The sequence below is a fragment of the Cervus canadensis genome, chromosome 28 (assembly GCF_019320065.1).
Source record: "Cervus canadensis isolate Bull #8, Minnesota chromosome 28, ASM1932006v1, whole genome shotgun sequence".
Classification (NCBI taxonomy): Eukaryota; Metazoa; Chordata; class Mammalia; order Artiodactyla; family Cervidae; genus Cervus; species Cervus canadensis.
Genome location: NC_057413.1, coordinates 38,959,305 through 39,075,697, shown reverse-complemented (window position 1 = coordinate 39,075,697; position 116,393 = coordinate 38,959,305). Strand labels below are relative to the sequence as shown.

Genomic DNA, 116,393 nt, shown 5'->3' with positions numbered 1-116,393 from the left:
TGCTGCATGATTTCCGAGGCTAGCTCATGAAAGATGATATAACTTCTGCCTTATTCACTGCAACATGCCTTTGGAGCCATGAGTGCCATGTAAGAATTTTATCTCAAGGTTCCCATGCCATGAAGAAACACAGGCTGCTTGGAGAGGACACGTGTGAGTGTTCTAGCCAACAGCTGTAGTGGAGAACCAGCTGTCAGCCAGCATCAACTGTCAGATGTGTAAAAGAAAATGATTCCAGATGATCCCAGCTCTTAGCAGTTAAGTCACCCTCAGCCTTTAAGCGTCCTCAGATAAGGACCAAGGCATCACTGAGCAAAGACAAGCCAGCCTCACCATGTCTTTCCTAATACAGTATTCTATATCAGTTTTGGTGGTGGTATGTTAGGTGGCAAAAGTGACTGGAGTAGTGTATGTGTGCATGTGTGTGTGTGTGTGTGTGTGTGTGTGTGTGTACATACATAGTAAATTCACTTATTTCTTAGTTTTGTCTGCTGAGAAGGCCTAGAGACAATGGCATCATAGTAGCAATGAGAACATCTGGCACCTGGTTGCCAAATACTGCGCTGTGCTGTGCTTAGTCACTCACTCAGTCATGTCCGACTCTTTGTGACCTCATCAACTGTAGCCCACCAGGCTCCTCTGTCCATGGGAATTCTCCAGGCAAGAATACTGGGGTGGGTCGCCATGCCTTCCTCCAGGGGATCTTCCCAACTCAAGAATCAAACCCAGGTCTCCCATGTTGCAGGCAGATTTTTTACTGACTGAACCACCAGGGAAGCCCAAGAATACTGGAGTGGGTAGCCTATCCCTTCTCCAGGGGAATCTTTCCAACCCAGGAATCAAACTGGGGTCTCCTGCATTGCAGATGGATTCTTTACCAGCTGAGCTACCTGGGAAGCCCCTTTCAAATACTATCTTTTGTTAAAAGAAGCCAGAGCCCCTTGAAGAAATGGTTGATTCTTGGGCTAAGTCAGGAAAAGAACAAATTGAGCCTAGATTGCCTTTTGTACCAGAAAGTAAGGAAAGAGACTGGTCCAGGATGACAGAGTAGAAGGATGTGCACTCGTCTTTTTCTGCCAGAGCACCAAAATCACAACTAGCTTTTGAACAGCCATCAACAGGAAGACACTGGAACCTACCAAAAAAAGATACCTTGCATCCAAGGACAAAGAAGAAGCCACAACGAAATGGTAGGAGTGACACAATCATAATAATAAAATCCTATACCCACTGAGTGGGTGACCCACAAACTGGAGAACAATAATATCAAAGAAATTCTCACACTGTTGTGAAGGTTCCAGACCCCACATCAGGCTCCCTAGACGGGGGATCCAGCCAAGGTATTGGGAATCCCAAGGGAATCTGACTTTGAAGGCCAGTGGGACTTGATTACAGGAGCTCCATGGGACTAGGAGAAACAGACTCCACTCTTGGAGGGAACAAACAAAACCTTGTGTGCACTAGGACCAAGGGGGAAGGAACAGTGACCCCCCACAGGAGACTGAGCCAGACTTACCTGTGAGTGTTTGAGGCTCTCCTGCAGAGGCGTGGGTCAGCAGTGGCCTGCCATAGGGACAGGGGCACTGGCAGCAGCGGTCTTGGTGTTGCCAAAATCTTGGTCCTTTATGGACCAAGGCCAAACAAATGCAGACAGAGTTATGGGGGAGAAAGAAAGAACAGCTCTTATTACTTTGGCAGGCAAAGGGTGAACACAGTAGGCTAATGTCTCAAGAACTGTTCCCCTTCCCTGATGAATAGGGAAAGGTTATATAGTCAGGCAGGTGTATGTGATAAGGATCAAGGCAGTAACAGTCTTGTATTATTCTTTCTTCTACAGCTTCCAAAGTGGGGTTGCTGACAAGATTAGGGTGTGTGCAGGGTCCTGGTTGATTCATCTCTTAATCCTGATGAACCTCTGCCTCAGGTGGTTTTGTTGCTTCTTCTCCTTTGATTAGCAACTGTTCTGCCCTTTGGAACTCAGCCAAGCCAGAGTTCTGGCCAGAGTTCTAGTTCACTCAGGCCAGAGTCCTGCCTACAAGGAATGGGGAACAAAAAGGCCTCTGTGCCCTAGAGTCCCACAGGGCTCTGCTTGGCATCACTGGGAGATGCATCTCAGTGTAAGTCCCCTTGGAGGTCTTTTCCAAGAGCTCTACCATAGAGCCTGTAGACTCCAGGATGGGGCCACCTCAGGCCAAACAACCAACAGGGAGGGTGTGCAGCTCCAGCCATCAGCAGACAATTGGATTAAAGTTTTACTGAGCAAGGGCCTGTCCACCAGAGCAAGATGCACTTTTTCCCACTACCAGTCCTTCCCATCAAGAAGCTTGATGCAAGCCCCTTATCTTTATCCACCAGAGGGCAGACAGAAAAAATAAGAACTACAATCCCAGCAACCCCCAGAACTAAGACCACAATCACAGAAAACTAACCAAAATGAAAAGAAATAGGAATATGTTCCAGATGAAAGAACAAGATAAATCCTCAGAAAAACAACTAAATGTAGTGGAGATAGGCAACCTCCTAGAAAAGAATTCAGAAGAATGATAGTGAAGATAACCCAGATCTTGGGAAAAGAATGGAGAAGATGCAAGAAATGTTTACCAACGACCCAGAAGAACTAAAGAACAAACAAAAAGAGATGAACAATACACTAGAAAGAATCAAGAGCAGAATAACTGAAGCAGAAGAACTGATTAGTGACCTGGAAAACAGAATGATGGAAATCATTGTTGCAAAACAGAATATAGAAAAAAGAATGAAAAGAAATGAAGACAGCCTAAGAGACCTCTGGGACAATATTAAATGCACTAATATTCACATTATAGGAGTCCCAGAAGGAGAAGAGAGAAAGGACCTGAGAAAATATTTGAAGAGATAATTAGCTGAAAATGTCCCCAACATGGGAAAGAAAATAGTCAACGAAATCCAGGAAGCACAGTGAGTCCCAGGCAGGATAAACCCAAGGAGGAACATAACGAGACACACAATAATCAAACTGGCAAAAATTAAAGACAAAGATAAATTATTAAAGACAACATACAAGAGAAATCCTATAAGGTTATCAGCCAATTTCTCAACAGAAACTCTACAAGCCAGAAGAGAATGGCATGATATATTCCAAGTGATGAAAGGGAAGAACCTACAACCAAGAATACCCAGCGAGGCTCTCATTCAAATTTGATGGCGAAATCAAAAGCTTTCCTCACAAGGTTAAGAGAATTCAGCACCACTAAACCAGTTTTACAATAAATTCTAAAGAAATTCTCTAGGCAGGAAACACAAGAGAAAGAAAAGATCTACAAAAATAAACCCAAAACAATGAAGAAAATGGTAATAGGATCATACATATTGATAATTAAGTATAAATGGATTAAATGCACCAACCAAAAGACATAGACTGGCTGGGTGGATACAAAAACAAGTCCCATATGTATGTTGTCTACAAGAGACCCACCTCAGACACTTACAGACTGAAAGTAAGGGGATGGGAGATGGTATTTCATGCAAATGGAAATCATAACAAAGTTGGAATAGCAATACTCATATCAGAAACATAGACTTTAAAACAAAGACTGCTATAAGAAACAAAGAAATAGACTATATAATGATCAAGTGTTCAATCCAAGAAGAAGTTATAATAATTATAATATATATGCATCCAACATAGGAGCACCTCAATACATAAGGCAAATATTAACAAACATAAAGGGAAAAATTGACAGTAACACAAGAATAGTGGGAGACTTTAATACCCCACATTCATCAGTGGAGAGATCATCCAGACAGAAAATCAGTAAGGAAACACAGGCCTTAAATGACACTTTGGAGGAGTTGGACTTAATTGATATTTATAGAGCATTCCATCCAAGAGCAGCAGAGTACATCTGTTTCTCAAGTGCACACAGAACATTCCCCAGGATTGACCACATACTTGGCCACAAGGTGAGCCTTGGTAAATTTAAGAAAACTGAAATCATACCAAACATCTTTTCTGATCACAACACTGTGAGATTAGAAATAAACTACAAGAAAAAACTCTAAGAAACACAAACACATGGTGGCTAAACAACCACTGGATCACTGAAGAAATCAAAGAAGAAATTAAAAAAATACCTAGAGACACATGAAAATGAAAGCATAATGGTCCAAAACTTAGGCAAGCAGCAGAAACTGTTCTAAGAGGGAAGTTTATAGCAGTATAATCTTACCTCAAGAAACTAGAAAATTTTCAAATAAACAACCTAACCTTATACCTAAAACAACTAGAAAAAGAAGAACAAGTCCAACCTAAAGTTACTATGAGGAAGAAAATCATAAAGATCAGAGCAGAAATAAATGAAATAGAGACAAAGAAAACAATCACAAAGATCAATGAAACTAAAAGCTGGTTCTTTGAGATGATAAGCAAAATTGATAAACCTTTAGTCAGACTCATCAAGAAAAAAAGAGAGAGGACTCAAATCAGTAAAATTAGAAATGAAAAAGGAGAAGCTACAACTGACTCCAAAGAAATACCAAGGATCATAAGAGACTACTGTGAACAGCCATATGCCAATAAAATGGACAACCTAGAAGAAATGGACAAATTCTTAGAAAGGTACAGCCTCCCTAGACTGAACCAAGAAGAAATGGCAAATATGAACAGACCAATCACAAGCACTGAGATTGAAACAGTGATTAAAAACCTCCCAACAAACAAAAGTCCAGGACCCGACGGCTTCTCAGGTGAATTTTGTCAAATATTTAGAAAAGAGTTAACACCTATCCTTCTGAAACTATTCCAAAAAGTCGCAGAGGAAGGAAAAGTTCCCAACTCATTTCACAAGGCTACCATTACCCTGATACTAAAACCAGACAAAGATACCACAAAAAAAGAAACTTACAGGTCAATATCACTGATGAACATAGATACAAAAATCCTCAACGAAATACTAGCAATCCATACCCAGCAATACATTAAAAAGACCATACACCATGATCAAGTGGGATTCATCCCAGGAATGCAAGGATTTTTTTAAGATCTGCAAATCAATGAATGTGATACACCATGTCAACAAATTGAAGAACAAAAACCATATGATCATCTCAACAGATGCAGAAAATCTTTTGACAAAATTCAGCACCATTTATGATAAAAACACTCCAGAAAGTGAGCATAGAGCCTACACACCTCAACATAATAAAGGCCATACATGACAAACCTACAGCTAGCATCATACTCAATGGTGAAAAGCTGAAAGCATTCCAGGAACCCTAACATCAGGAACAAGACAAGGATGTCCACTCTTACCACTTTTAGTCAACATAGTTTTGGAAGTCCTAGCTGCAGCAATTAGAGAAGAAAAAGAAGTAAAAGGAGTCCAAATTGGAAAAGAAGTTAAACTGTCACTGTTTGCAGATGACATGATACTGTACATAAAAGATCCTAAAGATGCTACCAGAAAACTACTAGAACTCATCAATGAATTTGGTAAGGTCGCAGGTTACAAAATTAATACACAGAAGTCTGTTGCATTTCTATACACTAACAATGAAAGATCATAAAAGAGAAATTCAAGAAGCAATTCTATTTACTACTGCATCTAAAGAATAAAATACCTAGGTATAAACCTACCTAAGGAGACAAAAGACCTGTACTACAAAAACCATAAGATGCTGGTGAAAGAAATCCAAGAAGACATAAACAGATGGAAAAATATACCATGTTCATGGAGTAGAAGAATCGATTTTGTCAAAATGACTATACTACCCAAGGCAACCTACAGATTCAATAAAATCCCTATCAAATTACCAATGGCATTTTTCACAGAGCTAGAACAAAAAAAATCTCAAAAATTTTATGGAGACACAAGACCCTGAATAGCAAAGCAATCTTGAAAAAGAAAAATGGAGCTGGAGCAATCAGGCACCATGATTTCAGACTATACTACAAAGCTAAAGTCATCAAAACAGTATGGTATTGGCACAAAAATAGAAATATAGACCAATGGAATAGGATAGAAAACCCAGAAATAAGCCCATGTTCTTATAGTCAATTAAAATATGACAAAGGAGGCAAAACAACACAATGTTGGAAAGACAGTCTCTTCAACAAACGGTGCTGTGAAAACTGGACAACCACATGTGAAAAAATGAAATTACAGACTTCCTGGTGGTCCAGTGACTAAGACTCCTCACTCCCAATGCAGGGGGCCTGGGTTCGATCCCTGGTCAGGGAACTAGGTCCAACCTGCCCCAACTAAGAATTTGTATGCTGCTACTAAAATCTGGTGCATCCAAATAAATAAATAAATAAATTTTAAAAAATGAAATTAGATCATCCCTTAACTCTATATGTGAAAGTAAGCTCAAGATGGATTAAAGGCCTAAACGTGAGACCATAAAACTCCTAGAAGAAAACATAGGCAGAACACTCTCTGATATAAATCACAGCAACATCTTTTTTGATCCATCTCTCAGAATAATGGAAATAAAAACAAAACTAAATAAATGGGACCTACTTAAACTCAAAAGCTTTTGTAGAGCAAAGGGAACAATAAACAAAACAAAAAGACAATCCACAGATTGGGAGAAAATATTTGTAAATGTGACCAATAAGGAATTAGTCTCCAAAATTTACAAACAACTTATAACACTTAAGAGCATCAAAACAAACAACCGACTAAAAATATGGGCAGAAGGCCTGAATAGACATTTCTCCAAAGAGGACATTACCTACAGATGGTAATTAGGTACATGGAGAGACGTTCAACATCATTAGTTATTAGAAAAATGCAAGTCAAAACTACAGTGAGGTATCACTACACACTGGTCAGAATGGCTATCATTAAAAAAATCCAAAAACAACAAATGCTAGAGAGGGTATGGAGAGAAGGGAACCCTCCTGCACTGTTGATGGGAATGTAAATTGGTATAACCACTAGGGAGAACAGTATGGAGTTTCCTTAAGAAACTAAAAATAGAGCTACCTACAACCTCACTCCTGGGCATATATCCAGAGAAAAACATGGCCTCCAAAGATGCAGGCCCCCCAGTGTTCACTGCAGCGCAGTTTACAATAGCCAAGACAGGGAAGCAACCTTAATGTCCATTGACAGAGGAATGGACAAAGAAAATGTGGTACACATATACAATGGAATATTACTCGGCCATTAAAAAGAATGAGATAAGGCCATTTACAGCAACATGGACGGACCTAGAGTGTGTCATACTGAGTGAAGTATATCAGATAGAGAAGGAGACATATATGACATCCCTTATATGTGAAATCTAAAAGGAAATAACACAAAAGAACTTATTTACAAAGCAGAAAGAAAATCACAGACTTAGAAAACAAACTTATGGTTGCCACGGGGAAAGGGATAGTTGGGGCTTTGGGAGAGTCAGATACACACCGCTACACTTAAAATGGATAACCAACAAAGACCTATTGTATAGCACAGGGAACTCTGCTCAATGTTATGTGCCAGCCTGGATGGGAGAGGGGTTTGGGGGAGAATGGATACATGTATATGTATGGCTGAGTCCCTTCGCTCTTCACCTGAAACTATCACAACATTGTTAATTGGCTATATCTCAATACAAAATGTTTTTGGTGTTAAAAAAATAATACAATTTAAGAAAAAAGAAAGTAAGGAAATGATCAAATAATGTTGAGGATATTGCAGAAGGACACAGGAGCTAGCTTGAAGGACTTTCCCATTTGCCAAACTGGGATAATTTTTTTTAACCTTACTTTCTGTTTAATTCATTTTGCCAAAAACACACAGTGAGAACTTTAATCTGACTAACTGTACAGAAAATAGAATCTGTAGCAAACAACAACAGGATATACCGAAGTCCCTGGCAAGCTGGATCCTCATCAACAAGTCACCAAGATCCCCCTATAATGGCCTTCTGAGAGGAGGTCCTAGGAGGAAGAAGCAGAGATCTTCCAGTTCCCCCAAGAAACTGCTTTGGGGTGGGGGCGGGGTGGTGGGGGGAGGCACAGGAAGTAGGAGAACTTATGTTATTGGATCTCTGATTGCTGGCCAAACTCAAAGTGTTGTCTTCCCAAATCTCTAGTCAGGAGCATCCTGTCTGCATCCGTAGGGGATAAGTTTCAAGTTAAGTAGTTCTGAAGCTTCTGCTTTTCCAGAACGTGCAATATAAACTTGGGGGGTTGGGTGGGGGTGAAGGTGGGGAAAGGTAGATAAAGTCATAATTGCTGGTGTCATCAGCACAGAGTCTGAGGTCCCAGACTTCAGGACCTTGCTTCAGGAGTCAACAAGAGAGGGTGCCAAGTCACCAGCAAGAGTCCAACTACCCTAAGCCTCAGCACTGTCAAACAGTGCCTCAGAGGTATGAGGGAGCTCAACAGCAGGGGCCTGAGGTCTAAGCCAGCAGGGATCTGGGAGTCCCAAAGGCCAAAAGGGAACTTGTTCACATTCTGTCACTTTTTGTAAATGATAGCCATGGGCAGCAAGACTGCTACGATGGCTCAGTGGTAAAGAATCCACCTGCAATGTAAGAGACACAAGAGATGTGGGTTCAACCCCTGGGTCGGGAAGATCCCCTGGAGTAGGAAAAGGCAACCTGCTTCAATATTCTTGCCTGAGAAATCCCATAGACAGAGGAGCCTGGCGAGTCGGACATGACTGAGCACACACACACAGCCAATGGCCAGCAGGTGATCCTTCTCTCCGAGCTCTTGAGACACAGGTGAGGATGCTGCCCTTCACATTCTTCATCTTCACCCCCATCAGCACCAGGATGTCTCACTGCTTGCCCAGCTTGCACAGGACCTCCTCAGTGGTGCCTGATGACAAGTAGAGGGGTCCAAGCCACTATCAGGGAACTGCTTCCCACTCCTCTCTCCCTGCACCAGCTAGGAACCCATGGGGCACTGCTGCTGGGGCAGCTCAGATGCTCCTGCTGTGGACTTCACTTGCACCAGCAGGCCCGTGGGCTTCCCGTCCCCTCCTGTGGGAGTGGTAGGGGCTGGTGGGCATGAAGCTCGGAGCCTGGAGATGCCCAAATTTGGAATAACTTGTGCATAAAATTGATGATGATAATAGTAACTGATTACAATTAATGACACAAAATAGAAATGCATGGGCCCAGACAATATAAATACTTATGGTAATAATGGATTACAATTCATTGAATAAAATAGGAATCAATGAGTTCATATGACATAAATAAAGAAAGGAGAAAGAAATTTCTCTTTATAGCAGACTGTTTACCAAAAACTGAAAAAAAAATGATGGAATAAAAAAAAATCACCATTTAATAAACACCTTCATGCTTATTCCGATGAGAGTCATCAGTGAATGATGATAAAGCAGAAAGGTGGAGATTTGATGATGTGCCAGATACTTAGGAACTACAAAGGGACAGTTAGGGCTTTACGGTGGAGAAACCTGCCAGACTGGTCTGGCAGCATCAACAGTGAGATGGTTTCATCTCCTGTAACTTCTGATGTGATACAAGAAGGGCACATTATTTCTCTCTTCCCCTTACATGCACTGAGGTTTGTCTCTGTAAGAGATATCTTACAGAAGTGAAAAGCTTGTACTCTTTCAAAGTGATTCATGGAAGACAGAGAAATACAGAAGTGCTGCTCACATTGGAGGAGACTGCAGGTAGGTGACAACCAAATGCAATATGTGATCCTAGACCAGAAAAAACAAGAGCCATTAACGGGAGAGCGGATAAAATCTGAATGGTACCTATGAACTGGACACTCGTGTTGGTTTCCTGAATAGGATGGTGTATTACTTTCCTAGGACTTTGCCACAACAAAGTCCTACAAACAGGGTGGCTTAAACCACAGAAATTGATTGTCTTACAATTCTGTAGGCTAGAAGTCAGAAAACCAAGTGTCAGGGGGAAAAAAAAAAAAAGAAAACTAAGTGTCGGCAGGGTTGGTTCTCTCCGAGGGCTATGACAGAAAAGTCTATACCATGCCTCTCCCGTAACTTTTCATGGTCTGTTGGCAATCTTTGGCATTCCTTGGCTTGTAGAAACAGAAACCCTATCTCTGCCTTCATGTTCACATGATATTCTCATGACATGCAGGTCTGTGTCCAAATTTCCCTTTATAAGAACATCAGTCATATTGAATTAAGGGTCCACTTACTGTAGTATGATTTCAATTTAATTTAACCAATTACATCTGCAACAACCCTATTTCCAAATAAGATCATATCTGGAGGTACTGGGAGTTAAGGTTTCAATATTTGCATTTTGGAGACACAATTCAGCTCATAACAGATGGTTATATTGGGGTTGAGAGGAATAAGCAAACAGAGCCAAATGTTGACAAATGGGGAACTGGGGGGAAAGGACACCAGATGCCGGGGTCCAGCCCCAGCAGGATCCAGGGGAACCCTCAGGATGAACGGCGTCGGCGAGAGAGAGACATGTAGGACCGGCCTTGATAGGGCCAAGTCTGCTAGGGAGAGAGCGAGAGAGAGAGAAAGAAAGAGACCAGACCAGGAATGTGCAGCAGAGTCTGGCAGTTGCTTTATTTTTCACCGTAGCCTTTATACCCTAAGTTGGTACATTTCTAAGGGGCAGATAAGCATACAGACTTAGTTTAACATTACATCAGCTTGTCCTTCACGAAACCAGGTGTGCTCTGTATATTTTTGTTTATGAGAGTCTTTTTCCATAGATTTTTTTGTACATTATCTTCTGGCCTTGAGGTTAGCAGAAAACAGAAAATTGGCAGTCTCATGAGACAGCAGGTTGCAACATAATAAAAATACAATCTTGTTAACATAAAAGTCAGTCTTTTTGCAGAAGTTCTCAGCTAAATTTATCTAAAAAGTTTAACACACAAAGACTCTGTGGCTCTGGTGAGGCAGCCCCTGTTTAGCACTCCTGGTTAAAATTAACAATTATCTTATTGTTTTTACACTAGGGCTAAACTCTTATTTTTCTAGATCTCCAACTATATTAACAATAGTTTCCACTGCACAACCTCAGCACATTAACATCAATCAAACGTTGATCTAATAACCACTTTTAAAACAATATTTTTTTGTATTCTCTAATAGGGCTTTCTCACCCCCCAAAGGGCTCTGTGCCTATTAGGGCCTTTTTTAAGGTTAATCTCTATGTATAAAATCTTTTGGCTATCAGGCCTGTTGACAATTTATGGCTTGCTCCTCGTGCAACTTTAAGCAACTTCAGTAGCCGACCCTGTCTTTTTTTGTGGTTAATCTATTTTCTTTCTATTAGGTGTCATCTCCAAGGCAATTAGATAGGATTACATTTTTTACAGAACAAAAATGCAAAGGATTGCAAAAACAGCAGATATGGCACAAAACAGGCTCTTAGTCCAAAAGTTAATTACCTGCAAAAAGTCACCAGCTAATCTCTATCTAAACTATTTTCTATTAGGCACATTTGTGGCTATAATATTTGTGGGGCTTTTCTCGCCCCGTGGAGGGACCTATGCTTAATAGTTTCTTTTGTTAGCGTACTGTGTTTAGGGTGTTTAGAACAATCATGAGCATTCTGTGCAATGAGAGCACACATTTATCAAACAAGCCAGAATGCCAGCAAAAGGGTTTGAATTGAAGCATTTCCTTCATCCCTGGCCTCTTCATAGGGTACCAGCGTCCAGAAGATTTATTAATTAGGGTTTTCAGTTGGTCCTCATTCAGTGAAAGAGGAGCAGGAGAGCTCTCGGCAGGCAACACAAAAATCTGCAATAGGGCAAACAAGAACAACAGCAGAAAAAGCGGGGAGGATACAGGGTGGGGTAGAGGCCGAGGCCAACCTGGAGGGTCCCTTATCCTAGACGGCCTTGCCTGTCAGGTTCTTTCCTCGTGACCTCGTCATGGATGGGGTCCCGGGCGGCCTTGCCTGCCCAGTATTTTCTTCATGACCTCGTCACGGGCGGGACCCCCCCATAACGGCTCCCGGCAACCAGAGTCCCTGGTATTGTTCTTAAATGTTTTCTGTAAGTTTTAAATTGCTTCAAAAATTTTTAAATTCACTAAAGTGCTGGGTTTATGTATTACACAAGATCCTAGTTTTGAACCTACCATGGGGAAGGAACTATAAGGAGATGATGAATGTGTTTGGGTGGCATTATTGCAAACTTATCTGAGACACAGTGAAGGTATCAGAAATTGATACATTATATTTACACACCATTTCATAATTTACCCAAAAGAAAATCTTATTTCATTGTCCTTCATGACATCAGGTGACTCGTCCAAGGTCCTGCTCACACAACTGTTAATGTTAAAATGAAGCATGTTAAAATTTTTAAGTTTATTTGAGCAAAAATGCATGGAATGGTATAGTGTCAAACCAGAAGTGGTAATGAACCCTCCTCAGACCTGTTGCTATTGTTGTTCAGTCACTCAGTTGTGTCCAACTCTTTTCGACCTCATGGACTGCAGCACACAAGATTTCCTCTGTCCTTCACTATCTCCCAGAGTTTGCTCAAACTCATGTCTATTGAGTCGGTGATGCCATCCAACCATTTCATCTTCTGTTGCCCGCTTCTCCTCCTGCCCTCAGTCTTTCCCAGCATCAGGGTCTTTCCCAGTGAGTCGGCTCTTTGTATCAGGAGGCCAAAATGTTGGAGCTTCAGCTTCAGCATCAGTTCTTCCAATGAATATTCAGGGACTGGTTAGATATCCTTGCTGTTTAAGGGACTCTCAAAAATCTTCTCCAGTACTACAGTTTGAAAGCATCTATTCTTCAGCACTCAGCTTTCTTTATGGTCCAACTCTCACATCCATACATGACTATTGAAAAAACCATGGCTTTGACTAGATAAACCTTTTCTTTTTCCCCCCAAAAAAACTTTATTTATTTATTTATTTAATTTTTATTTATTTATTTATTTATTTTGTCATACATTGATATGAATCAGCCATAGATTTACACGTATTCCCCATCCCGATCCCCCCTCCCACCTCCCTCTCCACCCGATTCCTCTGGGTCTTCCCAGTAGATAAACCTTTTTAAGCAAAGTGTTGTCTCTGCTTTTTAATATGCTGTCTAGGTTTGTCATAGCTTTTTTTCCCAAGGAGCAAGCATCTTTTAATTTCATGACTGCAGTCATTGTCTGCAGTGATTTTGGAGCCCAAGAAAATAAAATCTGCCACTGTTCCCATTTCCCCCCCATCTATTTGCCATCAAGTGATGGGACCAGATGCCATGATCTTAGTTTTTTTTCATGTTGAGTTTTAAACTAGCTTTTTCACTCTCCTCTTTCACCTTGATCAAGAGGCTCTTCAGTTCCTCTTAGCTTTCTGCCATCAGGGTGGTATCATCTGCATATTTGAGTTTGTTGATATTTCTCTCGGCAATCTTGATTCTAGCTTGTGATTCAGCCCAGCATTACACATGATGTACTCTGCACAGAAGTTAAATAAGCAGAATGACAATATACAACCTTGTCTTACTGCTTTCCCAATTTTGAATCAGTCCATGAACACTATGAAAAGGCAAAAAGATATGACACTGAAATACGAACTACCCAGGTCGGTAGGTGCCCAATATGCTACTGGAGAAGAGTGGAGAAATAACTCCAGAAAGAATGAAGAGACAGAGCCAAAGTGAAAGCAACGCCCATTTGTGGATGTGACTGGTGATGGAAGTGAAGTCCGATGCTGTAAAGAACAACCTGGAGTGTTAGGTCCAGGAAGCAAGGTAAATTGGAAGTAGTCAAACAGGAGATGGCAAGAGTGAACATCGACATTTTAGGAATCAGTGAACTAAAATGGACTGGAATGGGTGAATTTAATTCAGATGACCATTATATCTACTACTGTGGGCAAGAATCCCTTAGAAGATATGGAGTAGCCCTCATAGTCAACAAAAGAGTCTGAAATGCAGTACTTGGGTGCAATCTCAAAAATGACAGAATGATCTCTGTTCATTACTGAGGCAAACCATTCAATATCACAGTAATCCAAATCTATTCCCTGACCTGTAATGCTGAAGAAGCTGAAGTTGAATGGTTCTATGATGACCTACCAGGCCTTCTAGAACTAACACCCAAAAGAGACGTCCTTTTCATCATAGGGGACTGGAATGTAAAAGTAGGAAGTCAAGACATACCTGGAATAACAGGAAAGTTTGGTCTTGGAGTACAAAATGAAGCAGGGTAAAGGATAACAGAGTTGTGCCAAGAGAACACACTGCTCATAGCAAACACCCTCTTCCAACAACACAAGAGAAGACTCTACACATGGAGATCACCAGACGGTCAATACTGAAATCAGATTGATTATATTCTTTGCAAACGAAGATGGAGAAGTTCTATACAGTCAGCAAAAACAAGACAGGGAGCTGACTGTGGCTCAGATCACGAACTCCTGATTGCAAAATTCAGACTTAAATTGAAGAAAGTAGGGAAAACCACTAGACCTTTTAGGTATGACCTAAATCAAATCCCTTATGATTATACAGTGGAAGTGACAAATAGATTCAAGGGATTAGATCTGATAAAGTGCCTGAAAAACTATGGATGGAGGTTTGTAACACTGTACAGAAGGCAGTGACCAAGACCATCCCCAAGAAAAAGAAATGTAAAAAAGCAAAATGCAAAAAGTCCAAAAAAGCCTTACAAATAGCTGAAAAGAGAAGAGAAGCAAAAGGCAAAGGAGAAAAGGAAAGATATACCCATCTGAATGCAGAGTTCCAAAGAATAGCAAGGAGAGATAAGAAAGCCTTCCTCAGTGATCAATGCAAAGAAATAGAGGAAAACAATAGAATGGGAAAGACTAGAGATCTCTTCAAGAAAATTAGAGATACCCAGGGAACATTTCATGCAAAGATGAGCTCAATAAAGGACGGAAATGATAGGGAACTAACAGAAGCAGAAGATATTAAGAAAAGGTGACAAGAATACACAGAAGAACTATACAAAAAAAGGTCTTAATGACCCAGATAACCAAGATAGAGTGATCACTCACCTAGAGCCAGACATCCTGGAATGCAAAGTCAAGTGGGGCTTAGGAAGCATCACTACAAACAAAGCTAGTGGAGATGACGGAATTCCAGTTGAGCTATTTCAAATCCTAAAAGATGATGCTGTGAAAGTGCTGCACTCAATGTGCCCATAAATTTGGAAAACTCAGCAGTGGCCTCTGGACTGGAAAAGATCAGTTTTCATCCCAACCTCAAAGAAAGGTAATGCCAAGGAATGCTCAAACTACCGCACAATGCACTCATCTCACATCCTAGCAAAGCAATGCTCAAAATTCTCCAAGTGAGGCTTCAACAGTATGTGAACCAAGAAATTCCAGATGTTCAAGCTGGATTTAGAAAAGGCGGAGGAACCAGAGATCAAATTGCCAACATTCATTGGATCATAGGAAAAGCAAGAGGATTCCAGAAAAACATCTACTTCTGCTTCACTGAATATACTAAAGCTTTTGACTGTGTGGCTGACAACAAACTGTGGACAGTTCTTCAAGAGATGGAAATACCAGACCACCTTACCTGCCTCCTGAGAAATCTGTACACAGGTCAGGAAGCAACAGTTAGAACTGAACATGGAACAACAGACTGGTTCCAAATTGGGAAAGGAGTAAGACAAAGCTAACTTCTATGCAGAGTGCATCACGCCACATGCCGAGCTGGATGGAGCACAAGCTGGAATCAAGATTGCCAGGAGAAATATCAATAACCTCAGATATGCAGATGACACCACCCTTATGGCCGAAATCGAAGAGGAATTAAAGAGCCAGCCTCTTGATGAAAGTGAAAGAGGAGAGTGAAAAAGCTGGCTTAAAACTCAACATTCAGAAAACAAAGATCATGGCATTCAGTTCCATCACTTCATGGCAAATAGATGGGGAAACAATGGAAACAGTGAGAGACTTTATTTGGGGGGGCTCCAAAAGCACTGCAGATGGTGACTGCGGCCATGAAAGTAAAAGACGCTTGTTTGCTCCTTGGAAGAAAAGCTATGACAAACCTAGTGAAATGAAGTGAAAATCGCTCAGTTTTGTCCAACTCTTTGCAACCCCATGGACTATACAGTCCATGGAATTCTCCAGGCCAGAATACTGGAGTGGGTAGCCTTTCCCTTCTCCAGGGAATCTTGCCAACCCAGGGATAGAACCCAGGTCTCCCACATTGGAAGACGGATTCTTTACCAGCTGAGCCACAAAAGAAACCCAAGAATACTTGAGTGCGTAGCCTATCCCTTCTCCAGCAGATCTTCCTGACCCAGGAATCGAACCCGGGGCTCCTGCATTGCAGGCAGATTCTTTACCAACTAAGCTATCAGGGAAGCCCATGACAAACCTAGGCAGCTTATTAAAAAGAGAGACATTACTTTGCCAACAAAGGTCTGTCTAGTCAAAGCTATGGTTCTTCCAGTAGTCATGTATGTATGGATGTGAGAGTTGGACCATAAAGAAAGCTGAGCACTGAAGAACTGATGCTTTCAAACTGTGGTGCTGGAGAAGACTCTTGAGAGTCCCTTGGACTCCAATGAGATCCAACCAGTAAATCCTAAAGGAAATCAGTCTTGAATATTCATTGGAAGGACTGATGCTGAAGTTGAAGCTCCAATACTCTGGCCACGTGATTCGAAGAACTGACTTATTGGAAAAGACCCTGATGCTGGGCAAGACTGAAGGCAGGAGGAGAAAGGGAAGACAGAGGATGAGATTGCTAGATGGCATCACTGACTCCAGCTCTGATGGCTGGATGGACATGAATTTGAGCAAGCTCCAGGAGTTGGTGATGGACAGGGAAGCCTGGCATGCTGCAGTCCATGGGGTCGCAAAGAGTCAGATACGACTGAGCAACTGAACTGAACTGTTTTTCCATGTCTGGTTCTATCTGTTGCTTCTTGACCTGCATACAGGTTTTTCAGGAAGCAGGCAAGGTGGTCTGATATTCCCATCTCTTTTAAGAATTTTCCAGTTTGTTGTGAGCCACAGCCAAAAGCTTTAATGTAATCAATCAATGAAGCAGATGTTTTTCTGGAATCCTCTTGCTTTTTCTATGATCCAACGGATGTTGGCAATTTGATGTCTGGTTCCTCCGCCTTTTCTAGATCCAGCGTGTATATCTGAAAGTACATGGTTCATGTACTGGCTTGGAAGTAGGTTCAGCCTAGCTTAAAGGATTTTGAGCATTACCTTGCTAGCCTGTGAAAGGAGCACAACTGCACAGGTAGTTTGAACATCCTCAGACCTGACCCAGGGCAAAGACTTAAATGGAGAAAATGTGGACACAGAGAAAGGAAATTATTTGGTTGGCTATAGGTTAGCCCAGTTGGCTGTGTGTGACTGTCTTTCAGTGTTTCTTTTTTTTTTGGCAGGTCGGGGGAGCGGGTTTGGGCCTGCCCATGCAGCATTTGGGACCTTAGTTTACCCAACTCAGTGGGACCTGTAGTGCAAAGTGCAGATGCTTAACCACTTCAGGCAAGTCCCTCCTCTAGTTTCTTGATTACCTGATCTTGAGGCATTCATAGGTTTAGATTTTGGCTTCAGTAGACTGCCAGGGCATCAGAGCCACCTCAGTCTAATGTTCTCCTTGTTTAATTAACACAACTCATAAATGATTAGTATGGCGTTTCCCTGGTGGCTCAGTGGTAAAGAATCCCTCTGCCAATGCAGGGGACACGTTCTGGGTTCAATCCCTAATCGGGAAAACATCCCACATGTTGGGGAGCAATTAAGCCCACGTGCCACAACTACTGAGCCTGTGCTCTAGAGCTGAGGAAGCAGCAACTACTGAGCTCAAGAAGCCTACACGCACCTACAGGCCTTGCTCGGCAAGAAGAGAAGCCACTGCAGTAAGTCCGTGCATAGGCGACTAGGGAGTCTCCCCCACTTGCCCCAACTAGGAAAAAATGCCCACACAGCCACAAAGAGCCAGAACAGCCATAAATAATATTATTTTAAAAACAAAGCTGTGAGTGATTTAAAAATATAAATAATTAGTTTGGACTCCGATCTAGTGATCTAGTTTCTTTCTTTCTTTTTCTTGACTGGTAATGTGGTTTCCTGTGGCGGCAGCAAACGATAATATGAGTTGATTCTAAGCAAACTGTGACATCCGTTGGTTGTACCATTTTGGGGTAAACAAGGTCTTCCTAAGGAAATTTGTTTTCTTATCAAGGTCAACGTGGAGTTTAGCTAAGAGACCCTAGTGACTCCAGATATGAGGTCTATTACCTCTTGATCTGCTCCCTCCCTCCGCACTCCACCTACCAACCACCATTTTTTGGGGGGCGGGGTTGGGCAGGTCTCCATATGGACTTTGATTTCCCTCACGAAGCTTCAGGCCAGTGCCTGGGGAACAGAGTCAAGAAAAAGCCTTCAATCCTTGTCCCAATGTCCTTGTTGCCATTTCCCACCAGCAATTCTCAGACCAGGGCCCCTCAAGCACAGCTCACCCTTCCTTATTATTGCCTCAATAGTTAAGTCCCTATCGTTAACCGTCGCTCTGCTGGCCAACCACTGTCTTTCTCTTTTTATAAACCTCCGCTTGGGCACCCGCAGTCCAGTTATAACCTTACTGGAAGTCACAAAGACAGCGTGCCAGGTGTCGGCGCAGCAAGCTCAGCGGCCCCGAACCTGAAGAAAAACTACGCCTGCGCAGACTGGAGCCGCCTCAGCTTCTGCGGCCCCCTGTCCCGCCCCTGCCGCCCGCACACACGCACCCCCGCGCCCCGCCCCGCCGCCCAACCGCGCCTAGGTTAGATCGTTCCTCCCCTCCCCCCAGCCCCACCCAGTGTTGAGGTTGTTGAGTGACCCCGGCTCACAGTAGGTACTAGGTCCTGGGCTGTAGGGGCCTAATGCCTTGAAGCTTAATCTTAGAGACCTAGGATGACTTGGGCAGCTGTAGCTGGCATGTCTCTGTTGGGCCTTCAGTTCCCGAAACACAAGTTTAAAAAGCTGGACGTGGGTGTGTGCGTCCTCAGTGGCTCAGTGGTGTCTGACTCTTTGCAACTCTATGGATTATAGGCAGCCTCCTCTGTTCCGGCTCCAGGCAAGAATACTGGAGTGGGTTGCCATGTCCTCCTCCAGGGGATCGTCCGGACCCAGGGATCCAACAGTGTCTCCTGCATTGGCAGGCGGATTCTTTTATCACTGAACCATCTGGGAAGCCCAAAAGCTGGACAGAGTTTAGGAATTATTTATTCCAGATCATTCACATTGCATTGATCATTCAAAGACTCAGAGGCCTTCCTCTCCTTTTTTCCTCTTGGTTGGGGGAATTAGGGTCAAGCTGGGCAGGTGCAGGACTTGCCGGCATCACTCCCCTTAATCCTGGCAAGGCTGACTAAGGGCTTCCATCCCAGCCACCTCACTCAAGCCAGCGGTCAGACTGTGGGTTAGAATGGCCGAGGAGGAGGGCGATGTGGATGAGGAGGATGTATTTCTGGCATTTGCCCGACATCCCACTCCTCCCAGGGGTCCCCTGCGGCGGGCCATGGACAAAGCCTTCTTTATCTTCCTGGTCCTCATCGTGACACTACTGATGCTGGAGGCTGTTTGTAAGCTGCTATGGCTGCTACCTTGGGCAAAGTTTGAGGACTGGCTCCTGAGAACACCTGAGAAGGAGGAGGTGCTGGAATTGTGACCACCTTTCCTATAAACGTACTCTTGCCCTGGCACAGAGGTGAGAGGTGATACAGGGTGGAGGGGAATGGCACTGTTAGGGGCTTTGGAGGGCCACTTGGATAGCTGAGAGCAACTGTCTTAAAATTTCTGCACCTATACTTCAGGAAATAATTTCGAAAAAGTTTGTACTTCTCAAGCACTTCTAAGCATCTAAACTTTATCATCATAAATTAACATTGTTCCAACGATGTAATTCCTGGGATATGCAAAATATTCACTTTTTAAGATAAATCAATCTTTTGTGTGTCCAGGGGAATTGAAATATCAGAGTGATGATATCCACTAGCCCTCACTAAAAAATATAATTGGGAATCTTGCCTTTTCTTAATCCATCATTCTCTATTCTCCTAGAACTCCTGTTACCATTCAACTTCCCCGCAATTTTATGCTTTTATACTTGAAAGTCTTTTATTGACCAGTTTATCAGACTTAAATTTTTTTTTTCTTTGGTTGCACCCACGGGGGAATCTTAGTTCCTCTACCAGGGATCTAAGGCAGGCCTCCTGCAATGGAAGCACAGAGTCTTAACCACTGGATGACCAGGGAAGTCCTCTATCACACTTTCTTACATATATATATTATAATTGAGATGAAAAATATTTTTCTTTCTCGTGACCATAAAACTCTAGGTTTTTAGAAATATTTCTTCTGGGTTATCATTACAATTATTATGAGAGCAGAAGTGATTAAATAACAAAGATTGTACACATTTTCATAACTGTTAATATTTTAAAAAGTGAAGTAGCTGTCATGTCAGACTCTTTGCGACCTCATGGACTGTAGCCTACCAGGCTCCTCCATCCATGGGATTTTCCAGGCAAGAATATTAATATTCTTTTAATAATAATTAATATTAAAAGTACATTTAAAATGAGATAGATGAGATGTTGTTTATGGTACCTTAAAAGAAATAGGCTACATGTCTTTTTTTTTTTTTTAATTAGAGGATAATTACATTACAATACTGTTACATGTCTCTTTGTTTAACACAAGGTAAGGGAAATCCCTGGTGGCTCAGAGGTTAAAGCGTCTGCCTCCAAAGCGGGAGACCCGGGTTCGATCCCTGGGTCCAGAAGATCCCCTGGAGAAAGAAATGGCAACCCACTCCAATATTCTTGCGTGGAGAATCCCAAAGGACTTGGTTCTTTCATTGCTGGCGCTGGGAGCCAGTTCCATCCCTGGCTGGGGAACTAAGATCCCTGCAAGAGTCAGGGCGTGGCCCAAAACAAACAAAAAACAACCAAGGTAAAACAAGATAAAGTTATCCCTAGGAGATTTCATGGCTAAGAACTATCTTTTTTTTTTTTCTTTTTAAATAGAGAGGGAGAAAGTCTATTGTAAAAGAGTAGAGGAAGAAGCTCTAGTGCAGGTATTTATTCAGGAAAACAAATTTTGAGAAAACTGAGACTCTGGAAATTAATCCTTTACATGTCCCGAATCCGAGTACCCTTAGGCGAGTCTTCATTTTGAAGACTACAGGCTTAGACGACTGGACAGCAGTGGTGTGGGATTCTTTAATGGGAGTGAGGGTTTGAGGTTCTGGAACTCTGAGGGCTTGGGGATGTAAGAGACTGTGGTCCTAGAAAGTGGCAAGATGCTCACCCTCTGTGGAATTCTCAAGGATGCGGGAAACTCAGCGACTGGAACCATGTTAACCTTTCCGGTTTCCTCAGAAGCTCACCTTTGGGCCTAGCTTTGCCTCTTCGAGCCCCTCCAGTGTCCCTAAAATTGGTTTAGGGTGAGGATGTGGGCGAGGCGGGCGCCAATGTTGGTTTCTTCTCTCTTTCTTCATCAGCTCTCCCAGAGGAAGAGGAGGAGACGAGACTCAAGGTATTTTACGAGCCTCGTTTCTTCTCACAGCTCTTACAGATTCTGCTCAGAGCCCCCTTCCCACATCGCCTGTCCTCAGGCCCTAGAGCTCCTGGACAAAGCCTCCTTGTCATCAGCGCCTGCGCCTCGGGAACCCCCTCCAGAAAACGACGGAGAACCAACTAGGTCCCACCTATTTGGTTGGTCGGTCATTAGTTCTGTGGTGGAGCTTGAAAAGCACACCAACAATCGCAATAATAATAACAACACATTTGTATAGCGTGTTGTGCTCGTTTGTATGCATGTGTTATGACTTCATGATTGGGAGATGTAGGCACCTGGATGTAGAAGTAGCTTCTGGGCAGCTGCAAGGGAGCGCGCAGACCAGAAAGGAATGACAGGTACAGTCGATTGAGCCGCGGAAACTGGGACCTTGCAGGTAGGAAAGTAGCGCCACAAGGCTTGTCAAAAGCCCAGCGGATAGAAAAGGTTTTATTTCCCTTTTGAGAGACTCTTGCCTTTCCTTGCATCCCCGTTCAGCCTTGGAGGGCCCAATTCCTCACCCCCAGCTGTTCCGTTACTCCCCCCACCCCACCTCCCCAACGTAGAAAGGTGGATCAGTCCTCCCCGCACGCGACTAGCCGGAGGTTGGGCCGGGATGCGGGAAGTTTCTGATTGGCGGAGTCGCGGAAGCACCGGCTGAAAAGAGCTCCACAGATGGCGCGCCCCAGTCCCGGCGTAGCCAGAGTCGTACGACAAAATGGCGGCCCCCAGTTATTTAGGACGCCCAGAGGCGACAAATCCGCCCCCTGCAGGTCAGGGTGAAAGGAGCCGCAGACTATGTGGGCGGCACTGGAGGCTCTAGGTGGGGCGGTCCTACCTTCCTTCCTGCCTCACGGGGACACTGGATTCCGTGCGACAACATGGCCGCGCCCAGGGCGTGTGGGCGGAAACTCCGCGGCTTCCGGTACGGAGTAGGGCCCGCGGTGGGAGGGGGAAGGAAGACGGAGGGAACCATGCGAGGTTCTGAGATCAGCGGAGAGGGTCGCCTCGAGAGACCGTTTCTGAGGTGGGGGCCGGACGGTGTGGGGAGCGAAGGCGGGGGCAGGAATGTCGAGGGAGAGGTACTGGGGAGTCCCGGGCGCTGAGTCTGAGGGGCAAGCTGTGGGATCTTCCTTCCTATCCCTGAAGGGGAGTGGGGCGGCCAGGGGCTGAACTGGGGGAGGGGGACTTGGCGGGAAGCTCATTTAGGGGAAGGACTGGACTCAGGGCTGGAATCTGAGAGGAATCGGGAGAGCCCGGCGTGGAGCTCACAATCGGTTACAGGTCACTGAGAGAGAATGGGGGAAATTAGGGTGGGGTGAGAAGGAGGGGACTTGAGGTGAAATATCTTCAACCTAACGCTTCGGTTTGAGGAGACCCATCAGAGGGTGGAATATAGAGATAATTTAAGTAGGAGAAAAGGGAGTGGGTTGTTGGGAGGGAACCTCCTTCTCAGAGGGTCTCCGAGTTGGGGTTATCTTTCGGAATGGGGTGAGGGTATAGATTTGATATGTGTGAGAGAGAGCGAACAGGGAGAACGGTGGTGCCAACGGGGCTGTGGAATCTGTTCGAGGGGATGTCAAGGAAATCTGGAGTGCAGCGTAAGAGGTCGTCCAGGGGTTGAGAGGAAGAATCAACTTGCCAACTCTGAGAAATAGTGGGAAAACGATACTGAAAAAGACCGGATATAGGTGGGGGGGGGTGGGGCTGGTGGTGGGACTTAAGGTTTTCAGAAGCTTTGAAACTCCCACGGTAAAGGGCCAGAAAAACATAATAGTACTAATGCTTGCTGAAGCTAGGCAATGAGGACACTGTTGGGCATGGCTGGGTGCTTTTGAAACCCAAGAAGACTGGGAAACGTGTGAGATGAAGGGATGGGGCGATGCTGGAGGGGCTCTTGTCTGAGTCCCCATCCCCTTCCAGCAGGAATTACGAAATCCCCAACACTTCCTCCCTCCGGGGGATTTGATCCCCTATGGCCACCGCTAACAGCATCATCGTGCTGGATGATGATGATGAAGATGAAGCAGCTGCTCAGCCAGGGCCCTCCCACCCACCCCCTAATCCGGCCTCACCCAGGGCAGAAGCCCCTGGCTCCTCTCAGCCCCATGGGGCTGGAGGAAGCAGTAGTTCGGGCGGCAAGAAATGCTACAAGTTGGAGAATGAGAAGCTGTTTGAAGAGGTGAGCTTTAGGGGAGAAGACTGTCGTGCCCCAGGGAGGGGGATGGCTGATTGGCTCTCCTGTCCTTTGTCCCCCACTAACCCCACCTCACCTTTCTCTCAACCCTATCCTTTATCTTTTTCCCCTCCCTTTTCCCCCGTGAACCTTCCAGTTCCTTGAACTGTGTAAGACGCAGACGGCGGACCACCCTGAGGTGGTCCCGTTCCTCTATAACCGGCAGCAGCGAGCCCACCCTCTGTTTTTGGCCTCGGCGGAGTTCTGCAACATCCTCTCTCGGGTCCTCTCTCGGGCCCAGAACCGGCCAGCTAAGCTCTATGTCTACATTAATGAGCTCTGCACGGTTCTCAAGGCCCACTCAGCCAAGAAGAAGCTGAACCTGGCCCCTGCTGCCACCACCTCTAGTGAACCCTCTGGGAATAACCCTCCCACAGACCCCTCCTCGGACCCAAATGCTGAGACCACTGCCTCTGAGGCCCCAAGGACCCGTGGTTCACGGCGGCAGATCCAGCGCTTGGAGCAGCTGCTGGCACTGTATGTGGCAGAGATCCGGCGACTGCAAGAAAAGGAGTTGGATCTCTCAGAATTGGATGACCCAGACTCCACTTACCTGCAGGAAGCAAGGTTGAAGCGTAAGCTGATCCGTCTCTTTGGGCGGCTGTGTGAGCTGAAAGACTGCTCTTCACTGACAGGCCGAGTCATAGAGCAGCGCATCCCCTACCGTGGTACCCGCTACCCAGAGGTCAACAGGCGCATTGAGCGGCTCATCAACAAGCCAGGGCCTGATACCTTCCCTGACTATGGCGATGTACTGCGGGCCGTAGAGAAGGCAGCTGCTCGGCACAGCCTTGGCCTCCCCCGACAGCAGCTCCAGCTCATGGCTCAGGATGCCTTCCGAGATGTGGGCATCAGGTTACAGGAGCGTCGCCACCTGGATCTCATCTACAACTTTGGCTGTCACCTCACAGATGACTATAGGCCAGGTAGGCATTAGTGAGATGCTCCTTGGTAACCTTCGTTTGTCAGGTGTGTGTGGTGAGCGGGCATCTCTTTAGTTCCTTCTTCTAGAGTTCTGGGTGACTACACTGACTTTATATATTCCCACACAGGCATTGATCCCGCACTGTCAGATCCTGTCCTGGCCCGGCGCCTGCGGGAGAACCGGAGCTTGGCTATGAGCCGGCTGGATGAGGTCATCTCCAAGTACGCAATGATGCAAGACAAGAGTGAGGAGAGCGAGAGACAGAAGAGAAGAGCCCGGCTCCCCCAGGCCACCTCTTCCCATTCTGAAGATACCCCCAAATCCTCGTTGGATTCTGGTGAGGTATGAAAGGAGAGACCTTGTCCTTCCCCTGCACTGGCCAGGAGGGAGTCTGGGGTGACTGATCATGGCGTGTGCAGCAGGAATGCAAGAAGCATTCCTTTGAGAATGGGGCAACAGATTCCTTTAGGAAACTCCTTTGTCCTCTGCAGGGCCCTAGTGGGATGGCATCCCAGGAGTGTCCTACCACTTCCAAGGTTGAGATCGATGATGAAGAAGATGAGGAAAGTGAAGAGGAGGAGGAAGAAGAGGAAGAGGAAGAGGAGGAAGATGAGGAGGAAGAAGATGAGGCCACAGATTCCGAAGAAGAGGAGGATCTGGAACAGATGAAGGAAGGTCAGGGGGACGATGAAGAGGAGGAGGAGGAGGAGGAAGCAGGTATGTCAAGGAAACAGTCTTCTCATGTGTCAGCTCTCTGCTCTGTTGGGCATGAGCCCCCTCTTTGAGATCCTTTCCTTCTTCCTCTTACTCTCAGTGTCCTCTCGGCAGTTTTCTTTCCCCCAGTTCTTTTGCTGCCAGTCTGCTCTTTTCCTTTTTTCCAGGGAAGGATGGAGATAAGAGCCCCATGTCCCCACTAGCGATCTCCACTGAAAAGAACCTGGAACCTCATAAAGGGAACAGTGGGTCCTCAGAGGAGCAGCAAAACAAAAGACTCACAGAGTCATCATCTTTACTGGCAGAAGAGCCCCCGGCCCCCTCTAATGTAGTTGCTGAAAGCAGGGAAGAGCACCTCGAGGAGTTGCCCCTGAAGGAAGAGAGCCCTATGTCTCAGCTCTTCGAGCTAGAGATTGAAGCCTTGCCCCTGGATACAACCCCTTCCCCTGAGGAGAGGGACATTTCCTCTTCCAAGAAATCAGAGGACCTCCTCACCACTGTGTTGGAGAATGGGGCCGCCATGGTCACCTCCACTTCCTTCAACGGAGGCATCTCTCCTCACACCTGGGGGGATTCCAGTCCCCCCCGCAAGAAATCTCGGAAGGAGAAGCAAACAGAAGCTGGGCCATTAGGAAAGAGGTAACAGCAACAGGAGAAAGAGGGAAGCCATGGAGGGACTGAAGGGGCTTTCTGAGAGAAATATTGTAGAAAGGAGTCTGGGGAAAAACTGCACGCTCCCCCTCCAGCCTCAGGCTCCACACACCCCTCCTCCCATGTGTGTTTCTGTCTTTAGCCATGTGGAAATGCAAAGGGCAGTGCAGAAGAAGAACGGGCAGAAGACACATACCTTGCCCAGCCCGCCTTCCCCCTTGGCTTCTATGGCTCCAGTTGCTGATTCTTCCACAAGGGTGGACTCTCCTAGCCATGGCTTGGTGACCAGCTCCCTCTGTAGCCCATTTCCAACCCGGGTGTCCCACACTCCCCAGTCACAACCCTCCAGGCCTGGTACTTATAAGGTAAGAGGGGGTGGCTGTGTTTCCTAACTTCATTGTCTTTCATTATTCATTTGGGGTTCTCTGTCTGAATGTTGCACCCATTACCTCCTCCCTCTTTTTTCCCACCCTAAGTTTTGATCTCTGATAAAGTCCTTCCCTTGGCTTCTCCTCCACTATGTTCCAGACCTTTCTGACTCTTTGTCTCTCACTCCCCTGCAGATGAGTGTGGCCACACAGTGTGATCCCGAGGAGATCATCGTGCTCTCAGACTCTGATTAACCACCTCGCCCTCCCCCCTGCCCCCAAAATGTTTGGGATGGTATTTGGAGGATGGTAGGAAGCACATGACTGAGGAAGGGATGGACTGAGCTAATCGCCTTTTGGTGGTTTCTTTTTAAAAACAACAACAACAACAAAGCTTAAGTTTTACACAGAAACATTAATAAACAATAAAGTTCTTTTCTTATTGTATTCCTGTCTTTTCCTTGTCCCGCCTTCATCAGCTGGTGATTGGCACCAGCTGTTCTCTGGCTCAGGGTTAGCCCCCGGGACAGCCCTGGATCTGACCTGTCCAGCTGCCTTCACGCCTCTGTTGGAGTTTTTCTCATCCTCCGGCCTCCCTGCCCTCTGCAAGGCACTAAAATGTGCTTCTGCCTCCTGAACGTGCTTTTCTTTCCCACTCGAGCGGCAGCAATAAAAAAGCCAATCAGGGGCCGACTCAAGGTTATCTAGCCAATCCAGGACCAGAGGTGGGGGGCGGGGCTTCAGGAGGACTGTCAGAAGCTGGGCAACCAGGGCGGTTAGACACCGTAAACGCGCTAATGGCCACAGTTCAGGGGCGGAGCCCAAGCAGCGAAGGCCTAGACCCATCGCCAATAGGAAGAGGCAGGCTTACCAAATTAAAGGGGAATGAGAGCTTCGGCAGACCCGAGTCCCGAGTCTTTAGCGGCGTACGAGACGTGGAACCTTTAAGGTGGAATGAAGCAGCCGTTCTTTAAAGGAGAAGTGGCCGAGTCGGCCGAGTATTGCCCAGCGGCTCGGGCGGGGTGCCCGCCTGTGCCTTTAAAGCCTGAGGGGCGGGAGGCGGAGCGGAGGCGGAGGGCGGAGGGAGTCGGCGCAAGATGGCGGCGGGAGGGGCCCAGGCTGCGGCTCTGGCCGCCGAGTGAGGGGCGGGGGGGGCCCGGGGGCGCGCGGCCCGGTAAGCGGGGACGCGCGGGGTTGGGGGGCGCCTTCCGGGTGGGAGAGGAGGTCGAAGTACCGCTTGGGGCGGAGCAGAGGGGGGCGGGGTCCTATGTAGGCGGGGGTACTCAGGGGCGGAGCCAAAAGGCCACGGGGCGGGTCTTGAGATGGGCGATTAGGGATAACTGGGGGCAAGGGGCGTGGCCAGCCAGGGGCCTAAAGGGAAATGGTTTTCGATGCCAGAACCGACCTGCTCCCCCCACCCAAGAAAAGTGTACAAAACCCCAGTAAGGTAAATTTTATTAAGTCGGGCTCTCAGGCAAATGGGAATTTCTGAGGGGAGTCACCCCAGTCCCCAGGAGTACCTTATTTCTCTAACCTCCAAAGAAAGAGCACTGGATTTGGAGTTAGGACTCCTGCGTTTGTGGGTGCTGCCACTTAATGGTGTGACCTTGAATAACCTCTTAATCTTTCTGAGCCTCAGTTTTCTCATCTGTCAAATGGGGTTGAGAGGAGTGCCTACCTTATAGTATCCTTGTAGGGGGTTACCCAGATAATAAATGTAATGTGTTTTTAAACTGTAAAGGGCTGTGTCATTATGAGATGTTATCATTCGTCTCTCTTTTTCTTTCCAGAGACCCCCCCGGCCGCCCTTCTCCTTCCCTTGTTCCTGTGGCTGGGGGGGGTACCCCTTCCCTCCACACCATGGAGCCATCTCCTCTGTCTCCCAGCGGGGCAGCACTCCCCCTGCCTCTATCACTGGCCCCGCCACCACTGCCCTTGCCTGCAGCGGCGGTGGTGCATGTGTCCTTCCCAGAGGTGACCAGTGCCCTCCTGGAGTCTCTCAATCAGCAGCGGCTGCAGGGCCAGCTCTGTGATGTGTCCATCCGGGTGCAGGGACGGGAGTTCCGGGCTCATCGTGCTGTCCTGGCTGCCTCTTCCCCTTACTTCCACGACCAGGTCCTACTCAAGGGCATGACCTCCATCTCGCTGCCCAGCGTCATGGACCCAGGAGCCTTTGAGACTGTTTTGGCTTCAGCTTACACTGGCCGCCTCAGCATGGCCGCTGCTGACATTGTTAACTTCCTCACAGTGGGGTCCGTGCTCCAAATGTGGCACATCGTGGATAAGTGCACTGAACTCCTCCGAGAAGGCCGGGCCTCAGCTGCCACCACCACCGTCACCACTGCTGCAGCCACGTCCGTCACTGTCCCTGGTGCTGGGGTCCCCTCAGGGAGTGGGGGCACGGTGGCCCCTGCCACTGTGAGTTCTGTGCGCTCCCATGCCTCCAGCCGGGCCAGTGAGAATCAATCCCCCAGCAGCAGCAACTACTTCAGCCCCCGGGAGTCCACTGATTTCTCATCTTCCTCCCAGGAGGCCTTTGCAGCTTCTGCAGTGGGCAGTGGGGAGCGCCGCGCGGGCGGCCCTGTATTCCCCGCCCCTGTGGTTGGCAGTGGGGGTGCTACCTCTGGCAAACTGCTGCTGGAGGCAGATGAGCTGTGTGATGACGGTGGGGATGGGAGGGGTGCAGTGGTCCCTGGGGCTGGGCTCCGCCGGCCCGCCTATGCACCCCCCAGCATTGTGCCACAGAAACACTGGGTATATGTGAAGCGGGGAGGAAACTGCCCGGCATCGGCACCCCTGGCTCCTCAAGACCCAGACCTGGAAGAGGATGAGGAGGAGGAAGACTTGGTGTTGACCTGTGAGGATGATGAAGATGAAGAGCTGGGGGGTGGCTCCGGGGTTCCAGCAGGGGGAGGACCTGAGGCTACCCTTAGCATAAGTGATGTCCGGACCCTGTCTGAGCCTCCCGACAAGGGAGAGGAGCAGGTCAATTTCTGTGAGTCCTCCAATGACTTTAGTCCCTATGAAGGTGGGGGTCCTGGGGCAGGGCTTGATGATTCAGGGGGACCAACCCCTTCATCCTATGCTCCTGCTCACCCTCCAAGGCCCCTGCTCCCACTGGACATGCAGGGCAACCAGATCCTAGTCTTCCCATCCTCTTCATCCTCCTCCTCCTCACAGCCACCAGGGAACCAAGCTGAACACGGGGCGGTGACCCTGGGGGGCACATCGGCAGGGGCCCTGGGAGGGCCAGGTGGTACCGGTGGGACCCCTGGAGGGACAGGCAGTGGGGATGGAAATAAGATCTTTCTGTGCCACTGCGGGAAGGCCTTCTCCCACAAGAGCATGCGAGATCGTCATGTGAACATGCACCTCAACCTGCGGCCCTTTGACTGCCCCGTGTGCAACAAAAAGTTCAAGATGAAGCATCACCTGACGGAGCACATGAAGACGCACACAGGTCTCAAGCCCTACGAGTGCAGTGTCTGTGCTAAGAAGTTCATGTGGCGAGACAGCTTCATGCGCCACCGGGGACACTGTGAGCGACGGCACCACTTAGGCGGAGGAGGCGGGGCTGGACCGGGCCCCGGGGGCGGGCCCAGCGGACCGGCCTTGCAGCCCAAGAGAGAGTCCCCCGGAGGCGGCGGGGGCAGCGGCGACGAGGCGAGTGGGGCCACGCCCCCGTCCAGCCGATGCGTCTGGTCCCCGCTAAGTGTCCACAAGGTGGAAATGGGCTTCAGTGGGGGCGGCGGAGCAAACTGAAGGGGCGGCCCACTGGGGTAGCTTTCCGGGAAGAGAGATTAGGGATCACGACTCTGGGGCGCTGTGGACCCTAGGTGGTGTCCCAACACACTGTCTTCCTGTCTCTATGGACTTGTATATATATCCTGGAGGGGGAACCGCGTCGCACCATGGGCTACCCCATTCCACTCCTCAGCCCCTCCTCCCCAAAGTATCCCTGTAACTCAGCCCTTCCTTCCCTGCAGATGGGTGCACAGAAGCCCCAGCTCCCGAGTAGGGCGCACGTGGGGTGGGGGTGGGGGTGGGGGTGAGGGGGCTTGTTGAGCATCCAGGAGTCACTGGGTCAAGGGTCAGGTGGTTGTAGTCTGTACCTGAAGTCTGTGTTTGTGTAGTTGTGGGGACCAGGCCTTAGAGCCCCACCCTTGTCCTAGAATATAGCCTGCCCCCCAAAAGGATGTGCCCTTTATTTCTACCCTAATCTCTCCTCCCCCACTTTGGAGGTCCCCCAACTCAATTCTCACTGGGGAGAGGGGGGAATGGAGACAAGGAGGGACTAAGTCGTAGGAGTACAGGTTTTTATTTTAAATCTTATTTTTTCTAAACAGTGATTAAAATATTTATTGGTCATTTCATTTGGCTTCCCGACAACCCCGATGTGTCTGCTTGGGACCTGGCACAGGTGGGGGAAGGTGGAGTAATGGTTCTCAGGGAAGTGGATTCGGGGTTGGGGGGACAGGTGGGGGCGCCTCGGGTGTGGGAAGGCTCCCGGACTCTGCGGCGCTGGGTGGTCCAGGAGGGCTGGGCGGGGCTGAGGTCCCCAGACTGGAACTCCCCAACTGGAGAGGATGTTCTGGGATCCCCGCCTGGCGCAGGGGAGGGGGGAAGGCGGGGAGAGAACCTCCCTCCCACAAGCTTTCGCGTAACCTGAGAGGGGATTTCCTCCGCCCCACCTGCTGGCCTTTGGAGGAAAGTGAAAGTGAAAGGAGGAAGAGGCGGCTTCGGAGCTGAGAAATCCAAGCGCCATGAAGCGCCTGTCCCTGCTCCTCGCTGTGGCTTTGGGTGAGCGACCCCCGTGACTCTTTGCACAGGGAACGGTGGGAGGTGAGCCCGCCACGTCCGGGGATGGGGGAGGTCGGGTCACCTGAGGTTGGGGCCGTGCCCTCACTCGCGCCCCCTCTCCCCAGGCTTGGCGACCGCTGTCTCGGCCAGACCAGCGGTGATTGAGTGCTGGTTCGTGGAGGATGCGGGTGGGGGCAAGTTGGCCAAGAAACCCGCTGCCCTGCTGCTGCGCCAGGGCACGGAGAGCCCACCTCCCCGACCGGACCTCGCCCCAGAGCGCTACCTCAAAGTTCACGGTGAGTCATTCCGGACTCGCTCCCAACTCTGTTGCCTCCCCTGAAACCCCCCAGCCCTTTGGGTCTCAGTGACCTCGGGCCTCAGTTTCCCCCAGCTGTAAAGTGAAACGATCCTCCCTCTCAGTCTCTCACGACCTTTGCACCTTTGAAAGTCAACGCCTGCAGCTCCTCTCTCTGCGTTCACAGACCCCGCGGGCGCCCTTCAGGCCGCCTTCAGGCGGTATCCCCGGGACGCCCCCGCGCCACGCTGCGAGATGAGCTTCTACGTCCCGCTCCCAGCCTCGGCCAAATGGTTCAGCGGCTTGACCCCGGAGCAGAGCTGCCCGCGGGCCCTGGACGGGACTTGGCTCATGGTCAGCATGTCTAGCCCGTTCCTCAGCCTCTCCAGCCTCCTTCGACCACAGTCGGAGCCTCAGCCGGAGCCTGCTCTCATCACCATGGCAACAGGTAGCTACAGAGGGGAATGGGAGATTACTGGGTAGATTGTAAGGGTCCAGATCAGCCATTAACTCGCTCTGCGGACTTCAACGAGTCGCTTCCCCAGTCGGGTCTCCGTTTCTTTATTTGTAAATCAAGGCAGTTCAGTTCCAGTTAAAATGTCTTTACCGCTTCATCTAGTCCCAACCTAATCTAAAATAAAATGCGTTTTAGGGCGGGGTTTTGGAGAGACGCGGGGCTTCCGGACACCTGACCTTAAGAATGGAGAAGGAAATGGCAACCCACTCCAGTATTCTTGCTTAGAGAATCCCGTGGGCAGAGGAGCCTGGTAGGCTGCCGTCTGTGGGGTCGCAGAGAGTCGGATATGACTGAAGCTACTTAGCAGCAGCAGCAGACCTTAAGCAACTCGCTAGGCGAAGGGCTTGGGAGGGTCTCAGAAGCAGGAACTTTGCTCCTTTCCTCCGAGATCTTGCTAGGCGCCACCTTTGCTGTTCACCCTGTTTTAAAAAAAACCAACCAACTGCCTTCACGCCCCACCGGCGCCCACATCCGGCGCTGGAGCAATCAGCAAAGGACAGGCTCTTGCCCTCAAGCGCGTTAACCTCCCCTGACAGACTCCTCTTGTGGCTCCTGATGATGCTTTGACTCTGTGGTCATTGAATGGTGGGCTTGAGTTCATGGAAGGGAAGCGGCGGGGGACCTGGTCGTTCAGGCTGCAAGGACCACTTGCCGCATTGTGTAACCCGGTTCGAGGCCCAGGGGTTGGGCACTTTTCGGGTCTTGGGCGCAGGGAGTGGGCGGATAAAGCAAAAGTGGGGAAGATGCGACCTGGATTTGGGTTTCTTGGAGCTCTTCTCTGGAGGGTGATGGGAACAGAGTCCTTGGCAATTCTTAAACATTGTGTGATTTTATGGAAATGATACAGCCTGACCTGCTGGTCAACCACTACTGAGCACTACACCCTGCCTTCCCCAATAACTTCTCCCTGACATTCTCCTCACTGAGAGAATCACCCATGGGACTCAGCACCCACTACACAATCCTCACCTCTGCTTCCACCTCCATTCTTTGTCCCTAGACCTTGCCCAGGGCAGGGACAGAGGCAAACTGCTCCTTGTGGGGACGGTAGTTGTCTCTAGTGGGGAGGGATATTTCTAAGGCTGTTGGTTTCATGAGGTAGGGTAAGAATGTCCCTTTTTCTCTGAATCTGCTTTTCCAACTGTAAAATGTGGATGGCATTTCCCATCTGCATTCCCGTTGTTGTGACAATCAAGGGAGACACTTTGTTAATTTATTCACTGATTTAATAAATGTTTCTTATCACCAAGAATAAATTAGGGCCCTGTAGTTCTCAGTTCAGTCTGCAAATAAGAATCCTTAAAAATTTTACTCCAGGTGAATTAAATCAGAATCTCTGGGGTGGCCTTGAACACAATTAAGGGTCACAGAGGTGATCAGATGTAGAGTCTACTTTCAGAAACATTCTCATCAGATTTGTCATGGGTTAATTGTAGAGTAGATATAATGGTCATCTGAATTAAATTCACCCATTCCGGTCCATTTTAGTTTGCTGATTCCTAGAATGTCGACATTCACTCTTGCCATCTCCTGTTTGACCACTTCCAATTTGCCTTGATTCATGAACCTAACATTCCAGGTTCCTATGCCATATTACTCTTTACAGCATCGGACCTTGCTTCTATCACCAGTCCCATCCACAACTGGGTGTTGTTTTTGCTTTGGCTCCATCCCTTCATTCTTTCTGGAGTTATTTCTCCACTGATCTCCAGTAGCATATTGGGCACCTACCACCTGGGGAGTTCCTCTTTCAGTATCCTATCATTTTGCCTTCTCATACTGTTCATGGGGTTCTCAAGGCAAGAATACTGAAGTGGTTTGCCATTCCCTTCTCCAGTGGACCACATTCTGTCAGAACTCTCCACCATCACCCGACAATCTTGGGTGGCCCCACATGGCATGGCTTAGTTTCATTGAGTTAGACAAGACTGTGGTCTGTGTGATCAGATTGGCTAGTTTTCTGTGATTATGGTTTTAGTGTGTCTGCCCTCTGATGCCCTCTTGCGACACCTACCATCTTACTTGGGTTTCTCTTACCTTGAACATGGGGTATCTTCTCACGGCTGCCCCTCCTGACCTTGAGCGTGGAATAGCTCCTCTCGGCCCTCCTGCGCCCGCGCAGCAGCTGCAAAGTCAAGTGGGCCTTAGGAAGCATCACTACGAACAAAGCTAGTGGATGTGATGGAATTCCAGTTGAGCTATTTCAAATCCTGAAAGATGATGCTGTGAAAGTGCTGCATGCAATATGCCAGCAAATTTGGAAAACTCAGCAGTGGACACAGGACTGGAAAAGGTCAGTTTTCATTCCAATCCCAAAGAAAGGCAAATCCAAAGAATGCTCAAACTACCACACAATTGCACTCATCTCACACGCTAGTAAAGTAATGCTCAAAATTCTCCAAGCCAGGCTTCAGCAATATGTGAACCAAGAACTTCCAGATGTTCAAGCTGGTTTTAGAAAAAGCAGAGGAACCAGAGATCAAATTGCCAATATCCGCTGGATCATCAAAAAAGCAAGAGAGTTCCAGAAAAACATCTATTTCTGCTTTATTGACTACGCCAAAGCCTTCGACTGTGTGGATCACAATAAACTGTGGAAAATTCTGAAAGAGATGGGAATACCAGACCACCTGACCTGCCTCTTGAGAAACCTGTATGCAGGTCAGGAAGCAACAGTTAGAACTGGACATGGAACAACAGACTGGTTCCAAATAGGGAAAGGAGTATGTCTGTATATTGTCACCCTGCTTATTTAACTTATATGCAGAGTACATCATGAGAAACGCTGGGCTGAATGAAGCACAAGCTGGAATCAAGATTGCTGGGAGAAATATCAATAACCTCAGATGTACAGATGACACCACCCTTATGGCAGAAAGTGAAGAACTAAAGAGCCTCTTGATGAGAGTGAAAGAGGAGTACGTCAAGGCTGTATATTGTCACCCTGCTTATTTAACTTATATGCAGAGTACATCATGAGAAACACTGGGCTGGAAGAAGCACAAGCTGGAATCAAGATTGCTGGGAGAAATATCAATAACCTCAGATACGCAGATGACACCAACCTTATGGCAGAAAGTGAAGACAAACTAAAAAGCCTCTTGATGAAAGTGAAAGAGGAGAGTGAAAAAGTTGGCTTAAAGCTCAACATTCAGAAAACTAAGATCATGGCATCTGGTCCCATCACCTAATGGGAAATAGATGGGGAGACAGTGGAAACAGTGTCAGACTTTATTTTTGGGGGCTCCAAAATCACTGTGGATGGTGACTGCAGCCATGAAATTAAAAGACCCTTACTCCTTGGAAGGAAAGTTATGACCAACCTAGATAGCATATTAAAAAGCAGAGACGTTACTTTGCCAACAAAGTTCCGTCTGGTCAAGGCTATGGTTTTTCCGGTGGTCATGTATGGATGTGAGAGTTGGACTGTGAAGAAAGCTGAGCGCCGAAAAATTGATGCTTTTGAACTATGGTGTTGGAGAAGGCTCTTGAGAGTCCCTTGGACTGCAAGGAGATCCAACCAGTCCATCCTGAAGATCAGTCCTGGGTGTTCATTGGAAGGACTGATGTTGAAGCTGAAACTCCAATACTTTGGCTACCTCATGCGAAGAGTTGACACGTTGGAAAAGACCCTGATGCTGGGAGGGATTGGGGGCAGGAGGAGAAGGGGACGACAGAGGATGAGATGGCTGGATGGCATCACCGACTCGATGGGCATGAGTTTGAGTAAACTCCGGGAGTTGGTGATGGACAGGGAGGCCTGGCGTGCTGCGATTCATGGGGTCACAAAGAGTCAGACATGACTGAGGGACTGAACTGAACTGAACTGCATTGTAGAGCAGAAAGTGACTTGAGCTCTGAAAGCAGTGCAGATAGGGAGCCAGGGCGTGACCAGGTGAGGACGTTACTGCAGCTCATCCACCGCCAGGGTGAGAACCAGTTGCTGTGCTCAGGCTTCCTTTTCAAACATTCTTGCTTGATTAGGGATTTAAGAAAATGAAAGTTTTTTTTTTTTTTAATGTAAAATTAAAAATAGACTCTTTCCAGGGTCACAGATCAATAATTTTGCTAGTATGGATTTATTTATACTTTATTTCTTACCAAATAAGTTATTGAGTACTCTAAAATGTTTGTTGACAAATACACTTTCTTAATATACTTTGTGTGTGTACTGTTTCTCATCATTCTTTTACAATTATTATAGAAAGTTTCAATGATACACTAAAGTAGAAGAGGAAAATGAACCCACCATACACCATATACCTACTTATATAGTTGTTACATTTACCACATTTGTTAATGGGAGTAACATTTCTTATTTCTTTATTATTTTTGGCTGTGCTGGGTCTTCGCTGCTGGGCGTGGGCTTGCTTCAGAGGCAGTGTGAGGGCACTGCGGCCGGTTCTCTGGTTGCAGAGCGCAGGCTCCACAGTGCAGACTTAGTAGTAATTACGGCACATGGGTTTAGTTACTCAAAGGCATGTGGGGTCTTTCTGGACCAGGGATTGAACCTGTGCTCCCTGCATTGTAAAGGAGATTCTTAACCACTGGATCACCGGGGAAGCCCTACCAAATTGTTATACCTGTCCTCCTCCAATCTTCTGTTCTTTTTTGGAAGTGTTTTTAAGTGTATCCCATCATATTATTTTACTCATAAGTACTTCAGTAAACATCTCTATTACATCAGGACTTTAACATCCCCCCTACACACAACAGCATTATCATACCTAACAAAACAAATAATAATTCCTTAATATGGTTTAATTTCTGGCCCATACTAAATTTTTCCCAATTGTCTCAGGGATGCTATTTTACAATTGATTTGTTTAAATCAGGATCAAAAAGATGTCTGTATTTTCTCTTTGGTTGTTGAATCTGCTTGGGCTGCCATCACAAAATATCGTAGACTGGGAGGCTTAAACAACAGGAATTTATTTTCTCACAGCTCTGGAGGCTAGAAGTCCAAGATCAGTGTGCTAACATGGCTGATGTCTGGTGAGAACTCTCCCCTTGTGGTTACAGATGGCTGCCTTCTGGCTGTGTCCTCACAGGGAGGGAAGAGAGAGAGAGCTTTGCTATTTCTTCCTCTTCTTACAAGGGCACCAGCTCTATCAGATTAGGGCTTACCTAAGACCTCATTAACTTGTATCACCTCCTTCAACTTCCTGTCTCCAAATACAGTCACATTGCAGGTTAGGACTTCAACATATGAATTGGGGGTTGGGTAAGGCAGAGCCACAAACATCCCGTCCATAGCAGTTTTATCTCTTAAGTCTCTTTTATTGTAATTGCTCCATCCCTTTAAATGCTATGATTTGTCATTTGTTCTGTAGATGTTCCCATATTCTATATTTGACCAGTTGTTTCCTCATCCTGTCATTTCCTGTGTTCCTTCTCCCTCCATGTTTTCTATACATTGATAGTTAGAGCTAGAGGCTTGATTAGATTTGGGTTTAAATTTTTTCAGTAATACCCTAAAATAGTTGTTGTCATTCACTTTTAACAGAAAAGCATAGACCTATATAATACAAACTGTGAAACAGTAGAAATTTCTTTACCAACAGGTTCTGGCCTTGTTGTGTTTAAAATGTTGTGTTTACATTTATATTTTTACAGAGTCCAGGTTGTGGAATGCAGGTCTAAAATTGCTTCAATAACCCATATTAAACAGCACTGTTAGCTTAAGATTTGTTTATTAATTCTACAGATTGATTCATACAATTCAAAAGTGTGTTTCTGGATTTAAATAAACTAAACTAAATAAACTAAATAAATAAATTGCTTACTTTTTTTACTCTCTTGAACAAAAACAATCCTATGAGGTTCAGAGAAGTTTAACTTTGTAGGCCTTAGAAGCTAGGATTAAAAGTTACATAAAGTAGGAAATTCCCTGGTGGTCTAGTGGTTAGGACTCTCCTATGATTTCACTGCCAAGGGCTCCGGTTCAATCTCTGGTTATAGAACTAAGATTCTGCAAGCCAAGTGGCACAGCCAAAAAACAAGAATAATCACAAGAGGGGAAAAAAAATTACTTCCACTTGGAAGACCCAGACATTTCTGGCAGTCGAACAAAGCGAAGAAAAGCCCAGTGACAACAGATTTTCTGCTGGTCATAGAGAGGGCTTCTCCCTGGCTGGTTCTTAGGGTGCAAGAGAAGTCTGGAAAGGGAGGTTGGGGGCTAGATTAACAAGTTCCTTGAAAGCTGGGGTTTATAAGTGATAGGGAATCATCAGAAGTTTCATGTGTATGTGTATGTATGTGTGTGCCATTTTTCCAAAAGCCTGTTATTTTACTTGATTCCTACAAAAGGTAGGCAAGGATCAGTCATTGGACTAATGGGAAAAACAGAGATTAAGTCATTTTTCCAAGATACCCTGCAAATCCTTCACCATGATGATGACAGTAATGAAAATAGTAACAGCTAAACATTTTCTATACACCAACTCCTGTTCTAAGCACTTTATAGGCATAATCTTATTTATTCCTCTGAACAACCATAAGAACTAGGTACTGATGTTATACCCATGTCACAGATGAAGAAATATGAGACAGAGCAGTTAGGTAACTTGTCCAGGGACACACAACTTATAAGAAGCAAGGCTAGGGATTGAACCTGAGCCATCTAGCTCCAGCCTCTGCTTTTAGTTGCTAGCTTCTTAGGTAACTGGGATTTTTAAACAGGCAAGTGCCTAGGTCAGACTCGTATCCACGTTATTTGGTTATAGTGTGGGGGATGAAATGAAGGAGAGTGAGATCTGAGAGGAGGCTGCTGTAACTGTCCAAATGTATATCGATGAGCACTTGAGTCGGAAACAAATGTAACATCTATCTGGGAGACAGAATTAGGGCCTGGTGGGGATGGCACATAGCATGTTATATTTGGCAGTCTGTCTTTCTTATTAGACTGCACAGTTTGAGGGCAGGGGCTGCCTCTCTTGTTCACCACTGTCATCAACTTTGAACATCTTAGGTCCTCAATCAATATTAGTCGAATGAATGAATTAGAAGGAATCTTAGGGGTTGCAAATGCTTGCCTTTAGTGCCTGGGGGCTGGTGGTGATCATTTAAGGCAGGGAAGACCAGCACTGGAGCTGGGCCAGGGGATGTTCTAGATGCTATTGAGTTGGGACATGTTATGTTTGTCTGGCAAATGACTGGCTGTAATCACAGCAAACACTTCTGTAGACGTACTGTGTTCCAGGCACTATTCTAAGCAGCTTTTATATATAGGTGTCTTTGTTCCCCAGATCAGTAGCAGATATTAAATGACTTAACCTTCGCTACTACAACTCCTTGGGATGGTGCTAGCAGCATCATCATTATCCCTATTTAGGAGAATAGGAAACTGAAGAGTAAACTACCTGGCCCAAGGCCATATAACAGCTGCTGAATTGGGATTGATCAGGGCAGTCATGCCCCAGGCACTTAACCAGCCTATACTTGCCTCAGCAGAGCCCAGAGGTCTGTTCAGGTTTAGTCTAGAGCCGGAACCTTCCAGAGTTAGTAAATGCTCTGTATAGCACCACAGGATTGACAGTCATGAGTCATCACTGTCTTCACCAGCAAACTAAGAAAGGCCTGGCTCTTCAAGGGTGGATGTGGAGACTGGTGGGCTGGTTCAGGTAGTGTCACAAGTTCCCTCAGATCCCTCCGTCCCCAGGGCTGGTGCAGTACGGGCTGTGTGTTCTGAGCAGCCTTTAAAGGCTGCGCTTATTCACCTCGAGACCTCTCTGCTCATTCTGAGCCACAGTGGGTCCCACACCGTCCCAGGGCAAAGGGGATTTGCAGGGAGGGCTGGGAGGTGGTGAGTGTCCAAGGAAGTGTCCTTGGAGGGATGGGTAAATTAAGAGTTAAGTCCTCCCCATAATCCAATTTCTCTATTTTTTCCTCTTTCTTTCTCTTCCCCTCCCTACCCTTTTCTCCGCACCATCCCCAGCTGTCCTAACTGTCTTCACTCACACCCCCACCCCTCGCATCCAAATGGGACAGGATGCCTTGCTGGACTTGAGCTTTGCCTACGTGCCCCTCACCTCCAAGGCTGCTACTCCTCTGGCCCCAGGTCCGCCTCCCTTTGGGCTGGAGTGGCGACGCCAGCATCTGGGTAAGGGGCACCTGCTGCTAGCTGTGACTCCTGGACTGAATGGGCAGGTGCCAGCTGCCCAAGAGGGGTCAGTGGCATTTGCTGCTTGGGATGATGACGAGCCCTGGGGACCATGGACTGGAAATGGGACCTTCTGGCTGCCTGCAGTTCAGCCCTCCCAGGAGGGCACCTACCTGGCTACCGTTCACCTGCCATACCTACAAGGGCAGATCACCCTGGAGCTTGCTGTACAGAGTAAGTGAGGGGATGGGGGTTCTCATGGGTAGACGATGGTCACTAGGATTGTGGGCACTCCAGGATGGGAGGATAGTGGAGGAAAGGGTACTGGGTGAATACGGGGAGATAGACCGGGGTCCCTGGAAGTCAGAGGGGCAATGGGTAAAGGGTTCCTAGGGATCTAAGGGGCTTTGGGATGGAGATTCCCAAATCTGAAGAAGAAGGGGTCCCTGAGGCTGGGGACATGGCATGGAGATTCCTGTGAAACACCAATGGGGAGATGGTGGGTTCCCCACCCTGGGAGGAAAACCCTAAACCCCTCTCAGTACTGGGGAAGCCAGAGGGCACACAGAGACTCCAGGGAGGACTGTGTAGATCAATTCCCCATGCTCCTTTCTTCCTCTCTCCCCAGAAACCCCGACGGTGACCCTGACACCAGCGGCTCTTGTATGGGCTGCTCCTGGGGAGGCGCCCCCAGAGCTACTCTGCCTTGTGTCCCACTTCTACCCCTCCCAGGGCCTGGAGGTGGAGTGGGAGCTTCGGGGTGGCCCAGAGGGTCGCTTTCAGAAGGCTGAGGGCCAGAGGTGGCTCTCGGCCCTGAGACATCACTCAGATGGCTCTGTGAGCCTCTACGCACATCTGCAGCCGCCCCCGGTCACCAGTGAGCAGCATGGGGCCCGCTATGCCTGCCGGGTCCACCACCCCAGCCTGCCTGCCCTGGGGCGCAGTGCTGAGGTCACCCTGCAGGTGGCTGGTAAGAGCCTGGAGGACGGAGAAATGGGGTGGGGGTGGGGGATGTGCCTGAGAATTTCAGACTCACTCTCTTGCCCCTTCTGCCTGCCAGGTTTCTCTGGCCCCTCTCTGGAGGATGGCATCGGCCTCTTCCTGTCTGCCTTTCTCCTCCTTGGGCTCCTGAAGGCACTGAGCTGGGCTGGTGAGTGTGAGCCCCACCCAGACTGGGACCCTTGAGAGGCAAGGCATTATCTGCCTCCTCCCGGAAGTCTGACACTCATCCCTCTGCCCTACTGCTCCTCCATCCCATCTCTTCTCAATCTCTCTCCACAGTTGCCTACCTGACCACACAGAATTCAATGGAAAAGGTAACAACACTCCCCTTACCTTTATTTTTCCCTTCTCATTTTATCCCCTTTCCCCAACTCCTCACCCAAGAGGGAGGCTGCTGGCCTGGTGGGCAGAATCCAGCCTTGGAATTCACACAGACCTGCATTAAATCCTGCCACTTCAAACAGGCTACACCTGTTTCCTTGGGTGTTTCCCCCCTTTTCTAAAGGGGGAAAAATGACTTAGGCAGTGATGTCCTATAGAAATATAACACAAGGCACATATGTAAAGTTAAATACATAGTCTAGGGACTGCATTAAAAAGGTAAAAGATATCTAATATATCCAAAATGTTGGCATGGCAACATGTCATCAGTATAAGAAATTATAATGTTTTCTCCATCCTAAGTCTTCAAAAGCAGTGGTTTATTTTAAACCTGTTTGGACTAGCCACATTTCAGATGCTCAACAGTGAGCATTTGTGGTGAGTGGTGGCTACCATACTGGTCAGCAGAGCCTCAGAGGGCTGTTGGAAGGATTTAACGAGATAGGGCATCTCCTTTGAAGGATGCAGGAGCAAAAGCACTTGGTGCAGTATCTGCCAGGCTTAAAATACACAGAAAATGTTAGCCTCTTTCTGCTGCCACCTCTGTGCCCATGACGTTCACTTGTCTCTGGACTGACCATGAGCACTTCACCGTGCTTTCTAAAACCCTGAATTCCTCACCTCCTTTTTATTTCTCTTCCAGAAAACAGAGTGAGGCCAGCTCACCACCATCCTGGGGAAGCCACCATCCTCTCTGGTCTAAGCTACTGAAATAACTCCCCAAAATTGTAGGCCCTCTGTCCCTGCTCCCTCCAGTCTCTCTCCACTGAGCCGCTGAAACGCTTTCTGAAAAGACACAAGGCATTCACCTCCTTAGGACTCTAGAGCAGCGGTTCTCAAAATTTTTGGTCTCAGGATCTCTTAAAAATTATTAAGGACTCTATAAAGCTTTCCCTTATGTAGGTTATAAGCCACAGATATTTATTGTACTAGAACTCAAAACTGAGAACAATTTAATACACAGGAAGACACAAGAACACGTTCCATTAGCTGTGGGGACGATGTCAGTGCACGTCAGGAAAACGCCAGTGTACATTTTTTTAGTGAATGAGAGTGAAAAGGTAAGGAACAGTTTAGGATTGTTATGAAAACAGGCTAAACCTCACGTAGCCCTTGAAATAGTCTCAGGGACCTCTGAGACAGGAACCTGTGCTCTAGAGGCCAAATCCATTCTTTCCTGCCTTGACTCAGTGCATCCCTGCGCTCCAGCCACTGCTTACCTTTTCAAGCCCGCTTAGTGCTCTCCCGCCCTCCTCCCGTTGCTCATTACACCTAAAGCTGATGGTTTTCTCCAATGGCCTCCCACTCCCGCTGGGTCCCAGAGCATTGTTCCCTCTGCCTGGACTACAGACCAGGTCAGCCTCGCCCCCTCAGACCGCCGCGTGTCCCGCTGGTGCGTTTCACCACGGTTGTATTTAAGTGATTGTGCGAGTCGTCGTTAAAAGCCTGCCTCCCTGCCCAGACTGTTGGCTCCTGGAAGGCTGGGACGGCCCTGTCCTTCCCTGCTCTGTCTCCCGCGCCTGCACAGGGCCCGCTGGAGGGTGCTCAATTTAAGAAGTTCGCCTTTTTTCGTCCGAAAGATTAAAAAACGTGTTGGATCAAATAAACTACTGGAAGAAGCATGCAGCGGCTCGGCTGAGGGGGACCTTCGAGGGCCAGGTCGGTCGGCCCGACAGACGCAGGGTGCCGGTCTAATCGTGTGGGAATAAACTCGTTACAGTGTTTTTAAAGGGACGTCTCAGTTCTACCTCAGGGACCCTCTTTCCAGGCGCTGTTCCTTCCTTCACGCGTGGTTCCTTCCCACGGCCCTGCCTCTAACCCCTTGGCGGCACCCGATGCTCCTTTGGAAGGGCCTGAAGCCGGGCGCCACCCACGGCCGACAGCTTGCCCTCAGGCCGCGGGCACTCGCGGGTTACCAAGGCAGCGGAGAGGCCGGCCTCGGCGCCGGAAACAACCCCCGGCGCCCGCTCTGGGACCGGAAGTGGCGGCTTCCTGCCCCGCCCCCTCCAGAGCGGGCGGGAGCCCCGGGCTCCCCGGAAAACCCGGAACGGATTTTGGCCCTCTACACGCGTGGGTGGGGGCGGAGTGGAGCCTTGGCGTCCCGGAGAAACTGGGTCCGTCCCCCCCGACACGCTCCCCGCGGGAGTTTTAGCCTCGCGGTGTGCGAGGAGGGGAATGTCAGATTCGGCTCTCGCCCTTCCCCGGGGGCTGGAAGCGGGAATCCCTGTCCCCACTCAGCGCAGGGCAACGTGGGCTCCAAGCTCCCCGAGGACAGTCGGGCTGGAGACCCGGGCTCCTGGGTCCCGGCCCCCGAGCGTCCGGCGCTCCTCTTAAGTCCGCGGCCCTGGCTCCTGTCCTCACTTCCTTCCCTTTTTGGCTCCTGTTCTCGGGGCGGGCGGACGTCGGGGGGGAGCGGAAAGGGCGGGAGGGCCCGGGAGTCTGGCGGGGCGGGGGGGGGGGGGGGCGTACAAGGGGGTGCGGAAAAGCCAGGGACGGGCTCGGTCCGGGGACGTGATCCGGGGCCGGAGACCGACGGAAACGGCGACTCGGGAGCCGCGCTGCCCCCACCCGTCCTGAGCAGGTCAGAGCCAGAGCCCCCCGTAACCCCGCCCGAGCCCGTGCTCTTCACCTCCCGTCCACACAACGCCAGGCCCCGTGTGCCCCTGCAGCGTTGCTCCCCAGCGGCTACCTGGAGCCCACCTTCTGGGGCCCCGCGCCCCCTGACTCCCCTCCCCGCTCCTGTCTCTCCTCAGGCGCCCCCATGGCCCGACCTCGCTGACTCCTTCAGCCGGCCATGCTCCCGCGGCCCCTGCGGCTGCTGTGGGACACGAGCCCCCCCGGGGGAGTCGTGCTGAGCAGCTTCCGGAGTCGAGACCCCGAAGAGGGTGGGGGCCCCGGTGGCCGGGGCGGGGGCGGGGGGCAGGAGGAGGAGGAGGACGACGACGACGACGAGGTGAGGCGCGGTGTCCCGGAGACTCTTTCCCCCTGCGTGTCTGTGTCCCTGCGTCTCTTCCTGCCTCAGCCCCTGCCGCGCCTCTCGCCGGAGTCGGCCCGTGTCCCCCCGCGGGGAGCCCCGGCGTTTCCGAGGTTCTGTGCGGCACAGGGACTCAGGAGCTTGCGCCGTTCCCGCTCGGCGCGTGTGGCTGGCTGCCCTGCGGGTCCCTGGCCCTCTCCGCCCGAGCCGAGTGGCCCGTCCCTCCGGGCGTGGAGTCTAGGTCCCTGTCTCCCTCCGGGTGTCTGTTTGGCGGGGAGGGGTTTGTTTCCACAGTAACCCGCTCCTCAGACTCCGGGATTGGGGAGGGAACCCTTCGATTTCGTGACCCCTCCCCCCTCCGCCGCCGGGGACTGGGCGGAGGCGGGAGCCGAGGCGCTCGGACCGTCGAGGGCCGCCCCGGGCCGAGTGGTTAGTGGTCACCTGCTTCTCTCCGGGGATAATGGCGGTGGCAGGAGTAGGATTCGGGCCTCAGGAGGGGCCGAAAGTTGGATTTGGGGCCCCGAGGCTTTGGACGCTCCTGTCCAGAGTCTGGGTGAGGACTGACTGGGTGACTAGCAGGGCTGGTTTTTCGGGATCGGTTGGGGGAGCGGCCGGGGTCACATGACTCTGCGAGTCTAAACCACCCCCCCTCCAACACACACACACCATCCCCACTTCCCCTTCTCCTTCCTGTATTGGGATCGGTGCCGCCGCCCTGAGGGGGGTCTCCAGAGCTGAGGAGGGACCCGGGGAAAGGGGGCTAAGGGGACTTACTCTTTGGGCTTGGCTAGTTCCTGCGGGGGAGGGCGGAGCATGCGGTTGTGCCCGTGACTGAGGTTTCAGCTTCTCAAGGTCTCTGCCTCAGGCTTTCTGTCTCTCTTGCTTCTCTCTCCTTCTACCTTTGCAACCTTGATTCTTGGCTGTTCAGGGGTTCAGCTCTGGGGGGAAGGGGCTGCAGCGGTCACCAGGCTCAGGGTTCCTGCATTCCCTCCAACTCCCAACTGCAACCCCTTAGACTCCACCGGGCCCTGAGGCGGCTTGGGGGGGGCTGTCTGGGCCCCAGTGGGGAAGACCTGGGGTCACCAGCCCCCCCCACCCCTCGTACTCGCTGGTACTGTCCCCCTCCGCAACAGGTGAGGGGTACAGAGGGAGGAGCAGGGCCTGGGGGTGAGGGTTGGGCAGTGGGGCATGGTGTGGAACCATCTGACCTCCCCTTCCTTGCTCCTCCAGGCCCCTGTGTCTGTCTGGGAGGAGGAGGAGGATGGTGCTACCTTTACAGTCACAAGTCGCCAGTATCAGCCTCTTGATCCCTTGGTGAGATTATAACTTTGACGTCTCACCTCTGACCTACCACCTTCCAGTTCCCCTGCCTCCCGCTGACTTTCTGGCCAGAATACTAGGTTGGAGGTTTGGAGACTGGACTAAGCTGTGTGACTTAGTTCGAGTTGTTTACCCTCTCTGAATCCTAATACAGTGAGGCTGAATCATCTCCTAGGTCTGGGATTTCTCCCAGAGATCTATCGGGGGAGAGTTGAAAAAAGGGTCAGTGGCTGGTGCTCTGTCTCCCCCAGGTCCCAAGGCCTCCTCCGCGTTCCTCCCGGAAACTCCGAGCTGGCACCCTGGAGGCCCTGGTCAGACACCTGCTGGACGCCTGTACCTCAGGGGCTGACATGACCTTCACAGCAGCCTTCCTGGCCACTCACCGGGCCTTCACCTCCACGCCTGCCCTGCTAGGGCTTATGGCTGACAGGTCAGGCTAATAAGGGACCAAGGGTCATTGACATGTCTTGACTTTCTAAAGCCAGACCGTCCCACCCAAATTGTCAAAACCGCTAGGGTTTTGGAAAACATGGACACATAGAATCTCTTCCCTTCCCCAGGCTGGAAGCTCTTGAATCTCATCCCGCTGATGAGCTAGAGAGGACAAAAGGGTAAGTGACCCCTGATTCTTGACCTTACAGTTTTCTCTGGCCAAGCAGCAGCCTGACATCTAATTCCCGGTGAATTCCCCTTCTCCCAGGGTAGCCATCTCTGTACTGTCAACCTGGTTGGCCTCTCACCCTGAGGATTTTGGCTCTGAGGTCAAGGGTCAGCTTGACCGGCTTGAGAGCTTCTTTCTTCGGACAGGGTATGCAGCAAGGGAGGGTATTGGGGGGGGCGGCGCTGACCTCATCCGCAACCTCCGGTCCCGGGTGGACCCCCAGACCCCCGAACTTCCTAAGCCCCTGGCCCTCCCCGGCGATCCCCCTGCTGACCCCACGGATGTCCTGGTGTACCTCGCTGACCACTTGGCCGAACAGCTGACCCTGCTAGATGCGGTGAGACCCTGACCTCTGACCCCCTGACCCCTGCTCCCCTACTAACCTGTCCCTAACTCCACATCCTTACCTGGCTTCCAGTCCTTCCTTGTCCAGCTCCCAGCCTCCGCTGTCCACCCAGTTTTGACCTTCCCCTGTGTCCCCTTGATTGTTGCCCTTCAAACCCCATGCCCCTCTGGTTCCTTGGCCACCTGAGATCCTCACACCCCTGACGTTGGAAGGCTGACCTCACTTGACTATGAACTTTAACCTCTTACCTCTGCCCTGCAGGAGCTGTTTCTCAATCTGGTCCCCTCTCAGTGCCTGGGGGGCCTGTGGGGTCACAGAGACCGGCCAGGACATTCTCACCTCTGCCCATCTGTCCGGGCGACTGTCACACAGTTCAACAAAGTGGCAGGGGCAGTGGTCAGCTCTGTGCTGGGGGCTACCTCAACCGGAGAAGGGCTTGGAGAGGTGACCGTACGGCCACTTCGTCCTCCCCAGAGGGCCCGGCTCTTGGAGAAGTGGATCCGCGTGGCAGAGGTAAGAGAGAGGCTTGACCCTGTTAGGGATCAGGGTGTGGAAAGAGGTCCCATAACTGTGATCTCTGTCTGTGATCCCACAGGAGTGCCGTCTGCTTCGAAATTTTTCTTCAATGTATGCTGTGGTATCAGCCCTGCAATCCAGCCCCATCCACAGGCTTCGGGCAGCCTGGGGGGAAGCAACCAGGTGGGGAGGATGGCGCCCTGGAGGGGAGTCAGAGCTGGGAGGGGGCAGCTGAGCTAGGCCCCTCCTCAAGGCTGCTGCCCCCCACCCCCCAGGGACAGCCTCAGAGTCTTCTCCAGCCTTTGCCAGATTTTCTCTGAGGAGGATAACTATTCCCAGAGCCGGGAGCTCCTGCTGCAGGTGAGGCCCCATTCCCTGGCATTCCCGCCATCTCTGCACCCCGCAACCCCCCATGTCACCTTGTTCTGTCACCATCAGGAGGTGAAGCTGCAGCCCTCTCTGGAGCCAAATTCCAAGAAGTCCCCGAGGTCTACCTCCCGGGGTGGGGTGAGTGACCAGTGGGGGTGGAAGCGCTAGGGTTGGGAAGGGGGGCACAGCAGGGGGAGGAGAGTTAAACTTGTTCTGGGGCAGTGGGGTAGGAAAGTGTAAGAGGGAGGGGGAGCCCTGGGATTAGTGGCAGGGGTAACTGACTCTCTGATCTCTGATTTCAGGGTGTGGTCCCATACCTTGGCACCTTCTTAAAAGACCTCGTAATGCTGGACGCGGCCTCTAAGGATGAGCTGGAGGTCAGTAGTGTGTGTGTGTGCATTATGGTGATGGAATGAAGAGAACTCAGGGTCAGACAGGCCACTGTCCAGAGCGGGCTGCAAGGCAGAAGCAGTGAGGGCCAGGACTCTGTTATTTTGGCAAATCTGCTTAACCTTCTTGTGCCTCAGTGATCTGTAAGTGGGAAACTAGTGACAATATCTACATCAACCCTTTATTATGAGGGTTAAATGAATTCGTGTTTGGCGAGTGCTCAGAGGATGCCTGAGGTGTAAGCATATGTACACAGAGTTTGTTAAATAAACCAAAGCTGGGATCTTGGGCACGTTCCTTTTCTGATCTCTAATTTTCTTCTCTGTAAATTGGCCACAATTTCTACCTGTGATGTTCAATGTAAAGGGTAAGGTAGCGGGCTGAGGGTGTGATGGATGAGAGGGGGAGGAGCAGGGGGCCAGAGGAGTCAGAGAGGCCAGTGACGCGTGTGTGTGGGGAGAGGGGATATGCTCTCTGCGGCAGGGTCAGGACCTTCACCCCACCCCCTTTCCCTTGCAGAATGGATACATCAATTTTGACAAGCGGAGGAAGGTGAGGAGAGTGCTTGGCCAGATGCCAGCCCCCTGTAGCCCATCCCAGGAAGGGGAGAGGAGGGCAGTCAGGGCTCCCTGGGTCGGGCCTCCTGCAGTCTGTGGGCTCCTTCTTAGGAGTTTGCTGTCCTGTCTGAGCTGCGGCGGCTCCAGAACGAATGTCGTGGCTATGACCTCCGACCTGACCCCGATATCCAGCGGTGGCTACAGGGGCTCCGGCCACTGACAGAGGCACAGAGGTGACTGGCTGGGTGCGGCTGGGACTCCAGGGCACAGGCTGAATGTGGGGGTCGGTGTGTCCTGTCCTGACTTCTGCCCATTGCCCCCTCCCCAGCCATCGCGTGTCCTGTGAGGTGGAGACGCCTGGTAGCGGTGACCCGCCTGCCCCGCGGGTGCTTCGGCCGACACTGGTCATCTCGCAGTGGACAGAGTGAGGGAGTCAGTGGTTGGAGGGCAGTCTCTTGGGGACTTGCCCTTCTTCCTCTGACCCTCCCAATCTCCTGCCACTCCAGGGTGCTGGGTTCTGTTGGGGGTCCCACCCCGCTTGTCTCTTGGGACCGGCCCAGTGTAGGGGCAGAGGAGGTGCCTGGAACCCCCGCCCCACTGCTGACCCGGCTGGCCCAGGTGAGCTCCACTCCTGACCTCTGATCTCTACACAGACCCTGACTTTGTGCCTCTTTCTCCCTTGGCTTTCCTGCTTTCATGCCAGTTCCGTGTTGTTGGTCCCCAGCACATGAAGTGGCCGTCTGTCTCATCTCTGGACTCCGCCCTGGAAAGCACCCCAGCCCTGCAGAGTCCAGCTGACCCCAGCCACCTCTCTCCCCCAACTTCCTCCCCACGGCCTTCTCGAGGTCACCGCCGCTCAGCCTCCTGTGGTTCCCCACTCAGTGGGGGTGCAGAAGGGGCCTCCAGGGGACCTGGCTGTGGGGGAGGGGCGCCTGGGCCAGGGGCCTCTGATTGCCGAATCATCCGAGTCCAGATGGAGCTGGGGGAAGACGGCAGTGTCTATAAGAGCATCTTGGTGAGGGAGCTGTGGGTCAGGAGGTGGGGGTGGAGATGATGTCTTAGGTGTCAACAGCCAAACAGGAGGATGATTTTAGTTTTAATTGACCTTTGGTTTTAGCAGCCGTGTTTTATTTTGAAGGTTATTTTGTATTAGCTGCTGCACTTTGAACTTTGGCTGTCCTCTGAGATTTTCAGAACCAACAGTGGTTTCCCCAGAGGGAACATCCCGGCAACCATGTGGGCTGGCCCATGGGGTCCAGGTAGCCACCATGTTGGGTTTCCCTGATAACTCAAAAGTTTGGACAAGGGCAGCCTTCTCTGTGGAGAAGGACATGGCAACCCACTCCAGTATTATTGCCTGGAGAATCCCATGGACAGAGGAGCCTGGTGGGCCACAATCCACGGGGTCGCAAAGAGTGAGACACGACTTGGTGACTAGCAGCAGCAGCAGCAGCCTTCTCTGGTGGGATCACTGGCTGGGGCTGGAAGGATGCAAGGCCAAGGTCCTCATTGCAGTAATTGCTCTTTTGGTCTGCTGTCCTGCCAGGTGACAAGTCAGGACAAGGCTCCAAGTGTCATCAGTCGTGTCCTTAAGAAAAACAATCGTGATTCTGCGGTAGCTTCGGAGTACGAGCTAGTGCAGCTGCTCCCAGGGGAGCGAGGTCAGGGGCTGGGAGGGAAAACAGACTCGGGAGGAGAGGGTCGCCCACCGGTGGCAGTGCTGCCACACCCAGGGGGTCGTGCGGGAATGACTGCACTTGACACCTCTCTCTCAACCTTCAGAGCTGACCATCCCCGCCTCGGCCAACGTCTTCTACGCCATGGACGGAGCCTCACATGATTTCCTCCTGCGGCGGCGCCGGCCCTCCAGTGCTCCAGTGGGCCTCGCCAGTGGCCCTTCTGCCTCGGGAACTCCCCCGAGCGAGGGAGGAGGGGGTTCCTTTCCCAGGATCAAGGCCACAGGGAGGAAGATTGCCCGGGCACTGTTCTGAGGAAGCCTTGGTGGTTCATAGAATTCATGGTGGCCATTCCAAATGTGGGGAGCCATCCTGAATGGTGGCAGTTGCCACATAGGGAAAATATCCAGAAGGGTGGCCAGCCACCCTGGGGCAGTGAAGCACCACTGGTTCAGCAGACAGCCGACTCAGCCTGTGAAACTGGTGATCTTGGTGCCTGAGTGGGATACCTGTGTATAGCTTCTCACCTGCCATGAATGCAGCACACAGCTAGTACTGGGGAAAAGATCTGGTTTTGATTCCTGGCCACATCCTAGCATGCCAAGGGCCAAGGAAAGGCCTGGAAGGAGGAGGAGAGGAAAAGCCTAGAGGCTCTGAGTCCCAGGGGAAGGGAATGGCAAGAAAAAGTTTTTCGCAGGAGCCTCCTCTTCCTTCTCTGGAGGTTCCTGTCACTGTGACAACACTAATAAACCAAAACACTACCTGAACTCTACTCCTGTCCTCACAGTCTGTACAAACTAGCTGCTGGGAGTCGGGGTGGGGAGCTGGCTGAAGGTGGACCCCATGGAAAAAGAGGGGCCCAACCTTATCTGTCCGTGAAAAGCTGGATGCAAGGGCTTGGTGGGAACGGTTTCCTCAGAATGGTTTATTCCTCCCCAGCAACTTCTCCACCCCTGGTCCGTTTACTGGCTCTTACATTGTTCTCCTCAGTTGTTAAACGCCCAAGGCAAGTACCCAATTAAAACGATTGGTATGAAAAACACCCTTGGGTCTGAATTCGTAAGACAATTTTAGGACAAAGAAATGGAAGAACCACTTTGTGGACAGTGTACAAACTTGGAGGTCTTAGAATATCACAGTGCATTATATGCTGGGATCTGAAATCAATTTAAGCTCCATTTAAACAAAGTCTAGGAAAAAAGAGCCTAAAAAGAACTAAGATGCCAGGGCTATTTTGAGGATGGTAAGAAATGATAGCAAAAGAGGATTACCATGTTCCATTTTGGGGTTGCAGGTTAGAGAATTGGGAGTTTTTCAATTAAACTTAATTTTCCCCCAAACTGTTTCTCTGTCAATGCCCTTTTCTTGGTTGTTTCCAATCAAGAGACAGTTAAGCCTTGCATTTACAGGCAAGAATTAGGTTTGAGACATTTAGGATTTTAGTCTCAAAGAAGGGTTACTCTGCCACACAGAAATCCCAGTGCACGTATTTGGATCTGAGAGAGTAATGCAGGTGATATATGAGGAACGGGGAAGGGACCAGGGGAAAGGATGGAGACAATTACAACAGAAGTGGCTGGTCAGAACACGACAGATATTTTCACATTTTATTAACTACAGTATAGACCCTAGAGCTGCCTCATTCCTTCCCCTCCCCCACCCCCCAAGACAGGGTCAGGCCTTCCCAGGAGCCCCTGCCTTGGCTGCCTGCGCCCGCTGAAACTCCTGCTGCAGCTGAGCAAGGGTCTCCCTCTGTTGTTCTGACTGCCGCTCTAGGTCCCGGAGCTGGGATTCATATCGCTTACTGAGGAAAGGCAAGAAAGCAAATAAGGAAAAATTAGTGAGACTTACTCTTGAGGGTGCTGAAGACAAGGACTGGTGAGAAACTTGAGCTCTAAGGGGAGTATGAAGAAAAGAGGATACACAGGAAGGAGTTGAAGGACCTGCTCAAATGGGGGCTACTCTGGAGAATGACTCTACAAAGGTTTCTCAACACCTTTATCCCAATGGATCAGGTACATCACAGTGGGGTGGACGGAAGACTCACATCTCAGCTGTGATGTAGTCCAGCCTTTTCCCCACTGTGGCCCGAGCTTCCCCCAGCTCCTGTTTGACCAGCACCGGTCCCAGAAGTTTAAACACCACGTTGGACCCATCCAGCAGGGCCAGTTCCTGATGGAGGAGTGGGAAAAACATGATCAGAATCACTACCAGGACAGGTCCCTCCTCGCCCCACAAATCTCAAGTCTCTCACCTCCTTCACGATATTATTCTCTGTTAGTTGTGCCTCTAGTTTCTGCCTCCCTGACATGGATTTACTCAAGTCTGGCGGATGGAAAGGTTTGTTTAGAGACATCTCACGTGCCACCCGACCACCACAGTCCTGGTGAGAAGGTGGAGCTGAGGAAGCAGGCAAGGGTGGGCAGGCGGGACAGGGAATGTGGAGAATACAGGGAAGGGGAAGCAGCCGCAGGCTGGGGCCAGGGGTGGGACAGAATACATTATTTGGCTATAGACTTGGGTTGTGAGGGAACTGCAGCGAGGTCACCCCTACCCCGCTCCCTTACCCTTCTGCAGCTGTTGATATTTCTCCACTTCTCCCTGCAACTTCTTCTGGATTAGCTCAGCCATGGCGGGGACGAAAGCCTGCGGGCAGCGAGAGAGGGGCGCTGGGTCTCACGCTCTGGAAGGTACCCGGGCTCAGAAAGGTACCCTTTCTGGCCTGCGGAGGTGACAGCCCTCTTGAGGCAGCCCCTCGGGGCACCCACTGCAGTCTCTCCTGGTCCGGGATATCGACTCACCGCCGGCCTCAGGAAGTGGCAGGAGAGACGGAACCCCGAACCCCTCAGCCAAACCGCTCCCCGACTCACGCTCTCTCTTCGGTATTGCTGAACCTGGAAGTAAATAGAGAATGCTGGGGAAAGACGGCGCCGGAACCTGTCAGCCGACGCACGCCGGGAAATGTAGTTCTAACATGGTCAATGAGTGGCGTTCTGCTAAAAAGACCAGACTCGGAACGATTTAAGGCAAGATGGAGAAACCGAGATGGGAAAAGAATCTGCACGGTTGCTTGGGTCTTGGCCTCGGACTGCCCGTCTTTCATCACTTGGGCATATGTTGCCGCTCTGGGGGCCTTGGCCCCGCCCCTTAGTGGAGAGAGCGCCCTTATTAAAGATGGCACCTAGGAGGATTCAGACCTGGAACGGCGCTGATTGGATGAGGCCCGGAAGACTTCCGGGAGTTTTCCATCCGACTGTGGGACTGTGGAGAGGAGTTTGCACGTGGATCGTGGTTCGAGTGGGCTAGATGGAGACAGTCCCCAAGCCGGGCAGTAATGTCCCACCCAAGAAGGACAGACTGCAGGCCAAGAAGAAGGTAGGGATCTCCTTGGGGTGGAAGGGAAGTTTTTAGTTGCGGGGCTGGAGGGGCGGGGCGAAGGGCAGCGGAATACGAGGGATCCTGCTCTGCTGGTAGAAACCGCGGCGATACTGGGAGCAAGAGACCACTGGGACAGCTGCCGGAGCTTCTCCAGGTCCCCCTCGTAAACGGAAGAGGAATCGAGAGCTCCGCCCCCAGAAGCCAAAGAAAAATGACACCTCAAAGAAGTTTCGGATCTCTAAGAAGCCCCGAGAACTGAAGAGTCCGGGGCATCAGCGGAGCTTATCTGGGGTGAGCCTGGGACCTCCCGGGGGGCCGAGGCAAGTCACCTTGTGCTTTGAGGGTCGGGGGGTTGGGGTCAGCTCGAGCCTGTTTCTTAATTGCCTCCTCCCTGCCACAGGCCCAGGACCCATTTGCAGGCCCCGCCCCGGTCAGTGTGGAGGTGGTTCAGAAGTACTGTCGCATTGACAAATCCAAGGAGGTGAGGACTAGTCGGAGAGTGGGGAGCGGTTGCAGGAGGGAGTGTCTGGGTGAGTTGAGTGGAGGCGGGGCTCTCCTGTGACCCCCACATCCCTTGGTCCATTTCCCACTCCATCTGCACCACCAATGTTGTAGGTACCACATCCGAAGACCAAGACCCGAAGCCGACTTGTGGCGGCTGAAGCACAAGAAGAGGAAACAAGTGTCAGAGCTGCTCGATCTGAGCTTCTGCTTGCTGAAAAACCTGGGTGAGTGGACCCTAATGTGGGCCTCCGCAACCCATGCTTTATGGGGCTCTCGTTTCTGATTGTGATGCCGGGACACCCACTTCTTATTAGGAAGCTTTAACGCAACTATCACCCTCACTTGCAGGTTTCTGGAAGGAGAGGATGGGGAAGACACAGCAAAGATTCGCCAGGCTGATATAGTGGAGGCTGTGGACATTGCAAGTGCAGCCAAAGTGAGCCTGAGAATGGAAAAGGAGCCAATGGGCTGACTGATGGTGCAGAGTAAGACGGGAGTGGGGACTAGAAGAGAAAATTCCTGAAAGGAACCAACTCTCTTTTTTCTTTTCTTTTTTTCACTATCCCCTTTTCCAGCATTTTGACTTGAACTTGAGGCAGTTTGGACCCTACAGGCTAAATTACTCTAGCACTGGGAGGTAAGGTTGAATTCCAATGACTTTAGCCTAGCTCATCACAGCCATAACAGTGTACATCTGGGTTGTTGATGTGGGGAGGGTCTTGTTATTTGCTTGCATGTGTGATAAGCGTGTATGGAAACATCTCTCCTCTCACCTGGAGAAGAGGAGCTGGCGTGGGACAGACCCTTGAGTCTGGCTGCCCTCCCTACACACACACCTTGTACTGATATCCTGCCTGTCCTCCACCTTCAACAGACACCTGGCTTTTGGAGGACGCCGGGGTCATGTGGCTGCCCTCGACTGGGTAACAAAGAAGCTCATGTGTGAGATCAACGTCATGGAGGCAGTGCGGGACGTCCGGTCAGTGGCCTTGGCCAGCGGCTGGTGGGGACGAGAGAGCCCATCACTGATGGAACGACAGCCGGTGACTCCCCTTCACACTGCACCGCTCCTCTGCCCCTCTCAGGTTTCTGCATTCTGAGGCCCTGCTCGCCGTCGCCCAGAACCGCTGGCTTCACATTTACGACAACCAGGGCATCGAGCTCCACTGCGTCCGCCGCTGTGACCGAGTCACCCGACTTGAGTTCCTGCCTTTCCACTTCCTCCTGGTCACAGCTGTGAGTGACTGCAGAGTACAGACGGGGTGGCAGCCCTGAGAAGACCCGGGGGTCCCCGTAGGGGCAGGACAGAGGGCATTCCGGCCTCCTTCCCTCTCTCTCTCATACAGTCAGAGACAGGCTTTCTGACCTACCTGGACGTGTCCGTGGGAAAGATCGTGGCAGCTCTGAATGCTCGGGCTGGACGGCTCAGCGTCATGACTCAGAACCCTTACAACGCCGTCATCCATCTCGGACACAGTAACGGTTGGTCCCTGGCAGAACTTTAACCCTCACCATCCTGTCTTGCTTTTCTTTTTTTGGCCATGCCACGTGGCTTGTACAATTTTGGTTCCCTGACCGGGGATTGAACCTTGGCCCATATCAGTGAAAGCTCTGAGTCCTACCCTCTGGACCACCAGGGAATGCCCCAGCTTTTCGACTATATTTCTGCTCAACGAGTCCCTTCGGGTTGCCCCTCTGCTCCCCTCTTGTGTGACCTGTTGGCCCTGAATCCCCCTGTTTTGCAGGTTTAGTCGCCTCAGCGCCCTATTAGTAACTTCTACTCTTCTCCTCTGATGTGCAGGGACTGTGTCTTTATGGAGCCCAGCCATGAAGGAGCCACTGGCAAAGATTCTCTGTCACCGAGGTGGGGTCCGGGCTGTGGCAGTAGATCCTACAGGCACGTAAGTCAATTGTTTGGGCCGGAGGTGCTAGGGGCGGGGGGTGTCTCAGCTGGAGAGAAAGTCCTCGAAGGCAGTGTGCCTTTGGGAGCACAGACTCTGCACCCAAGCTGCTTGGGTTTAAATCCTGGTGTTAAACCCCTGACCAACCACGTTGGCAGGCATGTTACATGACCTCGGGGTACATGGCCTTCACCCTGAGACTGGGGATATAAGTATCTTGCTCAAGGGCCAGAAGACTTTTTCTGTAAGGAGCCTGATAGTAAGTATTTTAGGCTTTGTTGGTAATGGAGCACAATTGAGTGTTTTATGTAGGTTCTTAAATAACAAGAAACAATGGATGGCAAATTATTGATGAAATGAGAAAAACAATTGAATGCAATATTTGTGTAATATAGGTCTACTCTTGGAAAGAATTGGATTCCTGTTTTTATTTGTTTCTCTGCCATGCCATGTGGCATGCCGGATCTTCAGTTTTCCAACCAGGGATGGAACCCCCGCCCCTTGCATTGGAATTGTAGAGTCCTCACCACTGGACTCCCAGGGAAATCCCTGAATTCCTGTTTTTGAGCATAGCACTTAGTTTAGTTGAAGTTCAGAGTTAGTGTTCCAAATCATCAAACTCAACTGCAGATGTTTATCTACAGCTGCCGATTTGTGAAGAGGTTTTGGGTATTTTGGGCTTCCCTGGTGGCTCTGACGGTAAAGAATCTGCAATGCAGGAGACCCGGGTTTGATCCCTTGGTCAGGAAGATTGCTTGGAGAACACTATGGGTACCCACTCTAGTATTCTTACCTGGCGAATTCCATGGACAGAGGAGCCCGATGGGCTGCAGTCCATGGGATCACAAAGAGTCAGACACGACTGAGTGACTAATACTTTCACTTTTGAGTATTTTATCTTTACAAACATCTTTTCACACAGATAGATGATAAGATGGATGGTGCTTGAAATGCTCTGAAGTGATATGTGTGTCACTGAGATTATAGTGTGCTGGGCAGCAGTGCGAAGAGATAAGATGTGGTATCTGCTTGACCACAATACTATGCTACCTTAGCACAAAAAGCAGCCACACAATAAGTAACCAAATGAACGTAGCTGTGTCCCAGTTCAGTTCAGTCACTCAGTCATGTCCGACTCTTTGTGACCCCATGGACTGCAGCACGCCAGGCCTCCCTGTCCATCACCAACTCCCAGAGTTTACTCAAACTCATGTCCATTGAGTCAGTGATGCCATCCAACCATCTCATTCTCTGTCATCCCCTTCTCCTCCCGCCTTCAATCTTTCTCAGCATCAGAGTCTTTTCCAATGAGTCAGTTCTTCACAGCAGGTGGCCAAAGTATTGGCATTTCAACTTCAGCATCAGTCCTTCCAATGAATACTCAGGACTGATTTCCTTTAGGATGGACTGGTTTAATCTTGCAGTCCAAGGGACTCTCAAGGGTCTTCTCCAACACCACAGTTCAAAAGCATCAATTCTTCAGCGCTCAGCTTTCTTTATAGCTGAACTCTCACATCCATACATGACCACTGGAAAAACCATAGCCTTGACCAGATGGACCTTTGTTGGCAAAGTAATGTCTCTGCTTTTTAATATGCTGTCTAGGTTGGTCATAACTTTTTTTCCAAGGAGCAAGTGTCTTTTAATTTCATGGCTGCAGTTACCATTTGCAGTCATTTGGGAGCCCAGAAAAATAGTCTCTCACTGTTTCCCCATCTATTTGCCATGAAGTGATGGGACCAGATGCCATGATCTTAGTTTTCTGAATGTTGAGTTTTTTTTTATTTTTGAATGTTGAGTTTTAAGCCAACTTTTTCACTCTCCTCTTTCACTTTCATCAAGAGGCTCTTTAGTTCTTCACTTTCTGCCATAAGGGTGGTGTCATCTGTACATCTGAGGTTATTGATATTTCTCCCGGCAATCTTGATTCCAGCTTGTGCTTCATTCAGCCCAGCGTTTCTCATGATGTACTCTGCATATAAGTTAAATAAGCAGGGTGACAATATACAGACATACTCCTTTCCCTATTTGGAACCAGTCTGTTGTTCCATGTCCAGTTCTAACTGTTACTTCCTGACCTGCATACAGATTTCTCAAGAGGCAGGTAAGGTGGTCTGGTATTCCCATCTCTTTAAGAATTTTCCAGAGTTTGTTGTGGTCCACACAATCGAAGGCTTTGGCATAGCCAGTAAAGCAGAAATAGATGTTTTTCTGGAACTCTCTATTGCTGTGTCCCAGTACGACTTTATCAACACTGACACTGGAGTTTTCAAATAATTTTCACGTCTTGAAATATATTTCTTCTGATTTTTTTCCCAACCACTTAAAAATGTGAAAACCATTCTGTAGAGCTTGTAGGCTCTACAGAAAGTGGTGGGCTGGTTTTGTTGACTTGTGGACCTTAGTTCGCCAAAATTGGCCTTCAGTTAGGAGATGTGAACTCCAGTTAAGGTCTTCAGAGGCGCACACGGTGCCTGGTAGGTGGGGAGCGCCGTGTCCTCATCATCAAAGACGACTGTTCTCTTTAGACTGGCTGGTGCTGTGCTGGTGCTGTGGGGGCTTTGGGGTGGCCGGTCCGCTTGGAATTTCCACCCTTCCTGAGAGACTGTTTGCGTTTCCACAGCTGTTTTGTCTGGTTTATATTGTATGTATGTCTGGATCTCGCAGACTATCTTTCCCACAAGTTCCCATGTGTTTTTCTCAAATTCTTCCATCCATCGGCATTCACTGGGTGCCAGTTGTAGGCTGGGTTCTGGGGTAAGGTTCTGGGGGTATAAGGATGAATCTGCCCTGGCGGGGTGTTCCAGTTACACTTTATTTACAAAAACAGCTGATGAGCTGACGGGCTGGGTGAAACATTCAGGTTCTACTCAGTTGTCTCCCATCATCCCACCTTTACCGTGTCCATCGCTGGATGCTTCACCCCCTCCCACGGCTCCTCCTGGCCTGCTCCCTTTCTGCCACATTGCCCTCACCCAGAACACGACTTCTTGGACACTAGCTGCCCCCATAGCTTTGTGATCTTCAGCCATCGGTCATGGCAGAGGCAGAGTCACAGTTGGCTGAGTGCTCCTTGGGAGCCGAGGCCCTGCTGGTGGCTTTGGCTGCGTCGCCCCATTCCTGCTCACGACCTGTAAAGTCCTGGCTGCTTTCCCCTCCAGGGTCTACTACTTGCCATTCTTGCCATCTCACAGTCCCAGCCTCTGGTTCTTCCTTCTTTGAGTGTGTCCTGGGTGCTATGGTCAGAATACTTTTTCCCACGTGGCTTTCTTCCTTGTATACCACTGCTCAGGAAATCAGGATGCGGGAGCCCAGTGGCTGTCAACTGAGGAAAGTCCGCTGGCTGCTCAGGCCCCCGGGACCCCCTAGCTGTGTCTCTGTGGATCCGTGGTTTAGTTCTGCCCCTTTACTCCAGGTCTGTGCCAGGCTGGCTCTGGGAGAGTGGGGACCTGTTCCAGGGCCTGCCACCTTGTGGGCGCCTGGACCCGAGCTGGGCTTGGCCTTCCCTGGGCTGCCTGGGTCAGCTGCTTCTGCTCAAGTTGTTCACAGAGGTTTGGCCAACAGCCCAATGCCAAGCAGCTCTGGTCCTTGACTTTAGGCCCACCCCCCTGTAGCTCTGGTCCTCCTCACAGCTGCCTCGGACCGGCCACAGGGGCTCCAGAGATGCCACGGGCCGTCATCCTCAGCAGGCTTCCTGGAAGCTTGCAATAGGATTGGACTGGATTCTCAAAGTTCATCTGTGTCCTGCAAGTTCAGTAGCATGGTGGCATGGTCTGGATGCCCATCTGGTTCCCAGGTGGGCGTCTGAACAGAGGCTCCCAGAGGTGGGTGTGCGGGGGCAGGAGCCAGCGGGTGCCCTGGGTTGTTGGCTCAGTGAAGGCTGTGACCTGTGTCCCAGGAGCCCTCAGCAAGTCCTGGTTTGCGCTCATGACCTCTCCCTCGGGTGGAGCTGGGCCCTGTCTGTCTTGTCAGGACAGGTATCCAGCTGGGCCTTGCATCAGTCCCATCACAGGCCAAGTCTCTGCCCAGAGGAGCGCCTTAGTGTCTTCTTCCTGGGCTTACAGTCAAGGTTAAAATGTGAATCTTTGGCTTCTGGCAAACAGACATGCCCTGACCTGGCTGGCCGCCCTTCAGCATCTCTGAGCAACTTGAACATCCATAGAAACTCCAGCCTCTGAAAGTAAATGTCTTATGCGGTACACACATCCTTAAGAGGATATTTGACAGTTTTTTTTTTTTAATTTGGCTGTATCGGGTCTCAGTTGCATCATATAGGACCTTTCTAGTTGTGCTGAGCAGGCTTGGTTGCTCCATGGCATGTGGGATCTTAGTTCCCAGACCAAGGATCGAATCTGTGTCCTCTGCATTACAAAGCAGATTCTTAACCACTGGGCCACCAGGCAAGTCCCTTTCTCGAGAGGATCTGGTCACCAGCCTTGCCCTCCCTCCTTCTAGCAAAAGGGGCCCTCTAGTGCATCACTTCCTTGCTTCCTAAGGTTTTCTCAGGTCCATGCAGTCTCCACCTTGTGGCCTGTAACTGCCAGAGAGCTGCTTTGGGAACTACTGGTCTCCCATCTGACCTTCAGGAGCCTCTGCAGTTTGTCCCCTCCTGGCCATATTCCACCAGTCCGGAAAACAAACTCATTTCCATCTTCCCGTCTCCACAGTCTGATGTTCATTTATTAGAACCTGCTGTACAGCTTTGTTTCTCGTGCTTTTTTGAAGTGAATCTCATTTAAACCTTTTCAGTTTCAGCTACAATCTTCAAATTGCTCCTGTGCTTTCTATTTTTATTTCTCTCTGGCCGTGCTGGGTCTTCACTGCTGCTTGGGCTTTTCTCTAGTTGCAGGGAGCAGGCTTCTCATTCGGTGGTTTCTCTTGCAGACCGTGGGCTTCAGGGCACGAGGGTCTCAGTAACTGGGGCATGTGGGCTCAATTCCCAGGTTCTAGAGCACAGGCTCAGGAGTTGGGGCGCACAGGCCCAGCTGCTCCGCAGCACGTGGGATCTTCCCAGATCAGGGGTTGAACCTCTGTCTCCTGCATCGGCAGGGAGATTCTCCAGCACTGAGCCACCAGAGAAGCCCTCTTGTGCTGTCCTCACTTGATCTTGGACAGAAGGCTGAGAAGCGATCCTCTTGTGCTTTCTTGAGCATTTCCTAGAATGGCTCAAGTCCCACGAAGCCCTCCCTGACTACCGCCATCAGCCGGGCCCTCTGCTGACCGCTGGGCTGCCTGTCTGCGGTGCAACCTCATGCCTGCGTGTAGACTATCTCATGTGTCCTCCCTTTCATTCACATGCGGTGAGAAAAGACAGTAAAGACACAGCTCTGATTTGAATTCTAGCTCCACCACTCACCCCAATCCTTTCTTTGAGCTTCAGTTTCCTCTCTGTAAAAGGGAAATGAAAAGAGGCGCCTGGAGTGTGTGGTGTGGTGGTAGTGGTCCCGTCCTTATCAGTCGCCTTCTCCCCCAACAGACCTGATGCTTCATGCTGTGATTAACTTTCCCCCTCTCACAACCAGGCACATGGCCACCTCTGGCCTGGACCACCAGCTGAAGCTCTTCGACCTGCGAGGGACGTTCCAGCCTCTGAGCGCTCGGACCCTGCCCCAGGGAGCCGGGCACCTGGCCTTCTCCCAGCGGGGACTGCTGGCGGCGGGAATGGGCGACGTGGTCAACATATGGGCAGGACAGGGCAAGGCCAGCCTGCCTTCCCTGGAGCAGCCCTACCTCACGCACCGGCTCTCGGGCCACGTGCACGGCCTCCAGTTCTGTCCCTATGAGGATGTGCTGGGGGTGGGGCACAGCGGGGGCATCACCAGCATGCTGGTCCCTGGTGAGCAGGCAGGGCTGGGGCTCCAAGTGGTGAGGAGGCTCTTGTGGGCCGGACCCTGAGACAGCGCGGGGCACGGGGCTGGTCAGCCTGGAGCAGGTTCCTGTTATAGTTCCACGCTCCCCCTCTCCCTCCAGGGTCTGCTGAACCCAACTTCGACGGCTTGGAGAGTAACCCATATAGGAGCCGGAAGCAGCGGCAGGAGTGGGAGGTGAAGGCGCTGCTAGAGAAGGTGAGGACGCGCCTGCGCCCCCGCGGGCTGGGGCGGGTGTCTATGAAGAGTGGGTTTCAGCAGCGCCTCCGCTTTCCGTCCTTCGGTGTCACCTTCCTGTGGCTCCTTACCCGTCCCTGTCTTTCTGTGTCGCATCCAGGTGCCCGCCGAGCTCATCTGTCTGGATCCACGAGCCCTGGCAGAGGTCGATGTCGTCTCTTTGGAGCAGGCAAAGAAGGAACGGGCAGAGAGGCTGGTACGGAGCGGCCCCGAGGGCCCGGGCGCCCCTCACCCACGTGTCCCATCCCCAACGCGTCCTCAGAAGCGCAGCTCCTTGCCTTGGAGGCTGCAGGTTTCACTCCCGTCCCCTCCCTCAGGGCTACGATCCCGATGCCACGGCTCCCTTCCAGCCAAAGCCGAAGCAGAAGGGCCGTAGCTCCACGGCGAGTCTAGTGAAGAGGAAGAGGAAGGTCATGGACCAGGAGCACAGGGTGAGGGGGCAGGGGGGGGGGCAGGCTGGGCGTCCCGCGGGCAGTGCCCTCCTGCTGGCCCCACCCACCTGCGGCTTCTCACCTGTTTCTCCCCACCCAGGACAAAGTCCGCCAGAGCCTGGAGCAGCAGCCGCAGAAGCAAGAGAAGGCCAAGCCCACCAGGGCCCGGCCGTCAGCCCTGGACAGATTCGTGCGCTGAGTCAGGCTCCCAGGGGCCCGGGAGCAACATTCTTTCCCCACACCCACCTGTGGGGAATGACCCGTCCCTGGAATGAGGGAGCAGGGAGCCCCCTTCCTCCTGGGGTGGACAGCTGGTTCCTGGGGTGGGGATGGGGTGGGGGGTGGCCGGTATTAAAAAGGAACGTGGACTTTTGGATAACGTGTCTCCATCATCCCGGGAACCTATCCCCTGCCCACATCCAGCCAGGGCTGCTCTCGGACGCGGGGGCGTGTCTCCCCTCTGGCCCCACCCCCGTCTTGCTGTGGCCTTGTCGGGCTCCCTAAGGCCTTCCTCCAGGGAGAGGTGTGCTCCCTCTCCCACGTCCCGAGGTGGCCTTCCCCACCAGCAGGCTCTGGTAGCCTCTGGGTTTCCCAGGATTGTGTTCTGAGAGTCCTGGACCACACTGTACTCAAAGAAGAAAAGAGAAGTTTATTGAGGGGCCAGTGCCCCTCCCCTGCCATGGCTGGAGAGAACAAGCCCGCTGTGCGTTTCTTCCTGACGACCATCTCTGGGGCTGGCAGGCCAGGCAGCCCCCTAGGTCCCTCCTGTGTCCCTCGCTCTTAAGTGACAGCCCGAGCACCTGTGTGGAGCAGCTTGCTCGGCTGCAGCCAACTAGGGCTCCTGCTTTGGGCCTGGGAGAAAGAAGGTGGCGGGGTGCTGGCTGGACCCTCTGCTCCACACCCGTCTCCTGGACGCCCAGGCCCTCTCAGCTGTGAAGCCAGGCTATTAACCGGCATCGGAGGATGCCCAGGACCCCTTGGAGCCAGGAGCAGAAGGGTACAGTTCTTTCCCCATCAGAGCCACCCACTAGCTTCCAGGCTTCCTGCATCTCCCAGGGGTCCAACTTGTGGGATGTCAGCAGGAATTTCCCATAGCAGCACCGATCCAGGGGGTAGTGGGTGGCACCAGCCAGCTTGACACAGTGGGTTGGGGCAAGGCCTCCTCGGCGGGCACTTAACCCCACAAAGACATCTTCCAGGGGTAGAGGGGGTGCCCGGCTGGCCACCTTCAGGATGAGCTGCACAGCGGAAGCTGATAGCACATAGCCTGTGCCTGAGGCGTAGGGGGGAAAGGGGCCCCAGGAGGGAGGCCACTGCTCCTCCGTTACCTGGTGCTTGCCCCCCGGTGACCGAGAGGGGTGCACCCGCCAATGCACGCGACCCAAGTACAAGAGAGGCACTGGCTGGCTCCCCAAGGTGGGGCTTCCGTCCCACTTCTCATCTCCAGGCTTCGCCTTTCTCGGGGGCCCCACACCCGTCTCCCATTGCTCCCAGTGGCCTCCCCGCCTGACCAGCTCCGATACCAGTTCGGGGACGTTGACAAACACATCATCGTCGGTCTTGAGGATATAGCGGGCCGTGGGGCAGTGTCTGTCTGCCCAGCTCAGCCCGCTGAGGGTCTTGAGGGTGAGGTTGCGGTAGGAGTCCTGGAAGGCCGCCTGCATGATGTCCCCGTGGGCCGCCGACTCCCACACCAGGTCGCTCCCGCGCGACCCCCAGCCGGGCTCTCCCAGCAGGAAAACAGTCTGCACCCTGAGCCCGCGGGCCTCGCGCAGGCGGCCCCAGGAGGCCCGGATGGCGTTTCTCTGGTTCAGGTTGTCCGGGGCGGTGCACACCAGGATCAGCAGGAAAGGAGGCGGGCCGGGCGCGCCGCACGCCGCCTCGTTGGGGATCAGGAGGCGGGGCAGGACCAGGGGCGGCCCGGGCGAGGCCGGGCCCGGGAGCAAGGAGGCCAGGGAGAGGCTCAGCAGCTCCTCCCCGAGGCCTGAGGGCCCAAAGAGGGTCCAGACGAGCAGGAGCAGCAGGGCGGCCAGGAGCAGGCGTCGGGAGAGCCCCGGGCGCATGGTGCGGCGCGGCCAGAGGGAACCTGGGGGGAGAGACCAGGCGCGGTTAGAGGGCGCGGAGCGCGGCTCTCAGACAGCGGTCTCCAGCGGGCCACGCCCGGGACGGGGCTGCGGCTTGAGCTGCCTTCGCGGCGGGACCCGCGGGGACGTTACCTGGTCGGCGCGGCCGCCGAAGCCCGGCTCCATGGCCGGCCGTCTCCGCTCGCCGCCCCTCCCGGCCGGAGGGCGTGGCGTGCGCGTCCCCCGCCGGAAGCTCCGCGGCTGCGCACTCAGCGGAACAACTGACCGGAGGGAGCGGGGGAGGCGCAAGGGGGTCTTTGCCCCAAACGGGAAGCGGGGTTGGACCCGCGGGCCGCTGCCACATCTGCCGGACGCCGTGCGGCCGGCGCCTCCCCACACCCACCCCGGCGCGGCGGGGCTCGGCGTTTCCGGGTCACCAATACCAGCATCTCCAGCCTTCGGAGACGTAGGGCGGTCAAGATCCAGATACTCACCTAACCGGCTACTGGCTAGGCTCAGCTACCTGCGCAATCCCCAACACCCCGCCAGCCAGCAAGGGGAGCCGGGCCTTGGGAAGTCCGAGGGCGCCCCCTCGAGGGTGAATGTGTGGCTCCTCCCTCTACCCACCTGGAGAGGGGCACCAATAGGTAAAAAGGTTGCTTCTGGTAGTGGGGGGAGGCAACAGTAAAGCTTTCATCAAGACCAAGAGTGTTGGGAGTTCCCTAGAATATATGTCAACGCAGGGGACACAGATCCCACCCCAGGTCCCGGAACTCCGCATGCCCTAGGGCAACTGAGCCTGGGGAGCACCACTACCGGCCGCGGAGCCTTGCTCTGCAATGAGCAGCCATGCTCACAGCTAGAGAGAACCTGAGCGCAGCAAATGGAACAGAAAGACCAAGACAAGGTCTGGGCAGCTGAGTGGGGACATCAAGCAAGTGTGAAAAGTGACCAACAGGGCCCAGTATGAAAGTATATTCCCTATTAGAGTTTCCAGAAAAACGCAAAGAACCACAAGAAGGAAGCCATAACTGCATAAACTATTTATTAACACAACGCCCACACATTATTTCTTCTTGGACACACCCACAGTGCGACCACGGCGTCCTGTGGTCTTGGTGTGCTGGCCTCGGACGCGAAGTCTGCAAGAAGTAAAGACAAAGGTGACAGGTTACTCAGCACACAAAGCAAAGCTCTGGGAAAAGACAGGGCCTGAGAGGGCCCTGGGAGTTTAAGGACAGACAAACACGCCCCCACTCACCCCCAGAAGTGGCGCAGCCCCCTGTGGGCCCGAATCTTCTTCAGTCGCTCCAGGTCTTCACGGAGTTTGTTGTCTAGACCGTTGGCCAGGACCTGCACAGACGGGAGACAGTTGAGGGATGACTGTTCTACGCCCTGGTCTCCTAGGGCCAGTCCCAACCAGACACCCTGCTTTTCTCTAAGCTCTCCCGTCTCCACACACACCTGGCTGTATTTTCCGTCCTTCACGTCCTTCTGTCTATTTAAGAACCAGTCTGGGATCTTGTATTGGCGTGGATTCTGCATAATGGTGATCACACGTTCCACCTGGCAGGCAGGACAAGGGTCAGGTCCAGACAGCCCCCATCTCCAAGCAGGCCCAATCCCAGCCCCTCCTCCCCTGTCCTCACCTCATCCTCAGTGAGCTCTCCTGCCCTCTTGGTGAGGTCGATGTCTGCTTTCCTCAACACCACATGAGCATATCTTCGCCCCACACCCTGAAGAGAGGTTTTAGAGTTGTGTGTCTGAACTTTTGTGTTTCCTCTATAGACCCATGATTCAAAAAGCACACAAAGGTAGGGTCCAAAATAACTTACACTCTTCCAGATACAAAGCCTGATCATTAAAGGGAAAAAAAAGTTTTGATACCCCCTGAAAGCTGCAGCACCCAAGAGTGGCACCTTCTGATTTCTACACTGGAGATAAAATTGATGCCTCTCAGAGTCAGCGGAGCACCAAGGCAGCAAGATCAAGGTTCTCTGAATTAACGGTTAAGGGTGTTTAATTTAATGGTTAACGGGTGGCATTGTCAGTTGCTCCCGTCCAAGGGCCACAGGCCCTTTGGGCAAGTCACTGCATCCCTATGATCAAAATAAACACTGAAGCCAGTGGCATCCTATCACCACCAACGCTGTTACTCCTTGCCACCTGAACTCACGAGCCAAACAGATTTGCAAAGTGAAAGACTGTGCTGGGTTGAGTAGTGTTCCACCAAATTTCTGTTCACCTGGAACCTCAAAACATGGCTTTGGTTAGAAATAGTTAAATTCAATGACTGGTATTCTCATAAAAGGAGAGGACACAGACAGGCAAGAAGGCCATGTGATAAGGTGAGACACTAGAGTGATGCAGCTGCCAAGACAAGGAAACCAAGGATGTTTGGCATACAGAACTGAGAGATTAAGTTTCTGTTGTTTTAAGCCAACAAATCTGTCACAAAGGTCCCAGGAAATTGGATTTCCTCTCTGAAAGAAAGTGACCCAGAGGTCAAATTACCAGATTGATTGAGATGAGACGAAGATATGTGTCTCAGAACCTAAGCATTTACAGGCGGTACGTCTGAGACTCACTGTAAAATACAAGCAGGTAGAGAAAAGTAAAGATAAAACAAGATTCTAGTTTTTAGCAAGATGATACATTGAGTGTTGTTCAGGCACCCAGTAGTGTCCAGCTCTTTGTGACCCTGTGGGCTGTAGCACACTAGGCCTCCCTGTCCCCCATCTCCCAGAATCTGCCCAACTCCATGTACACTGCATCGGTGATGCTGTCCAGCCATCTCACCTCTGATGCCCTCTTCTTCTGTCCTCAATCTTTCCCAGCATCAGATGACCAAAATACTGGAGCTTCAACATCAGTCCTTCCAGTGAATATTCAGAGTTGACCTCCCTTAAGATTTACTGGTTTGATCTCCCTGCTGTCCAAGGATTTTTCAGGAGTCCCTTGGATACATCAACAGGGGGCCAATAATTCTCTCCCTCCTACTTTTTAGTGTTTAAAACTTTTGATAAACAGGTTTTTTTAGTTGCTGTCAAGCTTTTTGAAAGCCCTATTTAGATACTGGTTTGCCAATTATGAGAACCAGTGGGTATCGTTCAGTCATCATGACTAATTCCAACCATGTTTCCGAACAATCCAGATGACCAGTTATCATCCTGATTTAGAGGAAGGACCGTCTAACCTTAAGGAGTATTCATAGCAGAAGTGTACAAATGGAAAGAAAAGAAGGGATCATGGCACAGAAAAATCTTGCAGATGTGTTACCTCAGTAAATACCCTTTTCTGCTTATGTCACCTTTGATACCTCACCTTTCCCAATTAACTTTGCTCCTTTAATTTTTTGAGGAATCCCTCCTCCTACTCAGCCACCACCCCCAGCAACTCCCTTCCAATTTCTAAGTATTACTCAACCCCACGTTCCAGATCATTAACAAAAGACCAGGCACCTCTAAGCTTTGGCTGTCTCACCAGAGAAGAGCCAGCAAAAGCTGACTTTCCACACAGTTAGCATCCTACCAACCATGCTCATCTTTTATTTTCACTATCTGACCTAAGATGCTAGCAATCTTTAAAAACAGAACGAGCAACCTCAGAGATACAGCAGGCTCAGTTCCAGACCACACCCAACAACACTGAAAAATAAAGAGAGCTACATGGTATTTTGGTTTCCCAGCACATGTAGTTACATAATCTATTAAGTGAGCAACAGCCTCTTAAGAAAACCTATACATACCTTAATCAAGATACTTTATTACTATCAAGTACTAACCATCATCTGAACTTTAAGCAAGTCTAAATCTTCTTGCAGTAGTAACAAAGGTCACTGATCACATATAACAAATACACCAGTGAAAACTTTTAAAGTATTTCATCAAAATATGACACACACACCATGTGAGCAAATGTTGAAAAAGTGTCGTAAGAGCTGCCACAAAAAAACACATTATCTGCAAAGCTCCATAAAATGAGGTGAGCCTGCACTGTATTTTTCACCGCCTTACTAGTTTCACAGAAAAAGATGAAACGTACTATTTAAGAATGAAAGCTGTGCTCCTTGAATTACAGAATGAAAAAGTAAATGTGACAAAGAAATCTCACGAAGAAAAGCTGATGAGGATTTGCTGTTTTAAACCAACTATTTGTAAAATACTTATCATAATGTCTTCTGGGGATTCTAAGCAAGAAAGGCCTATCCTTGGCTCCAAGAAGTGTAAACATACTGGCAGAACACGTACTCAGTCATTTCCACAATTAAAAAATCTTTTTAAAGGATAACATCCCCGTCTGGAAGGCTGGGAGTTTATTAGGTTGGTTAAGGGAGATATCCAAGCTTGCATTCACTGACATAGTAACTATAGGTTTCTTCATACTTGGAATCTCTTGGCATTTCTACTCACCCTTCAAATGGTACTTTGAAGGTACTTACCCAACTTCCCCATTTCCTAGGTGAAATCTCTTGGTTTGACCTGAGACTACTCTTTGGCTTTTCTCACTTACTTTTTGGGACAAATGGGGCAAGGGGTTAAGAGGACTAGTTGCTCTCTTAATCATTCTTTTTTTTTAACCTAGCAGACAAGGCGATCTGGTTGGGACTCCCCTCACCTTGCCTCACTTTCGGCTCAGATGTTAACAACTCAAGTTCCATCTATAGTTTCTAGTCTTTACCCTGCCTGTGTGTTAGTCGCTCAGTCGTGTCTGATTCTGTACGACCCCATGGACTGTTGCCCCTCCAAGCTCCTCTGTCCATGGAATTCTCCAGGCAAGAATACTGGAGATTCTCCAGGGGATCTTCCCAACCCCAAGGATCAAACCCTGGTCTCCCATATTGCAGGCAGATTCTATACCGCCTGAGCCACCAATGAAGCCATCAGTCCTTACCCTCCTTTACCTTAATTGCAGTGATGGCAAAGGCAATTTTCCGCCGCCCATCGATGTTGGTGTTGAGTACTCGCAAGATGTGCTGGAACTTCTCAGGAATTACTAGAGACTGAGAGAGATTGAGGGAGAAATCAGACACAGTGAACTAGTATCAAACCGTAACCTCAAACACGAACGCTAAGCTTGTCACACAGGGAGCAAGAAACCCCCATCAGGTCTTCACCACAGAACAAACTTCTGAGTTCTGCAGACAACAGGAACATGAGAAGTGTTCAGGCCTGGGAAAACGCAACCTCGAAGAAGAAGCGTGTCTTCTGCCCTTTCCCCAAGTACACTCTCAGTGGCGGAGACCGAGGTCCCCACACCCGTCCAAAGCGTTCTAGTGCCCGGGGAGGTACTTCCTCCGGCCCCAGTCCCCAGAACTGGATGTCTTTAGTCGTCCTTTTCCAGAAGCGCGATCCGAGGCTCCACCCAGAAAGTTGCAGGCCCCCAAGACAGGACATTTTCAACCCTCTGACAGCAAGACCTTCCCTGCCCCGGTCCCGATGTCGCTAGATCCCCGCAAGGATTCCACTCTTACCATGGCGGCGGCCCCAGCGGCGGCGTGTAGGCCTCCAGTGGAAGAGAAAACGGAAGTGACGTAACAGACTTATATTGCTACCAGGCGGAAAGGGCGGGGCTATCTGCGCAAGGAGCTTCCGGAAACTTCAAGAGTCTGAATCTGGCGCCACGACTTCCGGTGCGTGTGTTCTTTACTGTTCGTAAAGGTCTTGTGTGTGCGAGCAACAAAGGTTCCGGTTTGAAGATTGTGCTTAAGAATTTCACTTGTCATTTGCACTTGGGTGAAGCGGTTACAGCTGAAACAGGAAGACTGCAGGCAAACAAATATCTGGAAGCGATTTCGCGCCGTGCAAGACACTCCAGGGCCTGTAGTGCCATTCCGGGGAAAAGATTCGCCTGACTGACAGCTGCCGGAAGTGAGGCTGCGCGGAATGGCCGCCGCTGCGACCATGGCGGCAGCTGCTCGCGAGCTGGTGTTGCGGGCCGGGGCTTCAGATATGGAGGAGGAGGAGGGCCCGCTGGTGAGAAGCAGGGCTGTTTCTCCTTCAGAGTCTTGTCCAGTCTCCTCACGTCAGGAAGGCCTGGGCTGGGTGTAGGCACAAGGGTGGGAACTCGCAGCTGCCAGTGATGCTACCCGGCTTGGCTCTCCAAACGCCTCCTTGGGATCCGACCTGAACCTGAGCGGGGGTCAGCATGGCCGAGACTCTGGCTCTGGGGCCACAATTTCAGTTAACTTCCAGATGTTTGGGCAGAGTAGAGAAGCAGTATAAAGTCTAGGAACATGGCTTCTGGAACCAGATTGCTTGGGCTCTAATTAAAGCCCTGCCACGTATCCTCTGTGTGACTTCGGGCAAGTTTAACTTGTCTCTCTATACCCTTATTTCCACACCTATAAGGAGAAAAAAACTAAGACCTACTATATATGTTGTGGGTTAGGATTGGGTGAGTGAATATATGTAATATGGCACCTGGCAGGTAGGAAACTTGGGGCGCCCCAGAAGGATGGTGATAGAACATTTAAGGTAGCAGCAGTCTAGAGATCCTAAATTCACCTTCAAGTTCTACTCTGCCCTCTGCATCTCCTAATTTTTCTCATTTGGTTACCTTCACCTTTCGTGGGTTGCCTGTTCTCCTTGTCCCATTCCCTATCCATTAGCCCCAATTAGACTGAGACAATATGGAACTTCTGACATTTTGTGAACTCAGTATTTACCTGTGATTCCCCAGTGAAAGTCCCTCTTCTCCACTCGAAGCATTGGTGACTATTCCATTATATTCTGTTCTCCTTCCCTTTCCCATTAACCTGTTCCTCTCCAGGGGGGTGGTCCAGGTCTTCAGGAACCATTGCAGATTGGAGAGTTGGACATCACCTCTGATGAATTCATCCTGGATGAAGTGGATGGTAAGTGATGGCAGGAGGTGGGGGGTATGTGGTCCTGTAACCTGAGAGGCTGAGCTCTGCAAGTACTAAGGCAGGGACTGGTGTGCGGATGTTCAGTGTGGAGACAGAGCTGTAGAACTAGCTGAACCTTTGTGATGAACTTCTATTTGCAGTTCACATTCAGGCGAATCTGGAGGATGAGTTAGTAAAGGAAGCTCTTAAAACGGTGAGGCTTTCCAGCGTACTAATCTGCCCCTCCATGAACCCTCCCCTTAAAGGAAAGAAGAAAGTCCTTTGCGCTCCTAGTATGACCCTGGTGTCTTTTTCTCTAGTCCTTCATTGACTTTGTTCCAGTGTCCCTTCACTGACTTCCTCCTGACCCTCTCACGTTTTTGTTCTCCCAGGGTGTGGATCTTCGTCACTATTCAAAGCAGGTTGAGCTGGAGCTACAGCAGATTGAGCAGAAATCCATTCGGGATTGTATCCTCCAGCAGAGGAGAGGGGTGCTGTTATTAAAATGGGCATTTTGTGGGGGTATGGTGCTGACAGCCCAGCCGGGGCTGCCATATTCTCTCTGAGGTTTCTGTCACCTCAGGGAGAAATTGGAGAGGTCCTACGGAAGTCTGAGAATCTCCATTTCCACAGTGAGGCCCCTTGACTTGTTGTGAGTCAGATATCCAAGAGAGTGAGAACATAGCATCTCTGCACAATCAGATCACAGCCTGCGATGCTGTCCTTGAGGTTAGTAACCATGCCGTGGGACCCCTCATGTCCCTAAGCTCAGATCATGGTCTTTAGGACCATTCTTTAAGCCATCTGCCTCGGGCAGGGACAGTTAGAGACGTTTTCAGGGTGATCTCAGCAGCCTTTTCTATTGTTGCTGCCATGACTAACATTGTTATTTGCCTTTGGGGTACCTCTTTCCTTATCATCCACTATTCTCATAGTTTGGTAAGTATTAGAGACTTTACCTAGAAACTTGTCCTCTACCAATCTTATGGCTATTCAGCAGCACTTCTGCCTTCTCCCAGCGCATGGAGCAGATGTTGGGAGCTTTTCAGAGTGATCTCAGCTCCATCAGCTCTGAGATCCGGACACTGCAGGAACAGTCAGGAGCCATGAACATTCGACTGCGGAACCGTCAGGCTGTCCGGGGGAAACTTGGGGAGCTTGTTGATGGTCTCGTGGTGCCCTCTGCTCTGGTCACGTGAGTCACTAGTTTGAAGGGTCCTAATGTCATAGCTAACTCATTGGAAAAGATCCTGCTGCTGGGAAAGATTGAAGGCAGAAGACAGAGGATGAGATGGTTGGATGGTATCACAGATTCAGTGGATATGAACTTGGGCAAACTCCAGGAGATAGTGAGGGACAGGGAGGCCTGGCGTGGTGCAAGCCGTGGGGTTGCAAAGAATTGGACATGACTGAGTGACTGAATAACAAAGGACAACAGCATCATAGAAAGTGGATAGGCTGGCGTCACCTACCCTCCGTAACCACATGGGGCTCCTGGCTCCAGGTTATCACACACTTTCCAGAAAATGATGGGTAGCTGACAGCTCTTTCTTACCCTGACTCAGGCTTTAAGCAATAGGAATCATCTGGGGTTGGGCATTGAGGAGGGGTTTAAGGCTGATGGGGGTGATGGAGGTATGTGCATCCAGGAACAGAAAATTGTGCATGTCTTCTGACCCTATGATGCAGTGTACGAAGGGAGAGGAGACAGAAGCTGGATGCCAGGGGTATGGTGTAGAGTCTCGGGGTGTCTGGGTCTCCCTCCTCACTCATCCCACCCCTCCCTGCTCCCCAGGGCAATTTTGGAGGCACCAGTCACAGAGCCCCGGTTCTTGGAGCAGCTGCAGGAGCTGGATGCTAAGGCAGCTGCGGTCCGGGAGCAGGAGGCTAGAGGCACAGCGGCCTGTGCAGATGTCCGGGGTGTGCTTGACCGCCTCCGAGTCAAGGTGGGAAGTGGGGGTGGATACCCTAGAAATGACTCGAACCAGCCTCCCTTAGATCTCTACCCTGGATTGCTCTGGCAAAGCTCACTGTAGCCCACCCCAAAGAACTTCTTGCCTTTACGTGGCAGGGCTCATCCTCACATCTCTGGGTTCCTCTGAAAGTCTAAACAGATATCAAAGAGGTGTTCTCTACTTTTGCTCCTCCAATAGTCAACATTCGTTCCTTCCCTCGGTGCTTCCCAGGCAGTGAGAAGGCTGCAGCTTCATGCCCTGTGTTTGGTCCCCCACGTCTAGGCCGTGACAAAGATCCGAGAGTTCATCCTTCAGAAGATTTATTCCTTCAGAAAGCCAATGACCAACTATCAGATCCCACAGACAGCCCTGCTGAAATACAGGTCGCCACCCAGAGAAAGGGCGGGTGTCCTGGGGGGCTGGCTGGGAGACTGACTGGTCCCTGGCTCCTCCAGGTTTTTCTATCAGTTCCTGCTGGGCAACGAACGAGCCACTGCGAAGGAAATCAGGGACGAGTACGTGGAGACGCTGAGCAAGATATATCTGTCTTACTATCGCTCTTACCTGGGGCGGCTCATGAAGGTGCAGGTGAGCCTCTAGAAGGAGAGGTGCTCTGGGCGCCTGAGCTGGGAGGAGGGACTTCTTTTTTTGTTGTACATCTTTTTAAGTTGTGCATTGGGAAGAAATAGTTCCTAGTTCTCTCTCTTCTTTTATCTAGTATGAGGAAGTCGCTGAGAAGGATGACCTAATGGGCGTGGAAGATACAGCCAAGAAAGATATCCTGGAGCTGAGGGGCGCTCCTGCTGGGCCTGGAGAGGGAAGGGCTTCTAGCTCCAAGGCCCTGCTGCTTACCTTTTTCTGTGGGACCAAAACTTGGAGAATGAGATCAAGGCGGGAGCCTCCTTCCTCAGAAAAATGCACAGATCATCCTAACACTGAGTTTTGCATATGATGTCAGGGAGCGTAGAGTCTCCCTGAAGCCCATTCACAGATGTCAGGTGAAGTGGGGCCCCAAGACTGGGGAGGAGGGACCCCGAGGCCATGTCTGGCTGCTGGGGGCCCCTGGAGGTCCTGGGTCTTTGATCTTTCATCACAGTTGTGATCTGACTGTTTTCCTTGACTCTGACCCTTCACGATTCTTCTCAAAGCCGTCCCTCCGCAGCAGGAACACCATCTTCACCCTGGGGACCCGGGGCTCTGTCATCTCCCCCGCTGAACTGGAAGCCCCCATCCTTGTGCCCCACACTGCCCAGCGGGGCGAGCAGAGGGTAGGAGGGAGAGCCAGCCTCAGCCTCGGGGCGGGGCTCTGAGGACAGAGCTCAGGACAGAGCTTCCTGGGTGCAGGCCCCGGGGGAGTCCCCATCTCCAGTTGCCCCTGTGCTCTGCGATGAGAAGAGGGTTGGACCGTTGACTCGGGGTGTTACAGAGGGTGATAGATCATTAGGCAGGTGTGGCGGTAAAGGCAGGAGCAGCAACAGCCGGCGGGGGTGGGCTCTTTTCGTGTAGCGCTCCCCCCACCCCGCCCCTGCCCTTCAGTTCCTGTTCAGGAAGCTCTTTCACAGCCTGAACGAGGGTTAGATGGGGAGGGTCTTCTGAGCTACCGGTTCCCAGTTGAGCTGATGTTCCAGCCATGTCCACGGAGAGCCAGGACTGGGGTCCACCCGTCTGTGTCTCTTCCTACCTCTCCCATCCTAGTATCCTTTCGAGGCCCTCTTCCGCAGCCAGCACTACGCCCTCCTCGACAACTCCTGCCGTGAATACCTCTTCATCTGTGAGTTCTTTGTGGTGTCTGGCCCGGCTGCCCACGACCTGTTCCACGCTGTCATGGGCCGCACTCTCAGCATGACCCAGGTGAGCTCCCTTGCTCCTGGGCTGCTCGGCCCTGTCCCCCGTCCTCAGCACTGCAGTGAGGTCACAGCCCTGGGGCACTGACACCAGGATCCCCTCGTTTTAGAACGCATGAGCTCATTCTCACTGTGTGACTCCCCACAAAACCATCAAAGCCTGGGGTCCCTGAGGCCCCCCTCCTTGTGATTCACACCCAGGCAATAGCACCCGAACACTCAGGGGCCCTTAAACCTTGGTTCCTGGCCCTGAATTCTGCTGTGATGGGCTTGTGATCATAGATTAGGTGAGCAAGGCTGCAGGACATCGTGAGTGGCTGGTGGACAGGAAAGGGGGAGCATTTTCCATTTAGATCTCTCCCTGCACCCCCAAGTGTCACGTCCCCAAAGGAGCACATGCATTTGTCCTTGGTCACTGGGAAAGAGACACTTCAGTCCTCTGCCTGTTTCTAAATCCTAAACCACAGAAACACCTGGAGTCTTACCTCGTTGACTGTTACGATGCCATTGCTGTTTTCCTCTGCATCCACATCGTCCTCCGGTTCCGCAACATCACAGCCAAGAGGGACGTTCCTGCTCTGGACAGGTCTCTGAGTTCTGGTCCTTGATGCCCCGCTGGTCTTCAGGTCTTGGTCCTGCACAAGCCTGCCCGGATCCGTGGGCTCCCCCGATGTGAACTGTTGACCCTGGCCCCATTTGTCTGCCTGGAGGCGGCACTGCTGTTTCCAGACTCCCCTCTCACACCCACTCCCGCCTGCACTGGTGGCCACCCCTCCATCAGGTTTCTCCCGCCCCGCCGTGAGATCCCTCGCCAGGTCTCTGATTCTGAACGCGCCGCAGGTACTGGGAGCAGGTGCTCGCCTTGTTGTGGCCGCGGTTCGAGCTGATCCTGGAGATGAACGTGCAGAGCGTCCGCAGCACTGACCCTCAGCGCCTCGGCGGGCTGGACACTCGGCCTCACTACGTGAGTGCGGGCAGGGGTGATGGGGGCTGCTGAAAGGCGGGGTGGAAGCCCCACTGTGTGGTCACTCGGCCTTGGGGCTGTCTCTGGGCCTGGCTGGACATGTGGCCACCCTATGTAGGGGCGCCCTGGGAGTGTGGGCTGGGCGCTGTGGCAGGAGGGCCTGGAGGCGGGGATCACCCGGAGGCTGGTTGGCCAGCTTCGAGGGGGTCGGGAGGAGAGGGAGGGTTTGTGGGTTGAGCCAGGGGCTTGGCGTGAGTTTTCGTCCCGCCTTCCTACTCCCAGATCACGCGCCGATATGCAGAATTCTCCTCGGCTCTTGTCAGCATCAATCAGACGATTCCCAACGAACGGACCATGCAGCTGCTGGGCCAGCTCCAGGTGCGGGGGTGCAGGAGGGGCCCCCTGTCGCCCGGGGCCGAAGTGTGGAGGGGCGACCTGTCACCCCCTCCTTGCGGTCTTTTTTTCAGGTGGAGGTGGAGAATTTTGTCCTCCGGGTGGCAGCTGAGTTCTCCTCGAGGAAGGAGCAGCTTGTGTTTCTGATCAACAACTACGACATGATGCTGGGGGTGCTGATGGTACCAGAAGCCCCTTCCCCCGTCGCCCTCCCCCAAGACCTCGGGTCCCCCCTCTGCCCCCTTTCCTCCACGAGTGCAGAGATCATGTTGGCCTTGTCAAGTGTTTTCTTCCTGGAGTCTGACATGGTGTCCGGCTCCATATGGTGAATGTGGAAGGTCAGGGATATTCTGACATGAAGGGCAGCTTCTCCCCAAACTTGAGTTTCCCCTCCGTCTTCCTCAGGAGCGGGCGGCTGATGACAGCAAAGAGGTTGAAAGTTTCCAGCAGCTGCTCAACGCTCGGACACAGGTAGGGGTGTGGGGAGAGGGCAGTCTGGCTGCCCTGCGTCTCTGGCGCGGTGCTCCTGCTTCTCTTGTTGCCGCACACGGGCCCTAGAGCGCAGGGCTCGGTACTTCTGGCTCGAGGGCTTAGTTGCCCCATCGCGTGTAGATCCTTAGTTCCCCAGCCAGGGACTGAACCCACGTCCCCTCCACTGGAAGGTGGATTCTTAACCGCTAGACCACCAGGGAAGTCACGTGTGTGCTGTTTAGTTCAGTGAGTGTGTGCACGCATGCTTGCAGTGGCAGCCGACTCCAGGTACACGGAAGTGGAATTGTAACACAACCCGTGATTCACAGCATGTTGTCATTACTGGTCTGTTTTATTTTCTTTTTTGTTTTTAATGATCCAGACATCCACAGAGCTACCACACGCCTTGGCAATAACTAACATCAAAGTCTGAATTCTCCCTCAGCCCCTCTCTGTCTCTCACATACAGGCGCTTATTGACCTCAATGTTGTGTTTGTCATGCCCTGGCCATAGGGAATAATAGAGCTATAGGGAATTCCCTGGCAGTCCAGTGGTTGGGACTCTTGGCTTCCACTGCAGGGGATATGGGTTCGATCCCTGGTTGGGAAACTAAGATCCTGCAGCACCAAAAAAGAAAGAAAAAAAAAAAACTGTATGCTAAAACAGTAACTATTCAGTTTTGGTTTTGAGCACTGTAGTAACAGAATCGCAGGATTATTTCACGCATAATTTTTCTAGTATTGTCCTGTTATGACATGAGGCTGTAGCTCATTATTTTTAAAGTTAATTAAGTTAGTTACTTATATTAATTTGGGGCTGTGTTGGTCTTTGGTGCTCTGCGTGGGCTTTTTCTAGTTGTGGCGAACGGGGCTTCTCTCTCGTTCTGAGCGGGGCACAGGCTCTCAGGCGAGTGTGCTCAGTAGTTAAGGCTCTCAGACTTAGTTGCCCTGCTGTATGTGGGATCTTCCGGGACCAGGGATCTACATTTACTTAGGAGTAATTACTAAGAATAATACATGGAATTACTAGAAATAATGACCTCATTTCCCCCCCCCCCTAATTATTTGGACTTTATTCTTTTAGAATTTGTCTTTTAAATGAACTGTTAAATGTTATCTTTTCAAAAGGAAATTTACTTGTTTGAACTGATATATAAAGTGCTGTTGATTTTTGTATATGGATTATATAGCCAGCCACTTCCTAAGTTATTTCTAATAATCCTTCTGGAGATGTGTGTTCCTGTGTAGGCATTCATAATCTCTGAATTGTGACAGTTTCAGTTCTTCCTATTTTATTCCTATGTCTTTATTCTCTTACTGCACCGGCTGGTACCTCCAGTTTAAAGCTGAATGGTTGAATAGAAGGGTGACAGTGAGAACCCTTACCTTTTCTTAATTTTTAAAAAATATTTATTTATTTATTTGGCTGTGCCATGTCTTAGTTGAGGCATGTGGGATTGTTTTTTTCTTTTTAGTTGTGGCATGTGGGATCTGGTTCTTTGACCAAGGATGGAACCCAGGCCCCCTGCCTTAGCCACTGGACCACCACGGAAGTCCCTTCCTAACTTTAAAACAAATGCTTTCATCATTTCCCCGTTAAGAGTACTGTTATTGTAGGTTTTTTTTTTTAATAGATATCCTTTATCAGGTAAAGAACATTTTTTTCAATCCCTAGTATTCCAGGAGTTACTGTTGTTTTTTAAATCATGAATGGGTATTGAATTTTTAATCAGGGATGTATGCTTTTTCTGCAGTTGTTGAGGTAATCATATATTTAATTTAAAAAAATTAGGACTTTGGGATTAACAGATATACAGAACTATATATAAAATAGATAAACAACAAGGATCTACTGTATAGCACAGAGAAATATATTTAATATCTCATATTCTATAAAGGATAAGAATCTATAAAAGAATACATATATATGTATACATGTATATTCATTCAATATACATGTACTCACAACATTGCAGATCAATTATACTTCAATTTTTTAAAAAATCTATCAAGTGGTATATTACATTTGTAGATTTAGAATGTTAAACCATTCTGGATTTGGTCTGATTCATATAGAATTTCTGCTTCTCTCTGCAGAAATGAGATAGGCCTATGATATTCTTTCCTTGTCCTGCCCTTGTTTTGGTACCAAAACAAGGTACCAATGTCGTTTTGGTACCAAAGTCACACTGGATTTGTAGAGGCAGGTGGGAAGGAAGGATTTCTTCATCCTTTTTATTCTTAAAGATTTTGAGATTGAAATGATCTCTTCCTTTATAGTATCTTAGAACTTGCCAGCACAAACATCTAGGAAGATTTAAAACTATGAAATTAGCTCTAAATACTGCTTTTATTGAGTTCTGTGTGTTTGAATATGTAGCATTTTTATTATTCAGTTCAAAGAACTTTTATATTTCAATTATTCTTTAATCCATAAGATTGTTTAGAAGTGTTTTAAAATTTCCAAAAGCCTTTTTGTTATTAATGTTTAACAATTGCATTGTGAATGGAGAATGTGGCCTTTTGGTATTGAAAATTTGAGATTTTTTTTTAGATTTGCTTTGGCCTAGGATATGATCAGCTTTTGAAAATGATCCATATGTGTTTGAGAAGACTATATGTTCTTTGATTGTCAGGTGTGGGAATCAAGCTCTTTAATTGTTATTTACATCACTTACATCTGTACTGATTTTTTTTTGTCAATAGTTGAGAGAGATGTTTTGAAATTCATAAGTTTATCACTTTTTCACTGTAGTTTTATCAGATCTTGTTTTATGTAGTTGCAGCTTATTTTATCTAAATTCTCAAAAGTTTAGAATCATATGATCTTACTTCTGACTTGAAGCATTTGCCAGTATATAATGACCCATTTTAGCCCTAATAACTTTCTTTTAAAGCTATTATATTTTATATTAACATAGCTCTTCCAGCTTTATTTTAGTTAATATTTGCTTATTAATTTATTTCCACTTTTTAAAAAATTTCCAATTTTTTACTTTACTTTCTTTTTACTTTCCTTTTCATATTTTTCACATTTTAAGTCTTTTAAAAATAGCAATAGCTGGAATTTTAAAAATCCAATTGAATGATCTCTGCCCTTTAATTTTTCTTTTTTTTAAATGTTTATTGTGATTAATGTGACAGTTCTACTTTTTTCAGCCATCTTTAGTTTTCTGTTTGTCTTGTGTCCTTTTTCTTGCCTTTGTTTTTCTTATCACTTTTTTTCTGTCTCTAATTGTTTGGATTTTGTACTCCATTCTTTTGGAATTTGCCCTTTAAATTTTACCTCATATATTTAGCTTAACATCTAAACTTAATATTTAACCCCTGTCTCAAGTAATACATGGACTTTTAAACATTTAAAATGTTTTAATGCGTCAATCACCCCTCCCTTTCTGCTTTCCCTGCTAATTATTGACCAGCGTTTTTTTCCGTCCTACTTTTGTTTTTTAAATGCCTTTATGTTCTCTACTTTACTTTTCTCTTGGCTGAACCACGTGACTTGTGGGTGCTTAGTTTACCCCCAGGGACTGAACGCACATCCTCTGCAATGAAAGCACAGAATCCTAACCACTGGGTGGCCAGGAAGCCCCTATATTCCTTTTAAATGTGAAATATTGTCTGTGTTCCCTGTGCTGTATCTTATCTCCTTGTACCTTATTTATTTTGTACATAATAGTTTGTACCTCTTCATTCCCTATCCCTGTCTTGCCCCTTCTCCCGCAGCCAGTGTTTTTTTAAACACTGCTTTCCTCCTATCTTTCTTCTCTCCTGGGATCTGGTCAGTTATAGGTTAAACGTTCCCATTCTGCTCTCTCTGTTTCGTAAAATAAATGTTTAGTTAGATGAGAAGTCCTCACCTGCACAGTTAGGTGACCAGAGGGAATGTCAGCTCTGCCTCCAGAACCGCAGTTTTCTAGACCCTCTGACTCCACAGAGATGTGCTCGGGGAGGCGGAGGACTCTGCTGAGTGCCGCTGAGGCCCTGAGGCTCTCCCGCTGGGGATGGTCCCTGTCCCTTCGGGCGGGCTGCTGCTCAGTACTGTGTGGGAGAGATTACGAGCCAAAGCCCAGCGTGCTCCTTCCTTCTGGTCACTCCTCTGTGGTCAGAACACCCTCTCCTGGCGGTCCAAAAGTCAGGACTCCATGCTTTCACTGCAGAGGCCACAGGTTCGATCCCTGGTGGGGAAACAAAGATCCCACAAGCTGGGCCGCAAGGTCAAAACAAACAAACAAAAACTCACTCTCTTCGGCTGGATAGAGCACTTAAAGAAAGTCCATCCAACTCTAGACCACTGCTGACCCATAGAAATATAGTAGATGCCTCAAATTTTCTAGTGTCCAAATTTTATAGACAAAAAAGAAACAGGTGAAACAAATTTAATATGTTTTACTAAAAGCACTATGTCCAAGATACTGTCATTTCAACATTATTTATCCACAAATAAATGAGTAATGATTCATTTGAAAAGTTTTCCTATGTGAAGTCTCTTAGCCTGGTGTGTATGTTCACAGCACATTTCAGTCTCAATTAGCCTTGTTGTGATCAGTTGTTACATGTGATTCATGGTGACTGTTAGGACAGGTCATCTCTGTTAATTGAACTTAGCTTTGCATCCACCGCCTTTGCTGCCCACTGTTTAAAGAGTATTGTGGGTTTATTGCATTTAAGCAACTATAATAGGTTGAATTGGGTTGCGTGATCTCTGTCCCAAATCACGTCACAAATAAAGATTCCTTAATTATGGAAAGATCTGTTCTTGGGAATGTCTTCCTCATCTCTGTTAGTTATCTTGCAGCCTTCAGTGGATATAAGTGGATGTTTTGTGGGAAGAATGGAAAAGATTTTATTTGTTATTGATATATCTGGAGAAGGAAATGGCAACCCACTCCAGTATTCTTGCCTGGAAAGTTCCATGGTGGGCTACAGTCCACAGAGTCGCAGAGAGCCAGCCACGACTCAGCAACTGAGCACGTTATTGATATATAGTTGATTTACAATGTTGTGTTAATTTCTGCTGTGCAGCGAAGTGGCTCAGTTACACACATATGTACATTCTTTTTAATATTCCTTTCCATATGGTTTATCCCAGGATATTGGGTAGGACCCCCTGTGATATGCAGTAGGACCTTGTTGTTTGTCCATCCCATTTAATAGTTTGCGTCTCCTAACCGCAAACTCCTAATCCATCCCTCCTCCATCTCCCTCCCCCTTGGCAACCACAGATCTGTTCTCTGTCTGTGAGTCTGTTCCTGTTGTGTAGATAGATTCATTTGTGCCATATTTTAGATTCCACAGAAGATTTTATTTTTAAATATAAGTAGTTTATTTTTAAGTGGAATAAAAGTTCTACCTTCACCTTCCTAGATCTTACTATTTGGGTTGGGGTTTTTTTCTTTCCTTTTTTTTTTCTATTTTAATCCCACCCTTCCATTTTTTTTTTTAATATTTATTTGGCTGCATCAGGTGTTAGTTGCTTCACACAGGATCTTTCATTGCTGCACACAGACTCTCGTTGTGGCACGTGGGCTTTGGAGGGAGAGGGCTCAGTCGTTGCAGCCCATGGGCTTAGTTCCTCTGAAGCATGTGGGACCTTAGTTCCCTATCCAGGGATCAAACCTGTGTCCACTGGACTACCAAGGAAGTCCCTGGCTTCCACTGTTTTCTATTTGTTTGTTTGCCTTTTCATTTTAACTTTGTGTTTTGGGAAATTTCAAATGTGCGTGCTATGTAGAGGATAGCATGGTGAACCCCCAGGGGCCATCATAGATCTTCAACCAATAACAGGACAGTTGTTTCATCTGTATCAGAACCCATTGTTCATCCTCCCATCAGTCCCCTAAACCTCAGTGATTTTGCATTAAATTCTGTACATCACTATCACTTCATCTGTGTCAGGATATGTTTTTTTAAACCACAATACTTTATCACACTTTAAAAAAAAAATAGGACTTGGGGCTTTCACTTGAGGTGGCCTGGAAAAAAAAGAATCACTCTCAAAGTAGCTAGTATTCAGGTATCCCCACTTATAAACAGTGGTTCAAGTCAGGATCCATATACAGTCCATACATGCCTCTCTCTCTCTTTTAATTTATTTGGCTCTGCTGGGTCTTAGCTGCAGCGTGTGGGATCTAGTTCCCTGACCAGGGATCCAGGCTGGGCCCCCTGCATTGGGAGTGTGGAGTCTTAACCACTTGACCACCAGGGAAGTCCCCGTACATCTCGCTGATCTATAGATTTCCCTTCTATCTCCTCCCTATCTCTTCTTTGCAATTTATTTGTGGAAGAAATTGAGTCATTTGTCATGTAGAATGACGTAGAGGCTGGATTTTGCTGACTGCATTGTATAGCGTGCCTCAACTGTTCTTCTTTTCCCATAAATGTGTGATTCAATGGAAAGGCTTGATCAGATTCCAGTTAGATTTTTTTTATAAGGCTGTTTAAGAGGTAGTGGTGTGTACTTCTCTCAGGGCACTTAATGTCTTCTTGGCTTACTTTTTGCCAGTGGCCATCAGTGATCACCGCCTAGACCATTAGGTTTTTAGATCTCTCAATGTCTCAAAAATTTCCATCTCCTTACCTATGCTACATTAGTCATTTCTTCAATTATAAATTCCAATTTGCTCAATCATTTTTCCAGGTATATCTAATCTGCAGTTTAGCCGGCTGACTTTTTTTAAATTAAAAAAAAATTGTTTTCTTCTAAATCATTTCTTTAAAATCCCATTTTGTTTCAAGTCTATCTGTTTCTGAGCTTGGTAATAGGTCATGTCTGCGTCTGTGTCTTTAACTTCTTTTGAACATTTCATACAGAATGTACAACTGCTCTGTATGTGACAGTGTTAATACCAGCAGTCTTGGGTCTAAGCCCACTGCTTATTGTCTATTCTGACTCATGGTCGCCTGCTTGCTTCTGTGACTGGGTATCTTTGAGCTCCTTTCTTGGTCTCAATCAGGGGCAGTCATAGGGGCCTAAATGGGGATCAGGGAGATTTCAGAGAAGACTTGTCTCTGCTTTTGCAGTAGCTGAAAGGTACCATCCACCTGTGTCTACACTGGCACCCCTCAGAGGCTCCCATGAGACCAGGCTCAGCATCTCCACTCACGGCCGCATCAGCTCAGCTTCCTGATAGCAAAGTTGCCCTGACCATTGACTTTCCTGTAGCCCTGCCTCTCCCAGGTGCTCAGGGCCCGCTTCTCTGGTTCTAGCCCTCTGCTCCCAGCTCAATTTTTAAGAATTTAACTAAAAAAAGGTTTTGCGGTTTATTTTATTATTATTATTTTTTTTTTTGAGAAGGGAGGAGATTTCCGCTACCTCTTGTGAGACCAACAGTGTCTTAAAGTATATGACTTTTCCGGAGGTTAGATGTTCTTATGGGAGTGTTCTAAGGACCGAGTTGGTCTTGATGTCAGAATTGGGAAAAATGTGCCTACCCCAGGAAACTCATCTCTGTATGTGTGTGCGTTCCTACAGGAATTCATTGAAGAGTTGCTGTCTCCCCCCTTTGGGGGCCTGGTGGCATTTGTAAAGGAAGCTGAAGCTTTGATTGAGCGTGGACAAGCGGAACGACTTCGAGGGGAAGAAGGTCTGAGGATGGGGTGGTTGTGGTGGGGTCAGGGGAAAGGTGAATGGAAAAGAAAAATTCAGGGATGCAGATTACATGGGGAGGGTGTCAAGCACGAAAGAGGGGGTCAGGAGAACCCCAGGAAAGAGGGGTTGCAGGGTGAGGATGGCTGTACCTTGGGGAGGACGTAGTGGGATCAGACATCACTTAGCCGTGATCTTTTTCCTTCTCCTCTCAGCCCGGGTTACTCAGCTGATCCGTGGCTTCGGCAGTTCCTGGAAATCGTCGGTGGAGTCTCTGAGTCAGGATGTGATGCGGAGCTTCACCAACTTCAGAAATGGAACCAGCATCATCCAGGTAACCTGCGATTCCCAGTCCCCACTCCCACCCCGCCCCACCACTGGACTGCCCTCCTGTTTTCTCGGGACTTGGAATCATACAAATGACCCTTGATCTTCAACTACCAACTGTGCCCAAAGTTCTGGCTGAGCCCTAAGCTGACGGCTGTCATCATCCTTAGCATCACCCTGCATCTCATCCCTCCGTGCCTTTCTCTGAGCAGGGAGCTCTGACCCAACTGATCCAGCTCTATCATCGCTTCCACCGGGTGCTGTCTCAGCCGCAGCTGCGAGCCCTCCCTGCTCGGGCCGAGCTCATCAACATCCACCACCTCATGGTGGAACTAAAGAAGCACAAGCCCAACTTCTGATGCACCGGGCCCTGGGGGCCGCCAGCCCTCTCCACGGACTTCTGTGCCCCATCCCATCCCCTTCTTCACCTGGGGCTCCCTGCCAGTTCCCCCCTTGCCTCCTAGGTTCTCACATGCCTCTCTCTGCCTTCATTCCCAGGACCCTGCTTCGTCAGGATAAGCTGGATCCCCTGGGCTTTGGGAATCTCCCTTGTCTCCAGGTTTCCCAGGACCACTTCCTCCTGGGCTTCCAAAATAACCTCTATTATCTTTCCAGTTTTGTCATTCCTCTCTTTACTCCCACCGCCCCATCCCCAAGGCTTTTTACTTCTCCCAGTAAAACCTTCTGGTTCACTCAGCTCTTGTCAGCATGTCATGAGGTGTGAAGCCTGGACTCTTGGAATTGGTGTGGCAGGGGAAGACTGTTTCATAATGGTTGGCTTTTTTTTTTTTCTTCCACTCTAAGTGATTTGTTTTATGTCGCCTTTTGACCTAAGATCTCAGCAACTTGAACACTAATCAGTCCCCTCCTGGCTTGAGAGTTACATCAAGGTCAGTCTGCAGAAAACAATAAATACTTAGTATGATGTAACACTCTTTTCCCGTTTCTTTTCTCCTTCCTCCTGGGGCCTTCAGGTAGCCCCGTCTCTGCTCTGACTGCCTCCAGGCCTGCATCCCTTTCTGGTGGGTGTCCAGAAACTCGGGGCAGACGGTTACCTCTGACCTCCAGTTCCTTCAGGCCAAAGTGGTTGTGTTGGTTTTAGGGTGGGAACTGTTTCAGGAGTAACCAGCCTGGCGGAGGAAGTGACCCTGGTGAAAATAGCAGATGCAGGCCGCCTCGGCTCCCCTAAGGCAGACGCCAGCTCTCCTTGCCTCTGGCCTCCCCAGGTTGATGCTGGGATTGCCTTCTCTCCTTGAGGGTCAGCTCCCTAGCTCCTTCGGTGTGGCCATCACAGCCCTTGCTGCTGCTGCTGCTGCTCGGTCACTTCAGTCGTGTCCGACTCTGTGCGACCCCATAGACAGCAGCCCACCAGGCTCCCATCCCTGGGATTCTCCAGGCAAGAACACGAGTGGGTTGTCATTTCCTCCTCCAATGCATGAAAGTGAAAAATGAAAGGGAAGTCACTCAGTCGTGTCCGACTCTTAGCGACCCGTGGACTGCAGCCTACCAGGCTCCAGCCGTCCATGGGATTTTCCAGGCAAGAGTACTGGAGTGGGTTGCGATTGCCTTCTCCACAGTCCTTGCTGGGGGCTGCAGTTACCACGCACTGGGCCGTGAGCGGGCCAGGTCTGCAGTGTGGCCATCTCATCCCTTCCTGTGTCTCGGCGCTTTCCTGCCGCTGCCCATACGGTCCTGGTTGAACTCAGACTTTAGGCCGAGGAGACGAGGGCGCCTGTAAATGCGAAGGGGGAGGGAGGGGCAGTGCAGTCAGGGGGAGATGGTAACTCGGGGACATCCCCCATCCCCCGGCCTTCTCGTTCCCCCGAGTGGCCACTTGGACCCTCTGGATGCCGGCCCAGCCCGCACGCGGAGGCGGGGAGAATCAGAGTGCAAAGCGCCGGGGCTGGGAGCGAGGACCGCGCTTCGCGGGGTTAAGGCGGAGAGCGCAGCGGATGGGCGGCCGCCTTTTGGGGGTGCCGCCCCGGCTCTGAGAGCGGCGCGCGGACCAGCCTCGGGACCCGCACCTCGGAGCTTCGGTTTCGGACGGTCTGAGGAGCCCGAGGGGATGCCGAGGGTGCAGGGAAGAGGCCTTAGTGACCGCACCCCGCGTCCCCGCCACCCTCGCCTCCTATCTGCATCCTCGCGGCTTTGCCCGCCCTGACTCCCCCGCAGACCTTCCTTGGGGCCCGCCGCGTGCTGGGCGGTGGCGCTCCGAAGGGGACACCGCGAGTTCCCTCCTGGGCGCCCGTGGCCCGGGAACCTTCCATCCCCCCACCTTCCATTCCTGTTCCTCGCAGCCTACCACTCCGCCTCCACCGGCACCCAGATGTCCTCACGCTGACCTGATCCCTGCCCCAGCTCGAGGAGGAGGAGAAGGGCCCAGGCTTTGGGACTAGGGAGACGTAGGTTGCTTTGACAGAGCAGTTTCCCAGAGAAGGGGGTCGGGGTGCGGGGGCGTCTCTGGATAGCGAGATTGCCGACACAGGTGTCTTCGTCGAAGGCCAGCTAAGGCGCCAGCAGGAGAAGGGCTGTGCATGCTGGTACCTTGGTTTTCCAAGTTCTGGATTTCCCTTGTCCTGTCCAACCCCAAACCCAAATACACACTCTGGACAGAGAAGCATGCTTTTCTGCAGGCCTCCCCGAGGGGCATTGCTGGAATATGAGGGGGCTTACATACTGGGGCCGGGAAGCATTAAGGTTATATTGGAGCACACAGTTTCCGGGGACGTCGAACCGACCCTGAAATCTATAGCAGCCCTCTGACGGCAGGAAGACCAAGAGCGGGACAGGGAGCCGCGGTCCCCACGTTGACCTCCAGGGGGCAGCATCGACCAGGGCCTGGAGCTCGGCCGCTCAGCCCGTCGGCGGTCTGGGCGGCCGCGTCTGCTCCGGAAGGCAGTCCGGCCTCCCCCGCCCCGCTCGCCGTGCGCGCTGAAGCCGCTGAGGGGCTTTTCCTTCAGTCCAAAGGCACGCAGTCCCTGTGGCTTAGGTGGGTCCTTGTGATCCCCAGGCTGAAACGCATAACTTCTGGCTAGCGCCACCGCTCCTTAAACTTCTCCCTGACTTTTTCCCTTTTGCTAATAACAGACACACTGACCTCACAGACCCAGAAGCAGCAGGGATCACCACCTCAGACAGTTCTGTGTCAATATCCTCCTTCCCTTTGCTCATCTGTAAGACTCGCGTCTGTATCTGGCACGCTGGTCCCCATCCTCACCAGTGTCTATAGGAAGGACTTGGAGACGTACGTCCCTATGGCTTGCAACAGCCCCCCAGTGCTATTAAGGGTTTTCTGTCCTTTAAAGAAATGCCATTTCCCTCTATTTTGACACCTCTGTGTCCTGAGTTGTTTACTGATTTACTCTTGGCCTCACTGGGTCTCTGTTGCTTGGAGCCGGCTTCTCGATGCAGTGACTTCCCTTGTTGCTGAGCGAGGGCTCAGGGCTCAGGCTCAGTGGGTGTGGCTCATGGACCTAGTTATCCCTCGCATGTGGAGTCTTCCCAGACCAGAGATCGAGCCCATTTCCCCGGCACTGGGAGGTGGATTCTTAACCACTGAAACCACTGGGGAAGTCCCTGAGTTTTTTTCGACTGGACCCTCTGGGAAACATTTATTCTGTGTCCAACAACTCTGTCTCTGCCCAGAACGGAAGTGCCATCTCAGCATCAATTCCAGAGCTATTGAATGTGGACATGTACCCTGAGGACAAAAGAAACGAAGTTCCTCCTTTCTTCCCAACCTATTAATATGGACCCACCCACCTTGCATTTAAGAAAGGTGGCTTTTCTGACTTTAGGAAATCAGGCATGAGGGGAAGCAGGCAAATTCCCTGGGTTCCAACCCAGATTTAGGGTAAAGATCCAAGGAAAGAAGGAGAAAGCAAGATTGAGACAACTTTGAAATCAGCTCTCTCCACCCTGGAGAAAGTGGATACAGCAATTCATGTTGCATTTCAGTTTGCAGAGAGTTTTGGAAACAGTATTCATTAAACCAAGGCATATGTATTTTTAAAACTGGGGAATAGTTGCTTTACAATATTGTGTCGGTTTTTGCTCTACAACGAAGTGAATCAGCCGTGTGTGTACATGTATCCCCTCCCTCCTGGACTTCCCTGCCCACTGTCCACCCCCGCAGGTCACCTCAGAGCACCCAGCTGAACTCGCTGTGCTATATGGCAGGTTCCCACTAGCAGCTGTTTTACACGTGGCAGTGAAAATACGTCAGTCCCAACCTCCTGATTCGTCCCACCCTCCCCTTCACCCCCGTGTCCACATGTCCACTCTCTGTGTCTGTGTCTCCTTTCCTGCCCTGCAAACAGGTTCACCTGTACCATTTTTTCTAGAGCCCACATATATGCATTAATACACACCATTTGTTTTTCTGACTTACTTCACTCTGTATGACAGTCTCTAGGTCCATCCACATCTCTACGAATCACCCAATTTTGTTGCTTTTAATGGCTGAGTATAGGTACCGTATCTTCTTTATCCATTCATCTTGCTCCCTGTGTTCTCTGATAGCTCCCACAGATTCAGCCAAGAGTAAGTCCCTGTAATCGTGAGCAGACGTGTCATCTCACTGAATTCACACCCCTGCCCCCAGAAGTCTTCTTCCTGTGTTCTGTGCTGGACTAAGTAATGAACCCAACACACACAGCCACTCAGTCGTTTGAGCCTTCTGTGCCCCAAATTCCCTCTTGTGCCTTGACTCCAGGCTGGAAGTCCTGGAGCTGAGGAAGTGGCTGTCAGGAGAGAAATATCACATTAACTCTAAGCATGAGTGAAAGTCGCTCAGTCGTGTCCGACTCTTTGCGATCCCATGGACTATACAATCTATGGAATTCTCCAGGCCAGAATTCTGGAGTGGGTAGCCTTTCCCTTCTCCAGGGGATCTTCCCAACCCAAGGATTGAACCCAGGTCTCCCACATTGCAGGTGGATTCTTTACTAGCTGAGCTATCAGGGAAGCCCTAACTCTAAGAAGTAAGAAGAAATTATTGAAGGGCCGTTACAGAACTGAGAGAAAAGTGGAACAGGCAGGATTTGGGAAGGACCGAAGCCATGACAGTTCCAGGATTTAGGGACCAAGGGTCAGGAGGCTGGTGGGCAGGAAGCAATGTGCTCTCCTGACCTGACTTCCTTTCCACTCCAAGACATTACTGGCTCTAAGACAAGGCTCTTAGCCAGCATCCCAAAGAATCTGTGAATGAGGATGGGGCAGAGTATATTTTATTTCCACCAACCTCACAGTGAAATTCAGTATTTCTTCCAAGGCAGTTGTCAGTAGAAAATTTTAAAATAATACTAAAATCGACTTTTTATGGTTACCACTCACCAGCAATAATACAACGATAGTGACAAATCATCCCTTCCCATGGTGCAGACTCCTCCCACTCCACCTGGCTTGGTATATCACCACACACAGGGGAATGAACCACTTTCAGTCACATAAACACACATAGTCTTTGGAGATTTCCCTTTCCCCTCAACTCCCCCTCTTTCTGGGGGTCTCCTCAACCTGATTGTAATCCCACCTGCTGCATGGGCAGTGCTTTGATGGCCATCCGACCCCCTTCCGTCAAGGGTTTGAATACAACAGCCACCTTCCTCTGCATTCCTCAAGGACAGGAAGTCCATACCAGCTGCGTGCCTATTGAAGAAAAGGAGCTTCCTACTTTGTCTGACCTTTGAATACTCTATTCAAAGGTGTTCTCTGATCTCCTTTAGCACCAGTGGAACAACCTCCAGATCCACTGGATGACATATATTTTTGATGATGACAACTCACTCCTGGTACATTCCGGATGGCCCATCGCCTCTCAGGTCTCCGGTCCAATTGCTTTGTTGCAGAGACAGTTTCTACTTGTAGATTTTGTACTTCTTTTTTGAAGCACCATATCACTCCTTCCGCTGAAACTTTGCCACTTCGTGATTTTTATTGAGATACAGTATAGTTGGTTTGCCGTGTTGTGTTAATTACCATGTTGGTTCACCACGTTGTGTGCAGCAAAGTGATTCAGTTACACACACACACATATATATATACATTCTTTTTCATATTCTTTTTCATCATTGTTTATCACAGGATATTGACTGTAGTTCCCTATGCTATATAGTAGGACCTTGTTTATACATTCTATATATACCAGTTTGCATCTACTAACCCCAACCTCCCAGTCTGTCCCTCGCTGTAGCTTCTAATTTTATCTTCATCAAAGAGCTTTAATGCAAGATCCAAAGATTCCTTCTTCAAATAACAGCATAGCCCGTCTCCTTTAAGATTTCTTTGGTTATCTTTGTGAAAAAAACAAAAAACAAAAAAACTTGACCTTAAATTCTTCTGAGGATCTCTCAAAATAATGCAAAATTTGGATGTCAGCTGTGTAAGTTCACACACTACAATGTCTGGAGGCAAGTCAGATATATCACACATTTGTATTTCTATCTTTATCAACGTGAAACCATCTCGATTCTTTCTTTTATCTCCCCTCTTTTGGGGAGCAGTGGGTTGGTTTGAGGTTTTTCTTTGCGGAAGTTCCTCTGCATCTCCAGCATTGACGTCTTGTGTTTTTGCGGTAGAGCTAGACATGGTATCATTAGAGAAGCCATATTGGCCTGATATGTAGCAGTGAAACCGTCTGTGGTCTGGGGACCCAAGCCTTTCATCCAGACCCTGTGTGGTCAGTGTCCCCAGGCTGCTGGCCCCAAAGAGTCCATTTTTCCTACTGGAATCTTCTTGGGTGTCTTTGATCTTTAAGTCATTTTTGCATTTGCAATTGCTCATCAAACTCCTTGTTTCCATTCAAGGGTTGCTATCCTACCTAGCACAGGGCAGGGGCCAGAAGAGCCAAGAGCCTGCTCCACCAGGCTTGGGAGCCACAACCAAGTTATCTGAGGCAACTGTTCAGACACTGTTCTCAGTATTTAACACACTAAGTCATTGAAGCACAGGTTGGCTCACAGCAACCCTGTGAGGTTGGAACTATTGTTATCCCCATTTTACAGATGCGAAAATGAGGGTCCAGAGGCCTTGACCAAAGTTGCATGGCAAGGCTGGGACTTGAATCAGGAGGTCTGCTCGGCATCTTGAACCACCACTTCTCACGGTTTCCCAGAGACTAATGAGATGATATCCAGCCTGTCTGCACGTTCCCTGATCCACCTACCCTACGGTGTTACTGTTTCCACAAGACTCTGTGCTTTTTGGCTCTGACCTACCCACTGCCCCCTGACACGCGCTCTAATAAGCAGGGAGCCTCCCCCTACCCCTCACTTCTCCTTGGAGTGCTCCCTTCACCTCCGGCCTTTCACTGAAATTGGACACTCCCTGGAGGGTACTGCCTCCTCTACAGGCTTCTACAATAAGAGATGTTTGTTTTCTCATCCGTGAGGGTCCGTTCTTCCCCCAGATGGCCGCATCCAGACCCTCATCGTCCGCGCCCCAGTGTCTAGTATAAAATGACTCACTGCCTCTGAGGCCCCACTGTTGGACTCAATTGCCACCTTCCTTCCTTTTTGCTACTGTCTGCCTCACGGCCTCACTCAGGGGGACACCGGCACTCGCTAGACTGCGTCTTTCCATCTCATCATCCGAGGAGAGGACCCATTCCCCACCTAGCTCCTCAGCACGTTGGTGACTTCATGACCTGGACCGTCTCCACTTCAACTCAGCCAGCTCTTCACACTGTCACACCCTGGCCCTTGTCACCTGAAGCAGCTCTTCCAGAATCACTCAGCTCCCATCTCCTAACCTTCCTCCCATCCGTCTCTACTCCTCTCAAGACCATTTTTCAGTCTCCTAGGACCTCCAGGTCAATGGAGTGTTCCTTCTTCCATCAGCCCTGCCCTATGCAGCTTCACCTCTGTGGTCCTTCATTTCATCATCTCTCTTGCCAGCATCCTGAATTCCCTCACGCTAGTGTATTTTCATCCCTCATACTTTTCAGGCAAAATCTCAACCCTGGGTGAGCCTAATGATCTCTTTTCTCCAAGATTTTACCCTGCAAGTCAAGAAATGGAGGAAGTCTCCAGCCAGGAAATGGTCACCACTCCTCATTTGTGGTCCCTACGAGGCATTGCCTAGTGACCCAGCCGCATCAGGCTGGTCCCTAAACCCGGAGCCTATGAGGTGCCTCTCTGTCTCTCACCTCATATTCATTTGATGATCTTGCTTTTACATCACAGAGAAAGTTGAAGCCACTAGAGGTGGACTCCTTCAATCACCTGTCACCAAATTCACAAGGACCTGTGCTCATCTCTCCCTCTTCCTTCAGAAAAGAGTGACGGTTCTCCAACCTGGTGCATCAGAATTGCCTGGAGGGCATGTGAAAACATGTTTCCTGGATTCGGAATCCAGGGTGCTAACCATTACATGAGGGAATTTCACGATCCCTGAGGAGGAACATGGCCATCCAATCAAGGATGTGGTTCAAGAGACACCACTTCAAATGCTGGGAAAAAAATGAGTTAACACATGGAATTCCTGGTCCTATGAACAGAACAAAATGATTAGCAAGCAGAAATACCAATAAAATTATAGCAACAGAAATCGCTAACAATTCCTTTAGAAAATATCATTAAAATGCAGATTCTGGGCTTCTGACCTTTAAAAGTCAGAGGACTTTTAATAGATATGGACTGTTTGCAGATTTAAATGATTTTCTCTTAAAGTTGGCATTGCTTTTGTTATTATCCTAAAACTACACTCTGGTCCTTCTAACAATTATATATACATATATACACACACACACACACACACACACACACATACACACCTACAATTTTATATATATACACACACAGAGAACACACACATACACACCTACAATGCTACATAAGGTGCATTCATATAGATATTTAAAAAGTCAATAAGTATTAAAAAAAACATGTTTTGAGATTGGTTCAAGATGGTGGAGTAGAAGGACGTGTGCTCATTACCTCTTGTGAGAGCACCAGAATTGCAACTAGCTGTTGAACAACTATCGAAAGGAGGACTCTGGAACCCACCTAAAAAGGTACCCCCACGTCCAAAGACAAAGGCAAAGCCACAAGGGGATGGTAGGAGGGGCACAATCATGATGAAATCAAATCCCATACCTGCTGGGTTGGTGACCCACAAACTGGAGAACAAAAAGACCAAAGAAGCTCTCCCACTGTTGTGAAGGCTCTGAACCCCATGTCAGGCTTCCTAGCCTAGGGATCCAGCAAAGGGGTTAGGAATCCCCAGGGAATCTGACTTTGAAGGCCAGAGGGATTTAATTGCAGGACTGAAGGGAGCAGACTCCACTCTTGGAGGGCACAAGCAAAATCTCGTGTGCACCAGGACCCGGGGATAGAGCAGTGACTCCACAGGAGACGAGCTGAGCCACGTGCTGGTGTGAGGCCTCCTGTGGAAGCAGGGGCCAGCAGTGGGCTGCTGCAGGGACGGCAGCACTGGCGGGGGCAGTCCTGGGGGTGTCCTCTGGCACGAGCCCTCGCGGAGGCCCCCCTTAGCCCTACTGTAGAGCCTGTAGACTCCAGGGCTGGGTCACCTCAGGCCCAACGACTAATGAGACAGTGAGTGCAGCCCCGCCCATTAGCAGACAATCAGGTTTTATTGTTTTACTGAGTAAAATTTTTAAGTTTTCCTGAGCACGGCCCTGCCCGCCAGCCCAAGACCCAGTTTTTCCCACTGCAGTCCCTCCCCTCAGGAAGCTTACACAAGCCTCTTAGCCTCCTACCAGAGGGCAGACAGAAGAAGCAAGAACTACAATCCTGCGCAGCCAAAATGAAAACCACAACCACAGAAAGTTAATCAAAATGGAAAGGTAGAGGATTATGAGGGGATAAGATAAAATCCAAGAAAAATAACTAAATGAAGTGGAGATGAGCAACCTTCCAGAAAAAGAATTCAGAATAATGATAGTGAAGATGATCCAGGATCTTGGAAAAAGAATGGAGAAGATGCAATAAACGTTTACCAAAGACCCAGAAGTGGGCTTCCTTGACAGCTCAGTTGGTAAAGAATCCGCCTGCAATGCAGGAGACCCTGGTTCGATTCCTGGGTCAGGAAGATCCCCTGGAGAAGGGAAAGGCTACCCACTCCAGTATTCTGGCCTGGAGAATTCCAGGGACTGTATAATCCATGGGGTCGCGAAGAGTCGGATATGACTGAGCAACTTTCACTTTCACTTTTCAAAGACCCAGAAGAACTAAAGAACAAAGAAACAGAAATGAACAATACACTAGAAGCAATCATCACAGAATAACCAAGGCAGAAGAATGGATAAGTGAACTGGAAGACAGAATGGTGGAAATCACTGCTGCAAAACAGAATGTAGAAAAAAGAATGAAAACAGCTCAAGAGACCTCTGAGACAACATTAAATGCACCAACATTCACATTATAGGGATCCCAGAAGGAGAAGAGCAAGAGAAAGGGTCTGAGAAAATATTTGAAGAGATAATAGCTGAAAACTTCCCTAACATGGGAAAGGAAATAGTCAACCAAGTCCAGAAAGCACAGAGTCCCAGGCAGGATAAACCCAAGGAGGAACACACTGGGACATACAGTAATCAAACTGACAAAAATTAAAGACAAAGATAAAATATTAAAAGCAACAAGGGAAAATGACAAATAACATACAAGGGAACTCCTATAAGATTATCAGCTGATTTCTCAACAGAAACTCTACCAGCCAGAAGTGAATGGCATGATATATTTAAACTGATTAAAAAGAAGAAGCTACAACCAAGAATACTCTACCCAGCAAGTCTCTTGTTCAGATTTGGCAGAGAAATCAAAAGCTTCACAGACAAGAAAAAGTTAAGGGAATTCAACATCACCAAACCAGCTTTCCAACAAATGCTAAAGGAATTTCTCTAGGCAGGAAGTACAAGAGAAGAAAAAGACCTACAAAAAATAAACCCAAAACAATTAGGAAAATGGTAATAGAATCATACATATCAATAACTACCTTAAATGTAAATGGATTAAATGCACCAACCAAAAGACATAGACTGGCTAAGTGGATGAAAACATGTGCATGTATGCACTTCTACTTAACATACTACTTAATCTCCCAAATGGTACATAATTATTTTATATTGTTAGGTTAATCATGTTCCCATTAACTTGATAGTTACAAATGTCAACTAGTTGCAACTATCAACTTGATCATTACAAGTTACAACTTAGTTGTAACTATAATTTTTTTTTGTCTGGCTATTGATTGTGAAATGGATAGCATCTTTTATTATTGTGATTATGTAACTATTATTCATTTTAATACCATTATATCATGACTGGTCAGAAAATAATAGAATTTTATATCAGTAAACCTACCATTTAATATAAAAACCTGTAATCACCTTTTAAAATCCAGATGCATATTAAGCATCTTGGAATTTTTTGAAAAATACTAATGCCCAGATGTTGTTTTTTTCTCCAAAGCTCCAGATGTGAGTCTAATGAGCAGCCATGTTTAAAAACAACCAGACTATATGATGATCTTTTACTTTTATCTAGTTTGTTTCACTTTTTCTGTTTTGTATTCAGTGTTCCCATTTCTTTTAGTTTATGTTTTCCAGTTTCTTCATCTCTCTTTTTTTTGTTCTTAAGCCTTTACCGAGTGTAGTAGAAAAGCTTTTGTATACATATATATGGATAAATAGTATATAATATAATTTATATATTTTAGAAAACATGAATTTTTCTTAGCTAAAAAATCAATGACATTTTGGTTCCACTTGTTTGACTAAGTATGAATAGGGTGCTAGATTTCTAATTTATATTCACTCAAAACTTTGATATAGTTCCATTTATTCTGGCATCTAGTATTACTGCTGAAAAGAAATGCAAGAAGGCAAACTGGTTATCTGAGGAGGCTTTACAAATAGCTGAGGAAAGAGGAGAAGTGAAAATCAAAGGAGAAAGGGAAAGATATACCCAACTGAATGCAGAGTTTCAGAGAATAGCAAAAAGAGATAAGAAGCCTTTCTTAAATGAAAAATGCAAAGTAGTAGAGGAAAATAATAGGATGGGAAAGACTAGAGATCTTTTCAAGAAACTTGGAGCTATCAAGGGAATGTTTCATACAAGCATGGGCACAATAAAGGACAGAAATGGTAAGGACCTAACAGAAGCAGAAGAGATTAAGAAAAGGTGACAAGAAAATGAGTAAGAACTATACAGAAAAGCTCTTAATGACCCAGATAACCATGATGGTGTGATCACTCACCTACAGCCAGTCATCCTGAAGTGTGAAGTCAAGGGGCCTTAAGAAACATTACTACAAACAAAGCTAGTGAAGGTGATAGAATTCCAGTTGAGCTTTTTAAAATCCTAAAGGATGATGCTGTTAAAATGCTGCACTAAATATGTCAGCAAATTTGGAAAACTCAGCAGTGGCCACAGGACTGGAGAAGGTCAGTTTTCATTCAACTCCCAAAGAAGGGCAATACCAAATAAGGTTCAGCTACCATAAAATTGCACTCATTTTGCATGCTAATAAGTTTATGCTCAAAATCCTTCAAGCTAGGCTTCAGTAGTACGTGAATGGAGAACTTCCAGATATACAAGCAGCGTTGAGAAAAGGCAGAGGAAGCAGAGATCAAATTGTCAACATTCGTTGGATCAGAGAGGAAGCAAGGGAATTCCAGAAAGACATCTACTTCTGTTTTATCGACTACATTAAAACCTTTGGCTGTGTGGATCACAACAGACTGTGGCAAATTCTTAAAGAGATAAGAATACCAAATCACCTTACATGTCTCCTAAAAAGCCTGTATGCAGTTCAAGAAACAACAATTAGAATCTTGCTTGGAACAACTGACTGGTTCAGAATTGGGAAAGGATAAAGACAGGCTGTATATCGTCAATCTGTTTATTTAACTTATATCCAGAGTATATAAATGTGTGAAATGCCTGGCTGGATGAAGCACAAACTGGAAACAAGATTGCTGGCAGAGAAATATCAACAACCTCATGATTCCACTCTGATGGCAGAAAGTGAAGAGGAACTAAAAAGTCAAGAGATAACAACGAAAGAGGAGAGTGAAAAAGCTGACTTAAAACTCAGTGTGGGAAAAACTAAGATCATAGCATCTGGTCCCATCACTTCATGGCAAATAGAAGGGGAAAAAGTGGAAGCAGTGACAGATTTTATTTTCTTGGGCTCCAAAATCACTGTGGATGGGAATGCCACCATGAAATTAAAAGATGCTTGCTCCTTGGAAAAAAAAACTATGACAACCCTGGACAACATATTAAAAAGCAGAGACATCTCTTTGCCAACAAAAGTCCCATATAGTCAAAGCTATGGTTTTTCCAGTAGTCATATACAGATGTGAGAGTTGGACCATGAAGAAGGCTGAGCACTGAAGAACTGATGCTTTTGAATTGTGGTGCTGGAGAAGACTCTTGAGAGTCCCTTGGACTGCAAGGAGATCAAACCAGTCAATCCTAAAGGAAATCAACCCTGAATATTCGTTGGAAGGACTAATTGGGAAGCTCCAATACTTTGGCCACCTGATGCAAAGAGCCAACTCATTGGAAAAGACCCTGGTGCTGGAAAAGATTGAAGGCAAAAGGAGGAGGGTGGCAGAGGATGTGATGGTTAGACAGCATCACTGATTCAATGGACATGAATTTGAGTAAACCGCAGGAGATAGTGAAGGACAGGGAAGGCTGGCATGCTGCAGTCCATGGGTCACAAACAGTCAGACACGACTTAGCAACTGAACAACAGTGATGTTGTTTAAAATTAAAAACCAGGAAATTAACGTGTAATACAGTATTATTAAGTACAGTACAGATTTTGTTCAAATTTCACAAAATTTTATACTAGTGTCCATAATTTGTTTTCATACCTTAGTCAAGATTCCACATTGTATTAATTGCATTGAGCAGCTTCAACTACATGCAACAAATTCTGTGACATTCTCTTCTCATTTTTATTCTGTTTTGAATATTTTCTAATTTTCCTTGTTATAGCTTCTTAGATACACCCATCATTTAAAAGTGAACATTTAATTTCCAAATATATAGGACTTTTAAAGTATCTTTGATATTAATTTCTCCTTTTGTTATTAATTTTTCATTTAAATGATTTCTTCTCTGTAGTCACCTTCTGTGTTTTTCTGTCTTTTAACTTTATTGAGTCTTTTGATGGCTATGTCAAAGATCTCTCTGAGATTGCACTTGAAAATATGTGGGTTACTTTCAAATATCTTTTGATATTGATTTCCAACATAATTCCACAGTGTTAAGAGAACAGACTCTGTATGATTTCAGTATCTTTAGACCATGAAACTTTACATCTTGTTTTATGTCCCTAGATATGTTCCAGTGTCTCTTGGTTTATAGTCTATGGAAACTTGAATAGAATCTGTATCCTGCTGTTGTGTGAGAATTGTATACATCTTAAGTATGTTGAATTGGTTCATAGTGCTTTTCCGGTCTACTGTATCCTTCTAGTTCTCTGTCTATTCATTCTATTAATTTTTGAGAGTTTGATATGCCAACTAAAAATTCTTAATTTATCTACCTAAAAAATAATTGTAATATATACTGGAACCATAACTTCCATGGTGGCTCAGCGTCTGCCTACAATGCGGGAGGCCTGGGTTTGATTCCTGGGTTTGATCCCTGGGTTGGGAAGATCCCCTGGAGAAGGAAATGGCAACCCACTCCAGTACCCTTGCCTGGAAAATCTCATGGACAGAGGAGCCTGGTAGGCTACAGTCCATGGGGTCACAAAGAGTCGGACATGACTGAATGACTTCACTTTCACTTTATTGGAACCATATGTAACTTTGTTCTGTATTTTCCAAGTCTCCTGTAAATGTGTTATCATACTTTCAAAATTTAGAAAAGAAAAAAAAAGAAAAAAAAAAAACGTTTCCTATTCAGTGTTATGTGGGTGGGGCTAGAATTTTCATTTGTAACTCGTTTCCAGGTGATGCTCCTGCCTGGGGACCCCACTTTGAGAACCACTGGATCAGAGGCACTGACCTCCGCCTACCCAAAGCCGGTCTCTCTCCCTGTGATTGCCCCTCGTTTCCTTGATTAACCCCACTTCCCCACCTAAATCTTCAACCTCTCCCTCCCAAAACAAAACCCCCAAAGCCAAACCCTCCTCCGCCTCATCTCCTCCTCCTCTGACTGTTCCTGGTACATCATTCAGCCTCCCTCTCACACTTACAGCACGTGTACCTTGATCGGATCCTGATTTGGAAAAGACATATATAAAAGAAATTTGGGTTTTGTTTTTTTTTTTACTATATTCTGCGTATCAGAATTTTAAGACAATGTCTGCTGAAGCACTCACATGTGAAGTAACATTTCCTAAGTTTTCACACGGTTCAAGAACTATATCTAAATATGCAAATATTTGTATGTATGTATAAGGCTTCCCTGGTGACTTAGTGGTAGAGAACCTACCTGCAATGCAGGAGACACAGGTTCAGTCCCTGAGTTGGGGAGATCCCCTGGAGGAGGGCATGGCAACCCACTCCAGTATTCTTCCTGGAGAATCCCATGGGCTACAGTCCATAGCGTGGCAAAGGGTCAGACATGACTGAAGTGAATGCACACACACGTATGTATAAATGATGACAGTCGTTAAACTGAGCGCGGTGGTGAATGTACAAATGTACAAATTATACTATAGTTTCAACATTTCCGCATGTTTAATTGGAAAAGACCCTGATGCCAGGAAAGATTGAGGGCAGGAAGAGAAGGGGACGACAGAGGATGAGCTGGTGGGATGGCATCACCGACTCAATGGACATGAGTTTGAGCAAGCTCCAGGAGATGGTGACGGACAGGGAAGCCTGGCGTGCTGCGGTCCATGGGGTCGCAGAGTCAGACACGACTGAGCGACTGAATGGAACACGTTTAAAATTTTTCATAAAAAGCTGGGGGGAAATTCTCTCCCTAGTCCCTCATGCCCACTCATTCCTTAACACTCTTGGGCTGGTGTCCGCCCTCCCAAGTCATGCAAGTGCATTTTCTGTGAACCTCATGTCATTAGAAATCCACTTTTCAGTTGTCTTCTGCTTGACCTCTCACCAGTATTCAACACTTTGGACCGTTTCTTTTTTGAAACACAGTCTGGTCTTTCCTTGGCAATCAGGACTGAGAGCTGTCCTGCGTTTCTCCTCTCCCCCTGGCTGCTCCTTGCACATTTCTGTGCTCATCCTGCTCTATTTGGCCATCCTAGAGATCCTCAAGGGTCCTGGACCCCTCTTCTTCTCATGCTACATTCTCCCTCCAGGGGATCCATCACCACTGACCCTTGGTTTCAGTTGCTATCAGCTGATCAACTCAAATTTATGTCTTTCCTCTGATCTCCAGACTTGTGGATCTGATTTCCTACCTGACATCCCTACGTAGATGTCTCAAAGGTCCCAGAACTTAGCATAGTCAAAAGTGAATACATGAAAGTGAATTCGAAGTGAATATGAACATGATCACAAACAGTGTCAGCCTCAGATCTGGACCACCGAGGTCCTGCCCTGGTTCACAGACTTCAGAGGACCTCCCCTGTCACATACAGCGTTTATGAGACAAACCTGGGCACCTCTGTCACTTGGGATCCGGCCCTCAGTTCTGGCAGAGCACAACCTGAAACCCCGAACATCTGTTCATAATTAACACTCTTCTGGCCCCAGGGAAATGCTTCTGCAATCTCTTGCTCTATATCCTGGAAACAAAAGGTGACTACAATCGAAGCCTGTGAAAGGCTGAGGTTGAGCCTCTGCTAGATTCCGAAGCACACCCTTCTGGAGGGTGGGGGGAATTTAATCAGCAACCCAATTAAGCAAACTCTCATTTTCCCATAGCCTCTGTTCCTCTGTATCTTTTTCTTTCAACATAATTTTTAAAAGCATTATAGTCACAGCCAAAATGCATCCTATTTCTCTCCTTCCTGGGTGGTAATTATCATTCTGAAGTCATTAGGATTTATTCTCATGCATATTTTGTACTCTAACAAATATGTTTGTTGCGAGTTTGGGGGAGAATGGGTACATGTATATGCAGTGTCTTTTCACTGTCCACCTGAAACCATGACATTGTTAAACAGCTATACTCCAATAAAATAGAAAGTTAAAATGGTAAAAAAAAAATTTTTTTTTTAGATCTGGAAGAGAGCTTAAAAATCTCCCCTGAGTAAATCAATTTTAGAACTCATTGATAAGTAAATAAATAAAACATTAAAAGTATGCTTTTTAAAACATGTATCATTGTTAGTATATTTCGTTTATTTGGCTCTGCTGGGTGGGACTTAGTTGCAGCACTTGGGATCTTTTGCTGTGCTATATGAAAGCTTGGTTGCAGCATATGGGATCTAGTTCCCTAACCAGGGATCAAACCCAGGCCCCCTGCAGTGGAAGCATGGAGTCTTAGCCACTGGACCACCAGGGAAGTCCCTGTTTGTGTATTTTTAAATGCATAATTGTCATACAACATCCACTTTGGCAACTTTCCTTTACTCAAATATTGGTAAACATAGCTATAATTCATTTATTTTAACTTGTGTAGCAGTGCATTTTAAGAATAAACTGTACTTATTTATGCATTCCTTTATCTTAAGGACAGATTAGATTGTTTCTACATTTTCTGGACAATCAAATGATACTGCCATGCCCATTCTTACCCTTGCCTCTTTGTGCACATGGAGAAATGTTTTTCTAGGGAATACATCTAGAAGCCAGGTCACTGGGTTTTAGGGTATGTGTATTTACAGCCTGAAGTGTTGCCAAATTTCCCTTCAAATCTGTTATAGTTGTTCACGCTTCGATCCAAAATGACTGAGTTCCTATTATCCCACACTTTTGTCAACACTTGGTGTTTTATCAGAGTTGTTTTAATGTTATTGCTATAGTGAAGAGGTAGACAGTTTGGGTTAAGGACACTGAGCGTCTTTCCATGTTTTTTGGCCATCTGGTCGTCCTCTTTGCTCATCTGCCTGGTCACAGCTTTTGCTCATTTCTCCCTGCCTTGTCCTTTTCTTGTTGATCTACAAGGGTTTTTTCTTTTTCTTTTAAATTCCCCTTTCATTGATTTTGCTTGGTACAGAGGGAATTCTTTCAGCTTTTTTATTTTTTACCACATCATGTGGTTTGCAAGGATCTTAGTTCCCCAACCAGGGACGGAACCCAGGCCCATGGCAGATAAAGTGGAGGTTCCTCACTGCTGGACTGCTAGGGAATTCTCTGCAAGAGTTCTTTATAAATCCTGAATACTCATCCTTCACTGGTCATATAGATTGTAAATAGTCTCTTAAGTTTGTGACTTGTCTTTTTATTTGTTATGTTGTTTCCTGTCTCACTGAAGTTTAAAAATTTTTTAAAGTAGCATATGAAAAGTCAGTCTTTTATTGCCTGTGCATTTTGGTCTTATTTAAGAAATCCTGCCCTATGCTGATATTGTCAATATATTCTCTTGTATTTTCTTCAAAGAATATCAAGTTTTATTTTTCACATATTGTTAAGTTATCTGATATTTATTTTTGAATGTGTTGTAATGCAGGAATCTATTTTGTTTTTTATTGGGATAGCCAATTAACCCCAGACAAGTTAAGAAATAGTCCATCCTTTTCCACATGTCAGTTTTGTCATGTACCAAGTCCTCATATCTTTGAAGGTCTAATTTGTCCATATGCCAGGACGACACTACTTTAAATCACACCAGCATTATGGGACTTTCCTAGTGGTCCAGGGGCTAAGACTCTATGCCCCCAATACTGGGGGCCCAGGTTCGATCACTGGTCAAGGAACTAGATCCCATATCTCACAACTAAAAGTTCCTGCATCCCACAACTAAGACCCAGTGCAGTCAAATAAATAAACAAATATGTTAACAAAAATCACTTTAGTTTTAAAGCTGTGATACACGGTGAGGCAAACACTCAAGTATTCTTCCACTTCAAACTTGTTTTGACTCTTTTTTGGCCATTTACCCTTCTACAAGAATTTTAAGAACAGCTTGTTAAGTAAAATATCTATCTAGTACAAATAGAACTGTACTAGATTTACAGACCTGAGGAAAATGATCAATTTTATATCAAAGTTTCCTCTTCATGAGCATGGCATACTTTTCTGGGTTTTTTTTTTTTTTTTGGTCTTATTTTCTTTTTTTTGGTCTTATTTTCATGTTCTCCAAAAGAATTTTATAATTTTCTTCATAAAGACCATGCATATATCTTTTTACATTTATTCCAAAGTATCATAAATGTTGTTGCTATTGCAAATGCTATTTTCTTAAAACACAATATAGGCATATTGATGTTTGACTATTCATCTTGCCTCCAGAAAGCGATCTGTTAGTTTTGTTTGAGGGTTCTCATAAGTTTTCTTTGTAAATAGGCAATCATCTGTGTACAGTGATGGCTTTATTTCTTTTTTTTTTCTTATTGTGTCAGTTCAGACCCCCAACTCACCAGCACAAGTTGAGTAAAAACTAGTATCCATGTATTAATGTTGGAAGCTATTTTCTATTCCTAGTTGCTAGATTTATTTTTAAAAATCATTAGTGTTAAACATTTTCCCATGCCTTCTCTGTACCTATTGAGATAATCATATTTTTTCCTTTTAATAAATCAATATTGTAAATATCATTAACAGATTTTTAAGCAGACCATCCTTGTACTCCTGGAATAAACACTGCTTAGTCACATATACACACATGCACATATACATGTACTTGCATAAACTCCGCTGGACTCGGTATGCTAATATTTTATTTAGGATTTTCACTCCTATGAGTTCAGTTAGTCCTCTTTTTCCATTATCTAAGACAGTCTATGTAAATAAATACACAGTTCCTTCAAGAGTTAGCAGAATAATACACCTATACAAACCATTTGGGTAGTGTGTGTGTGTGTGTGTGTGTGTGTATACGTAAAATTTCCCATTCAGTTTATTAGGATTTATAGATCTGTCAGGCTTTCTATTTCTTCTTGGGTCAACTTTGGCTGCCTTTCATCTAATTTCCCCACCTCTTCAGGATCAAGATCTCATCCGTCCCTGGGGGGCTGATAAACAGCCCTTAGTTAGCAAAACCAGTTCCTTCCCTGTCCGCTCCTAGTAACTGTAGCCACAGGCAGCTCATTGTCTGGTTTTGAGTTTCCTCTTTGTTTCCAGACCAATGATTTTACTTTCTTTTTGAGAACTCGGTCATACATTTAATTTTTTTTTTTTTACTTTTTTTTACTTTTTATCCAGATTTCTAGGTGATGGTGCTTTCAGATTTTCCAATTTCTCCATTTTGCTTGATTCTGATGTTGTTCCCATTTTACAGATAAGAAAGCTAGGGTTCAAAGTGGTTTAAAAGTCAGCTGAAGGTCACATCACTAATACTTTTACCTAGTTATTGAACCCAGATTTCTGGTTCTGAATCCTCTGCTGTTGCCACGTTATACTGAAGCCAACCAGGCAAAACCAGGAAGGAGCATTAGAAAGTCAAGGTGGTGGTGGGGTGGGAGAGAGGCTGAAGCGGGCATGGATGTATGTATACACACAGCTCACGGAATTGCAGGGCAGGCTACAACTGAGTGAGCATCACACACACAAACACAGCTGACTGATTCATTTTGTTGTACAGTAGAAACTCACACAACACTATAAAGCAATCATACTCCAATAATGATTTTTTTTTTTTTTTAAAGTCAGAGGAGGAAGGGATCTCATGGGCAAGGTGGAGAAGGCTGGAACCGGTACACTAGGGTGGAGATGGATGATGCCAGGAAACATGGAGGAAGGAACGGTGTTGGGGAAATGACACATGAGACTTCTGGGCTGCGGCTGCTGGAGAATCACTGCCTCCGTCCATTCTGAGATCCTGAAATATGCATCCCCCTGCCCCACATTCAGGCGCGCATGCATCCTTCCAACCAGCATTTCAACTCTGTATTCACGGAGTGTCCAGTTCTGGGTCCCAGGAAAGCTGAGAGGGAGCAAGCGCAGTCACGGCTTCTGCCCTCAGGGAGCTTACATTCCAGGGGAGCCAGACTCCAGTCAAATAATTCCCCCCAAACGGAGACCTGCGACCTCGCCCAGCGCCTTGGAGGAGGCGCGTGCCTCGCTCAGAAGAGGGGAATTTGACCCAAAGGAGGGTCTGGGTACCTTCCCTGAGGTTATGGTAAAGGTAAAGGAGCAGAGACTTAAGAATGAACAGGAGCTAACTTAAAAGAGAAATGGAAGGAGACTTTCAGGCAGAGGGTCCAGGCAGCGGGAGAAAGCAGGACGCGGCAGAGTGGAGCGCTAGGGAGTGAAGGGGGGTTGAGCGGAGGCCGGCGGGGCAGACCTCCCAGAGCCTTAGAGGTCTGGTTAACGACGTGGGTCTTTAACCTAAGGTCAGTGGGAAACCATTGACTGCTTCAGCAAGGTGCCCCAAACCATCAGATTTGCATTTCAGAAAGGTCTGTCTTACACAGCTCTCTGCTTATTTATTGAAGGCCTTCCCCAGCCTCTCCAGCGATCTCCGTGATTCAAAGAGGAGCCAGACGGTCCAGGCGGCCGCTGGATCAGGGAGGGGGAGGGATGGAGAGTGAACAGACTTCAGAGATATTATAATGGCTACCCCATAGGACTCAGTATTGAATGCTAGATTCAATGCTGAGATAGTCACCATGAACACCTGAGATCACATCCTCTGAAGGCAGGGGCCACATCACACACCTGTCTGTGGTACCCAGGTCCTAGAACACTCGTGACACGTGGTGGACTCAACACATAATTCCTGAAATGTTGAAACTGACCAGCAGCTTCTCAAGTGATCCTTTCACCGCTAAGGTTCTTTAATCCCTTCTTGTGTGTGGCAATAACCAGCCTCTCTGATCCATCACTGGGAGAAATCTGCCAAGTTCTAAAGAGTATTCTTTATAAAGGGGAAGTTAATACAAGAAGGAAGGTCTACCTGGAGCATGAACAGTAACAATAAATTTACTGAAGGTGCCACCCAAGGGGTAACTCCCCCAGCAGACACTTTTACAGGGGTCAGTGATGACGCAGCTTCCCTGGTGGTCTAGAGGTTAGGAATCCACCTGCTAATGCAGGGGTCACAGGTTCAATCCCTGGTCCGAGAAGATCCCACATACCTCGGAGTAACTAAGCCCACGTGCCACAACTACTGATCCAGCGCCTTAGAGCCTGGACTACTGAAGCTGCAACTACTGAAGCCCTCGAGCCTAGAGCCTGCGCTTGGAAATGAGAGGTCACCCCAGTGTGCCCCGCTGCTGGAGGAGCCCTTGATCGCCGCAGCTAGAGAAAACCCGAGCACAGCAACGAAGACCCAGCACGGCCAAAAGCAAATAAACAAATCTTAAAAAAAAAAAAAAGTCAGTGATGATGGTGCCCTTCTCAGGGCTCGGCTGGGCCCAAGGGTGCCCACCTTGAGGGATGCTCCTGGGGCTCCCCGCTAACTCTTGTTCAAAACCAGTCTCCCAGCACATGAACAAGACAGTAAGCGAGCAGTCTTGTGGAAGAAGTGCAAATGCCAGGACGCGCTTGCATAGGCCAGGGGTCTCTTGCCTATCTTCTACACAGCCCTGTTCTACTTTTTCCACATCCAGAAGCTTCCACTTTGTCCTCCAGCCTCCCTTGGCTCCTTCTTCTGGTCTCCATCTCCTCCATTTCCCTGCCTCCTCCCTGCCTATATGCCTGTTTTCACCTTTCAATAAGAAGCCCCTGGTGCTGCTGGAAAGAGCAGCATCCGTCTGGGCTTTATTCTTAGCAAGAAGTGCAGTGAAGCTCATAGAAAACCCTGACACGGCCTGTGGGGCCAGGAGCGGGCACAGGCAGATGGCCTCGTCCGATGGGGTGCTGGGTGGAGCTTTAGCACCCGGGGCAAGAAGCACCCAGCGGCTCTGGGGGGAGTGATGGGGCTGGGTGGGATTTTTTTGGGTGACTAGGATTTTGATGGTGGGGGTTGTCATGGAGATCTCTGGGGATTCAGCTGTCTCTGTAAAGTGATGCTTTCAAAAAAATCACAGGGAATCAAATCCATCTGAGATGGCAGCAGGTCCCAGCCAGCCTGGTTAAACTTCTCAGATGGAGGACGGGAGACTGAAAGTACAGATTCCTTCCTAAGAAAAACTCTTTTCCCAGGGGATTAGACTGTGAACTAGAAGGGAGGAGGACCGAGCTGCTGCAGTTCCGAGTCAGTCCTGGTGAGACACTGGCCGCCTAATGTGGTGCTCTGGCCGGAATGGGGTGCGGGAGGCAGGGGGGGGGGAACCCGGTGGGGAACCCGTGCTCCGTTAAGCCTTGCACAGCGGGCAGCCACTCTGACTGGGGGGGGTTCTGTCCCCAGGGCTGCCCTCCTCTGTCCCTCCCACCGGGCGTGCATGGTCGTTGAGGCAGAAGGGTGTTTGGAGCGAAGCCACAGCTGTGGAGGCCGGAGCGCAAGGCCTGTCCCCTGTGGGGGGCAGGTGGACCCCCACACCGGGGACGGGGAACGGGCGGCTCGCTCACAGGCGCGAGGCAGCGCTGGCAGCGCTGTGCGGTAGGGGGGTGAAGGTGAGAGCAGCCGGCATGGAGCGGGGGTGGGGGTGGGTGGGGCAGAGGGACAGAGGTGGTACAGGCAGGCTGAGCCCCTCCCCCTGCCGAATGGGTGGCCGAGGGCCTCCGTGACTCCTGCCTTCTCCCCGAGGAGCCCAGGGTTCCTGTGAGGAGTTTGCCATGGTTTGGGGGACAGCCAGGCAACACCAGAGGCCTCAGGGTTAGGCCTCAGCTGGGCAGGGGTCTCCTGTAACCCTGGGCTCGGGGGCTCAGCTTCTGCATGTAGTCACATAACCTGCTATGGTCTGGGAACCAAGAAGCCTGGAAGCGATAAAATGAGAGGACGAGGAGGGGAGAAAGAGGCTCCCCTCGCTCCTCCTGTCCCCAGCGCCCCTCCTTGGAGGCACCTCCTCGGTGAAGCTCTCCGTAACCACCCTGTGGTCTCCAGCTCGTCTTCATCATCCGCACCGTCTGGGACCCCTCCGGCAGGACCGCTTGTCATTCATCCTCTAAGGACCAGAGCGATCTACCGCGGGGTTCTGTACCCCGCCCCCCCCCCCCCCACACACACCTGTGCACATCAGACGGGACAAGGAGAGTCCTCCTTGTACACATGCGGGTCCCACCTCACAAGGCCCTCTCTGAAGCAAGGTTGCCTGGTTGGGAAGCAGCCGTCAGAGATCTGCACCACACTGTCATTCGCCTCCTTTCCTCTGCATCTTGTCCTCCAACAGAACAGTCACGCTCCCTTTGTACAGCTTGTGTCTCTCACTGACCTCGCCCACAGGTGCGGGCCAAACTGGCAGAGGCGGAAGGACGCGGGGCACTCACCCAGGGGGTGGGAGGGACGGAGCTGGCGCCTCCTGCACCCCCTTCGCCCGCACTGGGGAAGAAGGGCGTCGGGTCAGGGCCGGGAGTCACTTTTTCTTTGTTGTGGGCAAGGAAGATGTCCCTGGGGCGACAGCTCTGCCCGTCACTCACACGGAGCCATCACAGAGAAGGCAGGCCTGTGAAGCTGAGCGCCTCGGGGCGGAGGAGGGCAGCAGGGCGGGGAGGGGAGCGGGAGAGGCAGAGAGCGAGGGTGGGGCGGTGCGGCCTGGGGCCGGAGGAGGGAAGGGCCGGGGCAGCTCACGGGGGATCCGGGGTGAAGCCAGAGGGTGGGGAGAAGGCTGCCAGGCTGGCTGGGGTGGGGGTGGGGGGCGGGAGGGGGTCGCTCCAGGCAGCCCCTGGAACCAAAAAGAAGCCGGCTTCATTCCGGATTCTTCAGCTCCCACCTCGGTTCTCCCTCGACTCCTCCCTATCGGTTTCTTTCCTTTGAAACCCGGGAGAGATGCTTACCTTCCCCTCGCCCTCACATCCCGGGGGCGTCTCCCCCCAGGATGCCTGAAGTAGGAGAGAAAGGGAGCCAGGACGCAGGCTTCAGGAAAGGCCCGGGAGGGAGAAGTGGGTGTTGTCCGTTTCTGCAGGGTGAGCGGTTTCAGGGGTGGGCACCCGGTCACCAGGGCTGCAGAGGACTCCCCGTGTCCGCCGCACAGAAGGTGGTGGGCTCGAGAGGGCGCCATCGAGAAATGCTAAGCGTGCAGTGGGGTGCCCTTCGGGTCGGCAGGTCAGACCCCTCCGCTAGGAGGGCCGAGGCTGAGCCAGCCGCAGGAGTTTGGGGGCGCAAAGGGCGACGGAAACAGTAAGTGTGAGGGGGCAGAGAGGCCGAAGGGAGGCAGGGGGCAGCTTTGGTCCCTCCTGGAGAGGGACCCCTCTGCAGCCCCGCTCTCGAGGTGGGCGGGCAGCTAGGGCTTCACTGAACACCCCCAGCCCTCTGCTCTCAGCCGCCTCCAGGACGGCGTGGAACTACAATCTTGGGGCCCTTTCCTCCGCTGGGCCGCGCGGCTTGGCAGGTACTGGCTAGTTAGCTCCCGGGGACTGTGGTACCGGCCCTATTGTCTGTAGGAGGCTGTGGGGTGGGGAGGAGGGGTCGCAGCCCTCCCCACCTCTGGGCCTTTTCTCTCCAGCTTTAGGAACCAGCTCCTCTGGCTCGGTCAAGGAATCATCCCCCCTTCCAAACATCAAGGCCCTGCATGTCTAGACACACCTTCTTCAAGCTACTTTCCCTGTGGTGGTACCAACACCCCTGATCCCAGCCTGGGCGTTCAGGTCACAGGGGCAAGCTTGGGAACTGACTTCACACCTCTCCACTCTTCCAGCTTCACAGATCATTCCCATTTTCCTACCTATTTGCTGATTTGAAGATTCAGGAAAATGGGACCTACACACCATGAATAGCCTTTGACATCTCCTCCCCATTTCCAAGACTGAGTCTACATGATTTCTAAGATTCTCTCCCCGATCTTTGTTTCCCTCTCCTTCTCCTACACCCCTGATAAAGAGACACAGAACCGCAGGTTTCAAAGAGGAAAAAAAGCAAATTTTTTGTTGTTGGTAGGAGGGCACGGAGGGGAGGGCTTTTCACTCTCCCCAGCATCTCATGTGGACGGGAGGTTGAGGGCAATAGAAAAGGCAGTAGACGGGGGCCAAGCCCCACTCTGTACAATATAGAAGAATCTGATATAGATACTTTGTATAAAAGCCACTTGTCCTTGTTTGTGTCCTCTTGCTGGCTGGTCAGGCTGGGGGGCTCTGGGGGACAAAGAAGCCAGGCAGGGGGTGGTCCAGGACTCAAGGACACCCAATGGCCCCCATTCTCTGGCCGCCCCCTGTGGGGTCACTTTGGATCCTTGGTGGGGGCATAGCAGAGCTCCAGTGGTCGGGACACCTTCCAGAACTTCTCATTCACCAGCTCCAGGGTCAGTGAGCCATTCAGTGTCTACAGAGGTGGCGGAAGGGGGAGGAGAGGGAGAAAAGTGAGGTGGAAAAGATGGTAAGATGAGAGGAAAAGTGACCGAAGGGAGAGGGAAGACAAAGAAACAATAAACGGGGCAAAGCGAGGACACGGGCGATGGGGAAGAAGGACGGACACAGAAAGGAGACAGAGATGCAGAGGAGGGCGGATGGGTGAGGAGGTCGGGGTCTGCGGCTGTGCGCCCCGCCCCCCCCCCACCCCCTCCGCGGCCCTGAGGGGCGCTCACCGTGAACGCCCCGCCCCCGGGCGCGATGTAGATGGTGTACTGCTTTTCGCTGACGCCCTCCAGACTGGGCAAGGCCGGCTCCTCAGGGCCGTCGGCTCCGCCGGCACCCCCACCCTCCCCACCGCCCCCGTCAGGTCCCGCGGTGGCCTCAGAGGTGCCCCCTCCAGGCCCTCCCGGCTCCCCCGCCTCTTGCTGCTGCCTCCGCTCGAGAGCAATGCGCAGGGCCAAGTACTTAGAGAGGTGGTCCACTGTGGCGTTCCCAGTGGTCTTCACGTACCTGGGGCAGGAGAGGGGCCAGGCTGAGGGCACGGACGCCGCCAGTGGAGACGCGCGCAGGGCCTCTGGGCTGCGGACTCTGGGTCTGGGCGAGGCCCCCTTGTGACGGAGACCATGAGCCGTGGCCTCTCAGTGGTCTGGGGAAGTCGAGACTCTCACCTAGTCTGGCAGTATTCTCCCTTCTCCACGAGCAGGGGGTGCGGCCGGAACACGAGCTCGATTTCTCCACCTGGCTCTGGGGGGCTGGGGGCCCCGGGAGGGCTTGGGGGGCCCAGGGTCCCCCCTCCCAGGGTTCCTCCCCGGTCACCCGAGTCTTCAGAGCCGGCGCCCCCACCCACCCCACCAGCGCCACCCCCCACTGTCCCTACACTGCTCCCCCCTGCGCCCCCTCCGCGGGGTCGCTTGGGAGCAGGGCCTGGGGCAGAGTCCGGGGCCGAGTCTGAGCTCACGTCCTCTCCATCCCCCTCTCCCTCCCCGGGCTCTCCTTCACCCCCACTCATCGTTGTGGTCTGATCTGACCCAGGCATCGGCCGCCTCACACGCTGGGCCCTGTGGGAGCAAGTGGTCGAGATTAGAAAGCACCAAGGATAAGGGCTTTAGACTTAAACTTCAGAGAATTAAGAAACAAGGGAAATCTTAACGATGATTCCTAATATTTATTCCATACTAACTATGTGCCAAGCACGTTGCTAAGTGTTTGCGCTGATTGCCTCAAATTATACAAATCCTACAGACACAGGTAATTATACCATTTTGTTTATGGCTGACGAAACTGAGGTTTAGAGAGGTTAAATAATTAGTCTGAGATCATAGTCCCTTTGCCTCTCAAAGTGTGGTCCAAGACCCAGTAGCACAGGCTTGGAGAAACACAGAATCTAGGCCCAACTCCTGACCTACCAAATCAGAATTTACATTTTAAACAAAACTCTCAGGTAATTCAGATACACATTAAAGACTAAGTGATGAAAAAAATAAAGACTGAGCGATGCTGCCCTAGGAGGTGATTTAACTCCCGGCAGTGTGAACCCAAAGCTTATGCTAAAAAATCACTCTACTGCTTTAACTTCTAGAAAGTTAGAAGGTAAAAAAAAAAAAAGAAAGTTAGAAGGTGAGGTATTTCATTAATAACAACAGTGCCAGGGACTTCTCTGGTGGTCCAGCAGCTAAGGCTCTGCACTCCCACTGCAGGGAGCCTGGGCTGATCCCTAGTCAGGGAACTAGATGCCACATGCTATAACTAAGACCCGGTGCAGCCAAATAAATAAGTATTAAGAAAAAAATAATAGTAGTGCTAGTTGCTAACTGAAAAGCTATGGTTCACATCCACGACCTCCAGGCACGACAGTTAGATGATGGTCGGCGCTCACGATGCTGAGGCCTAGAAGCAGAGACCCCCAGGCACCTGACCCGTGGCTCCGTCCCATCGCCGCGCACCCACCCCTCTGTGGCCCCCGAACCTGTGCATGGCCTGCATGCGCAGCCCCTCCTCGATGCTGGAGCTCAGCGCCTGCTGGTTGTGCAGGCGGCTGAGGCGGATCAGCACCCGGTCTTGGTGGGCCTCGTACTCCTCCCGGCTGGGGTAGATTTTAGAGATCAGAGCATCGAAGTTGGGGTCTGGCCGCAGAGACCGCTTGGATACCAGCTTCTTTCGGCAGGTAGGGCACTCCTTATTCCTGGGGTGGGAGAAAGGAGGCCTTGAGCCTTCAGTCACTGGGGATGGAGGGCCCGGCTCTCTCCCCCTGCCCCCACCTCAGACCCGTCCCTCCTGTTACCCGCTCCGCAGGGCTGTGACGATGCAGTCAGAGCAGAACCGGTGGAGGCACTCCTTGGTTGTCATCGTGTTTTTCAGCATGTCCAGGCAGATGGGGCACATGAGCTCTGAGTGCAGTGACCGGGGGGAAACCGCAATCTCCGTGCCATCCATGATGGCTTCCTGGAGACGGCAATGAGTGGAAAGGTGGTGGTGGAAAGAGGTAAAAGGGATTTTAGGGACAAGTGGTCCATGAAACTGGAGTCTTGAGAAATACAGTGAGATGGCAGAATCTGGGTACCCCATTTGGCCACTTGAGGAAGAGAGAAATCCTAAGAGTAGGTGCTTTGAAATAGGAGGATCTGAGGTTTGGCAATAGACCTGGAGATGGGCATAGCACAGATTTTCCTTCAAGGGAAGACTTAGTCAACAGAATTTCTTCCAGTGGAGTCCTGGTACAGCCTATATCAGAATCCCCTATGGTGCATGCTAAAAACGCAGAGTCTGGGGTCCCATCCCATTACTGTTAGTGTGTGTGTGTGTGTGTGTGTGTGTGTGTGTGTGTGATGAGATCCGGCCCGGAATCCCATTTTTAATAAACTCCCAAGGGGAGTCTTAAATGCACTGGCTTATGATGCATAACTGAAGACCAGGGAAGTTCATTTCAGCCTGTTTACTATCTTTCAAACGAAGACAATAATACTTGGCTCTACCTCTCTGGCACGCCAGTTTTGAGGATTAAACGAGCTAAATGTGAAAAGTGATTCCAAAGCAGGGCCAGGGAGTGTGAAGCTGGGCAGAAAAGGGCCAAAAGTGGAAAACAGGCTGTGAGAAGGGGGTCTGCGGATGGAGCGGTCTAAGTGGAAGGCAGTAAAGTTGCAGTCGGAGAACCCCTGTCACCTGCGGGGTCCGGTGGAGCTCATACAGGCTCAGTTCCCACGTTTTGCTGGCGTTCTGGGCGTTCGCCGGCGTCGTCATGGTGACCGCACCAGGGCTGCCCCGCCGCCGCGCCGGAGAGGTGGGCTGGGGGGTGGGGGAAGGGTGTCAGGGGGCCCGGCCCTCGCGCAGACCCCGCCCTCCGGGGCTCCCGCACCGCGCCTCCGCGCGGCCCCTCACCCGGGTCCCGCCGTCGGCGCCCCAGCCGCCGCAGCGCCGCTCCCGGGGCCGGGCTACCCGGCCGAGGCCGTCCGGTCCCCAGCCGCCGCTCAGACAGCAACTCGCGCCGCCGCCGCCGCCACCGCCATGGCCCGGGCGCTGGGCCCTGCGTCACTTCCGCCCGCCCGCGCCCCCCCCGGCGGCGGGGACGTCACCCGGAGGCGCGCGCGGGTGGCAGCGCCGTGGACGCCGGTCCCCCGCCGCCGCCACCGCCATGGCCCGGGCGCTCGGCCCTGCGTCACTTCCGCCCGCCTGTGCGCCCCCCCCCCCACCCGGCGGCGGGGACGTCACCCGGAGGCGCGCGCCGGTGGCAGCGCCGTGGACGCCGGTTCCCCGCCCCCGTGGCCCGCGCCGCGCGGGGGCCGCGCTCCCGTCCCCCTGCCGGCGCCGTCCCTCCCCGCGGGCCCCCGTTGGGGCCTCCGCTCCGCAGGGCGGGGCCCGGTGTCGCCGGCCCCCGGGGAGGGGACGGCGGGCGTGGGGAGAGGGGCCGCCTCCCCCCGGCGGCTCTGGGGGCCCGCGTGCCCGGTTCCCCCGCGCGGCTTCTCCGCAGTCCCAGCCCGGGATTCCGGGGCGGAGGGCGGAAAGCCGCAGAGGAGTCTCTGCCGCTGCCGTCCTCCGGCCCCGTGAACAGAGCCGAGTCCCGACGTGCCCCGGGTCCCCTCTCCACCCGGGGGACCTGCGCCGCCCTCCGCCTTGGCTCTCCCTACACCCTCCGACCCGCTCTCCCCTCGAGGTTTGGGGGCGACGGCTCGGGACGTCCAGACTCAACTCTCAGCCAGAGCTAGAGACTCGAGAATTGCGTTTGGACAATCAGGAGCCGCGGCCCGGGGCGGGGGAGGGAGGCGCCCGGGAGGTACGGGGGGATGGAGGCACCACGCGGAAGCAGGGACACGCACCCGCACGAGGTGGGGCCCCTCTCGGGCACCGGGTGTGCGCGTGTCGTGGCGGGGGCCGGGGGCCCGCCAGGGGCCGAATGCCCGGAGCGGGAAGCGGGCATACGCCTCCTCCAGGACTTCCCAGTAAAGGAAGGGTCGGGGAACGAAGAGAAGAGGAAGGGGCAGACCGATCCCCATTGAGGGCAGGGGATGAGAGGGGTACGGGGGGCGGGGGGGGGGGGTTGTGGAGAGGTCGTGATGGGCATCCTGTCTCCTCCAGCCTGAACTGGGGTTCCAGGACTTGGGCTACAACTGCCAGGGGGTGGCCTGTCTCTGGGGCAAGGCAGCAGTGGGTCCCCTCACCCCCTCCCCCGGTTCCCCCCTACTTCCCTGTCCTCTCCTTCAGTCCGTGGCCAGTCCTTATGTGGGCTCCAGAGTCGATTAGCGCGGACCCCCTCCCCTTCCTCCTCCTCCTCCCAGCCCCCTCCCTTCCTTCTGCTCTCCTCCAGCCCCTTTCATCGGCTGGCCCACTCCCCTAATCCTGGCCCCCTCCCCTAATCCCCCCATCCGACCCCTGGCCGGCTGCAGCTATTGTAAGGTGGAGAGAAAGGGGAGGGGGGACTCAGAGAAAGGAGAGGGGTGGGGGAGGGCCACCTGTTCCAAGACCCCCTCTCAAGGCTAGACTGGACACCAGGATGGGACTGTGAACAAATCACCCTTGGGGACTGTGAGGACCCAAGGAATTGGG

At 49.8% G+C, this 116,393-nt stretch overlaps 12 protein-coding genes across 20 annotated transcripts; 8 read left to right on the top strand and 4 right to left on the bottom strand.

Annotated features, from left to right (window-relative positions):
* The first annotated feature begins 8,632 nt into the window (after window positions 1-8,632).
* Window positions 8,633-21,798, top strand: SMIM40 (small integral membrane protein 40). The gene is made up of 4 exons (XM_043449507.1): window positions 8,633-8,700; window positions 9,567-9,623; window positions 19,398-19,605; window positions 21,403-21,798. Exons 1-3 carry the CDS (start codon window positions 8,633-8,635, stop codon window positions 19,564-19,566), a joined length of 294 nt encoding a protein of 97 aa, XP_043305442.1. The 3' UTR covers window positions 19,567-19,605; window positions 21,403-21,798.
* Window positions 21,799-22,081: 283 nt separating this feature from the next.
* Window positions 22,082-26,799, top strand: DAXX (death domain associated protein). 4 transcript variants are annotated; one of them, XM_043449255.1, is made up of 8 exons: window positions 22,082-22,383; window positions 23,382-23,640; window positions 23,792-24,620; window positions 24,747-24,961; window positions 25,111-25,336; window positions 25,501-25,972; window positions 26,127-26,349; window positions 26,548-26,799. In XM_043449255.1, exons 2-8 carry the CDS (start codon window positions 23,434-23,436, stop codon window positions 26,605-26,607), a joined length of 2,232 nt encoding a protein of 743 aa, XP_043305190.1. In that variant the 5' UTR covers window positions 22,082-22,383; window positions 23,382-23,433; the 3' UTR covers window positions 26,608-26,799. The 4 variants fall into 4 exon arrangements, with proteins under 4 accessions (XP_043305190.1, XP_043305188.1, XP_043305189.1 ...); XM_043449253.1 differs by lacking the exon at window positions 22,082-22,383 and adding an exon at window positions 22,391-22,485; XM_043449254.1 differs by lacking the exon at window positions 22,082-22,383 and adding an exon at window positions 22,400-22,485 and having other exon boundaries at window positions 23,385-23,640.
* A 581-nt stretch (window positions 26,800-27,380) lies between these two features.
* On the top strand, window positions 27,381-30,221 carry ZBTB22 (zinc finger and BTB domain containing 22). Its single transcript, XM_043449256.1, has 2 exons — window positions 27,381-27,526; window positions 28,143-30,221. The coding sequence occupies exon 2, from the start codon at window positions 28,213-28,215 to the stop codon at window positions 30,112-30,114; it is 1,902 nt and encodes a 633-aa protein (XP_043305191.1). The 5' UTR covers window positions 27,381-27,526; window positions 28,143-28,212; the 3' UTR covers window positions 30,115-30,221.
* A 361-nt stretch (window positions 30,222-30,582) lies between these two features.
* LOC122429098 (TAP binding protein) lies at window positions 30,583-43,178 on the top strand. Its single transcript, XM_043449258.1, has 8 exons — window positions 30,583-31,152; window positions 31,278-31,448; window positions 31,635-31,895; window positions 39,901-40,299; window positions 40,694-41,035; window positions 41,126-41,215; window positions 41,347-41,381; window positions 42,092-43,178. The coding sequence occupies exons 1-8, from the start codon at window positions 31,116-31,118 to the stop codon at window positions 42,101-42,103; spliced, it is 1,347 nt and encodes a 448-aa protein (XP_043305193.1). The 5' UTR covers window positions 30,583-31,115; the 3' UTR covers window positions 42,104-43,178.
* A 267-nt stretch (window positions 43,179-43,445) lies between these two features.
* On the top strand, window positions 43,446-51,029 carry RGL2 (ral guanine nucleotide dissociation stimulator like 2). Of its 2 annotated transcripts, XM_043449250.1 has the most exons (18): window positions 43,446-44,029; window positions 44,202-44,401; window positions 45,653-45,736; window positions 45,994-46,172; window positions 46,303-46,353; window positions 46,443-46,740; window positions 47,011-47,262; window positions 47,345-47,448; window positions 47,541-47,625; window positions 47,704-47,772; window positions 47,937-48,011; window positions 48,544-48,576; window positions 48,693-48,814; window positions 48,910-49,005; window positions 49,088-49,199; window positions 49,306-49,596; window positions 50,128-50,242; window positions 50,364-51,029. In XM_043449250.1, exons 2-18 carry the CDS (start codon window positions 44,243-44,245, stop codon window positions 50,570-50,572), a joined length of 2,334 nt encoding a protein of 777 aa, XP_043305185.1. In that variant the 5' UTR covers window positions 43,446-44,029; window positions 44,202-44,242; the 3' UTR covers window positions 50,573-51,029. The 2 variants fall into 2 exon arrangements, with proteins under 2 accessions (XP_043305185.1, XP_043305186.1); XM_043449251.1 differs by lacking the exons at window positions 43,446-44,029; window positions 44,202-44,401 and adding an exon at window positions 44,844-44,975.
* An 801-nt stretch (window positions 51,030-51,830) lies between these two features.
* On the bottom strand, window positions 51,831-53,189 carry PFDN6 (prefoldin subunit 6). 2 transcript variants are annotated; one of them, XM_043449259.1, is made up of 5 exons: window positions 53,059-53,189; window positions 52,825-52,903; window positions 52,512-52,582; window positions 52,305-52,429; window positions 51,831-52,061 (listed from the first exon to the last, which is right to left on the bottom strand). In XM_043449259.1, exons 2-5 carry the CDS (start codon window positions 52,886-52,888, stop codon window positions 51,932-51,934), a joined length of 390 nt encoding a protein of 129 aa, XP_043305194.1. In that variant the 5' UTR covers window positions 52,889-52,903; window positions 53,059-53,189; the 3' UTR covers window positions 51,831-51,931. The 2 variants fall into 2 exon arrangements, with proteins under 2 accessions (XP_043305194.1, XP_043305195.1); XM_043449260.1 differs by having other exon boundaries at window positions 53,128-53,161.
* A 298-nt stretch (window positions 53,190-53,487) lies between these two features.
* WDR46 (WD repeat domain 46) lies at window positions 53,488-62,943 on the top strand. Its single transcript, XM_043449744.1, has 15 exons — window positions 53,488-53,632; window positions 53,732-53,926; window positions 54,036-54,116; window positions 54,251-54,363; window positions 54,488-54,575; window positions 54,715-54,776; window positions 55,014-55,118; window positions 55,225-55,375; window positions 55,486-55,621; window positions 55,941-56,040; window positions 61,563-61,876; window positions 62,011-62,105; window positions 62,245-62,340; window positions 62,462-62,575; window positions 62,676-62,943. Exons 1-15 carry the CDS (start codon window positions 53,564-53,566, stop codon window positions 62,772-62,774), a joined length of 1,818 nt encoding a protein of 605 aa, XP_043305679.1. The 5' UTR covers window positions 53,488-53,563; the 3' UTR covers window positions 62,775-62,943.
* Window positions 62,944-63,204: 261 nt separating this feature from the next.
* B3GALT4 (beta-1,3-galactosyltransferase 4) lies at window positions 63,205-65,039 on the bottom strand. The gene is made up of 2 exons (XM_043449745.1): window positions 64,792-65,039; window positions 63,205-64,661 (listed from the first exon to the last, which is right to left on the bottom strand). The coding sequence occupies exons 1-2, from the start codon at window positions 65,000-65,002 to the stop codon at window positions 63,502-63,504; spliced, it is 1,371 nt and encodes a 456-aa protein (XP_043305680.1). The 5' UTR covers window positions 65,003-65,039; the 3' UTR covers window positions 63,205-63,501.
* Window positions 65,040-65,666: 627 nt separating this feature from the next.
* Window positions 65,667-70,548, bottom strand: RPS18 (ribosomal protein S18). Of its 2 annotated transcripts, none has more exons than XM_043449747.1 (6): window positions 70,541-70,548; window positions 69,542-69,640; window positions 66,288-66,374; window positions 66,103-66,204; window positions 65,900-65,991; window positions 65,667-65,780 (listed from the first exon to the last, which is right to left on the bottom strand). In XM_043449747.1, the coding sequence occupies exons 1-6, from the start codon at window positions 70,541-70,543 to the stop codon at window positions 65,705-65,707; spliced, it is 459 nt and encodes a 152-aa protein (XP_043305682.1). In that variant the 5' UTR covers window positions 70,544-70,548; the 3' UTR covers window positions 65,667-65,704. The 2 variants fall into 2 exon arrangements, with proteins under 2 accessions (XP_043305682.1, XP_043305681.1); XM_043449746.1 differs by lacking the exon at window positions 70,541-70,548 and adding an exon at window positions 70,112-70,206.
* Window positions 70,312-85,957, top strand: VPS52 (VPS52 subunit of GARP complex). 3 transcript variants are annotated; one of them, XM_043449740.1, is made up of 20 exons: window positions 70,312-70,613; window positions 71,410-71,494; window positions 71,647-71,699; window positions 71,878-71,953; window positions 72,147-72,214; window positions 72,505-72,680; window positions 73,281-73,431; window positions 73,723-73,823; window positions 73,896-74,028; window positions 74,159-74,216; window positions 74,575-74,708; window positions 75,136-75,291; window positions 75,752-75,870; window positions 76,125-76,248; window positions 76,531-76,626; window positions 76,716-76,823; window positions 77,047-77,112; window positions 84,587-84,698; window positions 84,916-85,034; window positions 85,240-85,957. In XM_043449740.1, exons 1-20 carry the CDS (start codon window positions 70,524-70,526, stop codon window positions 85,384-85,386), a joined length of 2,172 nt encoding a protein of 723 aa, XP_043305675.1. In that variant the 5' UTR covers window positions 70,312-70,523; the 3' UTR covers window positions 85,387-85,957. The 3 variants fall into 3 exon arrangements, with proteins under 3 accessions (XP_043305675.1, XP_043305678.1, XP_043305676.1); XM_043449743.1 differs by lacking the exons at window positions 70,312-70,613; window positions 71,647-71,699 and having other exon boundaries at window positions 71,479-71,494; XM_043449741.1 differs by lacking the exons at window positions 70,312-70,613; window positions 71,410-71,494 and having other exon boundaries at window positions 71,655-71,699; window positions 72,143-72,214.
* Window positions 85,958-110,906: 24,949 nt separating this feature from the next.
* RING1 (ring finger protein 1) lies at window positions 110,907-114,879 on the bottom strand. Its single transcript, XM_043450711.1, has 7 exons — window positions 114,732-114,879; window positions 114,516-114,638; window positions 113,638-113,798; window positions 113,323-113,538; window positions 112,025-112,414; window positions 111,590-111,866; window positions 110,907-111,327 (listed from the first exon to the last, which is right to left on the bottom strand). The coding sequence occupies exons 2-7, from the start codon at window positions 114,591-114,593 to the stop codon at window positions 111,226-111,228; spliced, it is 1,224 nt and encodes a 407-aa protein (XP_043306646.1). The 5' UTR covers window positions 114,594-114,638; window positions 114,732-114,879; the 3' UTR covers window positions 110,907-111,225.
* LOC122429282 (basic proline-rich protein-like) lies at window positions 114,592-115,555 on the top strand. The gene is made up of 2 exons (XM_043449506.1): window positions 114,592-115,142; window positions 115,201-115,555. Exons 1-2 carry the CDS (start codon window positions 114,592-114,594, stop codon window positions 115,553-115,555), a joined length of 906 nt encoding a protein of 301 aa, XP_043305441.1.
* The last annotated feature ends 838 nt before the right edge of the window (window positions 115,556-116,393 follow it).

Bases quoted from the DNA above. Each gene is read 5' to 3' on its own strand.
- SMIM40 (XM_043449507.1), top strand. From the start codon at position 8,633: ATGACTGAGCACACACACACAGCCAATGGCCAGCAGGTGATCCTTCTC. The intron at 8,701-9,566 runs GTGAGGATGCTG...ACTCTTTCAAAG, and splicing joins TCCGAGCTCTTGAGACACAG to TGATTCATGGAAGACAGAGA. The intron at 9,624-19,397 runs GTAGGTGACAAC...CACTCCTCCCAG, and splicing joins CACATTGGAGGAGACTGCAG to GGGTCCCCTGCGGCGGGCCA.
- DAXX (XM_043449255.1), top strand. From the start codon at position 23,434: ATGGCCACCGCTAACAGCATCATCGTGCTGGATGATGATGATGAAGAT. The intron at 23,641-23,791 runs GTGAGCTTTAGG...TGAACCTTCCAG, and splicing joins ATGAGAAGCTGTTTGAAGAG to TTCCTTGAACTGTGTAAGAC. The intron at 24,621-24,746 runs GTAGGCATTAGT...ATTCCCACACAG, and splicing joins CACAGATGACTATAGGCCAG to GCATTGATCCCGCACTGTCA.
- ZBTB22 (XM_043449256.1), top strand. From the start codon at position 28,213: ATGGAGCCATCTCCTCTGTCTCCCAGCGGGGCAGCACTCCCCCTGCCT.
- LOC122429098 (XM_043449258.1), top strand. From the start codon at position 31,116: ATGAAGCGCCTGTCCCTGCTCCTCGCTGTGGCTTTGG. The intron at 31,153-31,277 runs GTGAGCGACCCC...CCCTCTCCCCAG, and splicing joins GCTCCTCGCTGTGGCTTTGG to GCTTGGCGACCGCTGTCTCG. The intron at 41,036-41,125 runs GTAAGAGCCTGG...TCTGCCTGCCAG, and splicing joins GGTCACCCTGCAGGTGGCTG to GTTTCTCTGGCCCCTCTCTG.
- RGL2 (XM_043449250.1), top strand. From the start codon at position 44,243: ATGCTCCCGCGGCCCCTGCGGCTGCTGTGGGACACGAGCCCCCCCGGG. The intron at 46,354-46,442 runs GTAAGTGACCCC...CCCTTCTCCCAG, and splicing joins GAGCTAGAGAGGACAAAAGG to GGTAGCCATCTCTGTACTGT. The intron at 47,263-47,344 runs GTAAGAGAGAGG...GTGATCCCACAG, and splicing joins AGTGGATCCGCGTGGCAGAG to GAGTGCCGTCTGCTTCGAAA.
- PFDN6 (XM_043449259.1), bottom strand. From the start codon at position 52,888: ATGGCTGAGCTAATCCAGAAGAAGTTGCAGGGAGAAGTGGAGAAATAT. The intron at 52,430-52,511 runs GTGAGAGACTTG...CTCCTCCATCAG, and splicing joins AGAATAATATCGTGAAGGAG to GAACTGGCCCTGCTGGATGG. The intron at 52,062-52,304 runs GTGAGTCTTCCG...GCCTTTCCTCAG, and splicing joins GACTACATCACAGCTGAGAT to TAAGCGATATGAATCCCAGC.
- WDR46 (XM_043449744.1), top strand. From the start codon at position 53,564: ATGGAGACAGTCCCCAAGCCGGGCAGTAATGTCCCACCCAAGAAGGAC. The intron at 54,777-55,013 runs GTAAGGTTGAAT...CACCTTCAACAG, and splicing joins AATTACTCTAGCACTGGGAG to ACACCTGGCTTTTGGAGGAC. The intron at 61,877-62,010 runs GTGAGCAGGCAG...CTCTCCCTCCAG, and splicing joins CACCAGCATGCTGGTCCCTG to GGTCTGCTGAACCCAACTTC.
- B3GALT4 (XM_043449745.1), bottom strand. From the start codon at position 65,002: ATGTGGCAGCGGCCCGCGGGTCCAACCCCGCTTCCCGTTTGGGGCAAA. The intron at 64,662-64,791 runs GTAACGTCCCCG...CTCTCCCCCCAG, and splicing joins TCGGCGGCCGCGCCGACCAG to GTTCCCTCTGGCCGCGCCGC.
- VPS52 (XM_043449740.1), top strand. From the start codon at position 70,524: ATGGCCGCCGCTGCGACCATGGCGGCAGCTGCTCGCGAGCTGGTGTTG. The intron at 75,871-76,124 runs GTCTCTGAGTTC...AACGCGCCGCAG, and splicing joins GACGTTCCTGCTCTGGACAG to GTACTGGGAGCAGGTGCTCG. The intron at 84,699-84,915 runs GTCTGAGGATGG...TTCTCCTCTCAG, and splicing joins ACGACTTCGAGGGGAAGAAG to CCCGGGTTACTCAGCTGATC.
- RPS18 (XM_043449747.1), bottom strand. The intron at 65,992-66,102 runs GTGTGTGTGGAG...CCGTCTGTGCAG, and splicing joins AGGACGGAAAATACAGCCAG to GTCCTGGCCAACGGTCTAGA. The intron at 65,781-65,899 runs GTGAGTGGGGGC...TACTTCTTGCAG, and splicing joins GGGCTGCGCCACTTCTGGGG to ACTTCGCGTCCGAGGCCAGC.
- LOC122429282 (XM_043449506.1), top strand. From the start codon at position 114,592: ATGGTGACCGCACCAGGGCTGCCCCGCCGCCGCGCCGGAGAGGTGGGC. The intron at 115,143-115,200 runs GTCCCCCTGCCG...TCCGCTCCGCAG, and splicing joins CGCGCGGGGGCCGCGCTCCC to GGCGGGGCCCGGTGTCGCCG.
- RING1 (XM_043450711.1), bottom strand. From the start codon at position 114,593: ATGACGACGCCGGCGAACGCCCAGAACGCCAGCAAAACGTGGGAACTG. The intron at 113,539-113,637 runs GTAACAGGAGGG...CTCCCACCCCAG, and splicing joins GTCACAGCCCTGCGGAGCGG to GAATAAGGAGTGCCCTACCT. The intron at 111,867-112,024 runs GTGAGAGTCTCG...CTCCTGCCCCAG, and splicing joins GGAGAATACTGCCAGACTAG to GTACGTGAAGACCACTGGGA.